At 42.1% G+C, this 144,179-nt stretch overlaps 1 long non-coding RNA gene across 1 annotated transcript; it reads left to right on the top strand.

The window, feature by feature from the left end:
• Positions 1-58,810: 58,810 nt before the first annotated feature.
• Positions 58,811-125,752, top strand: LOC114812944. The gene is made up of 4 exons (XR_003760557.2): positions 58,811-58,954; positions 82,813-82,946; positions 121,908-122,082; positions 125,161-125,752. It is a non-coding gene; the product is annotated as an uncharacterized LOC114812944 (long non-coding RNA).
• Positions 125,753-144,179: the final 18,427 nt, after the last annotated feature.

Here is a 144,179-nt window from a genome sequence, read left to right as displayed (position 1 = left end):
TTATTCAAATAATAAAATTAAGACTAGGCCTAAAGGGGATTTAAATCTCTTGAGAAGTTTAAATTCACAAATGCTCCCTTATTTATCTCGACATCATTTGAATTTATCTACGGTAAAGATGCAGTTTAACTATACTTTTGAATATAGCAGCATAGTGTGTGGCAAGTAGCATGGCGTAGTGGCTAGACCACGGGCCTGGGAGTCACAGGGTTATGAGTTCTAATCCCCGATCCACCACTTGTGTGACCTGTGTGACCTTGGACAAGTCACTTCACTTCTCTGGACCTCAGTTACCTCATCTGTAAAATGGGGATTAAGACCGTGAGTCCCATGTGGGACAGGGGTTGTGTCAACCTGATTTACATCTATCCAACCCAGTGCTTAGAACAGTGCCTGGCACACGATAAGCACCTAACAAATACCACAATCATTATTATTATCACGGAGCTAAGAAGAGCAACAAAGCAGATGCACGGGAAGCAGGAGGCTAATTCACACATTAAAATAAAGTTTAAGGAATCTGCTGCTATGTTTTCTCCTGCTTTCTCTTTTGATAAAACAGGAAGCTCTGCGTTTCAATCTCGGGTGGTACTTGATTGTAAGAACCAGTGGGGAATGAAGGAATTGCAAAGATCGAGCAGCCGATTGCTTTGTTGTGTACTGTTCGGAGAAGAGATGATTTTGGCACTTCATATTGGTGTGAAAAAGCACTGCTGTGGGGCTGTGTACCAGAGTGTAGGGAGTGAAGGAATGAAAACAGAGAAAAAAATATTCAGCTGTGAACAATAATCCCTGGATTTGGTTATTATTTATACTGAAGTCAAATATTAAAGGGATTTCTCAACAAAGAACAAATAAAGCCAATTTGCATGATTACACTAGCTCTTTCCCCCTTTTAGTGTATTCATTTTTAATTTTCACTATAGGTAATTAGTTTAGGGGCAGCTAATTAAGTCAAATTTTGCTAGGTGTTTTGGAATATAATTTTGTCAGGGAAATGACCCAGGTATCTCTATTTCTTGTTGTTCACAGTGACAGAGGAGATGAATATTTATACAACCATCCCCAGATTCTCAATGGTTTCTATTTGCAATCCCCAAATTAAATCCAAGCATTTCTTTGCATCTTTTGAATATGAAAGTGGAAACCCATTTACACCGTCACATCTCTCAATTTAAAAGATGATGATTTGTGCACCTGAGCAGCCAGGTTTTCCTTAAAAGAATAAAACATAATTCAATTCAAAAATTTCTCCACTTTCCACATTGGGAACAGTCTCAAGCCCTGTAAGATTGGCAAATCAATCAGTCAATCAATAGTATTTATTGAGTACCTTCTATGTGCAGAGAGCTGCATTAAGCTTTTGAGTGAATACAGTAGAGTTAATAGTTAATGATCCCTGTCCTCAATAATAATAAATGTAGTATTTTTGAATGGCTTACTAGATGCCCCAAACAGGATAGATATAATTCAATCAGATCAGGCTCATTGTCGCCTATCCACCAGTCATATTTATTGAGCACTTACCTTGTACAGAGCACTGTGTCAAGCTCTTGGTAGAGTCCAGTGTAGCCAAGTTGGTAGACACATACCCTGCCTCCTGTGACCTTACAGTCTATGGGTGGGCAGGCAGACGTTAATATGAATACATAAATCACAGATGTGTACACAGCTCACGGCCAATGGGGGATTGAGAGAAGGTAGATAATTCATGCCCATTTTACAGACGAGGAAACAAAGTAGCAGAGAAGTTAAGTGACTTGCCCAAGGTCATCCAACAGACAGGCAGTCGAGCCAAGATTAGAATCTAGTCTCCTGACTTTGGCTCTGTGCACTTTCTGCTGGGTGACACTGCTTCTCTGATTCACTCATACGATCGTATTTATTGAGCAATCACGGTGTGCAAAGCAATGTACTAAACCCTTGGATTAATACAGTATAACAATAAATAGACATATTCCTTGCCCACAATCAGTTTACAGTCTAGAGGATAAACAAAAGTCAAAGAATGACCATCAGGCCAGGCGATAAGACTCTAGCATAATTTAAAGACAGGGAAAGGAAGGGAAAAGAGATCTCTGAATTAGTGCTTAATCCATGGGATATATAATCCCATAAATCTGGGAGGTAACTACTCTGTACTCAACACAGCATGGGGCATAAAGTCTCTCAGTCAAGTATCTCTCAGTTAGGTATTTGAGAGGCAGATTTGTTCCAAGTGGATGTTGAGAAATGGCATGGTGTAGTGGATAGAACACGGGGCTGGGAGTCAAAAGGTCCTGGTTTCTAATCCCAGCTCCACTTTTCGTCTGCTGTGTGACCTTGGGTAAGTCACTTTCCTTCTCTGGGCCTCAGTCAGCTCATCTGTAAAATGGGGTTTGAGACCGTGAGCCCACAAGGGACAGGAACGGTGTCCGATGCAATTTTGTCTATATCCACTACAGTGCCTGGAACATAGTAAGCGCTTAACAAATGCTATAATTAATTACTGATAGGATAGAACTAAATCCTGCCCATTATTATTTTTTTTTTTTTTTTTCTCTCATGTTGTACAGTGATGAATTGTTACAGGGGCAAGCTACACAGGGGAAGGTGGCTACCTACTCTGTTGTACTTCACTCTCCCAAGCGCACAGTACAGTACCCAGAGTACTACTCAATAAGTAGGACTGACTGAGTCCCCACAATAGATGTCTTGTAGAGTATGTGGATCGTTTCGCTCTTTGCAAGCATGTCAAGCCCACTACCTCCTTTCTGAAACCCGCTTTTTTTTTTTTTATTCTTTTTTCACAATCCATCATTTTCTCGGACCAGAACCCACTTATTTAAAGAGACTCCTGAGTGGAATCGGATTTGATTAGGCAGTTTATGTTGATATAAAGGAGGTGGTTCGGGATCGTAAAAAAGGAACACAGGCAGGGAAAACAAAAAAAACTTTGAAAGAAAGAATTTAAGGCTGCAATATTGAGATTAAAAAGAAAATCTATTTACTACAGCTCCTTTCTTTGGTGGAAAATGTTCCATTTAAATTTTTTATAAAGAGTAACATAAAAAATTAACAAGAAATCTTTTAAGAGTAATTGTTGTGAAAACAAAATAAAAAAAGGCATTGCACTGCCGTTGGATTAATGCCTGTCACTCAGATACATTATCTCGTGTTAATCCCTTCTGAGGTTTTTTTGGGTTTTTATTTTTTTTTTCCCTTTGCTACAATTAGATGGAACAGAGGTAGTTAGGTGGGCTATCATATGGGTTGAGTGAGAAATGCCAATGTCATTATTACTACCATTCCGTTTATGGAGTCATTTTTTTCTAAGTGATTTTCCTTCAATGTTTTATAGGCTTTATTTCATTAAAAACAAAACAAATGGACCATTCTGCATTGAGGAGGAGGAGAGACTGAATTTTTTTCCCGAAACAACTTCACACGCCAAGCTGTAGTTCATAATGAAATACAATAAAAACGTGGCTGCCCTCGTGTATGAATCCGCAGGAAATTAGAATGGAATCAGGACAGTAAGCGGCGAGTGATGGAAACTCCGATGATGAAACTCAGAGGGCAACTTAAAGGTCTTGATGCAGGTGGTTAGAAGAGAATGGAAAATGAGTCCTCAAAATGCTCTCTCTCAACCTTGGGGCAGATATCACCTTCAAGTTGCTTGATCAGTGAGAATATGTGTTGAGTTCCTTGCAGTCTGGCTCTCATCTTCCTTTGAGAAGCAGTATCGATGAGTGGAGAGAGCCCGGGGCTGAGAGTTGGAAGGACCTGGGTTCTAATCCCGGCACCACCACTTGTCTGCCATATGACTTTGGGCATGTCACTTAACTTCTCTGGGCCTCAGTTACCTCATCTGGAAAATGGGGATTAACACTGTGGGCCCCATGTGGGACTGGGACTGTGTCCAACCTGATTAGCTTGGATCTACTCCAGTGCTTAGAACAGTATTTAACCCATGATAATTACTTCAATACAATTATTATTATTCTGTTTCCAACCCCACACACCACTCCTGCTTCCTCTCTGCCTTCCTCCTCTCCTGCCCTGATCTTCCAACCCCTAAGGATAACGCTCACTGGACTGAAAGAGTGAATGCAACTTCCAAACATTCAATAGGAGTTTACGCAACTCTTTATTCTAATCATCCTAATCCCTTTTTGGTTTTCAAGATCCAGCCTTTTGGAAACTGGGATAATAATACTAATGCTATTGGTTAATCACATATGTAAGAACCACTGTGCTAAAAACTGGGGTGTAGATAGAAGATAAATTGTGGGCAGGAAATGTGTCTCTTTATTGTGGTATATTGTAGTTTCCCAAGCCCTAAGTGCAGTGTTCTGCAGACAGTAAGCACTCAAGAAATAAAATTGAATAAATGAATAATCAGATTGGATGCAGTCCTGTCCTATAAGTGGCTCACTCACAGTCTAAGGTAGGGAGAATGGACGTGTGATCAGGTTTTTATCCCTGTTTAACAGATGAGGAAACTGAGATCAAGCAAAGTTAAGTGATCGCCCAAGGTCGGACAGCAGATAAGGGACAGAGGCTGTTCTCCGGACTACCCATCCTTCTACTAGGCCATACAGCTTCCCCTAAAATATTGTCCCATTCTTCTATCGCTGTAAAATATTTTATCCATGTTCAATACCAGTTCCGTATTTTTAAGATAGAGGCACAAACAAACGCAAAACATATGAGGTCATCATCATAAGATGAACCATTAGATCAAAGAAAATATTGAAAATATTATATGGCGGTTACTATAGAGTCTCTGACCGATGATGGAGATTGTCTTGTTTGCCTGAAATGAAGTCACCATATTTCCTGGAATTCAAAGCAGGAGCGGGGACTGGGGCTTCTGAGAGGATATAGCTTCCTTGGGGAAAAACTTCCCTGGGGCCGGGGTCAACCGTTCTGGAAGAGGGTAGAAAAAAGGAGGAGAGATCCAGAGTAGAGACAGAAAAAGAAAGATTAGAAAAAGAGACAGAGACAGAAATACATAGAGAGGCACAAAAAAAAAAAAAAAAGAGAGAAGAAGAGAGGGATGGAGAGAAAACGAGGAAAATATAGGAATGGAAGAGGAGGAGATGGACAAGGTGTTGGAGTGAAAGGGAAAAAGGAAGCAGAGAGAGAGGATGGGGAAGAAAGGGTGACTGAAAAATACTGAGTCACCTTGGGCAAGTCACTTCACTTCTCTGTGCCTCAGTTACCTCATCTGTAAAATGGGGATTGAGATTGTGAGCCCATGTGGGACATGGGCCTCTTTTCCAACCTGATTAGTTTTTACGTACCTCAGCACTTTGGCATGTATCAAATTGAGGATATTGTGGCCCATTACCTAACACTTGGGGCATTTGAAAGGAAAGAGGATTTCTGAATGTTCTCTTCACGATGGGTGTTGGTAGGTATTTTAGGAGATAGTTATGGGAGCTCTGGGACTAAGAAAGGGAATCAATTAATGATGTATACTGAGTGCTTATAAAGGTTCCAGATGATGAGGATGATGGTATTTCTTCATTGCTTACTATATGTCAAGCACTGTTCTATCCCTGCTTTAACCCCAGCCCCACCATCTGCTTGCAGCAGGGCTTATGCAAGTAACTTAATCTCTCTGGGCCTCAGTTTCCTCATCTGGAGAGTGGGAAGGAAATACAAGTTTTCTCTCTCTCCCGTGGATTGTGAGCCCCATGTGGGACAGGGGCTATGCCGGCTCAGATTGTATTATAGCTACCCTAGAACTTTTCAAATTCTACAATTATTTCCATTAGCATTTTCAAAATATCGTGACACGTACATGTGAGGAACTTTGTCAAGAAATGTAGATTATTCTATGTGACTATTCCTCTATTCATTATATGAATGCTTTGGAAAAATGTTCATTCTTGATATTTGATTTTTTTTTTTTTTTTAGGGAATAGCTATCACGTATTTCCTTGAAGTCTAATTAAAGTTTATGAAGCCCACCATTAAACATTCTTCCCTTGGCCTCATTATGTTGACGAGGAACTTGCTGTGTGAGCCTTTCTTAGTGAGCTCCTAAGACTTGAAATATTAATAACACCATAAGAATCCCAGTTTGTTAAATAAACAAATAAAATTGGACATGAGGTAATTTTTCTTTCAAATATGATTCAATCACCATATATTTGAAAATTGTATATCACTTATAAGCAACGGGTTTCTCACAGTCTCTCCAGTAGCTACTTGTTGACTTTTTAATACTCTGTCTAGTTTATTATTAAAAATAGTTTGGATCTAGTTTTAAATAAAGGACTTGCTTTGAGCAGGGCTCATATCATTCCATGTTGTTGAGATTAGAAATAAACTGAAATGATTTTTCTTTCAAATTAGAATAATAATGATGGTATTTGTTAAGTGCTTACTATACGCCGAGCAGTGTTCTAAGCGCTGGGGTAGATACAAGGTAATCAGGTTGTCCCACGTGAGGTTCACAGTCTTCATCCCCATTTTACAGATGAGGTAACTGAGGCACAAGGAAGTAAAGTGACTTGCCCAAAGTCACACACCTGACAAGTGGTGGAGCTGGGATTAGAACCCATGATCTCTGAGTCCCAAGCCCATCTTTTTTCCACTAAGCCACGCTGCTTCGCTATTAGGGAAAATTAAAATATAACTTGAAGAATGTTTCTGGTTTATCTGAATAAACAGTGCAAAGTTTTTAATAGTAAAATTAAACTTGTATATTCAAACTGTGGGATGGGGACTGTATCTGGTCTGATTGTATTACATATTGTAGTCTCTGAAGGATTCAGTACAGCGCTCTGCACAGCATGCATTTAATACATTTGATTAACTGTATCTACTCCAGGACTTGGCACAGTTGTCGGTAGAGATGTTCCTGGCCCACATAGTAAGCCTTTAACAACTACCAGGATAATTTATTAGTAAAAATGAGTAATATCATTCTCTAAGGCTATTCAGGAATAGCCCAATAATGTTTTAGGTGAAAAGTGATGTGGTGTTAAACTACAGGATCTGAATGCGTCATTTTGTTCTTTTGTTGTTTGACTTTAAGAAAAAAAATATATTATTATGAGTATTTGTTAAGTGCTTACTGTGTACCAGGTACAGTACTTAGTGCAAGGGAGGATACAAGCAAATTGAGTTGGAGACAGTCCCCATCCCCGGAGGGGCTCACTTTCTCAATCCTCATTTTACAGATGAGGTAACTGAGGCACAAGAAAGTGAATTGACTTGCCGAAGGTCACACAGCGGGCAAATGGCAGAGCCACAATTAGAACCCAAGACCTTCTGACTTCCAGGCTCATGCTCTATCCAGTATGCTATGCTGCTTCTTTAACAAATGGCCAACTACCCAACTGAAAATGAGTAACTGATCACTGAAAGGTGTTTTTTTTTGTTGTTGTTGTTGATGTTTGTTCTTTTTTTTTTTTTTGAGTTAGGCAAAAGATAATCAGGTTGGACAGAGTCCATGTCCCACATGGGGCTCACAGTCTTAATCGCCATTTTACAGATGAGGTAACTGAAGCACAGAGAAGTGGAATGATTTGCCCAAGGTCACTCAGCATACAAGTTGGGGAAGCGGGATTTGAATCCAGGTCCTTCCAGGCCCATGTTGATTCCTTATGAGCAGAGAACGTGTCCCCCCTTTAGGCTTTGAGCTTGTTGTTGGCAGGGAATGTGTCTATCGTTTTATTGTACTAAGCATTAGTACAGTGCTCGGCACACAGTAAACGCTCAATAAATTTGATTGAATGAATGAAGACTTAAGTTACTTTAGAGTCGTTATATGTAGGATGCTTATAAATTATTTCCATTAATCCTCATTGTGGATAGTTTTCAATCAATCCAGCATTTATAGTGATTCTTTGTTGTATGCAGAGCACTGTGTTAAGCACTTAGCTCAGTACTAAATTTTAAATTTGTTTACTGAGCTTATAAAGAACCATGATACTCAGCAACTTGGAAAAAGAACAAGTCCTTGTTTTCAGTAGGTCATCGGTTCCTAAATTAAAGCAGAGAGTATTCAGACGCGATGTTTTATGAAATATGCCCAACCAGAACCAGACAGGGCATTGTGATGCAGAATCTGGTGATGCTGGCTTGTCCTCACTTCCCCAGATGTGGCCATAAATAGTAAATACTGTGAGGCCTAGATCTTCCTAAGAAGTACCAAATTTCAAATAAAGATCTGGCTGTGGAGGGTGTCAATACGGCCCGACCAAATTTAAACTTTCTCTCCCAACCTTCCTGTAAAGACTTTTGTGGTAGTCAGTGGACTTTAAAGGGACACTTATAAATTCATACACCTTTTCTGCCTGAGGAGAGATGTAAATTGATTGATTTACATATTTATTAAATATCACGTACCAGGATGCACACACCTATGATATTTCATCTCACTTATAATAGAGTGCTTCTTTCTCTTAGTCAATAAGTGGGAAACACGGAGCAAAGGTGCATATAAGTTATAAGTCTAAAACATAAAAGAAAACAAGATTGAAGAAATACACAGACAGAAATGTTAGTCATTAGATATAAACAACCAGTCGAAGAGTACTGGGCCTGGTGAATTTTGCGGTGCCTTCCCCAACTTTGCATATGTTATTTCCCTCCTTTGAGACTAAGCCAGAATCTTTCATGCTTTTGGTATTTTGCACTAAATATTAAACTTAAATATGTCACTGAAATATGAATCACACTTTCTTTGTTCCTCTGAAAACAAAAGAGCAAGAAGAGACCATGTTCCAAATCCTTCTCTAATTAAATCTCCAAACCTAAAAGTGGCTTTGCCATCTAATAGTATGACTTAAAGACCATTTATTACAATCAAATGCTATTTGGGCAGAGGGTCTTAAACTCTTGTCTTTTTACTAGGTCGCAGCTCAAGGTTCAAAGTTAAAATTATAATGGTACAAAATTATGTGAATCATAAATAGAACAGAGACGTGGGAGACGGTCTTATTCAGTCTCTACTCCAGCCTTGATATATAATTAAGTCTTTTAAAGGAGGTGTATGGTAAATTTGGCAATTTATTGATGTTCATAATATCTGTGGGAACCATTGTATCATCGGTCTTCTTCTGTAAAGTCTATGAGACAAAAATACACTTTGGGCTGAACGAAGCAGAAATTTCAGAAAAATATAAAATTTCTAAAATAACACAAGCCAAACCGAGTCCAATAATACTAATGATACTACTAATAATAGCTTTTGTATGTGCTTAGAACAGTGCTTGGCACCTAGTAAGTGTTTAACAAATTCCAACATTATTATTATTAATGAGTTACTATATGCTAAGCACTGTGCTAGGAATTGGGATAGGTAATGGCTAAACAGATCAGACACAGTCTCTGTTTGACTCAGGGCTTGCAGCGTAAAGGGGAAGAGGAACTGGCATTTAATTCCTGTTGCACAGATGAGAAAACTGAGGCACTGAGCAGTTAAGTGATTTACCCAAATTTCCAGAGCAGGCAATTGGTGGAATTGGAATCAGAACCCACCCACCTCTCCTGACTCCCAGCCCGGTGCCCTTTCCACTAGGCACCTGACTTCTAAAACATCTGGACCCTTCAGGACAAAGGGCACTTTAGTGGGACGCGGGTAATTACCAAGCGCTGTCACTACCAAAGTGACAAGGGAATGATTTGTTCAAAGTCCTGAACGTTATCATTCCCTGATTACAAGGCAAATAGGGATGAAGGGTAAAACCCTCAGCTCCTGAATATTTCCCTTGGAGTGAGATAGTACGGGGAAACCCATCAAATAATCAATCGATCATGCTTACTGAGTGCTTCTTGTGATCCCACCTGTACAAAACAACCTTCTTCTCTTAATGAGCCCAGCCAATTAGCCCCGTTGGCCAACCAATCAATCAAGCAATCGATCAGTGGTATATATTGAGCACTTTCTGTGCACAGAGTACCGGATTAAGCGCTAGGGCGAGTACAGTGCAACAGAGTTGCTAGACACCTTTCCTGCTCACAAGGAGCTAGTTGTCTAGAGGACTGTAATTAGCTCTCGGCTCTACATACATTTGGTCCAAAAGTAGCATGAGAGGATGGGAAGGACTGATGCTGAATGCACACCAGTAGGAAGTGGATTTTCATGCCGGCCTCTTGGTTGACCTGTTCAACTTCTTCTTCAAAAGGGTCGAGTCGTTTCTGACCCATAGCGATTCCCCCTCTTCAGAATATTCATTCATTCAGTGGTATTTATTGAGCATTTACTGTGTGCAGAGCAGTGTACTAAATGCTTGGAAAGTCCAATTCAGCAACAAATAGAGACAATCCCTACCCAACAGCAGTTTATAGTCTAGAAGGGTGTTGGGGGGCATCCCATCTTCTGTCATCAAGTCGTACTGATACGCATATCCATAGAGTTTTCTTGGTAGTGCTACAGAAGAGGTTTACCACTGCCTTCTTCCAACCAGTAAATAACTTACGCCACGCCGTTGTCTTTGATCAACGTCTTGATCACTTGATCACCTGCATTTGGACTCTTTCTCACGCTGTTGCTGCCCAGCACAGGTGAATCGACTTTAGCACGGTTACATTATTCAGCTCCGACTGCAGAGCAGGAGAAAGAGTTGGCAACTAGAAAAAATAAATCCAGGTGCAGATTTCAACCTGGTAGATAGTCAACCTCTTCGGAGACACCAATTCTACTTTAGGGGGAGCACAGCATCTCTCTGGAGATTTGGCTGTCAGAGAAACTGATGCTTCCCCAATCTCTCCATTTCCTTTGTATGGCTGACGATTGGACTGACCTCGTATCTGATGTGGCAGGAGCGGCCCAATAGTTTTCTCATTTTTCTGAACTCTCCTTAGACATTAGGGAGCTGAGGTAATAATAATCAATAATTGTGGTATTTGTGAAGAGCTTACTGTGTGCCAGGGCCTTGGGTAGATTAAAGCAAATTGAGTGGGACACAGTTCCTGTTCCACATGGGACTCACAGTCTTAATCCCCATCTGATGGACGAGGTAACCGAGGCACAGAGAAACTAAATGACTCGCTCAAGGTCACACAGCAGCCGGGAATAGAGGTAAGGTCCTTCTGACTCTGAGGCCTGGGCTCTGTTGACATGGGCATTGCAGCTCCTTCTTTTTGATCTGAAGAAATGAGGTATCTAGTTAACCACAAGGCCTGAATTATATAACCAAATTGTTCTTGATGATTTATACACCTTCCCTGAGCTACATATCTCTTCCTTGAAGTTTTGTAAAGATTCTCCAGGAGAAAGGGATTACTAAAGAGCTTATTACCTGTGAATTATGTAATAATGATGTAGTTAACACCCTTGATAAAAGTCTAGCCACAGAGAATGCTTGTCCCTTAAGCACAACCTGACTAGGGCAGAAAAAATAAATAAATAAATAAAACAAAACAAATGCAGGTCAAAAGAGGGGAAAAAAATCATATTTCCACAGTTTGATGGAGTTGGATATTAAAAAATGTTTCATTATCTTCTTTCAGAAATGTGCTAATCAGATCAAAGATAATATGTTGAATCTATGCACATGGTTAAATAGCCTGGAAGAAGATGTTGACTGTCTAATATTACATTTATGATATTAAAAAAAAAAAAAAGAAAAAAATGGGCCTGGGGTATATGCTGCTGTGATCTGCCTGGCAACCTGAAATGTCAGCCTAACCCTAGTCAGGAAGTTAGTACCTGAGAAGCAGCATGGCTCAGTGGAAAGAGCATGGGCTTGAGAGTCAGAGGTCATGAGTTCGAAGCCCAGGTCTGCCATTTGTCATCTATGTGACTGTGGGCAAGTCACTTCACTTCTCTGTGCCTCAGTTACCTCATCTGTAAAATGGGGATTAACTGTGAGCCTCACGTGGGACAACCTGATTACCCAGTATCTACCCCAGCGCTTAGAACAGTGCTCGGCACATAGTAAGCGCTTTACAAATACCAACATTATTATTATTATTTTTATTACCTATAATAGTAAAGAAATCTTAGGAAACAAATGTTCTTTACGGATTGTTCTTGTTTAGATACCTTGAAAAACCAATGATCGATCCACTTAATGAATTTGATTAAGGACAGAATAAGGGCCACCCTTGGCTTTAATATAATCTAAAAGGGCAATTGGTCACTTTCTGTCTTTTTTCCCCTTGCAGCTGACCCCAAAATAGAATTATTATTTATTATAAAGGTATAAATGAGAGATGGTGCAGTCCTCGCAAGTGACTGATTCTACCGATATTTGGCTTTTGTACCTCACAATTTCACTATGTAGGCAACTGCAGTTTAAATTTGAATACAGCTTTTAAAAGCTTATTTGATGAGCTGAAAATTGAGTTCTGCAATAAGTGAACCACGTTCCCAGGGTTTGAGTTATCCCGACACCCTACGGAAGGTTTTTCTAACACCCACTCCATTTGCTATCCTAGACTACCACATTGCAAAGCTAACAATAGGAGTGCTCAGCAGGTATTCAGAAGCCAGGAAGATGTTTGAAAAAGACTAAAGCTTAAGAAGGAATATTTAGTTGATGAGGTTATGGTAGGAAACTTTAGTCTCCCCCCTCCCCAGCTAATAAGTTGGTTACAATGATGTTGCTGCTATTGTCAAAACTGGAAGTCCCACAATTCTGACAGAGTTTTATTCATTTATTTATTTTTAGTAAGCCCTCCGGAACAAACACGCACACCGTCCATCCTTTATACTCCGAGACTACCAAACAGCAGTTTCCCTTGCTTCATCTTTTGATGCTTCACATTTTGGTCCAAGCTATTTGGAAGTCTCTCTCCCTACTCGAAGAGCGGAAGGATTCTTCAAACGTTCCTGCCTGCACCATAACCATGACTGTGCCCTCGTGTCCTTCATTGCCTGGCAGGAAACTGTTGCCTAGGTGATGAGTCCCCTGCTCTAGGCTCAAGGTAATTAAGTACCATGCGGTGAAATCCAAACTACACCCATGTTTGAATTATGTCAGGGCGGTGAGGGCCATGACAGAGGCTACGTTGTCTCAGTGACAACAAAACCGAGGACTGAAGTCATTTTGAGGATAACTCAGATCTCCAAACAGTCATTTTGACAGTGAATTATCTGGAGAATTACTGCCACAGTCCAGAACTGACTCTCTCTCCCTCTCTCTCTTTCTCTTGTGTAAGTGAACTAAGCAGCAATAAGGTACCGCTGAATCTATCTTAGCACCAATCGATCATTCAGCCTCTTAGGGTTTCTGGGCATTTACCAAGCACTAGGTGAAGAATCTCTCCAAAATGGTGAGTTGACGGGCCATTAAGCTTCCTCAACACTGGACTCAGCAGGTGTAGACTTGTCCTGTTATTTCACTCTTTATGACTGGAACTCTCTCTCTACTCAGTGGGTAACTCCATTTCTTTCATTCTTAATCTCATCCATCCTCTCAAGGTTTAACTGGTTAGTGTTTTCAATTATTTTTGATATCTGCCGACATTGATATCAGAAGGCCTGAGCCCGGGAATCAGAAGTCTTGGGTTCTAGTCCCAGATATGCCACTCGTCTGATTTATCACCTTGGACAAGTCACATTTAATTTCCCTGGTACTCAGTTTCCTCTTCCCTAAAAATGGGAATTAGATACCTGTTCTCCCTCCCATTTAGGCTGTGAGCTTCTTACGGTACAGGCATTCTGTCCAGTCTAATTATAGTGTATTCATCCTAGTGTTTAGTATAGTACTGGGACGTAGTAGGCCCCTAATAAATATTACCATTAATAATAATAGGAATAAATTCCCAAGAGCTGAGATTCTGTATGCCTTTTGTGAAAAGTAAAATATTATATTTGCTCTAAAGTTGTCAGGATGACCTTTTTCACTCCAGCAATCATATTTATTGAGCATTTACTGTTTGCATACTGTACTAAGCTCTTGGGAGTATGCCACAACAGAGTTGGTAAACATGTTTCCCACCCACAAGAGGCTTACAGTCTAGATGAGGACCCGGATATTAATATAAATGAATAAATTATGGATATGTATATAAGTGCCATGGGGTTGTGGGAAGGGTGAATAAGGAGGATGCAGAAGGGAGGGGGAGAAGAGGAAATGAAGGCTAAGGGAAGGTTTCTTGGAGGAAATGTGACCTTAATAAGGTCACCAGGTCTCCTGTGTCTGCTGAGCATCCACCTGAAGAAAGGGTGGATCCCCTCTCACCCATTCTCCACCACAGACCAGAAGTCCCACTCCACACAGAAACTGGCTGAAAAACCTGCAGGATATTGAAGAAGTGATTTTTTTTTTTTTTTTTTTTTTTTTTAATCAAGGATGCTTGTGCAAGGAACCATGAGGAGATTAAGAACCGCCCAAACCCAACAATAGTTACGGCTATATTTTTTCAACTGTTGAATTTTGGACTGTGCTCATTGTGGCAGTGAAGGATTATTGTTATATTGTACTCTCCCAAGCACTTAGTACAGTGTTCTGCACATGGTAAGATGAAGAGGACTGACTGAATGATTGCCTGTTGATCTGTTAGCAATCCGTCTTTCCTGCCCAGTTCGTCCTGTTAGCTCCTTGTGCTGTAAGATTCCTGTCAATTGATTTTCACATAATCACGTCATTACTTCATGCACTGGAAACACTTAATAAACACTTGACTAGGACACCACAGAGGGCAATACAACCCCACTCTCCCCATTCTTATATTGTCTGGGAGAAGATACCATTAAAGTTGCTTCCAGGAATCATCATGGTCCGGGGAAAGAACATGGGTTTATGGAACACTAATCCTGGATTCCTTTCTTTCCTCTGGCCCTCGCCTCGCGGGTAACCTCATTCCCGCCACTTAATTTGTGCCTCAGTTTCCTCATCTGAAAATGGGGATTAAATATCTATTCGCCCCACCATTTAAACTGGGAGCCTCATGAGGGAAAGCCTTGGTATCCAACCTGATTATCTTGAATCTACCTCACTGCTGAATACAGTGTTCGGCACGTAATAAGCTCTTAAATGCCACAGTGATATTCCACAGTAATTGGCCGATCTGGCATCCATGGCACATCTCTGTCAGCTTTCCAGCTCCCGGCAGATTTAGCAGATGGGGGTTGGCAGAATTGCTAACTGCAGAATCATTAGAAACGCCGCCCGCCACTCATTTTGACCTCAAATGAGAGTTACCTATCAAGTTGACGATACAGTGTAGATTCCATTTCTGGAAGAAAATGAAAGGCAACAGCATCAAGATGCATCTGTTTAGAATAAAAAATAAAATAAAACTCAAAGAGTCCATTGAAATAAGCTGTATCTTTCATTTCGTGCACATCCATCCTCAGTGATACAATATTTCCAGGACTACTAACACCTTGGTGAAAATTTCACCGCTTTGATCAGTGAAGCAGATTCTGTGAAACCAGTAAAAAGATTCCATTATCTAAAAGGAAGGTAAAATCTCTTATATTTCATTTATATGGTTGAAGGGCCGAAGTGTTAGAAGGCTGTTTTAAAGCTGAAAAATTGTTTGAGAATGTTCAGAAGTTTTCATATAGTAATTTTGATATCTTACTTTTTTGGAAGTTTTATTTCATCATTACCCAGCCTAAGAAATGAGGCTAGAACCAGAGTCAAGCAAAAATAACCAGAGCTTCAGACAGGCAGATCTGCTTGCATCATTTTACATAGTTTTCCCCAGTAACGGATTGACTACAAGAGCCTGAGGTTGGAAGGCCATAACATTGGATTTCCTTGCTGTTTTCAGAAATAATGCCCATTCTGCTTATAAATAGTGCTGAAGTGCTTCCCTCCCTCTTGATATTTGACTTCCCTTGACAAAGAAAACGTCATGGAATTTCTCTCAACCATTTGAGAACATTAAAAATTTAAATGCTGGTTTCCTCCCATTAATATGTTGGCTCTTTTTGGCTCTCTATTCTTTTCCCGAATGGGGTTCATTGAAAATGAGACTATCAGAAGCCCAGTGTCCTCTTCATTTGATTCCTCCCTTTATGTTCATTTTACTTTTCTTCCCTTGATATACACTGGGCTTTGAATCTGAGTGGCCATGTCCATTTAATTTAGATTTCTGTCAGCATTTTCTTCTGGATATTGTCCAGAATTTAATAATATATTATTAAGAATATAGAAAACACAAAAGAAAAAAAAAATCCAGTAGCAATGCAGCATACTGAAAGGAGGATGGGAGCAGGAGGCAGGACACCTGATTCGATCACTTGCCCGTTGTGTGACCTTGGTCGATCCACTTGACTTTTTGTGGCTAGGTTTCCTCATCAATAGCTGTGTGACTGAGGGCAAGTCACTTCACTTCTCTGTGCCTCAGTTCCCTCATCTGTAAAATGGGGATTAAGACTGTGAGCCCCATGTGGGACAACCTGATTCCCCATTATTATTATTATATTATTATTATTAATAGAATGGGAATAACATATCTGTTCTCCATTATAGGCAGTGAGGGACATGGTCTGTGTCCTCTCTGATTATCCTGTATCTTGTCCATGGCTCGTCCCAGAGAAACTGTTATAAATATTATTTGTTATATTTCGTTATTCAATGACTGATTTGATCAGTGGATCAGTGGTATTTACTGATGACTTACTGGATCCCGAGCATTGTACTAAGCACTTAGGAGGGAAAAATAGAATTGGTAAACATGTTCCCTACTCACCAGGAATTCACAGTCTAGATGGAGAGATAGACATCAAAATGAAATACTGATTGGAGAATGGGGGAATATAAGGATATAGCCTAATATAGTGTGGGGCAGGGGTGGAATTGAGTATCAAGTGCTTAAAAGGTAATAATTATGGAATTTAAGTGCTTACTGTGTGCCAAGCATCGTTCTAAGCACTGGGGTAAATACAAATAACCAGGTTGTCCCACATAATAATAATAATAATGTTGGTATCTGTTAAAAGCTCACTATATGCCAAGCACTGTTCTAGGTGCTGGGGGAGATACAAGGTAATCAGGTTGTCCCAGGTGAGACTCACAGTCTTAATCTCCATTTTACAGATGAGGTAAGTGAGGCACAGAGAAGTTAAGTGGCTTGCCCCAGGTCACATACAAGCGGCCAAGGGGGATTAGAACACATGTCCTCTGACTTTCCAGCCCGTGTTCTTTCCACTAACCATGTCCCTTCTCGGTCCAAGGACGTAGACAATAATAATAATGTTGGTAATGTTGGTATTTGTTAAGCGCTTACTATGTGCCGAGCACTGTTCTAAGCGCTGGGGTAGACACAGGGGAATCAGGTTGTCCCACGTGGGGCTCACAGTCTTAATCCCCATTTTACAGATGAGGGAACTGAGGCACCGAGAAGTTAAGTGACTTGCCCAAAGTCACACAGCTGGCAAATGGCAGAGCCGGGGTTCGAACCCATGACCTCTGACTCCAAAGCCCGTGCTCTTTCCAGTGAGCCACGCTGCTTCTCTAATAATGAATAATGAGGGCCTAGTCCCGGCAGACCTCTTAGAGGAGATATGATTTTAGTAGAGATGTGAAGTGCTGGGGAGATATAGTCTGTAGGATATGAGTGGGGACGGAATTGCAGGCCGGAGGGAGGTCGTGGCAAAGAATTAAAGGCAAGACAGAGACACTGAGGTATAGTGATTACATTGGTCCTGTAGGAGTGAAATGTTTAGGTTGGATGTAGAAGGCAATCAGCCCGGTCATTTAGGAGGCGGTGAGACCTCTGGGTGACTTAAAGCCTGTGGTAGATTTTCTGTTGGATGTGGGGGTGGATGGGTAACCATTAGAGATTTCAGAGGAGTGGGGAGATGTGCACTGAATTTTTTTTTTTTTAGGAACATGATTTGGGAAGCAGAGTGAAGTATGGACTGAAGCAGGGAGATACAGAAATCAGGGAGGTCATCGAGGAGGCTGTTACAATAGTCAAGTGGAATACAAGTGCTTGGATAAGCATGGTAGGTGGGATGGAGAGGTATCTCCACTCCTCACCTCCTCCAAGAGGCCTTCCCAGACTGAGCTCCTCCTCTCCCTCTACTCCCTCTACCACTCCTCTTCACCTCTCTGCAGCTAAACCCTCTTTTCCCCCATTTCCCTCTGCTCTTCCCCCTCTCCCTTCCCATCCCCTCAGCACTGTACTCGTCCGCTCAACTGTATATATTTTCATTACCCTATTTATTTTCTTAATCAATTGTACATCGCCTTGATTCTATTTAGTTGCCATTGTTTTTACGAGATGTTCTTCCCCTCGACTCTATTTATTGCCATCGTTCTCGTCTGTCCGTCTCCCCCGATTAGACCGTAAGCCCGTCAAACGGCAGGGACTGTCTCGATCTGTTGCCGACTTGTTCATTCCAAGTGCTTAGTACAGTGCTCTGCACATAGTAAGCGCTCAATAAATACTATTGAATGAATGGAGAGGAAAGGACGGATTCTAGGGCTGCTAGAAAGGTAGAAGCAGCTGCATTTGGTGACAGATTGCAGGGTGCATGAGAGAAATGAGTTGAGTATAATGCCAAGGTTATAGGCATGTGAGAGCGGAAGGTTGCTGGTGCTATCACAGGCAATGAGAAATGTGCAGAGGATAAGGTTTGGGCGGGAAGCAGCATGGCTCAGTGGAAAGAGCCCGGGCTTGGGAGTCAGAAGACATGGGTTTGAATCCCCGCTCTGCCACTTGTCAGCTTCACTTCTCTCAGCCTCAGTTATCTCATCTGTCAATTGGGAATGAAGACTCGGAGCCTCACGTGGGACAACCTGATTACCCTGTATCTCCCCCAGCACTTAGAACAGTGCTCCGCACATAGTAAGCGCTTAACAAATACCAACATTATTATTATGAGGAGTTCTGCTTTGGACATATTAAGTTTGAGGTGTTGACATCCAGATAGGATTGTTCTGAAGTCAGGAGAAAATATAGCACTGCAGAGATGGAGGGAGGTCAGGATTGGTGAGGATGATAATAATTAAAATAATGATTAGGTGCTACATAATAATAATAATGTTGGTATTTGTTAAGTGCTTCCTATATGTCAAGCAAAGTTCTAAGCACTGGGGGAGATACGAGACAATCATGACAGATACACAATCCCTGTCACACCGAAGGCTCACAGTCTAAGTAGAGGAGAGAACAAGTATGGAATCCCCATTTTACAGATGAGCTGCCTGAAGCCCAGAGATGTTAAGCGACTTGCTCAAGATCACACAGCAGGCGTGTGGCGGTACCAGATAGAACCCAGGTCCTCTGACTCCCACGTCTGTGCATTTTGGTTAATGCAGGAAGTGCATTTTGGATAATGATTCCTTCAGTTCCAAATTTCTCAGGCCGTGAAACTCCAACCCCTTTAAATCAAAACTGCTTAGAGGGTGGTGTTTTCTTTTTAAATAAACATCTTTTGAAGAGCACCTTCACTTGCAGTAAACAGCCAGAGATCGCTTGGTCTAGATTCAGCCATAAAGATATCCAAATTATTTTCTCGTTTCTGTCCCTGCCCGGCTCTGTGATCTTAACAACTTCCGTTTCTCTGGGTGGAAAGAGGAATAATAATTTTTGCCAACTTCCTAAAAGAAATTTTCCAAGTGTTAATGAGACAGGTGAACAATTGCTCTGAACTAGTAGGAGAAAGGTGCTATGCTGCCTAAGCATAAAGCATTATTAAACTCAGATATATTTCATAAGCACTCTTTGTTAACACTAAATCTGATTGTAGTTTTCATTTCCAAGGCAAAGGGTTAGAGTGTTAAATAGCAGCTGCAAATCTAGTAGCAAAAAAAAAATCTATCTACCTTTAATCACTTAAACACCTATCACTAAGAAAGCGCTGGTGTGTAAGAAATTGTGTAAATTTTCATAAGGGGTCATGGGACAATCCTTAAAACTTCTCTGAACAATGTAAAATGTATTACAATTAAAGGAACTCGTTCCAAGGCATATGCGTAGTAGTAGCTTTTTGGAGTCGAGGGGACAAAATAATTGCTTTTACACTTATTACTTTAATTGGTTTAGTAACTAATAAAGAGAGCTGAAAAAGTCACATATTTCTGAATTTCCCTCCTCTATGTTAAAAGGTTATTTCTCCATGTCTTTGGGCGTGAATCTAAAATTTGCATTTTGGGCTACTTTTAAAACTCATTCCTAATTTTAAGATGCGACAGTTCAACCCACACAGATTCCTCAACTGGGTTTCCATTTTCCACAGTGATGGTAACTCACTATGATGTATCCATCCCTCCACCTACCTAGCTATCTATTCTACCTACTCATTGAATTAATCTACAGAACTCTTCTACCAAACTTTCATCTATCTATCTATTCACTTGTTTGCACAAATCTTAGATTCATCTAACTCTCTACTTGGGCTGACCTGGGGGTCCAACCTAATGGACCCTGTGGGAAGAAGCATGGCATAATAGGTAGAGCAAAGGCCTGGGAGCCAGAAGAATCTGGGTTGTAATCCCAGCTCCACCAACTTGCCTGCTGTGTGACCTGTGTGGCCTCAGTTACCTCATCTGTAACATGGGGATTAAGACTGTGAACCCCAAGTGGGACGTGAATCCTGTCCAACCTGATTGCCTTGTATCTACCCCAGTGTATAGAACGGTGCCTGGTACATAGTAAGTGCTTAACAAATATTATTTTAAATAAAAGTGTTTTCCTTCAGGAATTGTGGAATTTGGGTGACTGAAGTGTTAGAACCTATTCATTATCCCCTGCTGATTAGGTAATAATCATAATGAAGGCATTTGTTAAGCACTTACTATGTTCAAAGCGCTATTCTAAGCACTGGGGAGGATACAAGGTGATCAGGTTGTCCCACGTGGGGCTTGCAGTCTTGATGCCCATTTTACAGTTGAGGTAACTGAGGCACAGAGAAGTTAAGTGACTTGACCAAAGTCACACAGCTGACAAGCGGTGGACCGGGGATTTACAGAGGTGGTGACAGACACCAATTCCCTACAAATTCAGAGAAGCAACATGGCTCCGTGGAAAGAGCCCGGGCTTGGGAGTCAGAGGTCATGGGTTCGAATCCCTGGTCTGCCACTTGTCAGCTGTGTGACTGTGGGCAACTCACTTCACTTCTCTATGCCTCAGTTCCCTCATCTGTAAAAGGGGGATGAAGACTGTGAGCCTCACGTGGTACAATCTGATTACCCTGTATCTCCCCCAGCGCTTAGAACAGTGTTCTGCACATAGTAAGCACTTAACAAATACCAACATTATCATTATTATATATCTTCTCACCTTCAAAGCATTACTAAAATCACATCTCCTCCAGGAGGCCTTCCCCAACTAAAGTCCTTATTTCCCTTTTCCCTCTCCCTTCTACATCCCCTATGAACTTGGATCTGTCCCCTTTATGCACTTGATATTCACCCCTTCTCAGCTCCAGAGAACTTATTCACATTTTTCTAATGATTTTGATTCCATCTCCCTCTGTAATAATAATGTTGGTATTTGTTAAGCGCTTACTATGTGTAGAGCACTGTTCTAAGCGCTGGAGTAGACAGAGAGTAATCAGGTTGTCCCACGTGAGGCTCACAGTCTTCATCCCCCTTTTACAGATGAGGGAACTGAGGCATAGAGAAGTGAAGTGAGTTGCCCACAGTCACACAGCTGACAAGTGGCAGAGCCGGAATTCAAACCCATGACTTGTGACTCCAAAGCCCGGGCTCCTTCCACTGAGCGACACTGCTGTAGACTGAAAACTCCTTGTAGGCAAGGAATGAGTCTGCCAACGCTTTTGTTTGATACTCTTCCAGGTGCTAAGTAGTGTTCTGCACACTGTAAGTGCTCCATAAACACCATGGATGAGTTGATTGATCGATTGATAAACGCTATGGGACTTAGTCTCAACAAATGGTATCTGAGTGACTCTCAAGCTCTTAGTTTGTAACAAAAGTGTTGCAGGCATATCAAGTGTTATTATTCGCATTATTACTGTGAACACTGCTTTCATTAATATCACCACCATCTCGATGGCCATATCAATATATTCAGAATCCAGATTTAATTCATCCTGGTCGAGTTGTATTTTGTCGACTTACTGACAATGTCACCCTCACTCTCCGTTTTGCTTACAATCGGAAGATATTTTAAGAATGAGGAAAACTGAACCTAACGGTACTAGGTGTAATAAATCAATATTTATTGAGTAGTCTACTGTTCACAGAATACCGCGTTAAATATTTGGGAGTGTGAAATAGAGTTAAGTTAGGATCCCCGTCTTCCAGAAGTTTACAGAACAGCAGGAGAAACACACCTAACATGAATTACAAATGGGAGGAAGAGGAGATGTGATTTGAGAAGGGCCAATGAAAATGGGAGAGGTCTTTCCTGATGTAAAGTGGAGCGGGGAGAAGGCGGTGAAAGGCTTGGGAAGTAATGAAGTAGTAAACAAGCCAGTGATACATCTGGGGCCGGCAAGAAGCTTACCACCTACTTCACTCTTGTTTCTCATGTTGTAGCCATGTAGGATGACCGAGGCACCCCATCTACCAAGGATCCACAGCTGCGTGGAAGGAACCAAGCAAATTCCGCCGAAGCGGATATTTAGGGAAACCATGTGATTGGGAAGCGCTCCCTAACCAGAGTTATTTTTATCGTTGAATAATCGTCACGCAAAACTCCTAAACAGCACCTTTCATTAGTGCTATTCAAGTTGGGCATTCTGGTTGCAGCTGATGTGATTCCCCACCCATGCTAGGAAATTAAAGCCATTTTAAAAGTCTGGTGCCTTTTAATCAATTTCAGGTGGATTCAGCCAGAAGCAGCTTGGTTAACATGGAAGTAAAACGGAAACCAGCGCCAATTTGTTTTATTCATCTGGCATCCAGATACTCTCCGTGAAAGGGTTCTCTTGATTCACAACTTAACCTTTGGCCCTCTATGCCATACATCATTTACACTAACTGATTGGCTGGGCTTTTAGTCAAAACAGTTATCCAACGAGTAATCCCAGGCCCTTTGCTCTTAAGACTGAGTGAAACAAAACCGCTCTGTCTCGGGAGGTAGACTAGAATAAAAGGCAGTGGCAATGCACTTCTCTCTGTCCGAAGAAGGTGCAACTGTTTTGAAATCTCGCTATGCAAGGATTTTACCATGAAACATGTCTCTTTTTGGTCTCCTGTCAGCCTCAAAGGTCAGGGTTTAGTTGGTCATACCTGAGTCCGTGGAGGCTGTTTACGGGGTCTCAAATGGCTCAAAGTGAACTAAATTGTTTTGAGCCTACAGTAGAAAGGTCACAGAGGAAAATCAGTTTAGTCAGCCCTGCCTGCTGCCTAAGTACACGTTAGTAAAAAAGTAAAAACCAACCATAAACCCAAGCGAGGAAGTTTTAACTTTAAAAGACACTGGAGGCTGCCGACACACCGTGGGCACCCTGAGGGCTGGAATTACCGGTTAGGGATTTGTGAGGGAGGTTATTATTCAAATTCAGGCCTTTCGCTGGGAGTTTTTCACCCATTTAGTTTGCAGACCCCAGTCGCACTTAGCGACTGTGATCGAACGGACAAATCTCTTGACTTGATATTTCTTGCCACGACAGGGGGCTGTAATTACCCTCCGCCCTCCCCGGATTGAACGGGGTGTAGCGGGATGGATCGAGAAGTCTACGGACGTCATAGTCTAGGAGTTTATGGCTCCTTCTCAGAAATCACTTGGAAAAAAAAAAAATCCACCCGAAACAGCTATCTCCTGTGGCTTGGTCTCAGTCAATTTGGCAGGCTCTGTGCCATCTTAATCCAATAAAATGTCAATCCCGAAATACCTTGGAAGGACTGGACACGTGTCAGCCCCTCGAGCTCAGTTCTGCCGCTGACTCTGCAAAATTGAGGAAAATTACGATCTCTTAATAGACTCGTAGCTCAGTGTTCATTAGTCAGAGCGCTGCTTATTTAGGTTGTCAGCAATTAAACATGCCTTCACTGAAAGTTTAAATCAGTGATTAGTGAAGAAGTTGAAACGCACAAGTGAGACACTGTCTGGATCTGGGCAAAGGGTGTGTTAAACTGTAGTAACTTCACTTCTCTGTGTCTCCGTTACCTCATCTGTAAGATTGAGACTGAGTCCCAGATGAGGCAGGGACTGTGTCCAACCTGATATATGAGTATCTACCTCGTGCTTAGTCCGGTGCCTGACATATAGTAAGCATTAAAAAATACCTCAATTATAAAAGCAGGCAAGTCCATACCGCTTCATATCTTCCCATTGATTTCAGAGAAATAACATTTAAAATAGATGTGTGAATGTGTTGTTGGGTAGAGATTGTCCCCATCTGTTGCCGAATTGTAACTCTCCAAGCGCTCACTACAGTGCTCGGCATACAGTGAGCGCTCGATAGATACGATTGAATCAGTTAATGAATGTATGTGGTATATATTAACCACTGTGTACCAAACAGAGGCATTAAGCCGTGAGGTGGTTAGAAGACGATCAGGTTGGACACAGTCCCTGACCAACATGGGGTTCACAGTCTAAGTAGGAGAGATACAAGTCATTAATAATAATAATAATGTTGGTATTCAAGCGCTTACTATGTGCAGAGCACTTTTCTAAGTACTGGGCTAGATACAGGGTAATCTGGTTAACCCATGTGAGTCTCACAGTTAATCCCCATTTTACAGATGAAGTCACTGAGGCACAGAGAAGTTAAATGACTTGCCCACGGTCACACAGATGACAAGTGGCAGAAGAGGGATTCAAAACCATGACCTCTGACTCCCAAGCCCGGGATCCGTCCACTGAGCCACACTGCTTTCTCGTATTGAATCCCCATTTTTTAGATGAGAAACTGAGGCCCCAAAAAGCTGAGCAATTTGCCCAAGATCATAGAGCAGGCAAATGGCAGAGGTGGGATTAGAACCCAGGTCTTCTGACTCTTAGGCCCATGTTCCTTCCACCCGGTACACACTAAGTTCAAGCATTAAATAGGACGCTTGTGATAGGGGAAATTCCATCCCCTACCTTATACTACTGCAGTATTATTTATTCCTCTGTGCTTAGCGCTGGGTTAGGCTAGATGATAAGTTAAATCAGATACAGCCCATGTGCTACACGCTGCTCACAGTGTAAGGGGACAGAGAGAACAGCTAACATCCCAATTTTTAATGACGTGGAAACTGAGGCCCAGATAAATTTACTGACTTGTGCAAGATGATTCAGCAGGTACATAATGGAGCCAGATTAGAACCAGGGGCTCACAAATCCCAAGACTGTTTTTTTTTTTTTTTTTTCCCACTAGTTCACACTGCCTTTCCAAAAGAAAAAAATATAGCATTCTTTGTTCTGGTTCATTCACTTCTGTTGTGTGCAGGTACCATCGTGTGCTTTGGTTAGACTGCTTTTAGGGGCAATAGAACGATTGTAGGACAATGCGAGTCCTCTTGGTGTTGGCAGAAATAGTTAATGCGCGTTCCCTAACTTGGGGTTTTGGAAGTTGCCAACCCCACATTCAAGGCGATTGCACCCTCCTCAGTAATTTATTTTTGTTCCTTCCTCCACCTGCCTCTTGCATGTCCTCCTTCCCGTCAAAACTCCCCTTTCCCACCTCGGACCACTTCTCTCCCCGCATCTTCAAAATCCTTTGTGGGGTGACGGGGCTGCTCACAATCTAAGAATGTAAGTGGAAGAAGGGAATGGAGATGGAAACACTGGGGATGATGAAACGCACAACACTGACAAATATAATAATAATAATAATAATAATAATAATAATAATGTTGGTATTTGTTAAGCGCTTACTATGTGCAGAGCACTGTTTTAAGCGCTGGGGGAGATACAGGCTAATCAGGTTGTCCCATGTGAGGCTCACAGTCTTAATCCCCATTTGACAGATGAGGTCACTGAGGCCCAGAGAAATGAAGTGACTTTACCCACAGTCACACAGCTGCCAAATGGCCGAGCGGGGATTCGAACCCATGACCTCTGATTCCCAAGCCCGGGCTCTTCACTGAGCCACGAAGAAAATCAAAGTCAGTAGGGTGTGGTAGCAGAATTTCAGGCTCTTTGGGGTTCAGAGCTCAGAACACACCCATAGCAGCGTGGCTCAGTGGAAAGAGCCCGGGCTTGGAAGTCAGAGGTCATGTGTTCGTATCCGGGCTCTGCCACCTTTCAGCTGTGTGACTGGGGGCAAGTCACTTCACTTCTCTGTGCCTCAATTACCTCATCTGTAAAATGGGGATGAAGACTCTTAGCCTCATGTGGGACAACCTGATTACCCTGTATCTACCCCAGTGCTTAGAACAGTGCTCTGCACATAGTAAGCACTTAAATACCAACAACAAAAAATCGCTACAGCAGGCATCCGTCCCAGGTTCTGTGGACACTTCCAGCTGAGGGAATTTCCCTCTTTCCCTCTAGGATGGTGGAAGGTAAGATTGGAAGAAGTTATCTCCTGGTTCCATAGGTTGTTCTGACCATTTATTCCCCCACCTGAAACTCCCAGCACAGAATTGGTTAGATCATAGGTAATCTACTGTACAGACTTTCTCAGTGGTCTTGAACACTTTATCCACCGCTTCAGCTCCACAGCAGGAATTTATAATTTTATTTATATTGATGTCTGTAGTCTCCTCAAGACTGTAGTTGTGCTGTGGGCAGAGGATGTGTCTACCAATTATGTTGTGCTTTCTCGTGTCCTGGCTCCACCACTTGTCTGCTGTGTGACCTTGGGCAAATGACTTAACTGCTCCATTCCTCAGTTACCTCATCTGTAAAATGAAGATTGAGATTGTGAGCCCCACATGGGATGGTTTCCATCCTCTCCCCGTGTTTAATACCAGTGCCTTGGCACATAGTAAGCATTGAACAAATACCACAATCATTATTATTGTTTAGTGATTATTCATGCGTTCATTCAATAATATTTATTGAGCGCTTACTATAATAATGTGCTATTTTGTTAAGGACCTTACTATGTGCCGAGCACTGTTCTAAGTGCCTAGGGGAGATACAGAGTAATCAGGTTTGTCCCACATGAGGCTCACAGTTAATCCCCATTTTACAGATGAGGTAACTGAGGCACAGAGAGGGAAGTGACTTGCCCACAGTCACGCAGCTGACAAGTGGCAGAGGCGGGAATCAAACCCTTGACCTCTGACTCCCCAGCCCAGGCTCTTTCCATTGAGCCATGCTGCTTACTATGTGCAGAGCACTGTAGTAAGCACTTGGAATGTACAATTCGGCAACAGATAGAGACAATCCCTGCCCAATGACGGGTGCACGGGTGGTGAAGTGCTCTTCATAAAGTAAGCAGTTAATCAATATGATTGACTGATGGATTGATGCTTAGGGAAGCAGCGTGGCACCTGCCATCACTTAGGAGTCTATGAGAAGTCGATGAGCAACTTCTGCATCCCACATTTGATTCAGGATTCTGGAGACTTCATTGGATTTTCTATAGGTCCTACTGAATGTAGGGAAGAGGTCTAGAATGAGTCGTCTACAATCGATGCTTAGAATTCCTTAACTCCCATTCTCTCCTAGACCCCCTCCAATCTGGCTTCCGTCCCCTCCACTCTACCGAGGACTGCTCTCTCTAAGGTCACCCATGACCTCCTTCTTGCCAAATCCGATGGCTCCTACTCCATTCTGATCCTCCTTGACCTCTCTGCTGCCTTTGGACACTGTCGACCATCCCCTCCTCCTCCATACCTTATCTCACCTTGGCTTCACGGGACTCTGTCCTCTCCCGGTTCTCCTCTTACCTCTCTGGCCGGTCATTCTCGGTCTCCTTGCCGGAGCCTCCTCCCCCTCCCATCCTTAACTGTTGGAGTTCCTCAAGGGTCAGTTCTTGGCCCTCTTCTGTTCTCCATTTACAGTCACTCCCTCGGTGAACTCATTCACTCTCACGGCTTTGACTACCATCTCTACGCAGATGACACGCAGATCTACATCTCAGCCCCGTCCTCTCCCCCTCCCTTCGGGCTCGCATCTCCTCCCGCCTCCGGGACGTCTCCACCTGGATGTCGGCCCGCCACCTAAAACTCAACATGAGCAAGACTGAGCTCCTCATCTTCCCTCCCAAACCCGGTCTTCTTCCAGACTTCTCTATCACGGTCGATGGCACGACCATCCTTCCCGTCTCTCGGGCCCGCGATCTCGGTGTCATCCTTGACTCGTCTCTCTTGTTCACCCACACATCCTATCCGTTACGAGACCTGCCGGTTTCACCTCTACAAATATCGCCAAGATCCGCCCTTTCCTCTCCACCCAGACGGCTACCTTACTGTTACAGGCTCTCGTTATATCCCGGCTAGACTACTGTGTCGGCCTTCTCTCCGACCTCCCTTCCTCCTCTCTCGCCCCGCTCCGGTCTATTCTTCACTCCGCTGCCCGGCTCATCTTCCTGCAGAAACGATCTGGGCATGTCACTCCCCTTCTTAAACAACTCCAGTGGTTGCCTATCGACCTCTGCTCCAAACAAAAACTCCTCACTCTAGGCTTCGAGGCTCTCCATCACCTTGCCCCTTCCTACCTCTCCTCCCTTCTCTCTTTCTACCGCCCACCCCGCACGCTCTGCTCCTCCGCCGCCCACCTCCTCGCCGTTCCTCGGTCTCGCCTATCCCGCCGTCGACCCCCGGGTCACGTCCTCCCGCGGTCCCGGAACGCCCTCCCTCCTCACCTCCGCCAAACTGATTCTCTTTCCCTCTTCAAAACCCCTACTTAAAACTCACCTCCTCCAAGAGGCCTTCCCAGACTGAGCTCCTCTTCTCCCTCTACTCCCTCTGCCATCCCCCCTTTACCTCTCCACAACTAAACCCTCTTTTTCCCCTTTCCCTCTGCTCCTCCACCTCTCCCTTCCCATCCCCCACAGCACTGTACTCGTCCGCTCGACTGTATATATTTTTCGTTACCCTATTTATTTTGTTAATGAATTGTATATCGCCTCGATTCTATTTAGTTGCCATCGGTTTTTACGAGATGTTCTTCCCCTTGAGTCTATTTATTGCCATCGTTCTCGTCTGTCTGTCTCCCCCGATTAGACCGTAAGCCCGTCAAACGGCAGGGACTGTCTCTATCTGTTGCCGACTTGTTCATCCCAAGCGCTTAGTACAGTGCTCTGCACATAGTAAGCGCTCAATAAATACTATTGAATGAATGAATGTCTAGGATTCCTAATTTGGGCCAGTGGAGTTCCTCGGACAGTGTCCTCACTGTGCTCTCAGCAGGGAAGAGACTAGTTCATCTCTACAATGGTCCCACATGGGGTTCAAAGTCTTAATCCCCATTTTACAGATGAGGTAATCGAGGCACAGAGAAGTGAAGTGATTTTCCCAGGGTCACACAGCAGGGTCAGCAGGACTACACATACTGTAAATCCACATAACCTTTTCCTAGCTGAAAACCTCACCCCACTGGCCAGAATTTCTGAAGAAGGAAGAATCTAATCACCATCTCTTGGAGAGTGCAATTGTGGGGTGCAGAATCTTGCTAGAGAAAATAGGCCAATGAGCCAAGTCTGTCTTTCCTTCTAGACTGTAAAACTCGTCGTGGGCAGGAAATGTGTCTGTTTATATTTCACTCACCCATGTGCTTAGTACAGTGCTCTTCACCTGGTAAGTGCTCAATAAATGATTGACTGACTGATTGACCAATCAAAGAGCACATGACCTGGAATGATTCTGGTCTTGATTGTCCAAACGTCCCTACTTTCACAAACTGGGGACCCGTGCAGATGGAAGTAGGGAAAGAAGGAAGGGAAAACTAAGGATAAAAAGGGTTCAGAGGCCCTGACCTTCAGGCTGAAAATAAATAACATTCATTCAATAGTATTTATTGAGTGCTTACTATGTGCAGAGCACTGTACTAAGCACTTGGAATGTACAAATCGGTTAACAACAGTGAACATAACAGTGAACATAATAACAGTGAAGTAAGGAGATTATTAATCGTATATTTCATTGTTTTTTCTCTTTTTCCCACTGAATGTATCACCGGTTGCACACATCTCTGTCCTGTAAATTACTAAACTACTGAGATGGAAAAAAAAACCAAAACCAAATAATAAAGAAATTTTGAGAGACCGATTTATGTACTCCACAGTTTCTCCTGACTCCAGAAATTTCTTTCACACTCAGTTTATTTTTTAAGAGAGGAAGAAGCAACTTTCATACGGTAGCCCACTAGTTCAAAAAGTTAGAGCGGAAAAACCTGAGGTATAATAAACACGTGCAAAGGCACGTTTCATCTTCAAATGATTCACAAACTGGCCAGTCTTCCCCCTCTTAAAAAATAATAACAATAAAGTCTTACACTTCCAAAATTAAACTCTAGCTGCTAGAAAGAAGCGATTCTCAAGAGAAACATTTATCCACAGCCCTAGATAATGAAGAGATGAAAGGGAGAAAATTTCATTTAGAATTGGAAACATCTCTTACAAAGAAGTATGTTTGCTGCATCACTTTAGTATTGCGTTGACCCTCAGTGTTGTTAGACCGTAATAAACCCAGGACCATTACTATCAGCCCTATAACTACTATTACTATTAGTATTATTATTACTATCACTAATACTATTGTTATTAATACTCCTCTGTGCTAGTCACAGCATCGGTACTATCAATATCAACCCAATCTGCTATCACATTGATACAATCACTCATCTATCCCACCAGGATGACTGCATCAGCTTCTTGGCTGACCTCCCAACCTCCTGTCTCTCCCCACTCCAGTCTATGCTTCACTCTGCTGCCCGGATCATTTTTTCCACAAAAACGTTCGGGATACGTCACCCTGCTCTTCAACGAACTCCAGTGGTTGCCCACCCACCTCCTCATCAAACAAAAACTCCTCGCCATGACTTGAAACCAGTCCACCACCTTGCCCGCTCAGTGGATAGAGCCCGGGCTTGGGAGTCACAAGTCATGGGTTCGAATGCCCGCTCTGCCACTTGTCAGCTGGGTGACTGTGAAGAAGTCACTTCACTTCTCTGGGCCTCAGTTCCCTCATCTGTCAAATGGTGATTAACTGTGAGCCTCAGGTGGACAACCTGATTACCCTGTATCTACCCCAGCGCTTAGAACAGTGGCTTGGGCACATAGAAAAACACTTAACAAATACCAACATTATCATTACCTCACCTCACTTCCATCCTTCTTACAACCCAGGCCGCACATGTCGTTCATTCCAAGGCCAATCCTCTCACTGGTGCCTCGGTCTCTCCTCTCTCGCCACTGACCCCTAGCCCACGTCCTGCCTCTGGCCTGGTCCACTCTCCTTCCTCAAATCCAACAGATAATTACTCTACTCCCCTTCAAAGCCTTATTTAAGGCCCATCTCCTCCAAGAAGCCTTCCCATACTACGTCCCATTTTTCCTCATCTTCTACTTTCCTTCTGCTTGTCCTCACTTGCTTCACCCCCCCCCCCCATCCCCACAGGACATATGTTCATATCTGTAATCTTATTTATTGGTTTTAATGTTAGTCTCTCTCATCCTAGACCATAAACTCCTTGTGCGGCAGGGGATGTGACTGTTTATCATTATATTGTACTCTCCAAGCATTTAGTACAGTCTCTGCATACGTAAGTGCCTCGATAAATATGACTGAATGAACTACAACAAATTATTCATTATTTAAATAATGGCTAACGATAAAAAATAATCATAAAAACAATACTGGGAGAACTTCACCAAGGAATTTTCAGACACTGAATGTGAAATCTTCTTAATATTTTCTTATAGGGGGTTGGTTGTTAAAATTGCCTAACGTGCATGAGATTCCAGCGTCTCAGCAGAGGAGAGAAACCGAGGGAACTGACCAAGAAGAGAGATGTAAAAATGTTTTGTTTTTTTTTTTTAACCGAGAGAGTGTGATTTTTAAAGAGGAGACAGAAAAAGATGGGGAAATTCAGTTCAATGGTAAAATAGACAAAAGAGTAGCTTATCTCACCCATTAAAGGGGAAAACTTAGGGAAAGCACTGCTTCAATTCCTCAGAGAAATTTGAAGCTCATTCAGTAGAGGGAAAACATATGTTAATGTACACAGTATTGCTGGGCATATACACACACTAGAAAACTTAACAATACACATGGTATGATATATATATATAATATATATTATATATATAATAATATATATAATATATATATATACACACACACACACGATTTAAAGATGGTCATGTTCATCCTCATAGAAATCAAGGCAACAAGGATTTTTTTCACATGATTTATCAGGAACTTTTTTTCTATGCAGAGTAAATTGCGAACCTTTCCAAAAGAAGAGATAACCTCAAACCAAATTTAATCAAATGTTCAACAAAAAGTTTATGTGGCAAACCATGAACCTAAATAGTGTTTCAATGCACTTTGAGTTGGGTGGCAGTATACGGGGAACGCAAGATCGTCCAATACCCCCGGAGAAGGTTCTCCCTTTCACGTCATGTAGTACCAAGCCAAAGAATCTTTCCCTCCCCATGTCAAGTCGTAAAATTAGGATTATTCATAGTCTAATTGGAACTTCCCAGGAAATTATGTGGGCGGTGGAAAAAGGGATCTGGAAAAAATAAAGTCACATGATCCGATCTAAAATCAATATGTCTTTTATTCCTATAATTTCCAGAGTTGAATTTCTATAAAATATTTATATAGTAGTGTATCATAAACTGAAAGGGATGGGTAAATACAGTAAATAATTTATTTACAACCCCTTTGAACCCCATAATGTAATGCTTAAACTTGATTTGCCCTACCAAGAAGCATCAGAGGGTATTTGACCTGCCTTCTATCTGCAGTCCTCTTATCAGAGGACTCTGAGCTTCTGTAGCACACAAGAAGCTCCAGATCTTACCCCCTGGCACATTAAAGAAACAACGTAGCTCAGTGCAAAGAGTCCGGGCTTAGGAGTCAGAGGTCATGGGTTCAAATCCAGGCTCTGCCACTTGTCAGCTGGGTGACTGTGGGCAAGTCACTTGACTTCTCTGTGCCTCAGTTACCTCATCTGTTAAATGGGGATGAAGACTGTGAGCCTCACGTGGGACACCCTAATCACCCTGTTTCTATCCCAGCGCTTAGAAACAGTGCTCTGCACATAGCAAGCACTTAACAAATACCAACATTATTAAAATTATTATGTGGTATTTACTAAGAGAGATTACTGGGAGTTCTGACAGCCGAATACAAGCCGGCTTCTCCTGAAATAAAAATAAATGGACGGACCTCATGTGAGACACATTTTTCACGTAGGAACTTCATTAGAGAACCCATCTGTCAAACGGATCCTTCTTTTACCAGCCGACAACGGGTAGTGTCACTAATGAGGAGAACCCGGGGCCTGAACTTCGGGATTGCTACGGTCTTGCTTCCTCCAGCGAGTCTTGCGGCAGGGAGGAAGCTGTTTGCACACTTGATTATCTGACAAGCCGTCGGCAATAGGCAGTCTTCTGAGAAGGCCGCTTAAGCGCAAGGTATTTCAAATGACCTGGGGAAGGGGACCGATACTATTTTGGAGTTGGGCAATAAGTAATAAAAATGATGACCCAGTGGGATTTTATGACAGGAACGGGTCACATTCAAACTGTTTTTTTTTGAGAGGGGTGGGGAATTTTAACAAAATTCAAGTGATGGGGATTACTTTTCAGACATATGGACTGCGATAATGGTATGAAGAAGAAATAAGGAATTCAGAATATGTTTCTTCTGACCAGCACTACTACTAGGGTTGACACTGTTTATTTAAGCTCGCCTAATGGCATATTTGAAGGCTGTAGGCAAGTAATTGTCTGATAGCAAGGTTTTGCAATTTTTTTTGGTGAGATTAATTTTAGATAGCATCTAGTGGTAAACAAGTTTTTTTTTTTTTTTTTTACAAAGAAATTCCTAGTCAACACCACAGATCCTGCAGGTAGAGTTCCACACTTCAGGTGACCTTTCCTTTCATTCATTCATTCTTTCATTCAATCGTATTTATTAAATGCTCAGAGAAGCAGCGTGGCTTAGCGCAAAGGGCTTGGGAGTCAGAGGACATGGACCCTAAACCCAGCTCTGCCACTTGTCTGCTGTGTGACCTTCGGGCAAGCCACAACTTCTCTGTGTCTCAGTTAACTCATCTGAAAAATGGAAATTAAAACTGTGAGCCCCCCATGGGACAATCTGATTACCTTGAATCTACCCCAGTGCTCAGAACAGTGCTCAGCACAAAGTAAGTGCTTAACACATGCCATAATTATTATTATTACTGTGTACTAAGGGCTTGGGAAAGCACATTACAACAATAAACAGTGACATTCCCTGTCCATAATGAGCTCAGAGTCTAGAGGCGGGGAGACAGACTTCAATACAAATAAATTACAGATATATACATAAGTGCTGTGGGGCTTATGACCTACATAGAGGACAATGGGGATGTATTAAGTGAGATCTCATGGATCATAACGATGCGCCACAACTTAGTGGGTAAAGCATGGGCCTGGGAGTCGGAAGGACCCGGGTTCTAATCCTGACTCTGCCACATGTCTGATCTGTGACCTTGGGCAAGTCACTTCACCTCTCTGGACCTCAGTTACCTCATTTGAAAAATGGGGATTCAAAGTATGAGCCCCATGTGGGACATGGATTGTGCCAACCTGATGAACTTGCATCTACCCCTGTGCTTAGAATAGCACTTGGCCAACAATAAGTGCTTAACAGGTACCATAATTATAATTGCTTTGTTAAGCACCTCAGCTGCATAATTTTCCCACCCCTGAATTTTGGGGAGGAATTAAACATTATTTTTGTAAGTCATGTCAGTCGTGTGCTTTGCGGAAAAAGGAGTATGGCAGAACACTGGGAATAAAGGTTCATCCAGGGAGTGTCTTATTTGAAATGTCTGCATGCATGCTAGAGTAGGAGAAAAAGTGAAGGGTCAGAATGGCTAATGCTGCAGTTACAGCCTCGCTACAGAAGTTCTTCACTGAGATATGGGAACTAGGGCGTAATGGGGAGACTGGGAAGGACAGTTAATTTTTTGATTGTATATTTATTGTACACAACACTTGGCAAAGAACAATGAAAATAAGAGGTCCAATCTCATATGCCTTTTATCCTTTCTTCTCCTTCTCTTCTCACTTCTGCTTCCCTCACTGCAAATTCCCTGCATAATAGCCTTTCACCTGTTTTGGAGTAGCGAAAATCATGAAAGTAGTGGAGGCAACTATGTGAGTAAATCGGTTATAATTGCCACTACCAAAAATCTCTGTCCTACCAAAATGAGCATAGAAAACATTTTTGAGGAATAATAATAATGATTACGGCATTGTTAAGTGCTTCCTTATCTTGGGCACTGTACAAGATAATTAGGTGAGACAGAGTCCCTGACCCACCTACTGCTCAAATGGGGAGAAAAGAACAAGTATTGAATCCCCATTTGTCAGATGAGGAAATTGAGGCCCAGATAAGTTAAGTGACTTGCCCAAGGTCATAAAGCAGAAAGTGGCAGAAAAGGGAACCCAGTCTTCTGGCTCCCAGGCCTAGGCTCTTTTCCACAAGGTCAGGTGATTTTCCTTTTGCGAGGAATAAGTGGGCATTTTCCATTCCAAGGTGGACACTTGACCCCGTTCCTAAGGCACCAGACACTTGAAACCCAGTGATACATTATGCCTGAGAAGTATTGGGAAGGCAATGATGTCATGTGGAGCAAAAGAACCAACTCCTCTAAATGGGCCAAATTTTCTGGAAGTTCAGCTCTGGTTGTAGCATTAAGAACACTTGTGGAATCTTTATGACATTTAAGTGACTTACGTTAGAGAAGAAAGTGATGAAATGTTGAAGTTGGGTGACTCAGTACTAGCATACCCAACAAAATCACTTATACCTAGAGGATGGAAAAACTGAGGAATCTACAAGGAGTTAAATTCAGTACTATAGAGCCTACTTGGAGCTGTTTGTGAAAATAATATGTCTCACCGTCAAACATCTACTTTGGTCTGTTGGTTTATTCCAAATTTTAATATTTTCCCATTTGTATCATTCATTGGAGAGTGTTTAGAAATAAAGCAGAGAACAGGGTGCCTGCTTGGTTAAGCCCTGGTTTCAGCTCAAAAAATATTTGGGGAGAAAAAGTGAATTGAAGTGAAAGATGTGCCGGTATATTTGATGTCACGTGGATACATATTTCAATAAATATTTAGAGACCTGGTTTTAGCATAATGTCTGCTTTCAGGCTAAGTATCTCAGAGCACTAGCACACCAGGATATTAAGAGTCAAATAAATTCATGCTAAATTACCTGTCTGCTATGTAAAAAACATCATTCCTTAATCATGGCCAATAAATACTGAAATATAGGTCAAGACTGTTCACCTAAGAAAAGCTGTAATGTGCTTAAAGCTAAGGGCTCCTGGGGCAATTTAATATTTTAGGTAATTTTGATGGAGAATGATCTCAGTGCATTTTATTGTCTACATATGTAAAAGCTTTCATCAAAGGCTTTCATTTTTATAAAACCATTTTTCATCCTCTTCGATTTGGCATTACTTGCCAAGTCTCGATTGACAAACTAAGTGTTGGTCAACGGCACCATGAACCATTAGCACTGTGTGGGGAGGGGGAGGAAGGAACAGAGTATCATATCCGAGGTTGAACTTGTTCACTACAGTGAAAACACAGGAGAACCTGTAGTCTATTGGAAAGAACAAGGAACTGTGTTAGAAGTTAGAAGTTAACTTCTCATCTAGCCCTGGGAAGTTACTTATCCTCTTTTCCACAACTATAAAATGGTCTCCCTTTTTTGACTGTGAGCCTCATGTGGCTAAGGGCAGTGTGTGATCCAATTTGCTTATTTCTATCCCCAGTCCTTGCAACAGAGTAAGTGCTTAATAAATGTATAATAATATGTACTGAGCAGCTACAATTTACTAATCACTGCTAAGTGCTGGTGGTAGAAAAAAAGATTATTAGATTAATTCATCATCAGTGGTATTTATCGAGCACTTGATACCTGCAGAGCACCATTACTAAGGTCTTGGAAGAGAACAGTTCAGCTGAGTTGGCAGGACATATTAACTGCCCCACAACCAAGCTCAACAGTTTAGAGGAGGAGGCAGACGTTTTAGGATAAATGAATAGTTTCTAATATGTAATGTAAAGTATGTACATAGGTCCTGTGAGTGTGAGGTTGGGACAAATAGCAGAAGCTCAGAAGTCACAAATCCAAGTGCCTATGAGGATGCAGAGGAGAGTGGGAAACAGGGCAAAAGAGGTCTTATTGGAGAAGGCCTCTTGGAGGAGATGTGACCTTTAATGACATTTTGTAGTAGAGAGAGTGGTGGTCTGGCATTTATGGAGGGGGAGGGATTTCCAGGCTAGGGGAGGCCGGCTTAATAGGCAAGATCAGGGCACAGTGAGTAAGCTTGCCCTAGAGAAGCAACTTGTGCAAGCTGGGCTGAAGTAAGAGATCACTAAGGTAAGTAGGAGGGTTAGAGTTGAGTGAGCGACTTAAAGCCCAAGGGGAAAGAGTTTCTGTTTCATGCGGATGTGGATGGGCAACTACTGGAGTTTCTTGAAGAGGAGGGAGACATAGACTGAACATATTTTTTTAAGAAATATGATCATGCAGTAATGTGAAGTATGGACTGGAGTTGGGGGCGAGACAGGAGCGGGCAGGTCATTTCAGGAGGCGGGACGAAGTAGTCAAGGCGGGAAAGGATAAGTGTGTGGATCAGCATGGTAGCTGTTTGGATGGGGAAGAAAGGGCAGACTTTGTGAAGATTGAACCAACAGGATTAAGTGATGGATTGAATACCCGGGTTAAATGAGAGGGATAAGTTGAGGATAATGCCAAGTTTATGGGCTCGCGAGACAGGGGGGATAGCGATATTGTCTACAGTAATGTGAAAGATGAGGATGGAAGGACAGGTTTTAGTGGAAAAATAAGGAGTTCCGTTTCAGACATGTTTGGTTTGAAGTAGATATTGAAGACTGTTCCTGTCCACATGAAGCACTCAGCATAAAGGAGAGGGAGAAAAGGTATTTTATCCCTATTTCACATGAGGAACTGGAAACCTTCCTGGGGTTAAGTGAGAAGGGCCGGGGAAGAGCTCTTCCCCGGCTGGGATTAGAACCTAGGTTTCCTGTCTCCTAGTCTTGAACTCTCCTCCTGAGGCCACATTTTGTTCTTAATGGTATTGTTAAGCAGTTACTATGTGCCAGGCACTTTATTACACACCGAGGTAGATACAAGAGAAACAGGTTGGACACAGTCCATGTACCACATGGGGATCAGAGTCTTATTCCCCATTTTACAGATGAGGTAACTGAGCAAAAAGAGAAGTTAAGTGACTTTCCCAAGGTGTCACAGCAGATCAGAGGAGGAGACAGGATTAGAAACCACGTCCTTCTGACTCCAAGACCTGTGTTCTATCCATTAGGCAGCACTGCTTCTCACAATTCTCACCTTTTTTCTCATGCCCTGAAAGTTTTTTAGGTATAAGGGCGGAATCAAACAGACGAATTAATGGGTAGATGGTTGGAAAACCCTGACACTCTTGAGGTAAATGGTGCCAAATAAAAAGCAAAAGCTAGTTTGCTACCTAAGCACTTAACCCCCCATGGATAAGTATCTAGATAACACATTCAGTTGAGCATAATGACTTAAGGTTCTTTTTTTCTTTCCTAGTAGAATTTAAATATATGTTGGTATTTGTTAAGCGCTTACTATGTGCCGAGCACTGTTCTAAGCGCTGGGGTAGACACAGGGGAATCAGGTTGTCCCACATGGGCTCACAGTCTTAATCCTCATTTACCAGATGAGGTAACCGAGGGCACCGAGAAGTTAAGTGACTTGCCCAAAGTCACACAGCTGACAAGTGGCCGAGCCGGGATTCGAACCCATGATCTCTGACTCCAAAGCCCATGCTCTTTCCACTGAGCCACACAACCCTACCTTCCCCAGCAGCTTATGAACGGTTTTGCCGTCAAAACTTTCCCCTAGATTGTAAATTCCTTGATTGCATGGAATGTGTTTACTTACCCCTACTGTACTCCACACACAATAGATGCTGGATAAATATGATCTACTGATTCAACTGACCCAGCAAATCCCATAGCACAGTCAAAAGAAGCACATACCACCCAGGCTTTGTCCCACGCTGATCCAAAAACCTTTGAAACTATCATCTCTTCGAAGAAACTACCCAGAAAAGGGTGATGCTCTCAAGAGGGATGGAACTGATAATTTCTTAGGATTCTTTCAGAACCCTATCAGCTACTAAACACCAGCCTGTCACAGTAACCAACCACTAGTGGCCTGGGGTTAGAAGGAGACACAAGTCCTAGAAAATTAAAGTTTTCAAGAGATTCCCCAAGGTCCACATAGGGTGTTCTCAAGCTTTTGCTTCTTCCCCATTGCGATTTGCATGGTGGCAAAACACCATCCCCATTGTCTCCACGAATAATCTCTTCCATTTGGAAAAGAAAATGACTTACAGCGACTATAACAATAGCTCTACCCACTGCCCATCGTCTCTCTCCTTTGCATTTTCAGCTTATCAGCACACAAAGCCTTTTGATAGTGGCAAAAAAAAAAAAATATCCATTATGTATTATTTAGCTAGGAAACTACAACAGAGCAGAGCATTTGCCTACATATAAGCTCAAATGGCTGAAAATTCCTTCATCCGAAGAATACAAAGGATAGCTATTTGCACACTGAATTTATTTATAGGAAGACGTTCTTTTGTCTAGCATTTAGAATAGTGAAGTGATCGAACTGGAGTGGCTTGCTTGGAAAATGAGTCCCTGGGCATCAACTGATCCATTCTCAGTGAAGAATTTTCCCCAAACTGAATATTATTTTCCTATTATTTTTCTGTCTGTAAGGGAGTCCAAAAAAATCTGTCCACATTGACAGCCATAAACCTAAAGATTGACTTGAAGGGGAAATGATACACCGCTTAGAATTTGGCAAAGAAATTTCAGTTAATATAGGAATAGCATTCAGACCTCTGCTCCAAATTTTCCTCTTAATAATATCCCACCTATTCTAATGGATTTCTTCTCAGAGATTTCTTCTGGTTCTTAGTTTCTTTATCTTGTGGAGTTTCTTGCCAGCAGTACCAACCAGACTTCTGGATAAAGGCTACCTTTCCATCCGCAGACTGACATTTTCTTTTCTGTTCTCATTTTTTTCCAACTATACAGATACTTAATTATTAATCCCCGAAGCATTTTGGTTCCAGCTTCCACAGTGGATTGCAAGTTATCATTTCTATTCCCTTTGGGCATTAGATCAGATAGCAGTGCTTCAAAGGAGAATACGTGAGAGAGGATCCTTTGCACTATGGTAGAGGGGTGGTGGAAGGAGGATGGCATAAATCTAGAAAAAGATCTACCATACCTTATACCTTACCATACCTTATTCAATGACTTTCTCTCACAGTGTTCAAAACCCTACTAAATCATATCTCCTCCAAGAGGCTTGCTTTCATTTACCCCAGATTTCTCCACATAGTTTGCTCTCTCTTTTGCATCACCTATTGATTGGGGTCTGTATCCTTTAAGCACTTTAGAATTCACCATATCTCCAGCCCCTGCAACACTTATGTACATAACCTCACACTCTGCCTTTTCCCCTATCTGCAATTTATTTTAATATCTGTCTCTCCACTAGACTGTAAGCGTTTTGAGGACAGGAATCATCCTGACCAATTCCGTTGAACTGTACTCTCCCGGCACTTTGGAAACTATTGCTTCTCTGGACACTGTAAGCATTCACTGTAGACCTTAAGGGCATCCTACTGTTTGTCAGTCCACAAACTGTAATTGTTCCTTGTCCTGAGGGAAGCTTAAAATCTAAAGATTGACCCTTCCCTTGGACTTTTGTAGAGCACTTGGAGGGCATTCTTAAAGTATTGTTACCACTGATAATAATAATATTTGTGGCATTTGTCAAGTGCTTACTATTGTAGAGCACTTGGAGGGCATTCTTATAGTATTGTTACCACTGATAATAATAATATTTGTGGCATTTGTCAAGTGCTTACTATTGCCAGGCAGATGGGGGGATATTAAATTATTTGACTACAGTTTAGATTTTCTTTGGTCTTCAAAATTCAATAATAATAATTTTTGTTAAGCCAGGCACTGTATTAAGCGCTGGGGTGGATACAAACAAACTGGGCTGCACACAGACCCTGTCCCACATGAAGCTTACAGTTTTAATCCCCATTCTACAGATGAGGTAACTGAAGCAAGTGAAGTGACTTGCCCAATGTCATGCAACACACAAATGGCAGAGCTGGGATTAGGACCCAGGTCCTTCTGGCTGCCAGGTCTGGGCTCTATCCGCTAGGTCACACTGCTTTACTTCTAATACTAACAGTGGCATGGGTTAAGTACTCCCTAAATGCCAAGCACTTTACTAAGAACTGGGGTAGATACAAACAAGATAATCAGCTGACATACAGCCCCTCTCCCACATGAGGCTCACAGCCTAAGAAAGAGGGAGAACAGGTTTTGAATCTCCATTTTACAGAGGAAGAAACAGAGGAACAGCAAAGTGACTTGCCCATGGTCACCTAGAAGGCTTCTGGCGGAAGCAGGATTAGAACCCAGGTGCCCTGATTCCCAAGGCCATGTTCTCCCACAGGATCATGCTACTTCTAGGTCATTCCAGTAAGATCACAGAATCCCCAAGCCAATATGGTCAGCTTTCTTCAGTTACAGAGTCACGTAGCTAAACTCTGGCCAGGTGTGGCCTGGCCGGCCGTTCCAAATGATTGGCACAAGTTCCACTTTAGAGGGTGAACATCTTGGGTCAGATACCCAGTAGGACCTTTTCTCTGCTCTCTGTAAAGTGTGAGGCTCTCTGAGATAATGGCAGGTATCCCCCTTTTTCTGCAAGCTTAGAATAGCTTCCTTACATAGGGACTCTGTCCAACAGTAACACAATCTGGACTTCGCTTCTACATGTTTCATGAAGTGTTTGAGATCCATAGTGAAGCAGCATGGTGTAGCGGATAGAGCACGGGCCTGGGAGTCAGAAGGTCATGGATACTAATCCCAGATCTTCTACTTGTCTGCTGAATGGCCTTGGGCAAGTCACTTCACTTCCCTGTGCCTCAGTTACCAGCTCTGCCACTTGTCAATTGTGTGACTGTGGGCGAGTCACCTAATTTCTCTGTGCTTCAGTTACCTCATCTGTAAAGTGGGGATTAAGACTGTGAGCCAAACGTCGGACAACCTGATTACCCTTTTATCTACCCCAGTGCTTAGAACAGTGCTCTGCACATAGTAAGCACTTCACAAATAACATTTTCATTATTATTACCTCATCTGTAAAATGGGGTTTGAAACTGTGAGCCCCACGTGGGACAGGGACTGTCTCCAACCCAATTTGCTCATATCCACCCCAGTGCTTAGTACAGTGCCTGGTTTAACAAATATCAGAATTATTATCATTGAATTTTGAAAAGCAAGGAAAATCTAAAATGTAGTCAAATAATTTACTTGCTAGAATATTTACAAAGCTGAAAACTTAATGCGTTTTCCCTTCAGATGTCATAGACTATACAGCATTTCAGAATATCTTGTATGACAGCTTTACTAACAGCCAACAATTTTGGCTGAGTTATAAACTCCTTAAAATTATTTTCACTGAAGTAGTTTGAATTGTGACAGTCTAACAACAGGAGTATTGAATAGGTACTTAAAATAACAAATAACGCCAGTTGGAAATGATAATAAAACCTCTTATGCACCTCAAATAAATGGCTTACTTGTTTTTGTAATGTCTAACACAAAATGAAACATTCAGTTTTGAGAATTTAGGGATATCTACTTAACCTTTAATATTAAGCAGATGGCTCAAACTGTCTAGACAGTATTTATTGAATGATCGTGCATAATCCCCAAAACAGTTCGATAAAAATGAAATGCAAAAGCTTAAATATTTGCACAAGTAATTATAAGATTGATTTTATAAAAATAATGTTTAAGTCACTACTGCATAGTTAGCTCTTGTTTTGGAATAATCCGACTTTGATGTACATATTCTTTGGGGTGGTTTCAATCAGTGATTTGGTTGGGTAAATTAACCTTATTGGTTTGTAAATTTCAGGATAGGACAACAGTGGGAATGCTTGGTCACTTGAAATACCTGCACACTCCATCTTCTGTAAAAGAAGTAGTGAAAAATTCTGGCTGAATAATCTGGACATCATCATTATGATGGACATCTTGTGTGGCCTCTAATCTTCCCAATTTTTTTGTCTGCCAGTTGACACTTATTCAACGACTTTCTCTCACAGTGTTCAAAAGGAAGGAAGTTGCAGTCCTTCAGTGCCACCAAAGCAACTACTGTAGTCTTTATGTGCGTATCTCATATAATCTATTACTTCCTTCTTGTCTTGGCTTATGCTGCCAAGTCGTTTCTGACCCCTCATGACACCACGGACACATCTCTCCCAGAACGTGCCGCTCTCCATCTGCAATCATTCTGATAGTGGATCTAGTGAGTTTTCTTGGTAAAAATACAGAAGCTGTTTACCACGGCCACCTTCCATGCCCTAAACTCGAGTCTCCACCCTCGACTCTCTCCTGTGCCACTGCTATCCAGCACGGTTGAGTTTTGACATGTAGCAGATGCCCTTCCACTCACTAGTCACTGCCCAAGCTAGGAATGGAATGGACAGGCCTCTGCTTGACTCTCTTCCTCCTGTAGCCGAGACTGGTAGAGGACTGGAAACTCTGCAGGTGTGACCGCCGTAGACACTTCCTTCTACCTGCAATTCATCTGAACATCTGTCTCTCGGACGGGATTGTCAGATTCTTGGGACCAGAGATCGAACATACTAATTCTACTTTGCTCTTTCGAACAAGTAAAAGAGTGCTCTGCACACAGTAGGCATTCATATGATAATTTTGATGATGATAATGAAGATGTTGATGAGAGTATGAGTGATGGAAGGTAGGAGATGAAGGTGGGGGATCATCATCACTAATGGTATTTAGTGAGTGCTTGCTTTGTGCAGAGAAGTGTATTAAGCACTCGTTGCAGGCACTATAAGCTCACTGTGAGCAGGGAATCTGTCTGTTTATTGTATTATACTCTCTAAAGTGCTTAATACAGTACTCTACATACAGTAAGTGCTCAATAAATAACAATAATAATAATAATAATAATGTTGGTATTTGTTAAGCACTTACTATGTGCAGAACACTGTTCTAAGCGTTGGGGTAGATACAGGGTAATCAGGTTGTCCCACATGAGGCTCACAGCCTTAATCCCCATTTGACAGATGGGGTCACTGAAGCACAGAGAAGTGAAGTGACTTGCCCACAGTCACACAGCTGACAAGTGGCAGAGCCGGTATTCAAACCCATGACCTCTGACTCCCAAGCCCGGACTCTTGCCACTGAGCCGCGCTGCTGACTTGGGAGATGTCAGTAAAACATTTGATAGACATGTTTTGGGCCCATAGTGATCTTAGAGTCTGGAGGGGTGGGAATGTCAGTAATGACAGAGCACCCAGATTTTCAGGCCTTGTTTGGAAGCTTAGTTCATTCATTCAGTAGTATTTATTGAGCACTTACTATGTGCAGAGCACTGTACTGAACACTTGGAATGTATAATTTGGCAACAGATAGAGGCAATCCCTGCCCACTGACGCCTTGCAGTCTAATCGAGCTTACAGTTTAACTACTGCCAGAAAAAGCCATTATTTCAGTTTCCTCGCTTACATAGATCTCTGGACATTGGAAACTTCCCTCTTGGACCTCGCCCACAGTCTATGGTGATAAAAGGAGGTGTTGGTGGCTTGTTGTTATTCAAGTTTACAGTTAAAGAAGGAAACAGAGATCACTTGATAAGATGTCAACTTGCCTGCTTTTGCCGATTAATGACTGAAAAGTGGCAAAGCTGTCTATCTGGTGAATTACAGAATGTTTGAGAGGTTTCTGTTTTGGCCAGCATTTTTCCTTGCTGCTTGCTATTATAAAAGAAACAGAGTACTGTCTTACAAAGAGAAAGCTAAATCCATTCCCAAATGATAGACACTCCTTTTTCTACCAACAGTCATCATATTCATATTAGTTTTTTACCACCAATGAACTTTTGATCAACCAGTGGTATTGAGTGAGTGCTTACTTTGTGCAGTTACACACAAATACAGGCAAATCAGGTTGGACACAATCCCTGTCCCCTTTGGGACTCACAATCTTAACCCTCATTTTACACATGAGTTAAATGAAGCACACAATGAAATGAATAGCCTAGGTTTACATAGCAGACACGTGGTAGAACCTGGATTAATAATAATAATAATAATGTTGGTATTTGTTAAGCACTTACTATGTACAGAGCACTGTTCTAAGTGCTGGGTTACATACAGGGTAATCATGTTGTCCCACGTGAGGCTCATAGTCTTCAGCCCCATTTGACAGATGAGGGAACTGAGGCCCAGAAATATTAAGTGATTTGCCCACAGTCACACAGCTGACAAGTTGCAGACCGGGGATTTGAACCCATGACCTCTGCCTCCCAAGCTCGGCCTCTTTCCACTGACCCAAGCTGCTTCTCAGATCCTTCTCACTTCCAGGCCTTTGCCCTATCCACTAGCACGAACTGCTTCCCTTTTTTTTTTTTTTAGGTACAGTTGCATTTAAAGAAAGATCTAAAATTTGGGACTCCCTTTCCAGAAGGGCTGGAGGAGAAAAACTATTCTAACATCTTTTACTCCTTTTATCAGGGACGGTACTGAGAATGACAGAAGAGAAGATGTGGGGAAGCCCAACTCATTTTGCAACATTTCCTAACCATATGATCCTTTAATTTTTCAGATGGAACGTAACACTGAGGCTATTTAAACAATGCAGGAAGGATGAGCAATCTAAACAGATAGATATTGACTAAATGTTGTGTCATGAGAAGCAGACAGTCAGGCTCCCTGATGTTTTAATTTTTGATTTAATTTTTTGATAATGCGGCACAGTTGCATCTGTGTGTCTCAGACAGTGAAGAGGAAATATGACAAGTCGAACCATTAGGGGGTTTGTATCTATTTACCAGCATTTCTCATTCTTTCTCTCTTTTTTTTCCCCAATAGCAAAAACCCAAAGTTCTCCCTAGGTAATAAAGGAGATGTGATTGGGTTATTATCTGCTGGAGATAAAAGACAGTGACTCATACAAAATTAAATAAAAGGGAATTGAAAAGCTTAAAATATAACACTTTCCCTATATTCTGATAATTGAGGTCTCATTTACTTTTGGTATGTAAATATATAGTTAGGCACTCAATCTTCTCCTGCTGAGGCAATGAGCCCAGTTAATATATGAACCTATTCACATCCACTGTGCACGGGTTTATTGTGTGTACCTACAAGGAAAATGGAAATATTACTGGCTGAATGTATCTGAGAGATCTGAAAAAATATCAGGTCTCAAACTGAGATTTTTACACTTCAAGCTAACATTGAGCCCGTGTGAAAATATTTTTTCTCTGTAACATTAAATGGTTAAAGATGGAAAGATAATTTAAACCACCATTCTAGCTTGCCAAACGAATCCTTTCGGTGTTTTGTTTTCTCTGAGTTAACAACAACTTGAATAGAGGCTTTTCTTTTTTTTTTTTTTTTTTTCTTTTCTGGTAGTGAGAATTTTATCAGGCAATATAGTTGTCCCTTGGTTTGAAGAGAACTGTATCAAAAGTGGATAGCGTCTACATACTTCTGAGTAACTTCAAGAAGCTCACTTGGTCAAAAGGCTTTAAAAATGAATTGAAATAATCACGTGTTTGCAAGATTGGAAGAATGATAAAACAAAAAAAAGTTAGATACCAGAAGAAATATTTTGCACTGGAGTTTAATCATGACCTTTAAGCAGCTGATAGCAAAAACGTGTCTGCCACGTTGTTCTGCTGTGGGCTGATTTGTGGTCAAATCCTAATTTGAAAATTATTTGGATAGTTCATGCTTAAAAATTATCATGCTTAAAAATTATTATGTCCCAAATGATTCAGATATTATGATCTGGAGCTGACTTGAATGGAACACAGAGTAAAGATGGACCTCATTAATCCTGGTGGGTTGAGGGCCTAAGCCTCAATAAATCAATCATTGGTACATACGGAGCAACCACAGAATGCAAAGGAAAGACCTCGGGAGCCAAAGAGAAGCAAAATGAATATTCCCTGCCCTTGAGGATCTTATAATCTCTAATAAAATCCTGATATTGATAATATCCTTGCCCTCGAGGAGCTTAGATTCTCTAATAAAAGCCTGATAATAATAATCTATCCTGCCCTCAAGGGACATAAGGTCTCTAATTAAAGATCATGATAATGGTCATGACAATTTTACCTTCATTCAAGTGAGAAGGTAAAGCAGGTTGTGGAGAATGTTTCCTGTTTATGCTACCTAATGACCTACAAGAGAGTATTCAGGATTTTTTTCCTTTACTCTGCTGAGGAGAAAGGAAAGAGAACATGTCATATATTTTGAAATGTGTTGGGGATTAGTCAATTGAGAATGCTGGCTCTAGTTCAGAAATCAGTATTGGAGCAGAAGAAGGGTGAGATTCTCTCCTGGAAACCTGAAGAAAGCTATAAACAATCAAGTGCCTTGAAGAGGTTAGGTGAGTTCACCTGCCTGGATAAATGGATGTCTTTTTCTCTTAGATATTAAATTCACAGCTGAACTTTAGTTGTAAAGGTATTTATTGGGTCTCCACCGGGTGCAGTGAGCTACACTAGGTGCTTGGGAAAGTATAAGAGAAGCACAAGAAAAGTTTCTTCCTCACGAAGACTGTGAGCTCATGGTGGGCATGGAATGTGTCTGACAACTCTGTTGTATTATACTCTCCCAAGTACTTAGTAAAGACGTCTGCATACAGTTAACGTTTGATAAATATGATTGATTCATTGATTGATAAAGGGCTTATATTCCAGCCGTTCATTGTATTTTATTCTTATTTAAAGATGTGGGTGGAGAACCAGGATTTCCGAGCTTCCAGGGATCAAAGTTTTTCCATGTCCAGGACTCTGGAAACTGGAGAATCTTAAATATCAACATGGCTTTTTTCTGAAAGTTTCTACTGTTTTAGAATGGCTAAGGCAGAAAACCGAATGAAATTTAACTTGAATTAATGCTGACTTTACTTGTTCGTTGCTTTGAAGCAAAGTTGCTGCTTATTCTTTTCTGGCTCGTTGGATTATTTAGGCTAATGAACACAGCCCCAAATGGCTTTTCCAGGATTTAATAAGGTATGTTTGATAAGTGGATTTGATCCACGTACTCAGGTAGCACATGTGAATGACCTCATATCAATCAATGGTATTTATTGATCACTTATGCATATAGTACTGTTCTAAGCACTTGGGAGAGTTCATTCATTCAATAATATTTATTGAGCACTTATGTGCAGAGCACTGTACTAAACGCTTGGAAAGTACAATTTGGCAACAGATAGAGACAATCCCTGCCCACTGATGGGCTTACAGTCTAATCGAGTTCAATACAACTGAATTAGCAGAGACATTCCTTGCTCATAATGAAGTTTTATCAGACTAATTCTTCAATTTCCTTGCACCTTGCCCCCAGATATCCTCTCAGAGACACATAATAGAGGGAGAGGGGTGTTCTGGGGAAAGCATAGCTTTGGGTGCTGAGAGATCTGTGCTTTCTGGTCCTAGCTCTATAACTGGCCCGTTGGGTAACCCAAATTGTAGATCATGGACTCCGGGCCTCTGATTCTTCTTGCACAAAATGAGGATATCACTATCAGCCTTTATCTTCCTCAAACTTATTGGAGAAGAGAAGCATAAAATGATGGGGAAGTACTTGGGAAAACTTAAGGAGCTGTACAAATCCGTGGTGGTATTATTATCGTTACTATTCATAATAAGGGTTTCTGATGTAAATTTAAACCAACCTAGCTACAAGAGAAGCAGTGTGGCCTACTGGAAAGATCACAGGCGTGGGAGGCAGATGATCTGGGTCCTAATCCTGGCTCTCCCACTTTTCTGCTGGGTGACCTTGGGCACTTAATTTAAGATATCACTTAACCTCTCTGTGTCTCAGTTCCTTCAACTGTCCCATGTTGGACCTGATTATCTTTTGTCTATACAGCATGTAATCAGTGCTTGGCTTACACTAAGTGCTTAACACATATTACTATCCATTTTATCGTTCTTATTTTTACAATTAACCTTATTATTACAAGATGTATTTTGGTTCCTAGATCAATCAGCTCCATTTACTGTATGTGGAGCAGTATAAAAATAACAAGAATGACATTTGTTAAGGACTTACCACGTGCCAAGAACTGGGGTAGAAACAAGAAAATCGGGTCAGATACGTCCCCTGGAGCTCGTGAGCCTCACTATCAAAATAGAAGGAAGGAAAGGTACTGAAGCCCTAGTTTACACTGTGCAGAGCACTACACTAAGTGCTTGGGAGAGTTAATAATAATAATAATAATGTCATTTGTTAAGCACTTACTATGTGCAAAGCACTGCTCTAAGGGCTGGAGAGGATACAAGGTGATCAGGTTGCCCCACGTGGGGCTCACAGTCTTAATCCCCATTTTACCCATGAGGTAACTGAGGAATAGAGAAGTTAAGTGACTTGTCTAAAGTGACTGACAAGCAGCTGAGCTGGGATTTGAACCCATGACCTCTGACTCCCAAGCCCGTGCTCTTTCCACTGAGCCACGCTGCTTCTCTGAGTATAATCCAGTAAAGCTGGTAGACCCAGTCCCTGCCTCCGTGAAGTTTACAATCTAGCCGGGGAGACAGATGCTGAAATAAATTACAGATGGGGAAATTGCAGTGTACAAGGGCCTTTAAGGAAGTCCTGCGGAGATGGGATGAGAATCAAAGTACTTAAGGGGTGCAGAGCTAAGTCCCTAAGTGACACAGAAGGGAGATGGGATAGGGTGGGGAGATGAGAGGTTATGAGCTCCTAAGATTTGCTCAGTTCTCAGAGAACCCACAGGCACCACCCAACTTGGCAATAGTCGTTCAACTCCCAGAGACTTTTGCTCAGAAGCTGCTAATTCACTCTACTGTCCGGATCAATTTTTTACAAATCCGTTCAGTCCATGTTTCTTCACTTCTCAAGAACCTCCAGAGGTTGCCCATCTAATTCCGCATCAAGCAGCAACTCCTTACCATTGGTTTTAAAGTTCTCAATCACCTCACCCCCTCCTACCCCACCTCCCGGATTTCCTACTACAACCCAGGCCGCACTTTTTGCTCCTCTAAAGCTGAAGTACTCACTGTACCTTGATCTCTATTTCATCATCGAGAGAGAACTCACCCACATTCCGCTTCTGAGCTGAAATGCCCTCCTTCTCATACAGAAGAAACAATCACTCAATGCCCATAGTCACAGAGCAGACATGGGGCAGAGGTGTGATTAGAACTCAGGTCCTTCTGACTCCCAGGCCCGTGCTCTATCTACTACGCCATGATGCTTCTACAAAAGGAGTGATGGACCTACAACATTGCCACTGTCAACCCAACTTTGCCTACAGCCCATTTAAGTCATTTTAGTGGGTAATCCAAGGTGCTGTAACGACAGCCGGGTGACTGCTGGACAGTCATATCTAATTATGGTACCAGGTGGCTATGCCAGGCCAATTATTCTGGAAATTCATAACATGCTGAGGGCACAAATTTTTATCCCATTTATGCCAACACTTGCCTGCTCTAAGATGCATCAACACAGTACATGTCAACATGGAAATAAATACTGAAGGAAACAAGAATTACTAGCATTTCTGTAACTTGTCAGTTGGTTTTAAAGAAAAAAAAAAATGCCATCATCAGTAGTCACCTCATTTTCTAGCATATAGTTCAGTTTGATTTTTCTCCCCACCCCCTTTTTTTTTTTAATAACTCATGACCACTTCAGTTTGGAAATGGGCACTTTACCAAAATAAATCTATTAATCAATCATATTTATTGAGCACCTTGTGCAGAGTGCTGTATTAAACAATCATGTTTATTGAGCTCTTACTTTGGGCAGAGCACTGCACTTAGTGATTGGGAGAGTACACCACTACAGAGTTGTTATCCATGTTCTCTGCCTACAAGGAGCTCACAGACTAGAGGGAGAGACAGGCATGGATAGAAGTGAATAAATTATGGATGCTTGTATAAGTGCTGTGGGAGTCTGAAAAAAAGAGTACAATTCCAAACGCAAGAGCATCCTAGAAAGGAGTGGGGGAAGAGGAAATAAGGGGTTATCGGGGAAGGCCTCGGTGAGGTGTGCCTTTAATTAGAGAAGTAGCGTGGATCAGTGGAAAGAGCATGGGCTTAGGAGTCAGAGATCAGAGGTCATGGGTTTGAGTCCCAGCTCTGCAACTTGTCAACTGTGTGACTGTGGGCAAGTCAATTCACTTCTCTGTGCCTCAGTTCCCTCATCTGTAAAATGCGGATTAAGACTGTGAGCCTCATGTGGGACATCCTGATGACCCTGTATCTACCCCAGCACTTAGAACAGTGCTCTGCACAGGGTAAGCCCTTAACAAATACCAACATTATCATTATTATTATTAATAAGACTTTGAAGTTGTGAAAAATGAACGTCTGTCAGATGTGAAGGAAGAGGACATTCCAGGTCAGAGGCGGGGTGTGTGAGGGGGATCAGAGACAAGATCGGTGAGCACAAGTTTCAGTCAGTAGGTTGGCATTTGAGGAGTGAAGTTTGAGGGCAGGGTTGTAGTAAGAAATACGGGAGGGAAGGAAAAAGGGTCAATGTCATTGAGAGCTTTAAAATCTATGGTATGGAGTTTCTATTTGATGAGGAGGTAGTTCGACAAATACTGACGGTTGTGTCAATTATTTATTCATTTATGTAGTTATATTGTCTCTCATCCACCTCTAGACTGTAAGCTCATTGTGGGCAGGTAATATACTTGTTTATTGTTGTATTGTACTCTCCCAAGCTTTCAGTACAGCGCTTTGCACATAGTAAGCACTCAGTACATACATCTGAGTTGAATTAAGTTGATTGGGGAACTGTGGACTGAATGGTCCAAAAAGAATCTACTTCTTTTTCACTCAGGGATTGGCTAAACTTCTCTAAAACACACTTATCCTGGCTAAAATAGCCAGGAGACAATCCACTTCTCCAGTGAGTACCTGGTGAGTTTTAAGCCCTGTGGTAAAAGGTTAATTTGTATAAATTTGAGAGCTGAGACAAGACTTGGATCCTTTGCTCCAGTATTCCTTGCAATAGGGAAAATTGCCTTTGACCTCTGAAGAGTCTTAGAAAGAGGGGGGGAAACAATTAAGTCTCCAAAAGGACAGATCCATATTCAAATTGACATGATGCAGTTTGGATTAGGGAAAAAAAAAACAGCTTGAATTATGTTGGGTCTCTCAACACACAGAAGCAGCGTTGCTCAGTGGAAAGAGCACGAGCTTGGGAGTCAGCGCACGTGGGTTCTAATCCTGGCCATACCACTTATCGGCTGTGTGACCTTGGGCAATTCACTTAACTTTTATGTGTCTCAGTTACCTCATCTGTAAAATGGGGATTGAGACTGCGAGCCCCACGTGGGACAACCTGACTACCTTCAGTCTACCCCAGCGCTTAGAACAGTGCTTGGCACATAGTAAGCGCTTAACAAATGCCATCATTATTATTAACACATATTAAAAATTTAGAATCTTTAAATTCAGGGTTGTGAACTAGATGGCTACAATTTAGTAACTGTGTGTGTGTATGTGCGTTTGCTTGCATGGATTTACATGTAACACACAGTTACTCCTGAAAAGTAAGTCACTTAGTATTTACCATTATTGAATGGGTGACTTTTAATAAAAGAATCATAGTGGAGAAATTAATTTTCTTTCACCTTAACCTCAGCAAGCACAATAGAATAATGTAATGGGTGATGTCTGCTTCTTTGTTGAGAGAATATAAATTCTAAAACCGGGAAATGTAAAAGGAAAAATGTCATTTCAGGCTAGCCTTTATTTTTCTTTCATTTATCACATATTTTTGTGTTTGAATGCGGTGTCAAATAAAATTTAGCCCTTCTTCCTCAGCTTTTGTGAATAGTGATTTCCTTTGCCTACACAAAATGGGGCATTCATTGTGTTCCAGCAATCTCAAAGTGACAGGCTTATCAGGAGGTACATACATTATTATTTACTCGTACGGGATGCCATGATATTTCTTTTCTCTCACCACAGTTTTGATTAAATTCATGATAACTCTGCCCCTCTGAATTGCCTTTGAAGCAATGGATTGAGCATTTCATAGGTGAACAGAAGATAAACTGTGAACTGTGAATGTCATTTATATAACTGAACACAATTTCCAGCCCAAGCGGGCTCCTCCCTTTGTAGTTATTTCTCCACAAATGTTTATGCACAAAATCATTAATATAAGTCCAAACAGAGCATCTGAGGATGGCTGCATTACCGTATCTTCTGTGTCCCCAGAGACAAACTGATTGAGTCTGTGAACCGCCCACGTTTTTAAAAGTTGCATTTTGGCTATTCTGATTCTGTACACTAATGCATGGTTCACCTTACATATATATTTTTTTAGCTTTGTCTATCGCTTTTTCTCCTTTCCTGCATGGAAATGCTTCAGCTACAGATTTCAAGACATGCCCCAGAGACTATAATTTCTCATATACAAGAGAACATCCAAACTTGGGGAAGGAATAAGTAGGTACAAATTAATTTCACTTAACTTGAAAAAAGGGAGAAAAGATGCCATTTTCTCTAGAGGCTAATTTACACATTTTCAACTATTTTGGGTTGAACACTCAGCACTCATGTGAGTAGCTTAGTCATAGGGGAAAAACGTGACATTGTGATTCATGTCTGAAATCTCTGGAGATGGAAGAGTTTACTCTCCAGAACTCTTTTTCCTTATCCAAACCCTCCCTGTGAAGTTGACATGTGAATGTGTCACTTTATCGATTTATAGAATAATCATAGGTGACTTTTCACAGAAACAAAACTTTCAGCCCTATAATGACGTCTATTAGGAGTTCAAGAAATATAAGGGGTATTGTGTTTGGAGTGTGGATTCAATAATAAAAATAATAATAATGATAATAATAACCATGGTATTTATTAAGCGCTTACTGTGTTCCAAGCCCTGTTCTAAGCACTGGGTGGGGAGGGGGGTGAGGGAGGTGAAACAAGGTAATCAGGTTATCCCACATGGGGCTCACAGTCTTAATCCTTATTTTACAGATGAGGTAACAGGCACAGAGAATTGAAGTGACTTGCCCAAAGTCACACAGCAGACAAGTGGCTGAATGGGAATTAGATCCCATGACCACGGACTCCCAAGCCCGGGCTCTTTCGTTCAAAGCACTCAATCTGTTCTCTCCACTGTACTTATCAATCATTTGTATTTGTTGAACGCTTACTGTTGGCAAACACTGTGCTCAGCTCTTGGGACACTACACTAGAACACAGTTGGTTGACACATTCCCTGCCCACAGTGAGCTTACAGTCTAGAGGACCGTATCCTCTCTCCTCTCCCCCTACATCTCAGTTCATACTCTTCACCCCGCAAGAGCCAACCGATTCACGATGTCTCATCCTCCTTTTTCCTCGCCACTAACTTCTTGCTCATATCTAAAATTCCCTCCCCATTACCATCTAGAAGATCGCTACCCTTCCCAACTTCAGAGTTGAGAGCCAGAAGGACTTGAGTTCTAATCCTGACTCTGCCACATGTCTGCTAGGTGACTTTAGGCAAGTCACTTAACTTCTCTGGGCCTCAGTTACTTCATCTGTAAAGTAGAGATTAAGAGTTGGAGCCTCAGATGGGACAGGGGTTGATGAATCTACCTGATGAATCCAATCAGGAGTCCTTCCCTGATTGTTTTCTTCCATTTCCCCACCCTATTCGGCCTCCCCTCAATGCCACTTTGACTTTGCATATGCACTTGGGTATAGGTTCCTCTTTCCTCCGTGCCCACCCCTGTTAGCCCTTGTCTACACATCTTAAAAACTCTGTTGTTTCCCACAAAATGTACTTGATTTTAATGCTTGTCTTTCTGCAAGATTTGGAGTTACAGGTCTAGCAAGGATATTGTCATCTCCCAAGAACTCTGTACAGTTCTGAGCTCATAAAAGTGCTCAAGAAATACCTTCAAATGGTTGATTGATTTGGGGATGGGCTAAATCTCATCAGTTGGATCAAATCAAAAAGTACGATCCCAACAGAGTTGGTAGAAGGATCCCCTCCCCATAGGAGGTCCATGGATGAGTGGTTGTAACGGAATCCGGTTGTGTTCTACATTCATCATCTCCATGCTGGGTGTGTGGGCTTGTTGATTATTAATAATAATAATAACGAAAATAATAACAATTCTGGTATTTAAGAACTATGTGCCAGGCACTCTTCTAAGCACTTGGTGGATACAAGAATAATAACAATAATAATAATGGTATTTGTTAAGTGCTTACTATGTGCCAAGCACTGTTCTAAGCACTGAGGCAGATACAAGGTAATCAGATTGTCCCATGTGGGACTCACAGTTCTCATCCCCATTTTACAGATGAAGAAACAGAAGCACAGAGAAGTTAAGTGGCTTGCCCCAGGTCACACAGCAGACAAGTGACCGAGTCAGGATTAGAACCCACAACTTCTGACTTCCAAGACCGTGTTCTTGCCACCAAGTCACACTGCTTCTCTAAAGCAAATCAGGTATTCCTAACCTGGTTTAGAGTCCAAGACTGTGGGGACAGGAGGGCAAACCTGAGTCCCATGTCGGGCCCTATGGTAGCAAAAAATGTCTCATGTAGTAGGCACGTACTATGCACTAAACTCCCGAGTTGAGCGCTTAGTACAGTGCTCTGCACACTGTAAGCACTCAATAAATAGGATTGAATGAATGAGTACGTTCAAGGTAACCAAATCGGACACAGTTTCAGTCTTATTTGTGGCCCACAGTCTAAGATGGATGGAGATCAGGGATCACATCCCCGTTTTATGGATGACACAACTGAGGTTCAGAGAGGGTAGGTGGCATTTGCCTGTGGTGACAGGAAGGTCAGTGGCAGAGCTGAGACTGCAATCTGGATTTCTGACGCTCGATTCCACGCTCTTGCCCCTGGGCTACGTGATAAAGTCCAAAATCCTCCTCGTGTCTTCCAATCGTGGCTGGGGAAAGGGATTCGGCTGTCCAAAATGCGGGTGTCTGAAGTAGGGTTAGTCTAGACTTCTAGGAAAACTATGTTTCCTGCAGCATGAAAATTTAAAGTGCCTGGCTCCTGCTGGCTCAGGGAAATTGTATCTTATAAAAAATACTGAATTCCTCATATCCAACAGGATCACTGTAAGCCTCAAAAGGCCGTTCATATAACCAGGACAGCAGAGTATCAGCTACTGTCTTAGGGACAGTAACTCGAAGGAACCTTTCGACACGAGCAATTCCCAAGAGACTTTGCTGGGACAATTCCTTTCAATCGCTGACATGCAATGAATTCCTTAGTCATGAAATAGCAACATAGCCTATCGAATCATGAAATACCCCCCAAAACAGAAGCTTGAGAAATTCCAGGCTACCCAGAGACTGTTTTGATTTAAAAAAAAAAAAAAAAATCTGATATGCCCAGAAAGACATTAGCTCCTTTGTACGAGCTTCATTTTGGCCCCATGGGGAATCGTCTTTGAACAAACCCTTAATTTATAAACCGAATAGCTTTGGCTTGCAAAACGGTTTCTGGATCCTCCCAATTTCTGGATAGGAGAAACAAGGATCCACGCATATTAGAAACACTGGGTTAAAATCATAATCTCCCAAGCACTTGACTGATTGAAACATCTAACTTTGGTTAATCTCTGAGAATTTCATTCACAAAAGCCTGACCTGACTGGGGGTTCATGGGAGAGTAGGAGATGGGGTTTTAGGTGCTTTAGGTGCTTCTTCGCCTTATTACTACTTCTAATAATAATGATGATATTGTTAAGCACTTACTATGTGCCAAACACTGTTCTAAGCGCTGGGGGGGATATAAGGTAATCAGGTTGTCCCATGCGGGGCTCACAGTCTTCATCCCCATTTTACAGATGAGGTAAGTGAGGCACAGAGAGGTTAAGCGGCTTGGCTGAGGTCACACAGGGACAAGTGGCGGAGGCGGGATTAGAACCCACGTCCTCTGACTCGCAAGCCTGGCCTCTTTCCATTATGCCACGCTGCTTCTCCAGAAGACAGAGGAGCAGGAAGAAAAATGTGAAAGGACTGGGAGACTCATAGCATTTTCCAGCTGTTAGCCTGCCATTTTCAAGATTTTCAGTTCATTATTAATAATGATGCTAATAATAAATTTAACTTTAACAATTGCACTCAATTAATAATAATATATTCTTGCCCAACCTGTGGGAAATGGCAGTGACTGCTTGTATCCTTACAGGGAACCTGAAATAGCTCTGAACTTTGCAAAAAGCATCAGAAAACTAGCCATTTGTAGGAAGGCAAAAAAAACATGATTACTAAAACTTTGGATGAACATGTGGGGAAAAAAATATAAAAAAAGTAATTAGCTTCCAAATAGATACCTGAACCTGACATCTCCTGTCAGCTCTCTCTTTCTCCTCCTCTTCCAGACCTGTGGCAGAAAATGAAGTTTGCCCCCTCTCTTAATCGTGGATGAAGTCTCTCATTTAGCTAGTTTCACTAAGATCTGGCAAGATGGACCGAGACATAGGTGAGCTAAATACAGTTGAGTTTACCTGCCAGGAGCCTCAGGTGATTAAGAATGAGGGGAGATGGCCAGACAATTTTTTTCCTGGGCCAACTTTTTCAAGTTCATCCCAGACTGCAAAAACAATAACAAAAGGAATGAAATAACTCCCCCAGTGTCTTCTTCTCTTATACAGAATTTTCCTTCCCCTAATATGCCACTGCTCTAATCTAGGGAAGCAGGATGGTCTAGTGGACATGGGTTCTAATCCCAACTCTGCCACTTGTCTGCTGTGTGACCTTGGGCAATTCACTTAACTTATCTGTGCCTCAGTTACCTCATCTGTAAATGGGGATTCAAAATGTGAGCCCACGTGGGACAACCTGATTATCTTGTATCCCTCCTAGTACTTAGAACAGTGTGCAGCACATAGTAAGCACTTAACAAATACCATAATTATGATTATTATTATTAAAAGTAGCCACTAATTCATCCTTGTAGATAGAGCTTTGAAATTACCATTTTATGAGAGTGTTAATTACCTCTGCATAAACTCCAGGGTTCAAGCAATGCTCAAAAAACCTCTCAAATCTCCACTCCCCCATCACAGTAAGAGTAGAGGTTTCACAGTTTTATTTCAGCCCTTTCTCACCTGCAGTTAATCTGATTTCTAATGAAACCTAGGCCAGTGGAGTCCTTCTAATTTGAATCACGTTGTTTTCCAAAAGTCATCCATCATACCTAATGTCTTAATGGGATGGATGAATTAGCAAGAAGGGGTAAAAAAGCACCTCTTTGTAGGTTTTATAATTATAACAATAATAATGAGGGCATTTAAGTGCTTACTACGTGCCAAGCACTGTTCTACATGCTGGGATGGATCCAAAGTAATCAGGTTGTCGCACATAGGACTCGCAGTCTTAATTCCCATTTTACAGATGAGATAACTGAGGCATAGAGAAGTGAAGTGACTTGCCCAAAGTCATACAGCTGACAAATGGAGCTGGGTTTAGAACCCATGACCTCTAACTCCCAAACCCCGGCTCTTTCCACTAAGTCACGCTGCTTCTCATACTGATTTAAATCTACTGAGATTCTAATGCCTTTTAAGATTCAACTTTTATTCAGGACCCTTAATCTGCATTTTAACTTTTTTCCCGTTACTTTCTTTTGAAAGGATTGCAGGAAGGGCAGTTATTTCTGACAATTTGCTACAGCTAATCACAGCAATCAGCACAGATTGGTAACCTTGGGCAGGCAGAGGAAATGTGGGCCACCCAAACCTGCTGCTGCCATTTTAGTGACCCGGGAAAGGTTCCCCCATGATGATGGGTGGGAAATGAGCACAGGCAGTGATTACCCCAAGGGCTGGTGATGAGACCTTCTCTAGGTTTTGGGGGTTTACTGGTAGTCTAGTAGATTTTTGGGCTGCTTCTACTCTGCTCTGGCCTTCCTGGAGGAGTTCTGCTCTGGTGAGTACTTTGTGGATGGAGAGTTGGTGGGGGTTTGGGAAAGGGTAAAAGGATATTTTGGGGGAGACAAACTTCAGCGGAGTTTTATAAGATGAGATGATAATAATGTTGGTAATTGTTAAGTGTTTACTATGTGTGAAGCACTGTTCTAAACGCTGGGATAGATACAGGACAATCAGGTCCCATGTGGGGCTCACAGTTTTCATCCCCATTTTCCAGATGAGGTAACTGAAGCACAGAGAAGTGAAGTGACTTGCCCAAAATCACACAGCTGACAAATGGCAGAGCAGGGATTAGAACCCATGGCCTCTGACGCCTAAGCCCGTGCTTTTTCCACTGAGCCATGCTGCTTCTCTATAAATGGAGGAGGTTGCTTTGGATGAAACCTGAAGGGGCTGCAGTGGAACAATTTTATTTCTTTATTAAATGTGACAGGCCTTGCCCTAAATTATGGTTATGGATTCTAATCTTCATTCTGCCACTTGTCTGCTGTGTGATCTTGGACAAGTCACTTCACTCCTCTGCACCTCATCAGTAAAATGGGATTAATCACAGTCTTAATTGCCATGTGGGATTATGAACTGTGGGACAAGGAGCTGTGTCCAACCCAATTTGCTTATATCCACTCCAGCTCTCAATACAGAGCCCGGTACATAGTACTTAATAAATACCATAATAATAAGGCTTAGATTATAAAGGCTAAGTTGTTTTAACACTACTCATTTCTCTCCTTTGTTGCACATAGGCTTCCAGCTATTCTATTTTCTTATTTGTGAAGTGAGGGCAAAAATGTTATTAATATTTCCCAAGGGATTTATGAGGAATGACTAATGACAATAATAAACTAAAAACAGAAATGCATTTTTTTGATACTGGATCTTCATTGTGTGGGCAGGACTCTGCACACAGTAAGAGCTCAAATACAATTGATGGATTTTAGGAATGACTTTCTAGGCTGAGACATTTTACTAAACACCGGTAGATACAAGCTAATCAGGTTGGATGCTGTCCAAGTCCCAGATATGACTCTCAACAGTATTTATTGAGCGCTTACTATGTGCAGAGCACTGTACTAAGAGCTTGGAATGTATAGTTAGGCAACAGAGACAATTCCCGCTCAATAACGGGCTCAAGTCTAAACGCGGTCTTAATCCACAATTTATGGATGAGGGGACTGAGGCACAGTGAAGTGACTCGGCCAAGATCAAACAGCAGACCTGTGGTGGAACTGGGATTGAAAGTCATGTTCTCTGACTCCCGTGCCTGTGGTCTTTTCATTAGGTCACGCAGCTTCTCCCTAAAGTGTGTGATGCAGTGAAATAAGCGTTGCGGCCTAGCGGAAAGAACAATGAGAATGTGCTGTGGCTTTCTCTTGGCCAATCTGAGTTTTCATCTGCAGCGCTCTGATCTATTAACTCCTCTCAACATCTTTGATGAATTAACCGCTCTGCGGTTTTTGAACCTTTAAAAGCAAACAATAATAATAATACCAAAAAAAATCAATTGGGGACTAAGATTTTGATTGTGCTCTTAATGGAAGCTTTTCTCCAAATGAGCCTATAGGCCGGAGATTTGAAAGGTCAGTGACGGAGTCTGGTGACAGGACTATTAATCAAATGAAGTTTTTAGGGATCTTATTATATAATTTTTTGTGCCTACTTGGACAAGGTGATGTTGGTAGTGTTTTAATAATATGAAATTTACAATGGATAGTTGCATTTTAAAAATGTATTTGTATAAAGGAGCCACTATTAATAATGTCGCTATTTATGTTTACTGATAACTGTGTGGATGAAAAAGAAGAGTAGGAATGGGCTTTATTCACCCCTCCTTCAGCCCCACAAAGCTTATGGACATCCATTATTTATATTAATGTCTGTCTCCCCTTCTAGACTCTCAGAGCCTTGTGGGCAGGGAACACATCTACCAACGTTGTTATATTTTACTCTCCCAAGCTTTAGTACGGTGCTCGACACGCAGCAAGTGCTCGAATGCAATTTATTGATAGCACAGTTCTTCAAAATTTTCCTGAAATTCCACCTCCTCCATGTTTAATCTCCTTTTCCTCAGGCAATGGTGTTTGTGGTATGTTTTAATTGCATAGTATGTGCCAAGAGCTGTATTAAGTGCTGGTTTAATTATAATCAGATGGGATTCAAACTCTTCCCCCACCTGGGGTTCACAGTGTAAGAGGGGGGAGAACAGTTTTGTTTGTTTTTTTTTTTTTTTAATTACCATTTTATAGATGAGGTAACTAAAGCACGGAGAAGTTAAGTGATTTGTACAAGGTCTCACGGCATGCAAGTGATGGTCAGGTTTAGAACCCAGGTCCTCTGATTCATTCTTTCAATTACATTTATTGAGCACTTAATATATGCAGAGAACTGTACCAAGCACTTGGGAGTGTACGATATAACAATTCACTTATTCATATACATTCCCTGCTCACCCTCCCAGGTGCCTCTTCTTTCCACTAGCCCATGCTACTTTCAAATTGTACCCTGCCTATTCCCCCCACAACACTTGCATGCTCCCAGTTATCATTAGCGCTTATTTGCACATTGATTTATATGCTCTATTATTTTAATAATAATCTCTTCCCCTCTTCAAAGCCCTACTGAGAGTTCACCTCCTCCAAGAGGCCTTCCCACACTGAGCTTCCCCTTTTTGCTCTGCTCCCTCTGCTCCCTCTCTGCTCCCCCTTCACCTCCCCTCAGCTAAGCCCCCTTTCTCCCCCTTTCCCTCTGCTCCCCCCCTTCCCCTTATCACTGTGCTCATTTGTACATATTTTTATTTCCCAATTTATTTTGTTAATGAGGTGTCCATCCCCTTGATTCTATTGTGATTATGTTTTTGCCCATCTGTCTCCCCTGATTAGACTGTGAGGGCAGGGATTGTCGCTGTTGCCGAGTTGTACATTCCAAGAGCTTAGTACAGTGCTCTTCACATAGTAAGCACTCAAATACTCCTGAATGAATGAATAATCCCTTTTATTTTACTTTCCTTTTTTCATCATTCTAATGGCAATTGTTTTTGGTTCCATCATTTTGTCTCTTGCAGGAGTAAAGATATTTGTTGAATGCTATGTACTTGCAGGGTATTGAACCAAGTGGTTGAATAAGCCCAATAGAAACTGGGTTATATTGTGCTTACCCTCTTTACCTCTGATTTACCCTCCCAAGTATAAGTTCCATAGTTTGTACGAAGTAGATGTTCAAAAATGCTACTGGTTAGATTTGAAAACTCCAGTTATATAATCTACAGGCTAAGTTTCAGGTGAGCCCTACTACAAGAAGACATCAAAATCAGAAAAAAAAAAAATATTGTCAAGGCAAGCATGGTTGAATGGAAAGAGCACATAAGGAGGGAGTCAGGAGGCCAGAGTTCTAGTCACTGGTTCTGTTGTGTGACCATATGCAAGTCATTTAGCCTCTCAGGGCCTCAGTTTCCTTATCTGTAAAATGGGGATAAAATACCTGGTGTCCCTCCTACTTAGAGTCTGAGCTCCATGTGGAACAGTGGCTCTCTCCAAAATGCTTATCATGTATTAAACCCAGTGCTAAATACAGTGTTTGACACAAAGGAAATGCTTAAATCACTTTTCGTTCATTTGTCAATCATATTTCTTGAGCGCTTATTAATAATTATGGGATTTGTAAAGTGCTTACTTTGTGCCAAGCACTGTTCTAAAAGCTGGGGTAGATACAAGGTCATCAGGTTGTCCCACGTGGGGGCTCACAGTCTCAATTCCCATTTTACAGGTGAGGCAACTAAGGCCCAGAGAAGTTAAATGACTTGCCCAAGATCACACAGCAGACAAGTGGCCAAGGTGGGATTAGAACCCACGACCTATGACTCCCAAGCCCGTGCTCTTGTCACTAGGCAACACTGCCTCTACTAAAGCAGCTTCTAGACACTTTACCGAGAGCTTGGGCGAGTACTTCTATTATTCTTTAGAGTAATCATTCTGTCCTAAGACCATCTAAATCAGGAAAAATGGAGTTGAATCGTTTCAACAAAAGCATTTTGGCAAATGATTTTTTTAATGCAGAAAATTGGACTAACATGTCTTTTTGCTAAAAGTAAGGATTTGTAATTTAGAATGCTTTAGATTTCCAGTACCAATGTAGGATAAGCAAAGCCCTTGATCGTTCTAGGCAGGATTGTGCTTGTTTATTGCTATATCATAATAAATATTACAATGTTACAATAAATGTGACTAGAAGTAATTAATGCAGTGCTCTGCACCCAGTAAGCACTCAATAAATATGTTTGCCTGACAGAGGAGAAGAGAGACTATTACTTGTTCCCTTCTCTCCCTTTTTCTTGGAAATTGAGTGAGCAGTGGAACACCTGTTTTCTTCCTTCTTAGCCCACTTTATCTTTGACTCTTTAGTGATCTTACAACTTCGCTGCTGATGAAGAGAAAGGAGCAGGTCAGGTTTAGTAGGAAGGGATTGAGATTTAGTAGGCAGAATTTTCTGCCTATTCCACTGCCGCACCCCAGTCCGCAGCATTATCCATTTGACAGTGTTCTGCTTGTCCTGGATTATAATTGAAAACCTCATTTCCTCCAGACTCAGACTAGGTATTAAATGTGAGCACCTTTCAGCTAGAGGAGGGAGCTTGGTGATGGGAAGACTGTGAGGTGAATCATTTGTAGCCATTGGACTGGAAAATCCTTGAGAAAATTTAGTACTGTGCATAGTAGCCAGACTCTCAAAGGCTATTGCTTTCTTTTATTTTTAATTTTTTCTTCCACACATTTGGCACATAAGTGCTTAACAAATTTTACTGTTATCATTATTTTTGAGAAAGGAAACACCTTTTTTTCCTTAGAAAACCCCACGTAATTTTGATTTGTGTATTCAGAAAGGCAGATCTGGGTGTATCCTAACACAAGAATCAAGACAAATTACCACTAACCGGATAGAGCATCCAGGTTCCAAATACATCTCTCCCACCAGCCTGTTTTGGACCTCAGGCAAATCTCTGACCTTTTCTGAACTTCAGTTTCCTCATCTCTAAAATAAGGATTCGATACCCTTTCTCTCTCCGAGATTGTGATCCCCACATGGGGCAGAGACTTATATTCAACTTAATTATCTTGTACCTACCTTACATCGGAAGCAGCACGGCTCAGTGGAAAGAGCCTGGGCTTGGGACTCAGAGATCATGGGTTCGAATTCCAGCTCTGCCACTTGTCAGCTGTGTGACTGTGAGCAAGTCACTTCACTTCTCTGTGCTTCAGTTACCTCATCTGTGAAATGGGGATTAACTGTGAGCCTCACGTGGGACAACCTGATTACCCTATATCTACCCCAACATTTTGAACACTGCTCTGTACATAGTAAGTGTTTAATAAATACCAACATTATTATTACCTTAGAGTTTAAGTATGCTGTTTGATTCATGGAATGGGCTTAGTAAATACCACAATCATTATCATCGTCATCTAGTTTCTAGGATTATTTAGTTGAGCAGGTCATGAATTTGGATCTTCCCTATATTTTGTGCAGCTCAATTCACTATGGGCTATCTGCATAAAGGTGTAATTTCTATTATTGTTACTTGCACACCTACTTTCTCATTGCATTCTGATTGTGCCCATATTTTTCAATCAGCACACAAAAGTTACATGTGCCATCACACACTAGGATTTCTCATTTGAAATACAGAGCACTTTTTCTCATTCTTTTGGTCTTTCTGCTTACTGAATCTAATATAATCCTGTACAAAAAAATTCTATTTATACCAACTTTTAATCACAATCATAAAGTATCTCAAAGACTACTAGAGATGGGTCATAGTGACCTCGGCTAATTCATTTTTTTTCACAGAGCTGTGAGAAACCAAAATCACTCTTGAGGGAGGCGGCTTTTTAAACGGACTCCAAATGTGTCAAGATAAAAGGAAAAATTGTGAGAATTAAACCTGTAATTAAGAGGTCTATGTAGAAAAGAGACTCATGGATCAGTAGATACATAAGCTTGCTGGCTTCAAAATGTCCTCAATAAAATCATAGAAATTTATCGGAAAATACAGAAATTCATCAGGCGTATACCCGCAAGATCTTTGAGGGCATGAATTACAGACTCTAGATCTCCCATGTGCATAATAATAAATATGATAATAGTGGTATTAAGCATTTACTACATGCCAAGAACTAAGATTTGGGGTAGAAACGAGATGATCAAGTTGAACACAGTCCCTGTTCGACACAGGGCTCACAGTCACAGACGAAGGGGAAATAGGCCTTGGATCCCCCATCTTACACATTGGGAAACTGAGGCATAAAACAATTAAATGACTTAACCAGGGTCACACAGCAGGAAAGTGGTAGAACCAGGACGAGAATCCAGATCCCCTGATCTCCAGGCTCACGTCTTTGCCACTAGACCAGACTGCTTATTACTGTGCTCTGCACATAGCCTTTGTTCATTAAACAGTATTGATTAATAAACAGGCATAGAAGCCTCCTTTTTAAAATGTCTTGTGATAGAAACAATGGCCTTGCTTTCTGAGGGCATCCCATTCATAATAGCCCCGAAACAATTCCCCATTAAACTCTGTGAAACTCCTTCACAAAGAAAAGCATCCTTGTTTAACAACAGTAAAAGTTGGTGTGATGAAATGATCAGCTGGCAATCCTTTGCAAACACCTGATGCAATCTGTGTTCCACCACTACTTCTGTGTTGTAGGTGGTAGTAATAGAGAAGCTATTACTTATTTGTATTAGACTAATGGAAGTATTAGAGAAGGAGCGTGGCTCAGTGGAAAGAGCCCGGGCTTGGGAGCCGGAGGGCATGGGTTCGAATCTTAGCTCCGCCGGTTGACAGCTGTGTGACTTTGGGCAAGTCACTCAACTTCTCTGTGCCTCAATGACCTCATCTGTAAAAAGGGATTAAAACTGTGGGACAACCTGATTACCTCGTATCCCCCCCGTGCTTAGAACAGTGTTTTGCACATAGTAAGTGCTCAACAAATACCATTCTTCTTCTTATTATTATTATTATCAATATTATTAATAGCAGTGATGGCATTTATTGAGCACCTCCCTAGTGCAACAAACTAGACTAACTCCTTGGGAAATACAAAAGACGCTCAATGGGGTAATTCTTGCCTAAAATGATACTACTAATGGCAATTTGGGCATAATAGTAAAAATTGTGGCATTTATTAAGGCTTACTATGTGCCAAGCACTGTATTAAGCGCCGGAGTGGATACAAGCAAATCGGGTTGGTCACAGTCCCTTTCCCACTTGGAGCTCACGGTCTTAATCCCCATTTTACAGATGAGTTAACTAAGGCATGGAGCAGTGAAGTGACGTGTCCAGTTCACACAGCAGACCAGTGGCAGAATCGGGGTTAGAACCCGAGTCCTTCTGACTCCCAGGCTCTATCTGTGAGGATACACTGCTTGCCTGGTGTCTTTAGATTTTGGCATTACTCCCTCTCTGAATAGAATATCATAATTTGATATCATCCAGTGGAACTTTGCACTGCACGAGAAGCAGCATGGCTCAGTGGAAAGAGTACGGGCTTTGGAGTCAGGGCTCATGAGTTCAAATCCCAGCTCTGCCACTTGTCGGCTGTGTGACTGTGGGCAAGTCACTTAACTTCTCTGTGCCTCAGTTCCCTCATCTGTAAAATGGGGATTAAGACTGTGAGCCCCACGTGGGACAACCTGATTCCCCTGTGTCTACTCCAGCGCTTAGAACAGTGCTCGGCACATAGTAAGCGCTTAACAAATGCCAACATTAATTAACTTTGGAGAGTTGAAGTGTAGGAGAAATGAAAGTCCACAGGTTTACAGGTTTATCTTTATTATTATTATTATTTTTTTTTTACTTCAGCACAGAAATATTGAGTTATTTAGCGTCTTGGTAGATCTTATTACTGGATGCATCGAGGAGGAAACATTTTAACCAAATAGGTAGGATGCCTGCTTTAAAAAAAAAAAAAAAACACAAAAAAACAGATAATAAGAATACAATCTTCCAATGAGTGAAAAATATACAACTTCTAGCAATATGGGAAATAGACTTAAACACCTGTGTGCAAGTCTAGTTTTGTGCACAGCTGAATTCTTACCTGCCTGGAGGGGAAGGCCGTATGCTAATAACCTGATGTGGATCCAGGTTGGAAAAGATATATCAGAGAGACATTGCCCAAAGCATAATTAAAAAACATGTTTCTTCTCCCTCATCTTCTCTTCATCTAGAAGAAGCTGCTTTTACCACGTTAGCGCAGCTGTTGCCGTAGCCTCGGAGACTGATAACGCCTGTCAGAGCCCGCGATTCCTACCACAGAGCGGAGGAGTGAGGGAGAGAGAGGTTGCGTTGGCATAGTTTGCAATATGACACGTTAATCATGCCAAATGCTTCAAGAGAAGCAGCGTGACTCAGTGGAAAAGCCCGGGCATGGGAGTCAGAGGTCATGGGTTCGAATGCCGCCTCTGCCCCTTGTCAGCTGTGTGACTATTGGCAAGTCATTTAACTTCTCTGAGCCTCAGTTCCCTCATCTGGAAAATGGGGATTAACTGTGAGCCTCACGTGGGACAACGTGATTACCCTGTATCTACCCCAGCACTTAGAACAGTGCTCGGCACATAGTAAGCACCTAACAAATACCAACATTATTATTGTTATGATTATTGAAGAATAGTTGATAAATAATCAGGTCCTGATTGATTGTCTTGATGGTTTAAATAGTAAAATCTCCTGATCCCAAATCCAGTGGCTGGCGCCGGGGAAGAGGGAGACGGGACCTTCTTTGGGAGAAGATCCCGGCGGCAGGGGATGCGGGTGGATTGTGGGGGAGGAAGTGGAGATGGGCTGGGCACCCAGTGTGGCTCAGTGAAAAGAGCCAGGGCTTGGGAGCCAGAGGTCATGGGTTCAAATCCCAGCTCAGTCACTTATCAGCTGTGTGACTTTGGACAAATCACTTAACTTCTCTGGTCCTCAGTTACCTCATCTGTAAAATGGGGATTAAGACTGTGAGCCCACGTGGGACAAGCTGATCACCTTGTATCATCCCCAGCGCTTAGAACAGTGCTTTGCACATAGTAAGCACTTAACAAATGCCATCATCATTATTATTATTATTCCTCGGAGCTGAGCCACCCAATCTGGTTCAGCCACCATGACTGCCTCAGGAAGAGGGGACGAGTGCGATGAAAATATGAAAGCCTCGCCCGGCCTGGCTCCTTGGGGAGTAGGGCCTCAGAGGGGGACAGAGAGGCCGCTGCAGGATGGACGGGAGCTGGGGGGGTGGTCCTCTCTTCCCGGGGCATGGAGTAGGTAGGGACGGCTGCCATCGCCAATAAGGCCGCATGTGTGACAAGATAACCCAGTCCACGTAGCTGCAGCCGGCCCGGAGGGAGAGGGGGTGGAGGGAAAATGGAAGTGGTTCTGTCCCGGGTCCTCAGGATTGATGGATGGGGCCCACCCAGGTATCCCCAGGTCCAGGAAGGGGAGCGTTCTGAGGGGCTGGAGGTGGCCGGAGGCTTGGGCCAGGTCAAAGGGAGCCAGGCCCTCACATGTGGAGGCAGGGGCCGGGGCAGGGTCAGACTACGTCAGATGACTGAAGTCAATCAGAGGGGATGCGGAGACATGTTGGGTCGTGATTTGATCCCTTCTACTAGGGATTGATAGGTCCAATAGGATGCCCAGGTACATTCTTAATACAAAGAAACAGTTCTTATGGATACTGCACTCCCATATGCATACCAGAGTGGGGTGGGGGAGACAGAGGAGAGAGTTGGGGGGAGAGGGGAAGAAAGTAGAGTGGGAAGAGAGAGATAGGGGAAGAGATTGGGAGAGTGAGGGGTCAGAGGAAGACTGACGGGGGGAGTGGGGGAGAGGAGAGAGTGAGGAAGGATATGAAGAGGGAGATCCTTCTTGACTCTTGGCTCCTCTTCCCTTGTCACAATTTTACAAGACAACACAAATTTTAGTTCTTTGCTTATGGCTTTCGTTTTGTCTTCCGTGAGATTTCTCTGCCTCCTCTTCCTCCTTTGCTACCTGGTGTTGTCTGACAAGGACTGGTCTTCTTGAGCACTGGGTGAATTTCCTGGCCTTAGGTTGAAATGCTGGGAACCGGTTGTGGTTTTAGCAGTAATTGGATTTTCATCTATTTTTAAGTCGCTTGGTGGTTGTATCAAGTTTTCACTTTTAAATTGTTTGGGGATTCCATTTTATTAAAAAAAAACAACAACAACATAGGGTACTCATAAACTACCAAATGAAAATGTATGTTGTTTCAGGTCAGGTACCTCTGAGGCAAACAAGAGAAAGGAATTCAAGAGCCTCTCAGGACGCCATGAGGCAATGTTGTATTATTTTGTTTTTTAAGTGATGGCGTGTGAGTTTTTTTAGGTACTGTGGATGTTTACTCTTTAAGAAGCACCACACATCATTTGCACTTTAATAGTCGATTGAAAATAACCCCTTGTTTTTCATAAATGCTTTAAAGTTCCGTGCTGCACTTAGCGCTGAGAACATCTGCACAATCCATTAGAATCCAAAGATAACAGGCATCCTGGCTCCAATGAAATTTAATAAAATAAAATTATTTTGTGCATCGCCAATCCACCTAGCACAATTGATTTTGATGTGTCCAGTACTAGATCCTTTTGCCCTTTTTTTTGCTGGGCTTTTTGTCCATTGGAGGTTTGCTTGAACTTTTGCAACATTTTAATTTAAAACCCAGACGTTTTTGGAGTGCTGCGGTACAAGCAATCAGTTAATTATCCGATAAAGATTAAAGGAGGCGTGCAATATGAAATTCAATTAAAATGAGTACGATTGCTTAATACGTTGAGAGCTGTTTCTACAGGCAACCAAAATTATAATTATGTGTAGCTAACAAAGTATTGTTTTATCTTCCATATCTGTATTTCCCATTGAATCACTGTGCTTTTGCTCCATTTTAATATAATCCCATCCCAGCTGCTGCAAAAAGCTCCTGCCATTCCCTTAGTTATTTTATGACAATACTGCCTGGCCGGGCTCGCAGGTTTGACGCAAATGTTTAATTACCTGGATATTGCTGAAGAAGTTTAATTACCAATATTGAAGTAGTTGTGAAGTAGATGACAGAATAATGCATGAAAGTGACATTCATTCTTCGGTTTAATTGAGCACCAGTAATTTGAGATTCCGTCCTGGCCACCTGCATTTTCCTTTGGAATATTCTGGAACAAAGTTATATGATAGCCTGCGTACTGGAACTCAATCAGAGTCCAATCATAAATAATTTGGGCCATTTTTTTTAATCGTAATCATTGAGCACTTACTGTGTACACAACGACACAGGGTCTTATTTCTAAAATTGCTTTTGTATTTTGGCCTGGCAGATTGGGTCAAAAGATTGAGTAGTCTACACCTAGATTCTCAGTCATTCCCATTTATCACTAAGCATTCATTAACTTTGTGGGTGTGTTTGTTGTGTTTATGTGGATGTTTTCACTCACGTGCTACTGTGGGCAGAAAAACTAGTTGCTTGGGGAGTCTTGAGTTTACAATTTAATATTGTTCCTTCGTGATGATGATAAAACTGATTGAAGAGACCAAGGCCAAATGTACAGTGCTTTCCCCTCGTACACAAGGAAACATGGACTTTTCTTGTATTGTTGCATTTGCTATTGCTGAACACTGGTCTGTATGTGAAATTGACTAGGTTCCAACATCCAGTTTGGGTCGCGGCCTTGGAATGATCCCATTCCAAAAGCCGCCTTTCCGGATTGTGTTTCTTGCCCCTGTTATATCCCAGCCCTGCTGCCCGAAACCTGATTGACTGAATCTTTAAATGATAACTTTCTCCATCTCCGTCCATGACTGCACTGTTTTAATTCAATAAGCAGCAGCTACTGGGAAATCCTGCTACCTCTCTCTCTAGTCCGTAAGCCCATTGTGGGCAGAGTACGTGCCTACAAACTTGTTTTTTCATGGTATTTGTTAAGGATTTACTACGTGTCCAACACTGTTCTGAGGCCTAGAGAAAATACAAGTAAATTTAGGTTGGATGCAGTCCCTGTTCCACGTAGGGCTGACATTTGGTTACGTATTGTACTACCTCAAGTGCTTAATACAGTGCTCTACACAAAGTAAGGACTCAATAAATACCATTTTTATGATCAACAATCTTTAAATATCCTGCCTGGTCAAGTTTTAACCCTTAATCTCATCTATCTCACCACCGACCTCTCCCCCATGTCCTGCTTCTGATCTAAAATGCCCTTCCCCTTCATATCTGACAGCCAATTACTCTCCCTCCGCCCGACTTCAAAAGCTTATTGAAGGCACATCTCCATCACAACTGCTGCCACGTTAATACAACCGCACATCCTATTCCAACTGCATCAGCTTCCTTCCTGACCTCCCAACCTCCTGTCTCTCCCCGCTTCAATCTATACTTCACTCTGCTACCCGGATTATCTTTCTACAGAAACATTCTGGGCATGTCACCCCCCTCCTCAAAAATCTTCAGTGTTTGCCTATCAACCTCCATATCGAGCAAAAACTCCTCACTCTTGGTTTCAAAACTGTCCATCCCCTTGCTCCCTCCTACCTCACCTCCCTTCTCTCTTTTTACAGCACAGCCCACGCGCTCCTCTCCTCTGTGCTAACCTTCTCAGTGTTCCTTGTTCTCACCTGTCTCACCCTCGATCTGGGCCACATCCTACCTCTGGCCTGGAATGCCCTCCCTCTCACATCCGCCAAACTAGCTCACTTCCCCTCTTCAAAGCCTTACTTAAGGCTCACCTCCTCCAGAAGGCCTTCCCAGACTAAACCTCCTTGTTCCTCTTCTCTTCATCCCCTCCCCATCACCTCATCTCTCTCCCTTTGCTCTATCCCCCTCCCCCCACAGCACTTGTGTATATATGTACATATCTATAATTTGATTTATATTAATGATGTGTCTATATCTACAATTCTATTCATTTATATTGATGCAATTGATGCCTGTTTACTTGTTTTGATGCCTGTCTCCCCACTTCTGGAATGTGAGCTTGTCGTAAGCAGGGATTATCTCTATTTATTGCTGAACTGTACTTTACAAGCCATTAGTACAGTGCTCTGCACACAGTAAGCACTCAATAAATACGATTGAATGAATGAACGAATCTCCTCCAAGAGGCTTTCCTTACCTAAGTCATCTTTTCCTTTTCTTCCACCACCTGTTGCATCACCCAGACTTTATTCCTTTATTCATCACCGACCCCCCCCCCCCCCCCCCCCCGCTCCACCACACATCTGTCCATATCAATAATTGATTTATATTATTATCTGTTCCCCCCTAGATTGCAAGCTCATTGTAGTCAGAGAATGTGTCTATTATATTGTACTCTCCCGAGCAGAGCAGTGCTCTGCACAGAGTAAGCACTCCATAAATATGAATGAATGAGTGAACCGTAAACTCACTATGGACAGGGAACGCACCTGTTCAATTACTGTACTCTCCCAACCGTATAATACAGTGCTCTGCACACAATAAATGCTCAATAAATGATGGAGTTATGATGAGTTAAGCATTGTCACAGTCTTTATGATCACACTTTTGATGGTGCTCAGAGGTAGCCTGAATAATAATAATAATAATAATAATGGCATTTGTTAAGCACTTACTATGTGTCGAGCCCTGTTCTAAGCGCTGGGGAAGATATAAGGTCATCAGGTTGTCCCATGTGGGGCTCACAGTCTTCATCCTCATTTATCAGATGAGGGAACTGAGGCACAGAGAAGTCATGTGACTTGCCCAAAGTCACACAGCTGATCAGGGGCGGAGCAGGGATTAGAACCCATGACCTCTGTCTCCCAAGCCCAGGCTCTTTCCACTATGCCACAGAGATCAGGACCAATGTGGTCAAACTATTTCTTTTCCTGAAACTCTGGGGGGATGAAATTGTCTGGGCTATCTTATTTTGGCTAGGGGATGCACTGTCAGGTAACAACCTATCAATTGTTAATGATGTGCATATATCGATGATTCTATTTTTCTTAATGATATTGATGCCAGACTACTTGCTTTGTTGCCTCTCTCCCCCGTTTAGACTGTGAGCCCGTTGTTGACCTGGGATTGTCTCTGTTATCTCGTCTATAAAATGGGGATTAAGACTGTGAGCCTCATGTGGGACAATTTGATTACCCTGTATCTACCCCAGCGTTTAGAACAGTGCTCTGCACATTGTAAGTGCTTAACAAATACCAACATTATTATTATTAGTGGGTGTTCAATAAATACCTTTTACTAATCAATATCATGTGAGATGAACTGTTTCCTGGAAGAGAGCATGGAGTGAATTTGAAGTCTTGAATTTTGGCGATTAAAGGTTTCCTGGAGAAAGAGAGACGAGTTTTACCTAAACACACTACCTTCTTATTATCGTTAATGACCGTTTCACAAATTGAGCCAGGCTGTTCGGGGGAAGTGGAGTTCTGTCTGAATTGTATGTGTCGTAGAGATGAAAGAAGCAATAATTGATTTCCATTTTTCAATCAGGCCCCACAGTGAGATGAGGAAAGTACAGTGAGAATGCTGGAAGCTCTTAAATCTTCTGCTCTGCTGTCAAAACTAGGAAAAGACAGGAATCTGGGATATGGTGTCCTCTGGTTCACCTGCAGTGGGGATGATGATCTTGAGAGTTCCCAGGGGAAAGGCGATCAGCAAATTATACTAAAGCATCTGAGCTGGCTGAGCAGAAGAACATGGGAGTCTCTGACACGGTTAAATTCAGCAGCCCCCCCTTCCACTGCAGTTTTTCCCTCCCTAACTCCTCTTCCTACCTCAGTTGCTGGCAAAGTTGGCCCCCGGCAAGGGGAAGATGGACAACTAGGGGTGAAGGATATTTCATTCTAACTCCATTGAACTCTGCCGAGCAACTAATAGCAGCATGGAGAGATGCAACATGGCCTAGTGGAGAGAGCACGGGCCTGGGAGTCGGAAGGTCATGGGTTCTAACAATGTTCCATCATTTTTCTGCCATGTGACCTTGGGTAAGTCACTTCACTTCCTCTGTGCCTCAGCTATCTCATCTGTAAAATGGGGATTGAGACTGTGAGCCCCACGTGGGACAGAGACTGTGTCCAACTCGATTGGGCTCTATCTGCCCTAGTGCTTAGTGCAGTGTCTGTCACATAGTAAGTGCAAAAGAAATGCCATCATTATCAGTTTGATGCCCTGCTTAAAGCAGACGATACTGTTGATTTAGAGTACTTGAAAAAGAACCACCAGGGTGATGTTTTTGTTGTGCGTCATACTAATAATTGGGAACAGATGGTTTTTGGCAGTAAAAAAACATGTATTATTACAGAATTGAGTAAGAGCTTCCAGTGTGACAAACATTTTCCTAGGGGGAGATTCAAAATTGTTTTATCGCAGTTGTTTGTCCCACAGGGTTCACAGTCTAGGGTTTGGAATACGAGGTGTCTTGAGGCAACTGAGTCACAGTGTCTTATTCAAGGTACCCGGCATATCAGTGGCAGAACTTGGACTAGAACCCAGGACTACCCAGTTCCTTGCTCTTTCTATTAGACCATTCAACATCGGGCTCTAGCCCCAGCAATTTAGACAGTGTGTTTGTATGAGTGGGAGAGCCTTATTATTCCAGCCCATTCTGATACTTTTAGACCAAGGAGAAGCAGAGTGGCTTACTGGGAATCAGGTGATTTGGGTTCCAAACCTGACCCTGCCTCTTGCCTGCTGTTTGACCTCGACCAAGTCCCTCAACTTCTCCATGTCTCAGCTTCCTTATCTTCACTGTGGGCAGGGAATGTGTCTGTTTATTATTGTGTAGTACTCTACCAAATGCTTAATAAAGTGCTCTGCACACAGTAAGCATTCAATAAATACAACTGAATGAATGAAAATGGGTACTAAATTCCTGCTCTTTCTCTCTGACTTTTAGACTATGAATGCCATGTGACTATGGGAAGCAGCGTGGCTCAGTGGAAAAGAGCCTGGGCTTCAGAGTCAGAGGTCATGAGTTCATTCATTCATTCAATAGTATTTATTGAGCGCTTACTATGTGCAGAGCACTGTACTAAGCGCTTGGGATGAACAAGTCGGCAACAGATAGAGACAGTCCCTGCCGTTTGACAGGCTACTCCCGGCTCTGCCACTTGTCAGCTGTGTGACTGTTGGCAAGTCACTTCACTTCTCTGTGCCTCAGTTACCTCATCTGTAAAATGGGGATTAACTTTGAGCCTCACATGGGACAACCTGATTACCCTGTATTTACCCCAGCACTTAGAACAGTGCTCTGCACATAGTAAGCACTTAACAAATACCAACATTATCATGTGTATACACAGCCATATTTTTCAGGTAATGGCCCCATCCCCACAAAGCAATATGGATAACATAGTGAGGGTGAGCTCATTCTCTAAGCATATTCCCCATCCTCTCCCCTATACAAACCCCCTTCCCCCACCAGCCCGCTTTCCATCCAATCCTTGATCCTAATTCCGCTTTGCCCTGGGCAGTGCCGTCCCTCCCTTGCCAACTCTACAACAGATTGCAAAAGTCTAAAAGGTTCTTTGCTTAGAATTGTATTTATTAAGTTAATTATTCATTTTTCATGGCGGTAAGTGCTTGGTATGTCCCAGGCCCTTTAGAGGCAAGCTAAGCAGGTTGGACACAGGCCGTGTCGCACATGGGGCTCATCGTCTGAATAACCATTTTACAGATGAGGTAGCTGAGGAACAAAGAAGTGAAGTCATTTGCTCAAGGTCACTCAGTAGACAAATGGTGGAGATAGGATTAGAACCCAGGTTATCTGCCTCCCAGGCCCATGTCCTATCCATTAAGCCGTGCTGCTTTGCTTTTGTGTCACCTAAGCACTTTGGTGTTCACCTTTCCTCCTAAGTCTTTTTCTTTATACTTTATTGCTTTCTCCTACCTGTAACTATTTTTAGTGTCAGTTTCCCCGGCTAGAATGTGTGCTTTATGAGGGCAGGGGTCATATCCGCTATCTCTATTGTACCCTCTCCAAGCACGTAAGTACCCCGGATAGAGTAAGGGCTCGATCAATACTATAGAATGATTCACAAATACAGTCCATTGACCCAGTGAATGCTCAGTAAATATCATTACTACTGCTTTTGAAATTAAGCAATAATTTTTAATCAAATGTCTTAAGACTCAGTGAAAACATTGTTTTTATTCGTGTTACACTAACAAATAAAGGGCATGGCCTCTACCTCCCTGTACATGTGACAAGTTTTAGGAAAATGATAGCACTGACAATAATTATGATTATTAAAGCTCTTGGTGGGGAGAAAAATGTGGACATGGTTTCAGACATGGTGCCCGATCCATAAATTAGGGACTGGGGTGAAGCTTTAGTAAAAGGGAGGTAGCTATTTATTAGTAGTATTTACTAAGTAATAATAATTATGGTATTTATTAAACACTTATTATGTACCAGGCCCTGTATTAAACACTGCAGTGGGTGCAAGCAAATTGGGTTGAAGACGGGCCCTGTCCCACATGGGGCTCATGGTCTCAATCCCCATTTTACAGATGAGGTAACTGAGGTTCAGAAAAGTGAAATGACTTGCCCAAGATCACCCAGAAGACAGGTGGCAGAGCTGGGATTAGAATCCGTGACTTTCTGACTCTCAAGCCCGTGCTCCGTCCACTAGGCCACGCCGCATTTGAGCACTGCAGAGCAGCATATGCTGCTACAGACCACTGTACTAATCCCTGAGAAAAAAAAAAACAAAAACAGTGGGAATTAAACATGATCCTTGTCCCTCCAGAGGCTCACAACCCAGGGAAAGAGAAAGGAAATGAAAGCGTTGGTAAGGAAATGCAGGAAGGGCAACAGTAAAAAATTATTTGACTCCTAGTTAGGGAGAACAGGTCTGGGTCTCTCATTGGCTCCCTAGCTATTTGCCAACTTGGAGAAAGCAGAGCTGCTAAGAAAAGACTAGTGGAGAGAAAAGAAAACAGTAGAAAAATGTAGCAATATTTTCTCCCTAGTAACTCAGTCACAATTTACTGCTGAGCAAGGGGTAGAAGCTCACTCTCCCCACCTTCAAAGTCTAATTGAAATCAGATCTCTTCCAAGACATCTTCCCCATCTAGGTCCTTATTGGCCCTACTCCAACTCTCTTCTATATCACCGTTGTAATTTGATTTGTACCTTTTATTCACTCAATCCTCATCCCTATAGCATTTATGTACGCATCTGTAATTTATTTTGTATGTCTTACTTCTAGACTGTAATCTCCTTGAGGTCAGGGAACACATCTACCGACTCTGGCCTACTCTTCCAAACATTTAATACATTGTTCTGCATGAAGTAAGTGCTCAATGAATATGAACGACTGATTGTAGATCTGACATCTTCCCTGACTGTTGAATAATTAGACCTCAAACAAGAAGCAAGCATGGCATATTTGCTCATCCTCTCCCCAATCTCCAATATCAAATTTGCCCTCCTGAATTCCCTGGCTATTGGTTTAGTCCTCAGACTCTTAACACATTTTTTAATCCACCTTTGCCAAGTAAGTAGCTCTATTTTCCACTGGCCTGTTACAAACACCTGATGTATCGCCATCCACCCAGTGGAGGTTCAGGAAATGTTTGATGGGGATGATGGACGATGATGATCACGACGACGATTTAACTTTCAAGTATAAAGAGAAATTGAATCAGTGTGGTCATAGCCTATATATCATAGTACACATCACACTTCCACAGGAAACTTGACAGTGTTGATATAATGCCTAGCATGTGGTTAATGACTGCATGATTTATATGATCATTAAACTGATACTCTTGTTAGTTGATGAGAAATTAACAAAATGTTTTCAAGGCCTTCAACCAGAGAAGGCTTCAGTGCTCTTGAGGCAACTTGGAAAGTTTCTTCAAGGATGGAGAGAGGGGAGACCAACACCTCTCCCTCTCGCCTCTCTCTTAGGGCTGCCAACTGTTGAGAGTAGTAGGCATAAAAATTCCTCAGTTACAGACTCAGTTACCCACTGATTAAAAATGGTGGGAAGTAAACAATCATATTTATTGAGCACTTACTTTTTCCAGAGCACTGTATTAAGCACTTGGAAGCATCCAATATAATAGGTACATTTCCTGCCCACAACAACTTTATAGTTTGGGCGGGGGGACAGATATTAATATAAATAAAAATTCAGATATGTACATGAATGTTGTGGTTCTGGGAAGGAGGATGAATAAAGGGAACAAGTGAAGGTGATGCAGACGAGAGCGGGAGAAGAGGAAAGGAGGGATTAGTCAGGGAAAGTCTCTTGGAAGAGATGTCCCTTCACTAAGGCTTTGAAGGTGGGGAGACTAATTGCCTGTCGGATATGAAGAGAGAGGGCATTCCAGGGTGGTGCTGTTCCATGGGAGCAGCAATTTGGATTCAGGAACTTGGTTTGTAAAAGTCATTCTCAACAGAGAACTATCGGGCCACATCCTGCTTTTTCTGAGGAGGCAGAAATGGTGCTGCCTGCTGGATTCCTCCTGTGGCTTCCCAGTATACTGCACCTCCTCTATTACACACATCTAAGTAGTTCCACCTGCTTTACAGAGATGACCGATTTTACCGCTTTTATCCATCAATCAGTGGTATTTATTGGGCACACACTGTGCACAGAGCACTGGTCTAGGGAGCTTGGGAAAGCACCATGTAAGGAGTTTACAGTCTTCAAGGATCTTACCAACTCTTCAGTCTATGTTTCCCCACTCCTCAGTAGCCTCCAGTGGTTGCCCATCCATCTCCACATCAAGCAGAAGCTCATTGTCATCGGCCTTAAAATCACCTGCCTTACCTCACAGCTTTCCCATTACAACCCAAACCGTACCCTTTGCTCCTCAAAGGCTAGCCTACTCACTCTACTTTGATCTCATCTACCGTGATGCTGACCTCACCAGCATCCTGCCTGAATCACCCTCTCTTTCCATAGCTAACAGACGATCACTCTCCCTAACTTCATTACCTTACTAAAGGCACATCGAAGCCTTTCCTCAACTAAGCCTTCATTTCCTCTTCTCCTGCTCCCTTCTCCATCACTCTTGAACCTAGTTTTACTCCCTTTATTCACCCCTCCATCAGCCCCACAACACTTATGTACCTATCCATAGTGTATTTATAGAAATATCTGTCTCCACCTCTATACTGTAAGGTCTTTGGGGTCAGGGAACGTGTCTACCAACTCTGTTATATTGTAGTCTGCCAAGTGCTTAGTATAGTGCTTTGCACCCAGTAAGTGCTCAGTCAATATGATTGACTACAGACTGTCCATTCATTTATAGACTCTTGTCACCGCCCCCCTCCTGGCTCCATCCCTAATCTCCCTCTCTCTTTATTTCACTGACACATTGATATGTTTATAGCTAAAGAAGCTTAGGTAGTTTTTTTTGCCATACAGATTTTTTAAGGCTACCTGTGCCAGTAGACTTTAGTCTACAATGTTACTTTTGCATTCCTTGGAAACCTTTTTTTATAATTGTTAATAAGGCTGTCCTTTAAAGAACATTGTCTTGTCTTATGCCATCAAGGCATCTCAGACACATAGTGATGCCATTGTCACAGCTCTATCAGAACACCCCTCCTCTATCTGCAATCATTCTGGAAGTGTAACCATAGAGCTTTCTTGGTAAAAGTACAGAAGAGGTTTACCATCACCTCCTTCCGCACAGTAAACTTGAGTCTCCCCGCTTGACTCTTTCCCGTGCTGCTGCTGCCAGCTTAGGTGAGTTTTGACTTGTACCAGGTTGCCTTCCAGCTACTAGCCAGTGGCCAAAGCCGGAATGGAATGGACAGGCCTCTACTGGACTCTCCCTCCCATACCCGAGACTAGTAGAGTACTGGAAACTCTCCAGGTACAACCCTGACGAGACAAAAATAATAGCACAAAATTTCTTTCTTCTGAATTTGTGTTTGAGACAAATATCTCAGACATTTTTAACCTCCCACAGTGTCTGAAGCTCGCGCGTGCTCTCTTTCTAACACACACTCACACACACACACATACTCTCTCCTCTCTCCTCTCTCCTCTCTCTTCTCTCTCTCTCTCTCCTCTCTCCTCTCTCTTCTCTCTTCTCTCTCTCTCTCTCTCTCTCTCTCTCTCTCTCTCTCTCTCTCTCTTCCCCCACCCACCTAAACAAATTTTGTTTAACCCTACAAGTATCACAGAATCCTAATCATGAGTGAAGAAACCTTTATTTTTTTTTTTTCATGCTTTGTGGTAATGGAGGACACAAGGGCAGAGATATAGTATCTATGGAATAAAGAACACCGTCTTTCTTTAACAGAAATAAATCTGGTTCAAAGGTGAAGTATGCTTAGGGATTTTAACAGGTCGCATGCCTATAACTTCAGAGTCATGAATTATGTCAGTGGGCAGATTCTTATTGTTTCTTTAGCAATCTGTGGCCTTGACTGGTGGAATAATTAAAGGGAAAAGGGGCAAAGATAATAAAGCATGAATCAAGGATTTTTATGTCCAGCCTGCTTAGCTTGTATCAGTACTGTGCCTTGAGCAGAGTGCTTAACAAATGCCATTAAGAGAAAAACAAACCAAAAAACCAGGAACTGAGGTTTATATTTAAAAAAAAACATAGTTCCAGATATCACTAATCAAACATACAACAGCAGAAAAGCTTGACTGTGTTGGATGGGCAGGTTTTCTTTAGAGTAAATGGAGTGCATGTCTTGTCAGCTTAGCTTGTTTTTTTTAATAACAGAAGTAGGTAGGCCTGATGCTATCTCACCAGTTGATTTCATAGAAAAATTATGAAATGGGGAATATTGATTCATCTCCATAAAACCGAGGAGTAGAATGAAATAAAGCTGAAGGCAAAGAGGGACCGCTAGTCTTACAAGTATCACTCTGTGAAACCAAAATGAAAGAATAAAAGACAAATATAATCAATTTCCAGGTAGATATCTATGCACAAATGCATGCAGATATTTATAAAGACCTTTCACCTCTTTGAAATAATAGTTATATAAAAGTAGATATTGTGTGTATGCGTGTGTGTTCACATGTAACAAAGACCTAAAGAACTGTGTGACCTAATTGATATTGGATGAGTGAACTTTTAAGGGGATATGTCTAAACCGATTTTTGGATTTTCAAACTATGGAGAACAAGTCAACTTGCTAAATAGAACAGAACGTTCAGTGGTAACTGTTTTAGAAGAGAATCAAGTCTCAACTCGATCCATAGCTATTTATTCAGACAAATTATGTACCGTGATTCAGCGGGCTCAAAACCATTCGTCAAAAAAATCAAACGCTGAAAGAAACTGTTACTGGCCATTAAGTAATGAATAGGAACAGGCTCGATTCTGTGGACTGGCCAAGTTCCAGGATGAATTCTCCCAGGGAAAGGAGAAAATGTAGCCAACCTGCAGTTAAGTGGTAAGAAGAGAACTCGGAAGGGTGGGTTAGAAAAGTGATTGAGAAATGTGGAGAGAGCACAAAGGATGTTGAAGAGTGTTGGAAGAAAACTCCCCAAAGCAGCACTTGGTGGTGACAGAATCTGACCACAAGTCAAAATGCAATAAGACCAAAGAGGTCCCAATCCTTTCATGAAAGGCTACATACAGTCCACCTAATAACCAAGCAAGCTGTATAAAAAAAGGTAGTAAAAATCAATCAGGAACACTTAGACTCGGGCACAGAGTGAGCAAATACCATTCAGTTGTTTTTAGAGAAATGAGAAGTTCAAGGGAAGACATGCAGCCCAAACTTGCTGTGGGTGGGAATCATCTCTCTTTATTACCAGCATTGTACTTTCCCAAATGCTTAGTACAGTGCTCTGCACGTCACAAGTACTCAAAAAATACAGTTGAATGACCAGATGAACATAAAAGGGTATTACCATTCTGTGCCCTGGGAGAAATGTGGGCAACAACCTGTGAATGAAGTGGCTAAAATAAATGTTTGCTTGCAGCTTGCAAGAGATGGGATGGCAAAGCAACATGGAAAGAGTTCAAGTCTGTGAATCAGAACCTTGGTTCCATTCTCGGTTTTACCATGTGCCAGTTGTGTGGCCTTAGGCATGTTGTTTAACTTATCTCTGCCTCATACTCCTCAATTGCAAAATGAGGATGCAATATTTATTCTCCCCATGAGTCCCGTGTGGGGCAGGGATAGGTTGAAACTCATTATTTGTATCTACCCCAGTATTTAGTACAGTGCTTGGCATATTGTAAGTATTTAAGAAATATCACAATTATTCATTCAACAACCATATTTATTAAGAGTTTATTGCGTACAGAGGACTGTACTAAGCACTTGGGAGAGTACAATACAACAGTAAACAGACACATTCCCTTCACACAACATTATTATTTATTGCTATGCTATGGGTCAGTGTTAACATCCACAAAAAGTAAGTCAGAACTCATTAAAACTTGAGGTTGATGGGTGGTTCAACCAGATCAAAAGGATCACTTTACCCAACTGAGTGTTAACACGGAATCTGTTACAGAGGAAGTTGTTTAGCAGTATATATAATCAAGAGAGACGTGGAGGGCTTCTTGGGCATAGGTGAAAAGCAGCATGGCTCAGTGGAAAGAGACCATGCTTTAGAGTCAGAGATCATGGGTTTGAATCCCGGTTCGGCCACTTGTCAGCTGTGTGACTGTGGGCAAGTCACTTAACTTCTCTGTGCCTCAGTTACCTCATCTGAAAAAATGGGGATTAAGACTGTGAGCCCCACGTGGGACAACCTGATTCCCCTTTGTCTACCCCAGCGCTTAGAACAGTGCTCTGCACATAGTAAGCGCTTAACAAATACCAACATTATTTCTGCCACTTTTCATTGCCGTGTTTTCATAATAGCCTCCAACACTGACATCAAATTATTTTTTCTAGATTTTTTTTCCGAGTTGACCTCTGCAATCGCTGTTTTAATTACAGAAGATTTTATATGGAATAATGTCAACCTTGACTGATCTCATCTCTCCATCAAAATTGCAAACCATGCGAAGAGGGACAGTTTCAAGAAGGTAAATGATTAACATTTTGACATTACACTAATTTAACTTTGGATGAATCAGCTCAATTTTCTTCAACAGGTACAGTGATTTTCCTTGTTTATAATATACACAAACTAGAGAAATTAAAATCCAGCAGCTAAACCATTCATTTATTCAATTGTATTTACTGTGTGTTTACTCTGGGCAAAGCTCTGTACTAAGCTTTTGGGAGAGTACAATACAAAAACAGACACTGTTCCTGGGCATTCCAATTCTCTAAAAGATGGAACTGCCAGGGATTTCGTGGACAACCCCATAGATAGTTTGGCCAAGAAGAAGAATCGGCTCAGAAATAAATGCACTTGTTTGATCCAGAATCTGACCATTAGATATAAAGTAGAAAGAAATGCTAAGATCTAGAATTTAAAATCATTTGAATTAAGCATCCCCCATTCTGCTCCTTCATTATAAAGCTCTTCAAGGAAGAAAAACAGATGGATATTTAAATGGTAAAACTTTTTTTTTTCTAAACCAGTATCATTAGTCCTCAGGTTAAGACCCTTACGTTTTATGGGGGATTTGAGGATAAAATTGATAACGACAGTGAACAAGCTTGTCTTCAGATCTCCACTCCCATTGTTTCAAAGGTCAATGCCTCTTCATCTTTCTTACTGTGATTCGATCTGTCAGGGAAAAATAAAACAGGGTAATGTAGGATGCCAAACAACAAAGTTTTAGGTCTCAATTTACACCGCGGCTATTGGGTAGAATGGATTATGATTCCACTGCTGTATTATTAGTTTGGAACTGAACTCTAGGATACTTTCAAAATTGATGATATGCCTTAATCTCATGTCTTTATATCACCATTGCTCACTTAATCCCAAGGAATCACATGATTGATGGAAAAGCGAAGTTCACTTCACCCAAACCTTGTGGTAATGCAGTTTTCTGAAACATTGGGAATGGGGGGGTGAGTGCTTACACTTGTCAATTTCAAATTCTTGAAATCCTTAATACAAGGGGTGAGTACAACCAAATTAAGGTGTATAAATTCATTTAGTTCATAATCTGGCATATTTTTGCAAAGCTGGCTTTTAATCCATCACACAAGTGACAGGCAAATTAAAGCCCTTAGCTTGCCTGGAAAAAAAAAAGAAATCTAGTAGACTTACTTACAGTTAATCAACTGTACGTATCTGTTTGCTTTTTGATGTTCCCAACTGCTCAAATTTCTTCCACACTCTGTTTGGTTTGATTCACTTAGAATCTGTGCCCAAAGGGTAGCTCTTTAGAACACAATCCACTACTCATTTGTTCAGTGCTCATGTTTTTCCCTTTGCCGCATTTTGCTGAAACGGTACAGTGAAAGCCTATAAGGTAAGTTAAGTTTTTCTCTCACACCAAGAAAGTGCAATTCAGGCAGTGTTCACTGTTCTGAATAAATGGATGCATTTTTACTGCAGTCAAAATCTGGAGAGGTTTTCAAATGCTCTTTTGTGATGAACACAGCCCTAAACATTTTACAGAAAATGAATGTAATTAGAAACAAAAATTACTGCTGTAATGTCATTTTATTGGACTGATGGGTTATAAATGGCATTAGCAGTAATGGAAACAAACAAACTAGATTTCAGCAGCAATCACAGCACGAAAACTGTAACACCATCACATTATCCTTTCTGGAAAACAGATTTGAAGAGCAGTTATTTAGGGAGGGATGATAATCTCTCTCTCTCTTTTTTTTTTAACATTTTCCTGGGGAAATTTCTGGAAATATCTTGTATATTTTACCCCAGACCATCTCCTTGGTCCCAGGCACTTCTGCCCTTTCGATCACTACTCTGCTTCCACCTCCTCCAGAAAACCTTCCCAGATTAGTTTTATTAGCTCTCCAACCTCTCATCAAAATCCACGATTCACTCTTCCCTTCCCGTGATTCTGTCCTTGTCAGGCTGTCAGATGGGGAAGCAGCTGGGCCTAGCAGAAAGAGTATGGTCCTGGGAGTCAGAACACATGGATTCTAACCCTAGATCTGCCATTTTCCCGCTGTGTGCTCTTAGGCAAGTCACTTAACTTCTCTGGGCCTCCGTTTCCTCATCTGTAAAACAGGGGTTGAATCCTCCTCCTACTTAAACTGTGAGCCCTAGGTGGGACAAAAACTGTGTTCAGTCTGAATATCTTATATCTACCCCAGCTCTTAATACAGTGCCTGGCACATAAGTGCTTAAAAAATATCACAATACTAGTAATAATAATAATTCAGATTTATATTGGACTACCTCATCTCCCCTATTAGACTGTAGATATCTGGTGGACAGGGATGCTATTAATTCCTTACCTTGAATGTCAAACGCCTACTGTAGGTTCTACATTTAGCCGTACTCTAAGAAATCGTCTTCACTCCTTCCTTCCTAATTGACTGCTTAACCCTTAATTCTATTTTGTCCTGTTAACGATAAGTTCTCAATTTTTCCTCTCATTCTGTCAAGATTTCAGTCTGTTCTTGTTACAGAGTTAGCTTTTAAAATATTTTAAAAGCAAGGTTTTACAAATGGTCTTGATATCTAAGAAAATCCACATTGCCATACTTACAGCCTGCTCATTTGAGAGTTAATTTTACATGGAAATTAGAGTCCAAATTTCTGGTATTTGTTTATTTTACTGATCCCTCTCTTACAACGAGGCAGGCAAAATGTCATAATTGCTTTCTCTCCAAATGTCAGAGAAAATGTATTACATAATGACTCAAAATAATAGGCTCGCTTGAAATATTGGGAACATCCTTTTGGAAAATTAACTTTTATATGGAGGGAAAATTTATATGAAGAAATGTGTTTGAGTGAGACATTTTTAGTATTCAGTATTTTAGTATTTTTAGCAGTCACAGTGCTATGCAGTGCAACATAGCAGAGTTGGTAGATGTAATCCCTCTCTGCAAGGAGCTTGGAAAGAGAAGCAGTGTGGCTCAGTGGAAAGAGCACAGGTTTAGGAATCAGAGGTCATGGGTTCTAATCCCAGCTCTGCCACTTGTCAGCTGTGTGACTTTGGGCAAGTCGCTTAACTTCTCTGCGCCTCAGTGACCTCATCTGGAAAATGGGGATTAAGATTGTGAGCCCCACATGGGACCTGATTATCCTGTATCTACCCCTGTGCTTAGAACAGTGCTCGGCACATAGTAAGCACTTAACAAATAGCAACACCATCATTCCCTGCTTAAAAGGAACTTACAGTCTAACAGGAGACATTAGAGTTAAACTCTTCCAATGCACTGAACTCCTATCTACTTCAGCCCTTTGAGCCCTGCCTGACACATAGTAAGCACTTAACAAATACCATCATTAATCATTATTATTATTGTCCTTGGATCAACATTGCTGACACACCCTAAGAGAGGAGCAAGTGTGTTGTGTTTTTTTTTTCCTTTATTATTTTAAACGGGATGATAGTGAAGTTTATGAAAATGTCATCCCTGTAACAGCTATGAGAAACCAGAATAGTACCTCGTGAACCTCAATTGGCAAGGTAATAGCAGTTTCAATTACTTTCCTTTTAAGTGTCGAGTGTCAAGGCAGATCTGTCAAACTGTCAATGTGTCAAAAAAAAAAAAAATATATATATATATATATATATATAAAACCCAAAGGGGATTTCTATGATGTATATGCATAAGAATAAAATTCCATATATATACATATCTATCTATATCTATCTATCTATCTATATACATATATATCATAGAAATCCCTTTGGGGTTTTATTTCAATTTTCACACTTCTTAATTATCCAGTGGGATTTCAAATATATATATAGGAATATATAGGTACATATATATGGATAATTAAGAAGTTTGCAAACTGATTAAGCAAATTAAGCCACCCCTGTCTAAAGGGGTCCTGGGGTTTCTTTTGGTTTGGCAATATTTTCACAAGGAAAATATTAAACAAGTATCTGTTTTCCAGGCAGGCCGTGGTTGGCCAGGATCTCTTGTAATTCTTTTGCTGAGAAAATGGAAAATGGAAGTGTTAGTAGCCAACTTAAAAGGAGAGTTCTCCTGTGAAGTGAGATCTGGAAATTTGCATATTATTAATCAATGCAATTTCTAGGACTCAGGCAAAAAGGTGACTATAATCTGATATCTGAAGATTCCCAAGAGTTTAAATTTGGTCTAAGAACGCAGATAGCACAGTGGAGGATACCTAAATCCCGGTAATTCCATCCATGCAATTCTGTTGTATGAAGTCATTTGAAACATCCCTATACTTCCTAGCCGTGGTAAGGAATTGTGGAAGTTTAAGGAATGTGTAGCCTCTAAGCCTTCAGACCACAAGTCTCAGAAACATCTAGGACTTTGCTCCTTCTCTCTGTACTTTTGGTGGGACCCCGACATTGTCATTCTTTCACCAGATTCCCTCTGTAGGACTCTCAGTCTTAATCCTCATTTTACAGACGAGGCAACTGAGGCCCAGAGAATTGTCCAAGGTCACACAGTCAAGAGGCGGAGCTGGGATTAGAACCGGTGTTGAGCTGGTTCTTGGCACTCTCCTAGCTGAAAATCAGTCAATCATATTTATTGAACACTTCCTGTGTTCAGAACACCATACTAGATTTTTAGGAAAGTACAATATAACCGAGTTGGTAGACATGTGCTCTGTCCACGGTGAGTTTAGAATCTAGAGTGGGAGGTATTAAATCCCCATTTTGAAGATGAGGGAATTGAGGCACAGCGAAATGAAATGACTCCATCAAGGTCACACAACAGACAATTGGCAGAGCCAGGATAAGAATCCAGATCCTCTTAATCTCTGACCCATGTTCTTTCTACTAGGTCATGCTGGAAAGGGGCAAATTTGAAAATGAGTTAATGAGCATCTTTGACTTGTTAATGGGAAATGAATAGACTAGAACCCTGCCCTTCCAAAATGCGTACTTCCGTGTCTTGCCTTAGACTTTCTAACAACTGGCTCTGATTGTACTTTCAAACTTCAAAATGAAATTCTTCATTTCTAAGTCTCTTTAATTCATCTTCTGGTCCAGCTTGTTCAGGAAATTATATTCTAATATTCTGTATGTGACGTTCTTCTGTCGTTGCTGTGATATAATTGTCATTTTGTGAGTGGAGATTTATGAACAATGATCAGTGTAGCGTTCAGGATGAAGAGAAGATAAATTAACGGATTATTTTTAATTCTTAAAAAAAGGACTTAAAACTTCTCTAGCTTTGAATTTAAATGAAATATAATTAGCATATTTGACATGACTTGATATTTTCGGATTTCACTGAGGGAGAGTCCTTGATCTCATTCCTTGACTTCTCCAACTGACTTTGAGAATGCTTTTCGTAGCACCTGGTAGTTGAAACAGATTTCTCATTTTGGAATCTCTTTAGTAGCCCCATCTTGGAGCCTATTTTGCACTAATTCCTCATTTTTAGAAAATCATTAAATGGGGCCAGGAAAGTCTTCTCTCTTTGTTGGTCTCCTCTTGACAGGATTACTCTCCACTTACACCCCATTAGAGAGAAAGCGTCTTACTCTTAAAGTCTCCAGGGGGAAGATTCCACAGAGGCCCAAGGAGTCCATTTCAGTGGCCGGTGATCTTGATGGGCAAGAAGACTCTGGATTTATTTCTAATTGCAATCGCCGGTCTTTTCCTCACTGATGATGGGATGGGAAGGGGAGAGAGACGACCAGGGATAGCCGAGGAAGTGGGTAAAGTATCCCCTCTTGCTTGGGCAAATAGTGTTGGTACAGCAATATGTTCCATTGTCCCACCACTTCCTCAACCTTTACAACTTCCACCAGTCAATTGCCCCTCCCCATCTTCAGAATTCAGAGTGATTCTTCCACCACAGCAGAGGCCAGGGATCCAGAGGGAGTGGTGGAAAAATTGGGAATCGTGGCCAAGGCACCGACAGTCAATGTGGTTCCAGAGACCACTGTCATGACATGTCACACTGCACTCTCGTGAGTTCCAATCCCAGCTCTGTCATTTAGAGAAGCAATGTGGCTCAGTAGAAAGAGCATGGGTTTAGGAGTCAGAGGATATGTGTTCTAATCACAACTCCACCACTTGTCAGCTGTGTGACTTTGGGCAACTTGCTTCACTTCTCGGTGCCTCAGTTACATCATCTGTAAAATGGGGATTAAGACCGTGAGTCTCATGTGGGACAACCTGATTACCCTGTAACTACCTCAGCATTTAGAACAGTGCTCAGCACATAGTAAGTGCTTAAAAAATACCATTTTTGAATTTCTCTAAGCCTCAGTTTCTTCGTTTATAAAATGGAGATCAAATATTAGTTCTTCCTCCCTTTCTCCCAGTTCTCCCAATCTCATGTGTGACAGAGACTGCATCAGAACCAGTGATGATCCTGTACATATCCTAGTGCTTAGTGCAGTGCTTGTCTCATAGTAAAAGGTTAACAAATACTATAATCATTTTATTTATATATACATATATTTAAATGTGTGTGTGTACCCATACACACACACACACACATCCATGAATTTGTTTGAATGCTTCTTAAGTCTATCAAGACTAATACAAACTGGAATCATTTGTTCTGGCATTTCAGATTTAAAGTGTGTAAGGGCAAACATATGGTAAGAACATTAAGGTTATCTTTTATTAGTCTTAAATTAAGACAACATATGCCCCAAGCCCTTAAAAGAAATTAAATCACAAAGAAACATAGTATGAGAAAGGGATTTTCTTGAGCACGTTCTGTGTAAAAAAAGGGAAAAAAAAAGAGGAGAGATAGTAAAACATCATCTTTATCCCACCTATACATTCAATTACTATGCCAATCATTTTTTGTTTAAAACTAAAAAGATTGGGTTCAACAGTCTAATATAATGACTGAGGAGGATGCTCAGTGCATGAAAGCATGTGTTATGCCACAATATCAGGTCCATCTCTTTCTTTTTAATTTAGTGGAGTTTTAAGCCAGCCCCAAATCCTTACTATCTACACTGTTGTGAATTTGTGAATTCCAGTGCCTATGAGTAAATAGACTGGGATTCTCTTGATATGTGGCTAATGATGGATTTTTTTCCTTTCTTCCTATTGTCAAAAAGATATTTTACTTAAAACTCTTCCGAAGGAATGTTGCACAATAAGAACATTAAACTTTAAGATGGATTTAGAACCTCTGGTTCTCAGACTGGTGTCATTTTTCACTTGGCTATTTCTTCTGTCACCCGACATCCAGGCTCTTACTCCACCTCTGACCTGGTAGTCTATAATTCCAAGCTATTCTTTGGGTACAAGAGTAGCTCAGTTCAGGACATATCTGGCATTTGCAAGTATGCCCATTCTGGCTGGGCAATGGTCAAATGACACTTTGCTACTCAAAGCCCTTTGGAGGATTTCCAAGTGAAACATCTTTCAGACAGGAAAAGGCAGAAATAAAAATCCATTATTAGTCTACCATATTTTTGTATTTTGACTGCGTATTACAGTACAAATAGGCAGTGATTTTTTTTATTTTTTTAGTGGTTTAATCATTAACATCAAGTTATAATTTCATGAGCATGCAAGGAAGAGCTTCCCATCAACTGTTATTGCTGACAATCCATGATCTGACCAATTTGGCTCACAAAGTGATGGTAATTATATGCTATGCTAATGCCAGTTTTTTCCCTAAAGAAAGGACTTCTCGCACTATCACTTACTACTGAACATGTGTTCAGCAAATAAACTTCATCAATTTTATATAAATATGCAGTATTTTGCTTCCAGTTTATTTAAATAATCACAGAATGTGGCAAGTATTGTCAACATGCTATCTCCGTCTTTCCCTTGTCATTTAAGATTAAACCTTTAACTCATGTCTGTTTTTATGATCTAACTTTAGACTGCAGCACCGGAAGTTTAGTTTGGCATCTCTTTTTTTTCTTCACCTTAAATGAATGGCAGACTGAATTGAATTTGTGAGTAAATTTTCACGATTAAAAAAAAGAAATTGGGGGGGGGGGTCTTTTTTTTTTTATCTTAAACATCTAGAGGAAGCAGTGTGGCATGATGGAAAGATAATAAGAATAATGTTGGTGTTTGTTAAGCGCTTACTATGTGCCAAGCACTGTTCAAAGCATTGGGGTAGATGCAAGGTAATCAGGTTGTCCCATGTAGGGTTCACAGTCTTCATCCTCCTTTTACAGATGAGGTAACTGAGGTACAGAGAAGTTAAGTGACTTCATTCATTCAATAGTATTTATTGAGCGCTTACTATGTGCAGAGCACTGTACTAAGCGCTTGGGATGAACAAGTCGGCAACAGATAGAGTCAGTCCCTGCCGTGTGACGGGCTTACGGTCTAATCAGGGGAGACGGACAGACAAGAACAATGGCAATAAACAGTGTCAAGGGGAAGAACATCTCGTAAAAACCGATGGCAACTAAATAGAATCAAGGCGATGTACAATTCATTAACAAAATAAATAGGGTAACGAAAATATATACAGTTGAGCGGACGAGTACGGTGCTGTGGGGATGGGAAGGGAGAGGTGGAGGAGCAGAGGGAAAAGGGGAAAATGAGGCTTTAGCTGCGGAGAGGTAAAGGGGGGATGGCAGAGGGAGTAGAGGGGGAAGAGGAGCTCAGTCTGGGAACGCCTCTTGGAGGAGGTGAGTTTTAAGTAGGGTTTTGAAGAGGGAAAGAGAATCAGTTTGGCGGAGGTGAGGAGGGAGGGCGTTCCAGGACCGCGGGAGGACGTGACCCGGGGGTCGACGGCGGGATAGGCGAGACCGAGGGACGGTGAGGAGGTGGGCGGCAGAGGAGCGGAGCGTGCGGGGTGGGCGGTAGAAAGAGAGAAGGGAGGAGAGGTAGGAAGGGGCAAGGTGATGGAGAGCCTCGAAGCCTAGAGTGAGAAGTTTTTGTTTGGAGCGGAGGTCGATAGGCAACCACTGGAGTTGTTTAAGAAGGGGAGTGACAGGCCCAGATTGTTTCTGCGGGAAGATGAGCCGGGCAGCGGAGTGAAGAATAGACCAGAGCGGGGTGAGAGAGGAGGAAGGGAGGTCAGAGAGACTTGCCCAAAGTCACACAGCTGACAAGCGGCGGAGCCAGGATTAGAACCCATCACCTCTGATTTCCAAGTCTGGCCTCTTTCTACAGAGCCAAGCTGCTTCTCAGGCCTGGGTCTGGCACTTACCTGCTGTGTGACCTTGGGCAAGTCACTGAACTTTATTCGAGCCTCACAGGAGCCTCACAGTTTCCTCATTTGGGAAAATAGGAATTAGATGCCCGTTCTTATGTGAAAGGCACTGTTGTCTGATCTACTTATAATTACCATAGTGCTTAGTACTGTGCTAGGCACAGAGTAAGCTTTTAATAAATATAATTATAATAGTAATAACTGTGGTACATATTAAGCAGTTACTATGTCCCAGGCACTGTACTAACCACTGGGGTGGATACAAGCCAGTCAGGTTGGTTACAGTTCCATTCCCATGTGGGGCTCACAGTCTTAATCCCCATTTTACAGATGAAGTAAGATAGGCACAGAGAAGTGATGTGACTTGCCTACGGTTACTTAGCAGACAAGTGTTGGAGCCGGGATTAAAACCCAGGTCCTTCTGACTCCCAGGCCTGTTCTTTATCCACTAAGCCATGCTGTTATATCACTATCATTATTAATATTGTTGTTACTAGTTCTCATCATTCAGAAACTGAGCCCCGTATATCTTTCTGAAAAATAAAATGTTTGTCCTTTTCCTTTTTCCTAAAGATAAAGAGGAAGCGCTGTGGTTTAGTGGAAAGAGCAGGTCTGGGAGCAAGATAATCTTTGTCCTAATCCCTCCCTGCTACTTTCTTGCTCTGTGACTTTAGGCAAGTCATTCAACTCCTCTGTACCTCCATTTTTCATCTATAAATAAGGGTGACGTACATTTATTCCCTCTCCTGCAGACTGAGTTTCAGGAACAGAGGCTTAGTCCCATCTCATTATCTTGTATCTCTGCTATATGATTATCAAATTCCTCAATTATTTTAAGTATGACTTTAAACCGATTGAGGAAAAATGAAACCAATCTGGGGCAAAAGACTGATGGGCTGTAGCTTTGGGAGAGAAAATCAGTGCTTCCAAGTCAGAAACTTCCGATGACTCTGAGAGATGTCTCAGGTGGGTCCATTTTGAACCTGTCTCACATGCTAATTCTCTATCCCAGCGCTTCACTGAGATTCCATTTCTTAGGATTTTATTTGATTGAGGTGAATCAACTCTGTTACAGGCAAAGCATAATGGATAGAAGATGGGTCTGGGAGCCAGGAGGACCTGGGTTCTAATCCCAGCTCTGCCACTTATCTGCTCTGTGACCTTGGGCAAATCACTTCTCTGGGCCTCAGTTCCCTCATCTGTAAAATGGGGATTAAAACTGGGAGCCCCATGTGGAACAGTGACTGCATCCAAATGATAAGTTTGTGTCTACCTCAGCGCTTAATAATGATGGTATTTGTTAAGCGCTTATTATGTGCCAAGCACTGTTTTAAGCGCTGGGGTAGATACAAGGTAATCAGATTGTCCCACATGGGGCTCACAGTCTTAATCCTCATTTTACAGATGAGGTAATTTAAGCACAGAGAGTTAAGTGGCTTGTACAAAGTCACACAGCTGACAAGGGGCTTAGCTGTGATGATGATGATGATGATGGTATTTAAGTGCTTAGTATGTGCAAAGCACTGTTCTAAGCGCAGTGGGGGGAATACAAGGTGATCAGGTTGTGCTGCTTGGGGCTCACAATCTTAATCCCCATTTTACAGATGAGGGAACTGAGGCACCGAGAAGTGAAGTGACTCGCAAAGTCACACAGCTGACAAGTGGTGGATATGGGATTAGAACCCATGACCTCTGACTCCCAAGCCTGTGCTCTTTCCAGTGAACCAAGCTGCTCAGTACAGTATCGGGCACAAAACAAAACACTTAAATGTCCTTTTAAAGGCAAAAAAAAAAAAATCAAAGAACAAAATCCTCTGCCAAGTTGCAGTACTCACTGTGGACAGGGAATATGCATGCTAACTCTGTTTCACAGTACTTTCCTAAGGACTTAGTTCCATATTTTGCCTACAGTGAATATGATTGATTAATTTTTACATTTTTTTAATAGTATTTGTTAAGTGTTTACTGTGCATCTAGCACTCTCCTAAGCATTGGCGTAGGTACAAGTTAATCAGGTTTGGCACAGTCCCTGTCATTCATTCATTCAATAGTATTTATTGAACACTTATGGTGTTCAGAGCTCTGAACTAAGCCCTTGGGAACTACAATTCAGCCACAGATGAAGACAATCCCTGTTCACAACGGGCTCACAATCTAAAAAGGGGGAGACAGTCATCAAAACAAGTAAACAGGCATCAGTAGTGGCGTTATAAATAAATAGATTTTTAAATATAACTGCATCATTGATAAAAATAAATAAAATGATAATTAAAAATGCATACATTTATACACAAGTGCTGTGGGGTGGGGAGGGGGGCGTAGAGCAAAGGGAGAGAGTCCAGGAGATGGGGAGGGGAGGGGGACCTGATGAAAAGAGGGGCTTAGTCTTGGAATATCTCCTGGAGGAAGTGATCCTTCAGTAAGACCTCGAAGGGGGGAACTGTGATTGGCAGTTGTGAGGAGGGAGGACATTCCAGTCCAGAGGTTGATGGCTGGATAGGTGAGAGCAAGGCCCAGTGAGAAGATTAGCGGCACCAGAGGACCGGAGTTACGAGGTTATGAATTAATTTCCTGTCCCACATATGGCTCACTCTAGGAGAGTCAGCATGTGTTGAACTCTCATTTTGCTGTTGAGAATACTGAGGCACAGAAAAGTGAAGTGACTTGCCCAAGGTTACACAGGAGGCAGGTGGCGGAACCAGTGAATATTCATTCATTCAATAGTGTTTATTGAGCTCATGTGAATATATATTTTATTACCATATTTATTTTGTTAATGAGGTGTCCATCCCCTTGATTCTATCTATTTATCGTGATTATGTTGTCTTGTTTTTGTCCACGTGTCTCCTCCGATTAGACTGAAAGCCCGTCATTGGGGAGGGTTTGTCTCTATCTGTTGCCGAATTGTACATTCCAATCACTTAGTACAGTGCTCTGCACATACTAAGCGCTCAGTAAATACTACCGAATGAATCCCTGGTCTTGTGGTTCACAGTCCTTTGCTTTATTCCCTGGGCCATTCCACTTCCCAAGTTGTCTCCCAAATGCTTGATTTAGTGCTCTACACCGAGGAGGTGCTCAATAAATGCCACAGTGGTTTAAATTGCATATCTAGTGGGAGCAGCACTCTGTACTAAGTGTTACGTGCCTTCATTTGAGCAGAATGCTGAACAGTCATGGATGACTGGGATGTTCAGGTCTAGTTATTACCTGAATTCGTTTTATTACTATATTTGTTTTATTCGCTATATTACCGATTTCGTTTATTACTGTTTATTGTTGTCAGTGCTGCCACCCACCTCTCTGGCCTCACCATGTCCCTCCCCCCCCCGGCCCTTCCTATCCTCCCCTTCCCCTCTCTCGCTCAGCTCTTTCCCGCTCTCTCCTCTGTCTCCTCCCCCCCACCTCTCCCGCCCTAGAACCCCACTTTACCAGCGCTACCCCTCTTCCCCCTCCCCCTACTCTTCCCCCACCAAACCCCCTCTTCACCCCCTCCCCCCTTCTCTCTTCCCCACCCATGCCCCATCCCAGTCCTCTTGTCCCACCGCCACCCCTCATCCCCCTCTCCTCGTCCAGGGCCCCGCCACCTCCTTCCCATCCAAACCCTCCCCTCCCCCCGCCCTTCCCCCCCTCCTCCCCTTGCACCCACAGCTACTTTCAAGTGTGGCCTCTGGAACCCCCGCTCTATTACAGGCAAGCTACCTTTCATCCATGACCTTTTCCTCTCCCGCTCTCTCCTCCTCCTCGCCCTTTCGGAAACGTGGCTCTCTCCCGAAGACACGGTCTCCACCGCCGCTCTCTCCGGCGGAGGCCTCTCCTTCTCCCACTCCCCCAGACTCACCGGTAAGGGAGGAGGCGTCGGCTTCCTCCTCTCGCCCCGATGCCGCTTCCGCACTATCCCTCCTCCCCCCTCCCTCTCCTTCCCCTCCTTCGAAGCCCATATCATTCGCCTCTACCACCCACTCCAGTTACTTGTCGCCGTCATCTACCGCCCTCCCGGTCCCACCTCCGACTTCTTCAACCACCTTGACCCCTTTCTCACCTTCCTCCTCTCCTTCTCTCTTCCCACTCTGATCCTCGGAGACTTCAACATCCATACGGATGTACCCGACGACTCCTCTACCGCCCGCCTGCTATCCCTCCTCGACTCTGCCGACCTCCTCCTCCACCATACCGCGCCCACTCACCGACTCGGTCACACCCTCGATCTCGTCATCTCCTACCGCTGCACTATCTCCTCACTCACCAACTCTGAAATCCCTCTCTGACCATAACCTTCTCACCTGCCTCATCTCTCACACTCCCTCCCCCTGCAGATCTTCGCTACTGCCCCACAGAGACCTCCGCTCTCTCGATCCCATCCGTCTTTCCAATAGCATCTCGCCTCACCTCGCCGCCCTGTCCTCTCTTCCCACTCTCGACGATCAGGTCTCCGCTCTCAACTCCACCCTCTCTACTCATCTCGACTCTCTCGCCCCCCTTTCCCTCCGCCGCTCTCGCTCCACTAACCCACAGCCCCGGATCACCTCCTCCGTCCGCCTCCTACGCTCCTATGCTCGAGCTGCTGAGCGCTGCTGGCGAAAGTCCAAGCACCAAGCCGACCTCACACACTTCAAATTTATCCTTTCCTGCCTTAACTCTGCCCTCTCCTCCGCCAGGCAAAGCTTCTTCTCCTCCCTCATCGACACCCACGCCCGTCACCCCCGCCGATTGTTCCGGACCTTTAACTCTCTCCTTAGGCCCCCTGTTCCTCCCCCTCCCCCATCTCTCACCCCAATGATCTGGCCACCTATTTCCTCACGAAAATCAACACGATCAGGTCTGAGCTCCCCAAAGTCACCCCTCCGCCTCTCCCCTCCCCCCCAACGACCCCCTCCCCTACTTTCCCATCCTTCCCTGCAGTATCCTCAGAGGAGATCTCCTCCCTCCTCGCAAGTGCCACCCCCTCCACCTGCGCCTCGGACCCCATTCCCTCTCACCTTCTTAAAACCATCGCCCCTGCCCTCCTACCTTCCTTAACTTCTATTTTTAACCACTCAATCTCCAAGGGCTCCTTCCCCTCTGCCTTCAAACACGCCCACGTCTCCCCCATCCTAAAAAAACCCGCTCTTGACCCCACTTCCCCCTCCAGTTATCGTCCTATCTCCCTACTACCCTTCCTTTCCAAAATCTTAGAACGAGTCGTCTACAATCGATGCCTAGAATTCCTTAACTCCCATTCTCTCCTAGACCCCCTCCAATCTGGCTTCCGTCCCCTCCACTCTACCGAGACTGCTCTCTCTAAGGTCACCCGTGACCTCCTTCTTGCCAAATCCAATGGCTCCTACTCCATTCTGATCCTCCTTGACCTCTCTGCTGCCTTTGACACTGTCGACCATCCCCTCCTCCTCCATACCTTATCTCACCTTGGCTTCACGGACTCTGTCCTCTCCCGGTTCTCCTCTTACCTCTCTGGCCGGTCATTCTCGGTCTCCTTCGCCGGAGCCTCCTCCCCCTCCCATCCTTTAACTGTTGGAGTTCCTCAAGGGTCAGTTCTTGGCCCTCTTCTGTTCTCCATTTACACACACTCCCTCGGTGAACTCATTCGCTCTCACGGCTTTGACTACCATCTCTACGCAGATGACACGCAGATCTACATCTCTGCCCCTGTCCTCTCACCCTCCCTTCAGGCTCGCATCTCCTCCCGCCTCCGGGACGTCTCCACCTGGATGTCGGCCCGCCACCTAAAACTCAACATGAGCAAGACTGAGCTCCTCATCTTCCCTCCCAAGCCCGGTCCGCTCCCAGACTTCTCCATCACCGTGGATGGCACGACCATCCTTCCCGTCCCGCAGGCCCGCAATCTCGGTGTCATCCTTGACTCGTCCCTCTCGTTCACCCCACGCATCCTATCCGTTACCAAGACCTGCCGGTTTCACCTCTACAATATCGCCAAGATCCGCCCTTTCCTCTCCACCCAAACGGCTACCTTACTATTACGGGCTCTCGTTATATCCCGGCTAGACTACTGTGTCAGCCTTCTCTCTGACCTCCCTTCCTCCTCTCTCGCTCCGGTCTATTCTTCACTCCGCTGCCCGGCTCATCTTCCCGCAGAAACGATCTGGGCATGTCACTCCCCTTCTTAAACAACTCCAGTGGTTGCCTATCGGCCTCCGCTCCAAACAAAAACTCCTCACTCTAGGCTTCGAGGCTCTCCATCACCTTGCCCCTTCCTACCTCTCCTCCCTTCTCTCTTTCTACCGCCCACCCCGCACGCTCCGCTCCTCTGCCACCCACCTCCTCGCCATCCCTCGGTCTCGCCTATCCCGCCGTCGACCCCTGGGTCACGTCCTCCCGCGGTCCTGGAACGCCCTCCCTCCTCACCTCCGCCAAACTGATTCTCTTTCCCTCTTCAAAACCTTACTTAAAAATCACCTCCTCCAAGAGGCCTTCCCAGACTGAGCTCCTCTTCCCCCTCTACTCCCTCTGCCATCCCCCCTTTACCTCTCCGCAGCTAAAGCCTCATTTTCCCCTTTTCCCTCTGCTCCTCCACCTCTCCCTTCCCATCCCCACAGCACTGTACCCGTCCGCTCAACTGTATATATTTTCATTACCCTATTTATTTTGTTAATGAATTGTACATCGCCTTGATTCTATTTAGTTGCCATTGTTTTTACGAGATGTTCTTCCCCTTGACGCTGTTTAGTGCCATTGTTCTTGTCTGTCCGTCTCCCCCGATTAGACTGTAAGCCCGTCAAACGGCAGGGACTGTCTCTATCTGTTGCCGACTTGTTCATCCCAAGCGCTTAGTACAGTGCTCTGCACATAGTAAGCGCTCAATAAATACTATTGAATGAATGAATGAATGAATAGTTGGCCATCCTGGCAAAGCTGCTTCTCATGGAGAGAAAACCTCAATTATTAGAATTAGAAACACAAATTGAAAGACCCTTCAACTGGGTCATGGAGACACAACTGGCCGAAGGTTCACAATCACTTCATAGGTCAAGGGGATATTCCCCCTGCTTTCCTTCAAGAGCAGAGTCCATTTCAGCTTTTAATGAATATCTGTAAATGGTGCTTAATGCTTTATTAGGCAGAGCGGCGATAGGGCTTTGCCTAATAAAGCATTAAGCACCACTTACAGATATTCATTAAAAGCTGAAACGTTCTCAAAATAATTGTCCGGCTTGAATGATGGGTCGTTAATAAGGTAAATGAAAAATGGTGGACTTGAATGGCAGAGTGATGCTGGAAAGGTGAGGTGAAATGATGATCTCAGCTTGGGTAAAGCTCGCAGCTTCTAATTATTCATTTTGAAGATATCGAGTCCATATGCAGTCACACTATGGCTCGAGAGAAATAATGTGTGGTGGAAGAAGGCGGGCATATGGTGCTTCATCTGTTGAGAGCGTTGATGCTCAATGAGGCCCTCAGTCTTAGCCCAGAAAGTCGTTACCTACAGAGAGCTAAACAGAAACCGAAATAGCAGGAGTAGCTGGACTCATTCTGGTGATGGCTCCCCACTCGTTTATTTGCTACCCTGAACTATACAGGATGCTAGAGATTCAGCCAATGAACATCTAAGGCCAACCACATATGGACAGGTGGCGGGCGGACAGGGAGGCGGCAAGCTCTGGACCTTCAACAGCACTGCTATTTGCCTGCGGTGTGACCTTGGGCAAGTCATTTAACTTCTCAATGCCTTGGTTTCCTCATCTGTAAAATGGGGATTCAATCCTCTTCTTCCTCCTACTTAGCCTGAGGGACAGAGTCTGTGCCCGACCTGATGATGTTGTACCTATCCCAGGGCTGAGCGTGATGTTTGACAAGTAGAAAGCATTTCACAAATATCACATTTAGTAGTAGGTCTCTCCTTGACCTCCCATCTTGCTTCCAACTTGGGTCCCACTATGATTCAGCCCGATGCTTAGTGTTCAGTGCTTGATACACAGGAAGTGCTTAACAAATACCACCACTATTCAAGCTTCTCTCTCTCCTCTGCCTCCCCTCCACACCTCCACCCACTGTGAACAAATCTCTTGTATAATAATAGTAATCATAAGAAGAAGAATGGTATTAAGTGCTTATTAGGTGCTAGGCACTGTATTAAGAGCTGGGTTGGGTACAGGCAAATCATGTTGGACACAATGTAGGACTCCCCTTCTCAATTCCCATTTTACAGATGAGGTAACTGAGGCCCAGAAAAGTGAAGTGACTTGCCCAAGGTCACACAGTAGACAAGTAGGAGATCTGGGACTAGAACCCAGGTCCTTCTGACTCCCATGCCCGAGGTCTACCCACTAGGTCACACTGCTTCTCCACTCAATTATAGCCTTGAGAAGTGCAGCCTTGATGCTGAGACAATTATTCCCCAGTCAGTCGGGCATATTTATTGAGTGCTCACTATGTGCAGAACACTACGCTAAGCCCTAGGGAGTGTATAATATACACATTCGCTGACCAGATTGGCAATTCTAAGACGCCTCTCAGAGTAAGGCTGTCTAGAAAAGGGCCAGTGGACACAAGTCTTTTCAGAACACGGTCCCTTGAAATGAGCTCGTTAAATTACCTACCTGCGCCGAAGTCATCAGAATGATGTTCTTGAGTTACGAGTTAATTGAGATGGCTGCCTCATTGACTCCAACCATATTAGCCTGAGGATTTAGGGGAAGACAAAGAGAATAATAATTGGCATGTGAGTGAAGCAGGAACCTCACCCAAGGATTTATTCCTCCAATTAGGTGGCCTTTGGTCCCTGTACCAAACCCTCTGGCCACTGAAGTGGGGATGGGGGGAATGAGGTACGATCGTGGCACTGGGACATTCTGTGCTGCTGTAGGAAAGAAATGGAAGGGATTTGGGACCAGGAAAGAAAAAAAAAAAAAAGGCTTCTATTTATCTTCTCAACTCAGTGCAAGGCTTTGTCTCAGTTCTCTCTCTGGGAAAACATAAATAATCATACGCTGCACATCAGGAAGGCTGGAGAGAGGGGTAACCAAGCACAGAAGGAGTTCCAAAAGCATGATAGATCGTGATGGGGACACAGGGAGAGGAGACATTCCCCTTTTTGTTTGGAGAAATCCTTGGGACTTTACTTCCTTGAGAAGGGTCCAAAAGTCAGACATATTTGATAGTTACCCCTGGATAGGAAATTGTTTCAGCGTTTCAGGATTTTGATGTATTTTTTTTAGCTTTTGGAAACACACCTGGAGGATTTCTATCGCAGTCTGATTCAGTGTCTGTCCATCCATCCAATTCAGGAGCCCCTGAGGCAGCAGCCAGACCTGAACGTGATTTGATTTGGTTGCATCCTCCTGGTAGGCACGGACCTCGCCTTGGGGATTTCTCTTCCACCCTCCCAAGCACTGGTACAGTTCTTGGGACATAGTAGTCCCTCATTGCATGCTAGTGAGCAACTGATTAGTTTCTAATTACCGCGCAAGGTCTGTGAAAGGTGGTAGCTGCCTAAGAATGTTCGAAGAGAAAATGTTGGCTGATAATGTAGTTTGTTTCTGAGCAGGGAGGAGTGCTTTCTTACATTTTCCTTGCAACACACTGTGTGATGTGTGTGCATTTGCGCACATTCGCATGTGTACGTGTTGAAGCCCTGTATAGCTCTGCTGATACCACCCGTGAGATGGTGCTTCTTCTTTTCATAAATTACATATCAGACTGCCCAGACCTTGCTGTTCCCCTTCATTAGCTTCCTTGTTAAATGGTCCTGTTACCAGCTGCTTAGCAGAGGGAGAACAAGTGATTGCTATGTACACCTTAAATTTACCCACTAGCTTGGACATTGATGTTTCCCTAAGGATTTCATTCCCCTACTGCCATTCAGCCATCACTACTGGTTATTTGGGGCTTTTGTTTTTTTTTTTTTTTTTTTTTTTTTCTGTTCATTTTTTTCTTTGTGAGCTTCTCATATCCTTTTAACACAAGGAACTTTTGCATCTTCAACAGCATGTAATTAAAATGACATTCAAACCAGGCAACTTTAAGGGAAGTAGAATAACGTGCCTCCTCTGTGGTACTTATTCTTTTTTTTTTTTCTTTATAACTGTGAAGGCCAAAATCTTAGGGGAATCAGGTTTGAGTGAATGGCCTTTCTCTTCAACCCCATTGGCATCTGGAAATTTCCTCAACTGGAGCCTTGGGAAAATTAGAGAAATTCACGTAAACTGGCAGGGTAAGCAGTCATCCGGAAATATTTGGATAACTCTTCCCCTCTCATTAGTAATTTTTCACAGGTGCCTAAAAGCTTTTATAATGATCAATTATTCTGCAATTACATCGCACAACACCTCGAAAACCAAATGTGTTTATTTCTGCAAAGAAAAACAAATAAGTTTTAGCAAAGTTTCTGTGTCATATTGTGAAAGGGAGGCAAGGATAAAAAACAGTTTTTGGAGCTTTTTTCGTCATGACTACCAAAACCATGTTGCATCTAATATAGTTGGCAAACTTCTCATTCTTTAGGGAGGGAAATTGCCATCTGGCTTTGCTCTGAATCCTTATAAAATAACATTTATGAAAACGTAAAATTTCATTGGGTCATGTTCAATAAGATGAGGTCAGAAGTAGTTATAATGAAATTAAATTCATTGCAACTCATTGTAATGAAATCCAGATATGATTCTCCTCATTCTCTCACTTATTTTCACCGATGCAAAGAGAGAGAATTCTTAAGGGCAGCTCAACATATCAAAGAGAAATTGTGAGACTGAATTTTGAGCTTTATATTTTGCTTGTGATGAAAATTTTAAATTAAAGAACATTGTCTTTAAACAATTTTGATTAATGGGATTAGCATTTACTTCTAAAATTAATCTGGTTACCGTATATTTGAAAACAAAGGCAGCAAGCAGGCACTTAGTCTTGAAATTAAGATCCCCTTCCGATAGGCAACAGGTAACTCGTAGTACCATCCTCTGCACTGAGGTAAAATCAGAATGACTCTCCGCTTCCTTAAAATGGTGGACTGACACGATCTGGCTAATTTGAGAAGATGCCCAGTGACTTTACCCTTGATGCTCAGTGGGGAAGAGAGGTATAAAATTCAAAATGATTTGGATGGATTAGAAAAATTATCCTACAAAATCAAGTACATCAGGGGCAAGGGGCCAAGAAGTAGGCTGAAGAAAAAATTCACCGATAGACTATAATGAGCACTTGTTCTGTTGAGAGCACTGTACTAAGATTTTGGGGGAGTACATTTGAGTTGGTTGACATGAGCCCTGCCCATAAGAAGCTTACAATCTAACACAAAGTACAGTGTGGAGAAAGTCTACTTCTTGGAACAACCAATCAACTGATCGGTGGTATTTGAGTGGTTACCGTGTGCAGAGCACCATACTGAGGGCTTGGGAGTATACAAAACAACAGAGTTGATGGATGTGTTCCCTGCCTACAAGGCGCTAACAGTCTATAGGTGGAGACAGACATTAATATAAATAGATGCATTGCAGATACGTTCAATAATTCGTTCATTCACCTCACTAAGGGTGGGGTGAATAACACCTGTTTCACAGTCCAAGAGAGAGGGTGTATAGGCATTGAATCCCCATTTTGCAGGAGAGGAAACTGAGGCACAAAAAGGTTAAGTGACTTGCCTAAGGACATGTATCAGGCCAGTGGGAGATCAGATGATTAAAACTCTGCCTCCAGGTCTTCCAACTAAACTCTGGACTGTCCATTCTGGGGAATGTTGTTCTTCTGAGCCCGTGATTCTGATACCACACTGGAAGCAGTATTTTTGAGCCAATCTACTTTTGCAGGCTCTGGCAACGGATTTGACAGTGATATGTGTTGTGCATGGGAAGGAATATGATGTGAAAGAGTTGTAGCTATGTGAGAAGGGGTGATAGAGTTGGTGTGTAAATTTCTGTGAGTGTGTGTATGCTTGTGGGTGTGTGAGTGAATGTGAAAGTGAGGAGGAATGTTCAAATTGGGGTTTGATATTATTTTGCAATACTGAAACACATTTTGGGGGAGTCATCTTTATCACAGGGTTGTCATGGTCTCATGGAAACAGGGTTTTCTGTTTTGCTCACTGGCCAGATTGTGCTAGTCAAAACACAGTGTTGAACTTATTTCATTTAGACAAATTTACATTGGAAATGAATAATGATAGAATCATGTCTTCTTCCTCTGGAGAAGTAGTGTTGTCCTAGCGATAGGACACGGGCCTGTGAGAAGGCCAGGGGTTCTAATTCTGGCTCTGCCAATCGTCCGCTGTGTGACCTTGGGCAAGTTACTTTACTTCTCTGTGTCTGTTACCTCGTCTATAAAAAACTGGGGATTAAGACTGTAAGCCCCATGTGGGACAGGACTGTGTCCAACCCTGTTTGCTTTTATTCACCCCAGTGCTTGGCACACAGTAACTGCTTAACGAATGCTACTATTATCATTATGATTGCATTCCTCCAGGCGTTTAGTAGATTACTCTGCGGGGAACGAGCTCTCCCTAAATAACTTGACTGACCAATTGATAAACATGTGGAAGTAGGGAAACAGTTCAGATACTGTGAAGCTTATAAAGTCTTACTAGTGACTGAGCCTTCCTTAAAAAACAAAAATGGCTGACTGGCTTGACTAGGGTTGTTTTTACGTCGATTTGCATGAGGCAAATGGTATGAAGCTTGGATTGAATTCAGGCTGTTGAACAAAACAAAGATGGCCACCCCAGTTGACTCATTTTCTGAGGTACGGACAGTCCAGGACATCAACAGAGCATTACACTGTCTTGTACAGAAGACATATGTGGCCATTGGGAGCGATCAGGGGCTTAGTTTAGCATAGATTTTGTGAGCAATTTATTCAAGACCTTATTCTCATTCACAGAAGACTGCTCTATAGGACACCTTTGATTCTCAGGAATCAAAAGGTGAGTAGAATCAAAATGACATCCTGTGCTTATGTATTCAATCTCCTTGAAACCGCCTATATTCAGTACATATTTGATTTACTAGGAAAAAAAAAAAAACACAACACAAAACACACAGAGACAATGGGTACCTTTAAATCACGGGAAAAAATGGGTCAATCCTATCTAACTCCCTTCCCTCCAGTTTCCTTCATCTCCGAACAGTATTTAAATTGCAAAATGACTCAGTAACAGACAGAATTCTGAGGAGCAGGGAGATGTAGGGTGGATCTACGTGGAGCAAAGGCATTTTACCTTTTAACCCTGTCCTAGGTTTCCCTGTGTGACTGGGCAAAGCAAACTCAAATAGACGAGAGAAGCTTAGCTGGGAAAAGACTGGCACTGCATTGCCTCGGAAAACAGCTCCGGAATCATTCATTCTTTGGGTTGTATTTATTGAGTTCTTACTGTGTTCACAGCCCTGAATTAGGAGCTTGGGAGAGTAAAATATAGCAATAAACAGACACATTCCCTGCCTACAATGAGTTTACAGTCTAGGGGGGAGACAGACATCAATATAGAGAAACACAATACAGGTATATACCGATAAATAAGTGCTGTAGGGTGAATAAAGGGATCAAGTCAGAGGGATGCAGAAAGAATCGGGAGAAGAAGGAAGAAGAGCTGCCCTCCTACCCAAACCTTAACCCAATCATACTTACTCAATTGTATGCATTGAGTACTTACTCTGTGCCAAGCACTGTAACTAAGCACTTGTGAGAGTACAATATCACAATTAACAGATAATTCCCTGGTCTATCATGAGCTTACAGTCTAGAGGACCTCCAACCCCTCAATCTCCACCCCTATCATGCCAATTTGTAACTCAGAAAGCTTAGCCAACCCCGTAGAATTATTTAACTCACCAATCAGGTGAGGTGAGAGTCACAGAAGTAAAAACATTATGCTGTCTTTTGCAGAAATGAAATTGGTCGCCAGTGAGTGAAACAGAAATGATTCATTCAGTAGTATTTATTGAGTGCTTACTATGTGCAGAACACTGTACTAAGAGCTTGGAATGTACAAATCGGTGACAGATAGAGACAGTCCCTGCCCTTTGATGAGCTTACATGATGCTAAATATCCCATTATAAAGGATTTCAATATTTTGGAGTGATCAGCATTTTGCCCATGTGAAGTGCATCTTGATAGAGTGATTTGACACCTACAGTGAGGTTTTAGACCTCTCCCTCTTCTCTGGCCATTTCTCCCTCCACATTTCCAAGGTAAAGGACTCCACTGGCACCATTTTTCAATCCACAGCTCCAATGCCACAGGCCTCATCCACCCTTCCATTACCCCCTCTAGACCTCCAAGGCAACAAAGGCTTCCGTCACCGTAGACTTCACTGTAATTACCCCAGCCCCTTCTTCCCACTCCACCTTCAGCTGACAACCACATCACCTGACCTAATGGAGAATGCAAAATGGAGAAGTTTACATAGATAATTAAATGAACTACACTATGGCTGAGAAAGCATCAAAACATGGACACAAGAATTTGACCTGATGGAGGAATGATTTTGTGTTCACGGTAAAACATAACCTGACTTGAAACAAACAAAAAAAATCAACTAAGAGAACCTCAGTCCCACAAGAAAAATATAGGTAGAACCTTATTATTAATGGTAATAAGGAGGTTTTTTTTTTTTTTTTTGGCAGTATATGCCTTAAATTTCTGGGCCACTAAAGCATTTCTCTGTAAATTTATTTTAATAAGAATATCGTGGACATCAAAGGTATTAAAGTTAATGGAATTTTCATAACAGAAGACTAGATAGATAAAAGGATCACAACATGAAAAGTAATTACATCCTGGGGCCCCTTATATTTTTAATTGTTTTACATATTGTTCTTGCTAATTGCTGATCTTGAGTGGAAATAAATAGATGACTGAATCCCCAAAATGGATAGAGAGTTTGCCTATTTTAAGCTCAGGAGTGTTTATGTTCTGCACATTCTTTTTTTTCCTCGTGGGCAGAATTTCTGTTCAACCATCTTCTCTTGTGAAATTATTTTCCTTGTAAAATGTCCTTAAATTCTCCCACTTTGCATTATATCATTTATTATTTAGTTTTTTATGAAGCACTTTATAGTTGGAAAATAGTTTATGCCTACTTTTCTTAATTATCTCTGTGCTCTGTGAATTTAATTCTTCCCTTCTCTGAAAGCTTCTTCTGTTCCTGCCCTGAAAGCGGGACCTGGATTCAGGCTGGGAGAAAAAAATCTTATTAAAAATATTAAAAATCATTAGGTGAGTTAAGATTGACCATACGGTGTAGTTGATTCTACTACTTGGCACGGAGCCCTCTGACAGACCCCAGAAATTGAAGATTGACATGTAGGTCCATGCGTGTGCGTCCTTGCCCCTTTTTCCAGCATGTGAACAGACGATACGTTGAGAGCGCTCAATCCACCTTGCTTATCCAGTGCTCACTGTAAGCAGAGCACTGTTCTAAGTGCTTGGGAGACTACAATAAAACAGTTGATAGTTGCATTCCCTGCCCGCAGTGAGCAGCGTGACTTAGTGGAAAGAGCCCGGGCTTAGGAGTAAGAGGATGTGGGTTCTACTCCCAGCTCCTCTCCTTGTCAGCTGTGTGACCTTGGGCATGTCACTTCACTTATCTGCGCTTCAGTTACCTCAAACGTAAAATGGGGATTAAGACCGTGAGCCCCATGAGGGGCAACCTTGTATCCCTCCCAGTGCTTAGAACAGTGCTTGGCACATAGTAAGTGCTTAGCAAATGCCACCTTTATCAATGTTATTATTACGTTTGCCTCAGTTTCCTCACCTGTGAAATAGGATCTAAATACCTGTGTTCCTTCTCCCATAGACTGTGAGGCTCATTTGGAAGAGGAACTGTATCTCCTTGTATTTACCCCATCATGTACACAGTGCTCGATACAGAATAAGTACTTAGTAAATTTCTCAGTTATTATTATTCCATGTTTTCTGCCTTTGAAAAGGGAAAAGCCATCAGTAAGAATCTTAATAAGATTTTTCTGCAATTCTAAAGATATTTCTTTTCAATTAAGAGAAGTTGATTTTGAATTTGTTCGGTTAATCATATTTATTGAGCCTTTACTGTGTGCAGAGCACTGTACTAAGTCTTTGGGAAAATACAATACAACAATAAAGAATGATATTCTCTGCCGACACTGAATATACAGTCTAGAGCGGGGGGGGTCAGATTTTAATACAAATATATAAAATTACATATATGTACATTAGTGCTATCGGACTGGAAGAGAGGAAGAGATCAAGTCATGGTGGTGCAGAAGGGAGTGGGAGATGAGGAAAAGTGGAGTTTAGTCTGGGATGGCCTTGTAGAGGAGATGGGCCTTCAGTGAGACTTTGAGGAGGGGGAGAGTCATTGTCTGTTGGATCTGAGGAGGGAGGGCGCTCCAGGCCAGAGGCAGGATGTGGGCAAGGGGACGGCAGCAAGACAAGCGAGATGGAGGCCCATTGAGAAGATTGCCCTAGAGAAGGAAAAAAGGGAGGTGAAGTAGGAGAGGGCAAGGTGATGGAGTGCTTTAAAGCCAATAGTGAGGAGTCTTTCTTGTTATGGAGGTAGATGGACAACCACTGGAGATTTTTGAGGAGGGGAGAGACACGTCCTGAATGTTTTTGTAGAAAAATGATCTATGCCATCTTCTTCTCTGGACAAATTCCATGAAAAATGAAATCTAAATAATTGAGAACAATTCATAGGAAGCTTGAGATTTATTAAAGAGCCTATTATTGAAATTTAATAATTGAGTTAGAGGAAAATGATGTGTGCCTCATTGCAATAATTTTGGTTTGATGATGAGTAAATGTGCTCTTTTGTAGCCCCCATGTGACTTGTACAATCTATTGATCAATCGTATTTATTGAACACACTGTGTGACAAACACACTTGTGAGAGTACAAAATAACAGAGACACATAAACACATAATAGACACATTCCCTGCCCACAGTGAGTTTACAATCTAAAGGAAGTATTTACCCAGAGGAATCACCCCCTTACACTAGGGTGAATCTGCATTCGGGAGCTCTGCTCACCTCTCCAGCTCTAACCCAAACTGGTCTCCTGTGTTCTACTACTACTACTAATAATGTTGGTATTTGTTAAGTGCTTACAATGTGCCGAGCACTGTTCCAAGCGCTGGGGTAAATACAAGGTAATCAGGTTGTCCCACATGAGGCTCACAAGCTTAATCCCCATTTTACAGATGAGGTCACTGAGGCACCAAGAAATGAAGTGACTTGCCCAAAGTCACACAGCAGACAAGTGGCGAGGCAGGGATTAGAACCCATGGCCTCTGCCTCTCCAGCCCGTGTTCTTTCCACTGAGCCACACCGCTTCTCTAATAATTTTGGTATTTGTTAAGTGCTTACTATGTGCCAAGCACTGTCCCAAGCACTGGGTAGATACAAGGTAATCAGGTTGTCCCTCGTGGGGCTCACACTCTTAATTCCCATCTTACAGATGTGCTCCCTGAGGCACAGAGTAGTTAAGTGACTTGCCCACAGTCACACAGCACACCTGTGTCTCACATGGGGCTCACAGTCTTAATCCTCATTTTCCAGATGAGAGAACAGAGGCACAGAGAATTTAAGTGATTTCCCAAAGTCACACAGGTGATAAGTGGCGGAGCCAGGAATAGAACCCGCAACCTCTGACTCCCAAGCCTGGGCTCCTTCCACTGAGCCACGCTGCTTCTCATAGAGAAGTGAAGTGACTTGCCCAAGATCACACAGCAGACGAGTGGCAGAGCTGGGATTAGAACCCATGACCTTCAGATTCCCAGGCCCATGATCTATCCACAATGCGATGCAGCTTCTCCTGTGCTTAACATATGGTAAACGCTTTAAAAAAGCCACAATTTGTATTTCTATTATTAGTAGGAGAATTGTTATCATTCACCATCCTCTACCGATCCAGAATTTTAACTGTTGAAAAGACTGGTTTGTCTTCAAAACAGGCTACGCACTACCAAAGTGCCCCTGCTCCCAATTTTTAACTTTTTCATAGAAAACACCCTCACTTTTTTTTAGGTAGTTAAACAGATGGAGCATTTTCAGATATTGATGGTTTTGCCCAGCTTCCTTCACTTCTTGATCCTTCATATATTATCTGAGTCAAAAGTGTTTTCTCACTGTCAGTTCCCTGCTAGGTTGTGGTTAGCTCCAGGTCAAATGTGAACGGCCCGATATTTTAACTCATCACTCCTAGTTTCGTTACCAAAGGGGAGAACAAGGGAGCAGGAAGTATCGAGCCTTTAAAAACATGATGATGGACAAAGGATAAGGCAGCGTTCCCTTTATGAAATTCATCAGACTCTGCTGCTTCCAACATTTAGCAATCACATCACTCATTAGAGAGGCTCTTGTTGGCAATTTTCAAGGAAAACAAGAATTCAGACACAACAGGATTCAGAATGAATGGAGATTATAGCAGACGAATTTCAACAAGTAACATTCTGTCATCTTAAATTAAAATCTCTGGGTTGATGATGATAATTAACTTTATAACTGCATTTAGTAGAATGAGGCTACCATTTCCAGAAAAATTTCACTTGTTTCAATGATAAGATTTTTTTAAAAAACAAAGAGAGTACATTCTGAATCTCGATTGGCTGACTCCAACTGATTTTCCTCTTAAGTACCCTCCCCAAAATACTAAGTTTCCAAACCAGCTGCGCTAACTACCGCTGACTCTTGCATGGCATTAATTAGATCTAAAGGGGATAAGCAACTATATTTTTAAAACATATTTCCCATGAAGTTGCTGAAGTGGATATGTGCGGAAACTTAAGTACACTGTGGGCAATACTGATGTATTAATTGGACACCTACTTGATGCAGTGCAAAGAATGCCTGGGGAGAAAAAACAAACAAACAAACACACAAAAAAACAGTTGAAACTGAAGGCATATTCCCTGCCCACAGGGTACTTACACTAGAGAGACGCAGCCTGGCCTAGAGCACTGGCCGGGAGGCAGAAGGTCAAGGGTTCTAATCCTAGCTCGGCCACTTGTCCACTGTAGGACTTTGAGAAAGTCACTTTGCTTCTCTGGGCCTCATCTGTAAAATGGGGATTGAGAGTGTGAGCCCCATCTGGGACAGGGACAGTGTCCAACCTAGTTTGCTTGTATCCACCTCAGCACTTTGTAAGCACTTAAATATTGTTATTATTATTTTAATGGGGAAGACAGATATGAGGAGGAAGACAAAAAATTAACAAATAGAATCAAAAAATAAAAAATCTACATACAAAATAGTCATTTAGGTACAAGGATGGGTCTAAGTAAAGAGAAGCAGTGTGGCTCAGTGGAACGAGCACATGCTTTGGGAGTCAGAGGTAAAGGGTTCTAATTCCAACTCCGCCACTTGCCTGCTATGTAACTTTGGGCAAGTCACTTAACTTCTCTGTGCCTCATTTACCTCATCTGTAAAATGGTGATTGAGACTGTGAGCCCCATGTAGGAAAACCTGATTACCTTCTATCCCCCCCCCCCAAAGCTTAGAACAGTGCTAGGCACATACTAAGAGCTTAACAAATGCCCTCATTATTATCATTATCATTATTAAATACTCAAATCGAATTATGATTTTCTGCAGAGAGGTGTGTCTTTATCAAATGTTTATAATAATAATGGTAATAATAATAATGTTGGTATTTGTTAAGTGCTTACTACATGCAGAGTGCTGTTCTAAGCGCTGGGGTAGATACAAGGGAATGAGGTTGTCCCACGTGAGGTTCACAGTCTTCATCCCCATTTGGCAGATGAGGGAACTGAGGCACCGAGAAATGAAGTGACTTGCCCACAGTCACACAGCTGACAAGTGGCAGAGCCGGGATTTGAACCCATGACTTCTGACTCCCAAACCCGGGCTCTTTCCACTGAGCCACGCTGCTTCTCTACCATATATACCTGTAACCCAACCAACAATACCTACATGATTTGTTGAAGCTATCAGGTTTATTTACAGTGCAGGCAATACATTTCCCGTTGCCTTTCCAAATAAAATTGCCAATTTAAATTTGCCTTTCTTGAGTGACTGAAAGGTATAAAGATAGATGGGTGTCTGGGCTCAGAAATAAGAGTGTTTGGAAGGTTGGGTGGAGAGTGTCTTACATCTTTTCTTGAGCATTCTGATCTAGGAGCTGAGCTAGGTCTGTAGGGAGCCGAAAGTTCTAAACTGGAAGACCTTTGGCTCCCGGCTTCAGTGCTTTTTCATCTTGAGAACAAAGACTCAGTAAAGTCTGAAAGGCATAAATAATATCTGAAAGTTGTGTGCTTTTTGTTCTGAGTTTTGAATAGCAAATATATTAACATAGGTGAGCGTGTGTGTGTGTTTGAGAGACATAAAATACATCTGGCTCCAGCAACCTTTTTCTAAAGATCCAAATTCATCCAAAGATAAATACATTTGATATTAAGAATCAAGAAAGAAGGCACGTCCCTCTGGACTGCAAGCTTCTTGTGGGCAGAGAATGTGTCTGCTTCTTGTTATGTTGAGCTTGCCCAAGCACTTACTACAGTGCTCTGCACACAGTAAACGATCGATAAATCGATTGAATGAAAGGAACTTTTCTTTGGCAATTTAGCTTTCGGGGAGAAGAATTGGTGTGATTGGAGAGTGTGAGAACTTATAGTTTTTTTCTCTTAAAAAATATAGGCCCAAACAAAATACAAAGAAAAGTTCTTTTTTTTTTTTTAATATAGATTTGTTCATGCATTAGAAAACTGGAAAAGAAATTCACTATCTGCCACACACTCCATGAGTGCATCAAGCATTTACAAGTGCATTCTGGGATTAAATAAAAGCAAAGGACAGCGTAGCCGTAAAAAAAGAAACATAGGAAGGGTTGAGAGGATGCAGTAATTTATAAAGAGTGAATGCATTCAATGATGTGTTTTCTTTTTAAAGTACATTTTTCTTGCCCTAGGAAAAAAGGAGGGGCAGCAACTGAGGATTCTTAAAAAAATATTCCCGTTTGTAAATGCTCCGAGAGGGTGATGAACGGCTGAAAACCGTGGGTTAGGAGTCTGCAAGATCAGGAACTAATCCTTTCACTACACTCTGCTTAGCTCAGAGCCTTATTTGAGTACTGGGTCTAGTTTTAGTGACCACGACTGTTAAATAATGTGACACTGGAGGAAAGCCAGAGACATGAAACAAAAATAATTACCTGGCTGGAAATAAGTTCTGAGTGTCAATACCTATGTCATCAGAATTTAATTCCTACTGTGTGTAGAGCACGGAAGTAGGCACCTAGAGGATAGAGAGAGCAAATAGATGGTGTGATCCTTGCCCTCCAGTTACATCCAGTCCTGCTACAGATCAGGCATAGTAGTCCTGATGTTCGTTAGGTATTCACACTGTCGCACTCATAAAATAAATAATAATAATGTTGGTATTTGTTAAGCGCTTACTATGTGCAGAACACTGTTCCAAGCGCTGGGGTAGACACAGGGGAATCAGCTTGTCCCACGTGAGGCTCACAGTCTTAATCCCCATTTTACCGATGAGGTAACTGAAGCACAGAGAAGTGAAGTGACTTGCCCACAGTCACATAGCTGACAAGTGGCAAAGTCGGGATTCGAACCCATGACCTCTGACTCCAAAGCCCGTGCTTTTGCCACTGAGCCACGCATGCCTGGGCAAGGCCATCCCTTCTGACACTCTGGGACTTTATCCTGATAGATGTGCATTGAACAAGAGGCATTCCCTAATTCAGCGAGAAGATCTAATAATAATAATAATGTTGGTATTTGTTAAGTGCTTACTATGTGCAGAGCACTGTTCTAAGCTCTGGGGTAGATACAAGGTGATCAGGTTATCCCACGTGAGGCTCACAGTCTTCATCCCCATTTTACAGATGAGGGAACTGAGGCCCAGAGAAGTGAAGTGCCTTGCCCACAGTCACACAGGTAGCTTGTGGCAGAGCTCGGATTCGAACCCATGACCTCTGACTCCCCAGCCCCGACTCTTTCCACTGAGCCACGCTGCTTCTTGACTTGCTTGGCTGCTTCTCTAGCCAAGGCATGTGAAGACAGACACTTTTAAGGCAGAAACAATGTGGCTTGATGGACAGAACGTGGGCCTGGGAGTCAGAAGGACCTGGGTTCTAATTCTGGCTCTGCTACTTATCCTTTGTTTGACCTTGGGCAAGTCATTTCACTTCCTCTGTGCCTCGGTGACCTCATCTGTAAAATGGGGATTGAGACTTTGAGCCCCATACGGGGGGCATGGACTGTGTTCAACCTAATTATCTTGTAACGACCTAATGCTTAGAATAGTGTTCGGTACATAGAAAGCACTTAACCAGTACCGTTGCTGTTAGTAACAATCTCTAAGGCAATCAAGCAAAAGTATGCAGTGAGAAGCATAATATTGAGCAGAATGGGGTAAATGGTGCAAATGATTAAGCAGAAATGGAATTAACTGCTTTACAAATAAAAACTTAAAAACTGGAGAAATCATGGGTTAAAAATAAAGGGGTTCTTGTGTCAAGGAGCTATAACATCGGATGAGGTTATTAAAGGGTTTGCCCTCCCACCTCTGCATCAAACAGAAACTCTTAACCCCCAGATTTAAAGCATCAATCACCTTGACCCCTCTTAATTTACCTTGGTCCTCTCTTACTGAAATCCAGACCGTACATTTCACTCTTTTAATGCTAACCTATTCACCTTACCTCAGTTTCATCGCTGATCTATTGCCCATGTCCTGCCTCTGTCGGATATGAAGACGGAGGGCATTCCAGGCCAGACAATTACTCTTTTGACCATCAAAGCCTAAATGAAGGCATAGCTCTTCCAAGAGGCCTTCCCTGACTAATCTCTCATTTCCTCTTCTCCCACTCCCTTCTGTGTCACTCTTGCACTTTAATTTGCTCCTTTATTCACCCCCCGTCAGTTCAACAGCACTTATGTATGTACCCATAATTTATACTAACGTCTGTCTCCCCATCTAGACTACAATCTCACTGAGGGCAGGGAATGTGTCTACCACCTCTCTCATATTGTACTCTCCCAAGTAATTAATACACTGCTGTGCACACAGTAAGTCCTCAATTGTTGGTATTTATTGAGTGGCGTGTGCAGAGCACTGTACTAAGCACTTGGAGGGGTACAACACGATTTAACAGAGACATGCCATGCCCACAATGGGCTTCCAGTCTACAGGAGGAGACAGACATTGATGCAAATAAATTATGGACATATCTATACATTCTATGGGGCTGAGGAAGCTGTGAATATGGGGAACAAATTCTAGTTCAAGGGTAGCACACAATTAGTACAGTGCTCTGTACACACAAATACGACTGATTGAAAGAGCAGATTTTACCAAAGCTGTGGAGGTTGAACTGACAGGATTTATTGAGAGATTGAATATGTGTGTTGAGAGAGAAGAGTCAAGGATAATGCCAATTTTGAAATTGGAAACATGATGGTGCTTCTGCAGTGATAGGAAAGTCATGGGGAGGAGAGGGTTTAGGTGGGAAGTTAAAGAGTTCTGTTCTAGACATGTCGAATTTGAGATGACAGCAGGACATCCAAGTAGAGATGTCTTGAAGGAAGGAGGAAATGCGAGGCTACAGAGAGGGAAAGAGATCAGGGATGGAGATACAGATTTGGGAATAGTCCACATAGAGGTGGCAATTGAAGCCACGTGAGCGAATGAGTTCTCCAAGGGAGTGGGTGGAGATGGAGAATAGAAGAGGTTCCAGACCGAACCCTGTAGGACCCCCACAGAGGCAGAGGAGGAGACTGAGAATGAGAGGATGGAGTCAGTGAAGCCGAGGTTGGATAATATCTCCAGGAGAAGGGTAGTCTACAGAGTCTAAGGCAGCTCAACAAATATGACATAAAGGTAACTGTGGAATCTTCGTTCTTAGAGATCTTTAAGACCTCGGTAGAGACACTCTATCTTGGATGGATTAGTCATTTCGTGTCTGGGGCTAAACCAGATGAACTAACTCTGAAGTCCTTGATATTAAGAGAGGCCTCAATTCCATCTCTATAATTACAAAACAAAGTATATTTTCTTGTCTTAAGTTTAAAAAGACATTCTTTTTTTAATAACTGCCTCCTTGCAAGGACAGAACTCAAGATGAACCTTATTACTGTAAAACAATTAAGTGAAAATTATATCATCATGGGGTGAGAAAAGCTCATTAATTAGAAAACCAGAAAATACCACATGCTGCCAAAGAGAGAAGTACCTGCTGAAAGCCAAATTTATGTAAGGAAGTCTTAACTATGGAGCCAACATTCATTTTAAAGGATATAGTATTATAACAATGATTTATTTCAGAGGGGGAAAAATCTAAAATAATCTAAAATAATAAATTCCTCAGTGGGTCATCTTGGAAATGTTAGAAAAACAATTATTTTTCATTTAATTTATGCAAGTTTTTTTTTTTAAGCTCCTTTATATATAATATCTGCCATGGAAGAGAAAAAAATGCATATATATATATATATATATATATATATATATATATATATACTTTTTAAATTTTAAAATAGTCCATTTATTTGGATAAACAAACTGACCATCATCATCAGGTCACCTCTGAGAAAACAGAAAATAAGCAAAATGATTATGCCCAGAAATGTTCTAGCTTTTGAAGATTGAATATTAATTTCGGTAGCAGTGACAGGAAATGCATTTCACTGTAAAATGTGTTATATGTAAAGACCTTCTTGAGTGTGCTATGAACTATCCTATGAGTAGGAATAGGCTGGAACATCACAATTCCAAGTTTATTCCTGGGCTATGATCCTTGTGAGAAAGTGTGACCTATTGGAAAGAGTGTGGCCGTGCGAGATTGAGGACCTGTATTTTAATCCTTGCTCCTCCACTTGCCCTCTTAGTGAACTTGGACAAGTCACTCATTTCCTCTGTGCCTCAGTTTCCACATCTGTAAAATAATCTTCTCCCTCCTAAGTAAACACTGGGCTTCATGAGGGACAGGGATTGGAGCTGACCTGATTAACTCGTAACCACATCATCACTTAAAACAGTGCTTGACACATAGAAAGCACTTAATGAATACCATAAAAAGAGACCTGAAAGCTATGGTGATACTTCTTTAATGCACTTTCAGTGTAAATATTTTTTATGATAAAATTGTTCTTCTGTTCTTTCCTATGAAATGAGCAACTTTATTCCAAGTCATTCAATCAATTGATATTAGCAAGTGTTGATATTTAGACAGGAAATGCAGCTTAATGTCCTCATTCACTGTAAAAAAAACCACCAAAAAACTGGAGTCATTAATATTTTTGAAGGCAACAGCTGCTCATTGTAAGAATGAAAGAATAAAATTCTCGCAGTTTAGCATTCATCCATTCAGTTCTTATTTAGACTCTGGATTGCCTTTCATTGGAAACTAGTGATGCCATAACCTCCAAAAGTCATACACAATTATGCTAACTATGGATATTAAAATGGCAAAAATGCAGAGATTTTATTCTCGTGTTTGGGAGGAGGTCAAAAAGGTCATCCACATGGTATATTTGTGAACTTTTTTTTTACTATATTATGATATAAGCTTCCTGTAGTGCTTGAAGATGTCTCCAAATCTATCACCTGCTACTGTGTTCTTGTTGAAATCATCGTTCTCAAAGAACTTTGTTTTCTTTCACTTTTATTTTTAAGGTATTTGTTAAACCCTCACTATGTGCCAAGCACTGTGCAAAGCGCTGGGGTAGATACAAGTTAATTAGGTTGAACACGGTCCATATCCCTCATGGGGCTCATGGAGCCACGGGCCTTGGGGTCACAAGGGCCTGAGTTCTAATTCCGTCTCCACCACTTGTCTGCTGGGTGAAGTCCTGGGTGAGTCATTTCATTCATTCACTAGTATTTATTGAACACTTACTATGTGCAGAGCACTGTACTAAGCACTTGGAATATACAATTCGGCAACAGATAACTTATCTGCCCTTCAGTTCCCTCATCTGTAAATTGGGGATTTAAGACTGTGAGCCCCATGTGGAACAGGGATTGTGTCCAACCTACCTTGTATCTTCCCCAGTGCTTAGAAAAGTGCTTGCCACAAAGAAAGCACTAAAGTACCATTATTATTATTATCAATAATAATAATTTCTATTTCAAGGATGAGTTAACTGAGGCATAGAAAAATGACCTGCCTAAGATCCCACAACAGAGAAATGGCTGGGTGAGGATTAGAACCCAGGACCATGCTCTTTCCACATGGTGCCCGGGGCATAATAATAATAATGATAATAATATTGTTGGTATATGTTAAGTGCTTACTATGTGCAGAGCACTGTTTTAAGCACTGGCAACAGAGCCCCAAAAGCCAGAAAATCCTTCCAGTGCTCCATCTCACGCTCTTCACTCTCTCAAGCTGAGCCACACCACTAGAAAAAAGCAATAAAAGAATCGAGGAGGACTGTGGCCGAGTGGATAGAGCAGAGGCCTGAGAGTCAGAAGACCCTGGCTTCTACTTCCGGCCCTGCCACTTGTGTGTTGTCTTACTTTGGGCCTCAGCTACCTCATTTGAAAAACGGGGATTTTGTCCAACCTATTGATCTTGTATCTACCCCAGTGCTTAGTATGGTGTGTGGCACCTACTAATACCATTAAAAAACAACAACAACAAAAAAAAAAACATTAGTTTGTGATCACCGTTACTGCTGATGCCACCAGTGAAAGCATAAGTGTGTTTGTGTGTGTATATATGTTTATTCAGTTGCACATTTAATCATTTACCTTGGCATATCTAACTTGGGTTGGCATTTTCAAAAACAGATCCAGTCACCTCAGGGCACTGCCCTCTCTGAAAACCCTCAGCCGATCTGAGTGGAGAGTTAAAGTGCGTCCTAAGTACATCCCAAGAAGCACAGTTTTATCCAACTATTATGTAAATAGAAATAGCTCCTTGTTCTTTAAGATAATCAAAAGACTAAGGGGGCCGCAGTCTTTAAGATTCATAGGTGGTGATAGAGTGAAATATTCTACACAGTTAGCTGACTTTATGAGGCTTAATTCTCAGTTCAGAAGCTAACAGTAATAACTTTGGCACATATACTAAATTAGCATAAATGCTCATGGTAGCAGCACTAATGTAAAAGTGACGGCGATGCGTACGAGCGACCGCAAGCACTACGAATCGGGACTGAATAAAGAAACCTAAAGAACCTTGATGTAAAATTCATAATTTCCAGAGGCAAATGCTATCCTGCCCCCTCGGTCGGCCAGGGAGGTGAAGAGCCTACGTGACGCACCGCTTCTGATCCAAAATAGTTTACCTCTTCGGAGAAAGGCCTTCGGAGAAAGAAGGCCAACCTGAGAGAATGTAAAGTTTGGTCTATCCCAGCATCAATGAGTCTACACCTTTCGTATCATTGCCTTGGGTGCCATTAGGACTGCCAGGAAAAACAACACCACCAAAAAATTTGGCAACTGAGTTGCTGTGAACTGCTGTCATCTACTATGCTCCTTAACAAAAATATTGTCATAATTGGACCGCGGCCTGAAACGTTGATATAGCTTGAGGAAAAAGTCATTGTGTTGTGGTTTTTTTTAAAGTTGTCTCTTTTTCTCCTTATGAGTGAGAAAAATAAAATAAAACCCCATAAAAATCTTAGTTATTGATCCCTTGGGGAGTTATTAACCGTGGAGGTGACACAGATCGTTTCTGAATTATTTCTGCGTCAATTAATGATGTGCAGATGATTTGGCCAGACACGGTGTCATTATGGGTATGTCCGCAGTGTTACCGGGTTGAACCTGCATATCCAGTCAGTCAATTCATATTTAGTGAGTGTGGGTGCTAATTGTGAGCAGAGCACTCTACTAAGCACTTGGGAGAGTAAAATATGATAAAATTACGTAGACACACTTCTTGCCTACAGTGAGCTTACAGGCTCCGGGATGAGATCCAGAAAGTTTATAACCGTAGCCAATTTATAGTATTTTTGATCAATTCCTCTGACCGAGACACTTGACTGAGCACTTGGAAGAGTACAGTACAGTTAGAAGACATGATACCCTGCCATCTGCTAGTTTATAATCCCTTCTGGTTCAAGAGTGATCCAAGCTAGGGCAACGGAAGTCAGAACTGACCAAATTGTTGGGTTGGTATGATGGTTGGAAAGATGGTATTGGAGCTGGCAGCTACATAAAATCAAGACAAGGACATGGAAATCAGATGGGAAATGATTTGGAAGCTGACAGGAATGTATAATAGAAGGTTGGGAAGATGAAGGTAGAGACACAAGAGGAAAGCAGGATCCAGGAAGTCTGGTTTGGGGCTACTCAGGAGAGACAGGGCTTGATCCAAACTAGCTACATTCATTCACTCAAGTCACTCACTACTCATTAATTCTTCCATTTCTCAATCAGTATTATTTAGATTGTAGACTTTAAGCTCATTCCTTCACAAGTTTTTCATTCTTCAGTCAGTAAACAGTATTAAGCACTTATTTTGTGATTAGCAGAGTACATACCTTAGAGTGGGTAGTCATGATCCTTACTTTCCAGGAACTTCATTCATTCAGTCAGTCATATTTATTGAGCGCTTCCTGTGCGCAGAGCACTGTACTAAGCACTTGGAATGTACAATTCAGCAACAGATAGAGACAATACCTGCCCAATGATGGGCTCACAGTCTATCCCTTCCCAACATCAGTCCCTTACATTCATTATACAATTAACTAAAGATACAGTATGGCAGAATACATCACTTGGAATAACAATAGTTTGGAAAACTATTCTTGGGATAAACAATTTCCCACCTTTTTTTGAAAACAAAACTATGCATTGTTAAGTTACTCCTCTAAGAATCTTGTCACGATCCCCCAGTTTGCATCAACCAGGACCTTCCTTCGCTGGGGGAGCCTCAGTGATACATAGTAGAGTTCAAACCACACCTCTGATCACCAAGGTTACTGTGGAAAGTTTTTTTAATTAGTTTTACCAGCATTCAAGGGAGTGACACATACACTCATTCCACTCCACCAAGTGTCCATTACCAATCTGTGGTCAAAGGAACCCATTCTGCCAATGCTTCTTCTTTCTGCTTCCAAGTGCTGCTTGCTTCTCCTCATGCCTCTGCTCCTAATACCCCCATGCATACCTCAAAGCAACCACCTTTTATCTGCCTTAGTCATGGCAGCTGTGGCTCTAGGAAACAGTCACTGATGGGTCCAGGTCCGTTACCAGATAGACCAGGGAGAGAAAGCCCTGCCTCTCACCATGCTCTGCCCCAGCACAGGCCCGCAATCACCTGCCTCAGGTAGAGCCCATCAGTGCCTTTGCAAAGTCTCTTCCATGTTGATGTTTGTGGGATCACAGTCATTAATAATAGCATTAATAATAATGGTATTTAAGTGCTTACTATGTGCCGAGCACTGTTCTAAGCGCTGGGGTAAATACAAGGTCATCGGATTGTCCCAAAGGGGCGCTCGTATTTTTAATCCCCATTTTATAGAGGAGGTAACTGAGGCACAGAGAAGTTAAGTGGCTTGCCCAAGGTCACACAGCAGAAGAGTGGCAGAGGAGGGATTGGAACCCACATCCTCTGACTCCCAAGCCTGGTTCCACTAAGCCATGCTGCTTCTCTTAATTAATTAATTAATTAATTGATTAATAAGGCAGCTTTCTGTGGGACCACCAGGCATACTTCACTTGATATGCAGATATGAACGCATAATTACAGTGGTATTTATTAAGTGTTTATGCTACTCCAAGCCTCTATCAAATGCTGGAATAAGACAACTGGGTTAGATGCAGTCTCTGACTCACATGAGGCTAATAGTTAAAGATATATACTCTATCTGTTAAATAAATAGTGATAATCTTACCACTACTCAATTAGGCAGCACTGTCAAACTAAGGGATGTTTTTGGATGTTAACTTAAATTTTCCTTAATCATTTTTATTTCAATTGCTGTACTTTAGAGTGAAAATCAGAGATGAAGAAGAAGTGATGTAGCTGTTTTCATGTTGAAATTGAAGAGCCAATCACAGCTAGTGGGAGGGACAAAAGAGACAATTAAGAATGAAGCTGGGGAAAAGGTCAGTAGACCGCCAAGACCTAAAAGATGCCAATGTCTTTCCTCTAGGATTAATTGAGGTAAGAAACTTTCCTTTAGTCTAGTTTGTGCATCTTCCATCTGTTCAGTATTCTGTACACATTTAATTTGACTACTTATAATAGTGCAAATTTAAATATTGAAAAGTCACCGATCTTCTTTTTCATTTTAATTCCCATTCAGCCATTTAGGCCTTAATCATATAATGCACTTGGTGCTTATATAAACATCATCATATTGTCTTGGCAATAATGAGTCTGCGAGATGACCTCAGTAGTCTAAACCCAGAATCGGCTTTTCCTAAGGCTCCCGTCACTCATCCATCCCCAAACGGACTCTGTTGAGGAATCACAAGCCACTGTTCCGGAGATGACCTCAGTAGTCTAAACCCAGAATCGGCTTTTCCTAAGGCTCCCGTCACTCATCCATCCCCAAACGGACTCTGTTGAGGAATCACAAGCCACTGTTCCATATGGCACTTCTGATAACTGTTGAAAGACAGTCACCGGCAGTCTACAGACTTCAATCAAGATTAAACCTTTATTGAATCCCATTTGTCATAACTTCAGGCCGTTGTTTAATGCCTCCTAAATATCCAAAGCCTTCCCCAATTGGCACCAAACCCAATTCTGTTCCCAGCTGTTTGAGTCCTGAGAGTGTGAGGTGGAGTAGGGAGAGGCGAAAAGCAGGATGGAGAACGGCAGAAGAGAGGAGGAGGCAAGCAGATAAGTTGATTCAGTTGAAGAATTCACCAATAATAAGTGTGGTATTGAGGAAGTGCTTCCTATGTGCTGGGGTTGATAAAATGAAGTCAGAACAGTCACTGTCTCTGTGTCACTGGGGGATCACAGTCTAAGAGTGAAGGAGAAGCGACATGCTTTAGTGAATAGGACACGGCCTGGGAGTTGGAAGGAACTGGATTCTAAGCCCAGATCTGCCAAATTTTGGCTGTGTGACCTCGGGCAATTTGCTTCACTTCTCTGGGCCTCAGGTACCTCATTTGGAAATGGGGATTAATACTGTGAGCCCTATGTGGGGCAGGGTTAGTATCCAACACAACACCAGCACTTAATAATAATGATAATGTTGGTATTTGTTAAGCACTTACTATGTGCCGAGCACTGTTCTAAGTGCTGGGGTAGACACAGGGGAATCATGTTGTCCCCCGTGGCACTCACAGTCTCAATCCCCATTTTACAGATGAGGGAACTGAGGCACCGAGAAGTTAAGTGACTTGCCCAAAGTCACATAGCTGGCAAGTGGCTGAGCTGGGATTCAAACCCATGACCTCTGACTCCAAAACCCGTGCTCTTCCCACTGAACGACGCTGCTTCAAGCAGCCTTATTAAAGGGCCTAGGACATAGTAAGTGTTTAACAAGTACCATTAAAAAAAAAAAAAAAAAAGAAAGTAGAAGGCCCTCCAATCACAAGTTAGCAGCTAGCTGCACTCGAGTGGAGACCCTGAGTACAGTTGTAGCATTCACTCTGAGGGCTTATATAGCGGTAACAAACACACTCATCAGGAAATATGTCCCCATCTGGACTGCGGCTTTCCCCAAGATCCAGGAAAGATGGGAACCCAAACGCATGCCAAGGGGTGATCATTCATATTTACTGAACGCTAACCTTGTGCAGAGCTCTGTACTAAAAGCCTGGAAGAGTAGAGTATAAGAATTAAGTAAAGTATAAGAATTATATAATAGTTATGTACGATATATATACATACACACATATAGATCTAAACTCACAATATGCATAATAATAATAATAATTTTGGTATTTGTTAAACGCTTACTATGTGACAAGCACTGTTCTAAGTGCTGGGGTAGATACAAGGTAATCAGGTTGTCCCACGTGAGGCTCACAGTCTTCATTCCCATTTTACAGATGAGCTGAGGCACAGAGAAGTTAAGTGATGTGCCCAAGGTCACACAGCTGACAAGCAGCAGAGCCGGGATTAGAACCCATGACCTCTGACTCCCAAGCCCGGGCTCTTTCCACTGAGCCACGCTGCTTCTCCGATATACCAGATATTGAGGGGCTCAGTTGTTTATTGAAATCTATTATTCAATCTAAATTTATTGCATAGACCATGGGTCTGGGACTGAGCAGGACTTGGGTTCTAATTCCCCCCTCCATCACTTGTGGCTCAGTGGAAAGAGCATGGGCTTTGGAGTCAGGGCTCATGAGTTCGAATCCCAGCTCTGCCACTTGTCGGCTGTGTGACTGTGGGCAAGTCACTTAACTTCTCTGTGCCTCAGTTCCCTCATCTGTAAAATGGGGATTAAGACTGTGAGCCCCACGTGGGACAACCTGATTCCCCTGTGTCTACCCCAGCGCTTAGAACAGTGCTTGGCACATAGTAAGCGCTTAACAAATACCAACATTATTATTATTATTATTGTCTGCTTGGATAAGTCACTTGACTGAGGTGCCTCAGTTCCCTCCTCTGTAAAAATCCATTCATTCATTCATTCATTCAATCAATAGTATTTATTGAGCGGTTACTATATGCAGAGCACTGTACTAAGTGCTTGGAATGTACAAATCGGTAACGGATTGAGGCAGTTCCTGCCCTTTGACGGGCTTACGGTCTAATCGGAGGAGACGGACAGACAAGAACAATAGCAATAAATAGAATCTAGGGGATGAACATCTCATTAAAACAATAGAAAATAAATAGAAATAAGGTGATGTACATTTCATTAACAAAATAAATAGGGTAAAATGGGGATTGAGACTGTGAACCCCATGTGGGGCATGGACTGTGTCCAACCTGATTAGTTTGTATCTATCCTGGCATCTAGTACAGTGCCTGAAACATAGTGAGTGCCTAACACAGACCTTATAAAAAGAAAATAGATATCTTTTCAGTCTGATCTGTGGAAATAAGAATTGCTCAGCCTTCTGGACTGCAATGGAGTGGCTTCAGGTCCACTTCATGTTTCTGGGGTTCCTAGTGCCTGTTTTGAACACAACGGAGAATGATCGGTTTTGTTTCCTGACGCAACAGACTTACAGGTGTTATTTTTACAGCACACCAAAAACCTTGATTGGAACAGGAGTGCACGCCAGCCAGAGAAATTAACCTGACTTAATTTTTTTTTTCCTTTCACAGATCGCATAATTGCTTTGCAACCACCTACAGTCATGTTTTAATTTCCATTGTGTTGCCACCTCAGAAAGCTTTCCATTATATTCCAGGTCACAAGACCAAATTTAAAACATTAGACAGCTCAGAGATTAAAACCTGCCAGATGACTTTAATGAAATAAATTCATGGTGGAAACTCAGAATGCTTTCTAAAAGGAATCCAAGTCCATTCTATGTCTCAGGCTTCATTTTTTCAGGGCTTTCTACTATTCTGCATTTTTTTTTTTTTTTTTGTAAAGTCCAGATATAGATTGGGGTCGAGGCCGGTATGCACCAGTAGAATCATATAACCAGGCAATTGAGTGGTTCCTGGTTATTAATGAAACATAATAGCTTGTATGTGTGTGGAGCAGCCTGTGGGAGACCAGCTGCGAAAGAAAGGTGAAGGAGAGACAGAGCCTGAACTGAAACTTGACTTAAATATCTGGTCCACAAAATGGAGGCGAGTTACCAGAGATGAAAGCCGATAAATCTGAATGCTAATAAGAGGAGATGCTTTTATTATGATGATTATCATTGAACGACAAACTCATGAATAGGTTCATGAAATATGAAGATTTCTGCATTTTTTAAATGATAAAAGTTTCTGGGTGTAGTCAAATAAAAGCCAGAATGATAATAGTAATAATGTTGGTATTTGTTAAGCGCTTTCTATATGCAGAGCACTGTTCTAAGCACCGGGGTATACAGGGGAATCAGGTTGTCCCACATGAGGATCACAGTCTTATTCCCCATTCTACAGATGAGGGAACTGAGGCGCAGAGAAGTGAAGTGACTTGCCCACAGTCATACAGCTGACAAGTAGCAGAGCCAGGATTCAAACTCATGACTTCTGACTCCCAAGCCCGGGCTCTTTCCACTGAGCCACGTTGTTTCTCTGAAACTGTGGTAAGGGTAGTTATTAAGTGCCTATTGAATGCTACTGTAAACACTTGGGATGGGAAGTTGAAAGCATAGATCATGTCCTTGTCCTCACATACCTTACTCTGTAATAGGGAAGGCCGTGTTGAAGAGCTATGCCCTGCGTCATCGGTGCAGTGATACATTTATTCTGAACTCTCTGCTTTCTGCTGTAGGATGGCATTTATCCGCAGAAAGTTTGGGGAGTCTCGGTCTCTTCATCATCCTCCTTCGAGGCCCATATCAGGATTATCAAGGGTTTTGCTTTCCAAATGCTTAGGTGACCCAGCCGATAGGAGAAAATGTCAAAAGGGATACAGGGTGGAACATCCGGAGTAACAGCAGCAACATCAGTATAATTTGGTATTTAAGTGCTTACTATGTGCCAAGCACTTTTTAAACTGCGGAGGTAAATATACATGATAAATCAGGTCAGACACAGTCCCTGTCCCACATGAGGCTTGCGATCAAAGGTGGAGAGAGAACAGATATTTCATCCCCATTTCACAGAGGAGGAAACGGAGAGAGAGAGAGAAGTCAAGCCACCTGGCCAAGGTCTTAGAGCAGGCAGATGGTGCATTATGGTCAATGAGAAAATGTGTAGGTGAATTGAAATAGAAATAACTCATTGAAAGCCTAAGGTTTTTTGGTGTTTTGTCTAGAAAGCCGTTCTCAATATTGAAGAAACAAACCTTGGAGACAAAGGAGGCAACAGGATGGATTTGGTTTCGACCTTGTCCTGATCATCCTCCTCAGTAATCTGTGCCAAATCATTGATTAGTAATAATAATAATAATAATTAATAATTATGGTATATGTTAAGCGCTTACTATGTGCCAGGCACTGTTCTAAGCGTTGGGGCGTTTACAAGCAAATTGGGTTGGACATAGTCCCAGGTCGGGCTCACAGTCTCAATCCCCACTTTATAGAGGAAGTTATTGAGGCACAGAGAAGTAAAGTGACTTGCCCAAGGTCACACTGCAGACAAGTTGCAGAGCTAGTATTAGAACCCACGACTTTCTGACTCCCAGGCCTTGGGTCTATCCACTACTCTATGGCACTTCTCTACTACGCCATGCCTTTGATAGCTTTTCTGAAGACATTCTTAGTAACCCAACTAAGCCCTGGAAATCTGGCCACCAAGAATCAGAGGGTTTAGCAGGAATCAATATTGTTTCCCAGTGTCACCTCGATATTAGAACTAAAAGGAATTACGGAATTATTGGACAGTGATTCTTTTATTATTGGACAGTGATTCTTTTCTACTTAAGGTTGTATGGTTGTACCTTTATATAGTCCTTAAAGCTATTTTACCTCTGAGGAAGTCGAGCAAGGATATACCTGCACAGGCACTTTATGAGATAATTAAAATAATGTAACCTCCCACAGATCTACCCAGTAAATTCTATCTTCATAATACTATTAATGATAATTGTGATATTTCAGTGCTTACTATGTGCCAGGTACTGTTCTAGGTGCTGAGGTAGGGATAAGGTAATTGGGTTGCATATAGTCCCACATTCAATCAGTCAATCATGTGGGGCTCACAGTAAAATCCCCATTTTACACACGAGGTAACTGAGGTAGAGAGAAGTGAAGTGACTTGCCCAGGTCACACAGGAAAAAAGTGGTGACCCAGTATCAGAAGCCAGGTTCTTCTGACTCCCAGGGCTTTGCTCTACCCACTGGACCATGCCGCTTGCCTTCCTTTATTTCATGATTTCAACTCCAAGAATATTTGGAGCCTATTTAGAGCACTTGTTCAATCACCTTTTTTTAGTGGAGCTATACATATTTTACAGTCTTCTGTGGAAAAGTGAATAGGTATTCAAAAAGACTAATTAAATGGATTCTCCATTTTGACATTTTTGGCTGTTATTTGAAGTGAATGGCACAGAATATACTCCAACACTATCATAGCGCTGACATATTTCTGGCAATGTACACTCCACTAGACAATTTTATTTTGGCTCCTTGGCATTTGGGAGAATTGTGGGAATGAATCTATAACAATAATTTTGGTATTTCTCAAGCTCTTACTTTGTGTCAAGCTCTGTACTAAGCGCTGGGGTTGACTGAAGATAACTCAGGTTGAACACAGACCCTGCCCCACTCAGAGGTCACAGTCTAAGGAATTTGATGTCTGCGTGTGTGTGTGTGTGTGTGTGTGTGCGCGCGCATATGCACCATATGCCTCATCATCATCATCAGTGGTAATTATTGAGTGTTTACTATATGCCAAATGCTGTACTAAGCACTTGAGGGAATACAACTGAGCAGAGATGGAAGCCACATTCCCTGTCCGCAGCAAAATTACAAGCATATTTGTAAACTGGTGGAAGCAACCTAATAATGTCACCTATTCAAAAATAAGTCGGATTTATAGAGTACCTACTGGCTACTGAACATTCTCTCATAATCTTGGGAGAATTTAATAGAAAGCCTCGCTCGGTTGTTTCTTCCATTGGAAATCTTAGACACATTTTTATTGAGTTGCATGACCGCCAGATTGGGTTTGGGAGTCATTAATACACACTGATGTGCTCAAAATCCGAGTCTTCTAACACATCCCACAAAGCAAATCTACAAGGACCCAGATAGTACCATGTTCCCTTTTGCATTATTATGATGAAATAATTTGATTGAGTTAGACGTATATTTTCCTCTGAGGTGACCTTTCTGAAAGGTTTACAAGTGTTTGCTGAATCTATTTTTAGATAGCATCGCCTCTGAATTTCACTATTATACAGTGGATAGTGTAGGCTGAAACACAAAACTGTACCTTTAACACCAATTAGAAGCTGAATTTTTGTTCATAGGGGATACCAGTCCTATTAACTCTAGCCTAGAGGGATGCGTTTGTGAGAATGGGACTTTAAGAAAGTTGTAATAACTGAATATTTTAGCCAGTGTGGTCATTCTCCTTTTCCTCCAAAACTTTTCCCAGTGATCCCAAGAAGTAGCAAATTTCACTGAACTGTCTTGATTTCTTCATGTTCCACCCTCCCGTGCCAGAGGGTATATGAATCAGGAAGAGAAAAGACCAAAAGGAGGAGAGCTGCAATACTGAGGGCCTGGTCGATTCACGCATGGTTTATCAATCGTTAAATATGTAGTGCTCTTTAAATGTGAAATCCCTGCTTAAGAAAACACTTGAAACAATTGAATTCATCTTAGGGTAGGAAAAGCAGCATGAGATTGGGAGGCAGGAGATCAAGGTTCTAATAATAATGGTGGTATTTGTTAAATGCTTACTATGTGCCAGGCACTGTTCTAAGCGCTGAAAACTACTCTAATCTACTCCAATCTACTATGCCACTTGGTTGCTGTGTGACCTTGAGCAAGTCACTTAACTTCTCTGAGGCTTCGTTTCCACATAATAATAATGTTAGTATTTGTTAAGCACTTATATGCCAAGCACTGTTCTAAGCACTGGGGTAGATGCAAGGTATTCAGGTTGTTAATGCATTCATTCAATCGTATTTATTGAGCGCTTACTTTGTGCAGAGCACTGTACTAAGCACTTGGAACGTACAATTCGGCAACAGATAGAGATCATCCCCACCCAATAATGGGCTCACAGTCTAAATGGGGGAGACAGACAACAAAATGAAACAGAATAAAACAAAACGAATAGTCTGGTGTAAATATCATCAAGATAAACAGATTATAGATATAGACACATCATTAACAAAATAGAGTAATAAATAATATATGCAAATATGCACAAGTGCTGTGGGGAGGGGAAGGGGGAAGGGAAAAGGGGGAATGGGGAGGGGAAGAGGGACAGAGAGAAAGGGAGAGCTCAGTGTGGGAAGGCCTCCTGGAGGAAGTGAGCTCTTAGTAGGAATTTGAAGAGGGGAAGAGAGTTAGTTTGGCAGATGTGAGGAGAGAGGGCGTTCCAGGTCAAGTTATCCCCTGTAGGGCTTCATCCCCATTTTACAGATGAGGTAACTGAGACACAGAGAAGTTAAGTGATTTCCCCAAGGTCACACAGCCGACTAGAGGCAGAGCTGGAATTAGAAGGCATGACCTCTGACTCCCAAACCCAGGCTCTTTAGACCCCTGTGGGCAGGGATCGTTTTTATCTGATGATCTAGTATCTACTTAGTATTTAGCATGGTATTTGGTACATAGTAGCAAATAAGAATGAATAGGATTGTAACTCTTATTTACTCTTAATTAGAAACTCAATATTTTCACACCACCTCATTGCTTGTGCTCTCAGAATCTCCCTTTGTATTTTCGTCTATATCTTCTTCCTTCCTATCTTTAAATTATTTGGGGTCTTTCTCCTCCATTAAGCTCCTGAGTCAGGCTCATGCCTCTTCCAATCTACTGCCCTCTCACAAGTGTTTAGTACACCCTTAACCTAACAAACACTCAGTAAGGGCTCAATAACTATTATTGCTTCCCGGATGGGAAGATATCATGGTGCACTTTCACTGTGTGTCAGACTGCTAATTTAGTCCCTCAGTCACTTCAATTAATCGATCACCTATTCACGTTTTTTTTTTTTTTTTTTTTTTTTTTCCTGACTCATTTCATCCGGAGCATTTTCTAATTGGGAATTTAATGCTATCTATCAAATTGGAGAATTCTCCTTGTACGGCCCCCTGGAAACCGGGAGCAGTGGTTTAATGGTCCAGGTGCAAATCTCCATAGGCCTTCATGCCTCAAATCCTTCATGCCTGTAATAAGTGGGTTGGAATGTGAGCCTATTTTATTAGTGATAATGTTACTGTATGCTAAGCATGTATTACAAAAACTAGCCTGCTTCTCTGGAGACTAAAACTTAGCCAAGGACAGAATCCTAAAAATGCAGATTTTTTTTTTTTTCCATTAAAAGCCAAATCCTTCATTTTGAATGGTTGAATAAGATAGTTTTCTGCAGCTAATTTTGCATAATGGACCCAGAGGAGCAGATGCCGAAAAGACAGAGGAAAGCTGAGAAAGTGGAGAAGCTGAGTTATTCCCTTTGCCTTTCACAGAGACTGGCAAGAGAGGAAGGAACTGATGAGCAGAAGGGAAGAGGTGAAAGCACTAATATTCTATTTTTGCTTTTTCTCATATGCCACTGGAATCTGCTTTCTGAGTCTATAAACTTCCACTCCACCACATTCTTTCTCCCTTCTCCTTCTCCTACCAAATCAGTCCCTGAACGCAATTTGCCTTCTCATTCATCCGACTGGGCCTTCGGAGTAGTAATTGCATTTGTCGCGTACTCACGGAGAGCTACACACTTTACAAGTGCTTGGTGAAAGACAGTAGATGCTTATGACACCTTCATTACTCACTAGGAACACACAGTCTAACAAGCTTAGTACAATGCCTGGCACATAGTAAGCACTTAACAAATACCATAATAATAAGCCTCATGAAACTCATAGCTCCTCCAAGAAGCCTCCCCCAACTATTATTATTATTAAGTGACTTAGAGTCTTTTCCGATTCATAGCAATTTCATGGATATATTTTCTCCAGAACGTCCTGTCCTCTGCCATAATCCACAATCTTTCTAATGATGCTCCCGTTACCGTTGTTATGGTCTCTATCCATCTAGCTGCCGGTCTGCCCCTTCCACATTTTCACTGGATTTTTCCTACCATTCGTGTCTTCCCCAGAGAATTAGTCCTTCCGATTATGTGTCCAAAATATGCTCATCTAAGTCGAGTCATTTGGTCTTCCAAAGACCACTTTGGTTTAATTTGCTCCAAAATCCATTTGTTTCTTTTTCGGGCAGTCCCAAAAGTCTTCACCAACCTGACATCACCCAACTAAGCCCTAATTTATTCTACCTCTTCTTTCTGCACCACCTGTGAATTTGGATTTTGTACCCTTTAAGCCCTTGATATTCACCCTTTCCTTAGCCCCAAAGGAAATTTAGACACATACCTCTCGCCTAGAGGACATATACTTCTCTCCCCCTTCAAATCCCACAGACTGACACTCGCCCACATTCAAAACCTGATTAAATTGTATGTTCCAAGGGCTTAATACAGTGCTCTGCACATAGTAAGCACTCAATAAATACTACTGAATGAATTAAAATCACATCTTCTCCAAGAGGTTTTCCTTTGATTAAGCCCTCATTTCCCCTGCTCTCTCTCTCTTCTGAATCATACTTTCACTTGGCTTTGTTTTAATCTTTGTCTCCCTCTCTAGACTGTAAATTCCTTGTGTTCAATGAGGGTGTCTACCATCTCCTTTGCATTGCACTTTCCAAAGCGCTTAGCATACTCTTCTTCATATAGTAAGTCCTCAACGAATAGAATAGATTGATTGATTAATTTTAGGAGTTGATCTTAGTGGCATGCACTTGTGTTTTGTACCCTAAGTGAGCCAAGATTCTGCCTCTGTTGAGTTGAATAAGTTGTCAGTCATTCCCAGACATTCTTTGTGAATTTGGGAAAATTCTCAGCGGACACTTGTAGTGGCCTCTGAGCTTAGTCTGCTTATATATTTATGTTTTTTTAAATCACTTTTATAATAGCCAGTATTTACATTATTTTTCTCAGGGTGACCTATGGTAATCTTGAAAAACCTCTTGTGGCTTGTTTGGATTATGGAAATAGTTGTTTTGCAAATGGCAAATCTCTTAAGTGGCTCTTTGGAACTGCTGCCTAAGACTCAAATTATATATTGTGCAGAGCGTAATATTGGACTAAAATGAGACCTCCCTAGAAAAGTGTAACCAGAACAGTCAGGGAAAGCAAAATGTCAATTTGCTTCTAAATAGGAACTTACTTCTTTTCCTCTTTTTAGTCTCCCTGGATTATTCTTCTGGAGTTGAATACGTATGAGTTCCTGCCAGGTTAGAATAATATTGGTCTTGATACAGCCAGAGAATCCTGGTTGTTGCAGGAGCAGATAATAAATTGTAGGGAAATCCATGTTTCTTCCAATATGTCGTTGGTCGAGATAATGTTTTCCTTGTTTAATACATGTCAGCTTCCTCAATAAAAGACCTTTCTTTACTCTGTGCATCATCCCTTCGTGTGAGTTTATAAACAAGATGTTCATAGATGTAAGCACAGTAAAGACCACCGAAAATCGCCACTTACGTGCATGCCTGTTTACTTATTTATATTAATGCCTGTCTTCCTCACTATACAGTAGCTTGTTGTAGAAAGGAAATGTGTCCGTTATATTGTTCTTTCCCAAGTTCTCAGTACAGTACTTTGCACACATAGCATTCAAAAAATACAACTGATCGACTGAAAAGCTTACTTTCTCATTAAACCAAGGAATACAGAAAATAGCTGAATGGATTACTTTTTTTCTTTGAAACACAGAAAACTAAAAGGATTTACACATGCAGAAGAAATGCTACTAACTGGGTATTTTTGCAGAGTTCATATTATGCAAAGCTTGCAGCCAAAGAAAACTCGCCAACATGACACCACACACACTCACTTAAAACTGCAGTGTGTGATGTTCGGTGTGATTCACAGTTACTGAAGCAGCAACGTCGTGTGACCCTCTATAGAACTATTAGAAGAGAAATGGCTTAAGTTAGGTTTTCCTGTTAACCAGTCTTCAAAAATAGGCTGAAGATGTGAAGATGAACAGAAATTAGAGGACAACTTTAATAATCTTTAAAATGACTAAAATAAATAGTAATTTAGATGTAGTGACTCACAGAGGAAGCTAAAATTTACAGAAACAAATCAGTCAATCAGTAGTATGTATCGATTGCTTACTTTGTGTAGAGCATTCTACTAAACTCTTGGGAGAGTAAAATGGAGTTAGTAGACAAAATCCCTGCCAATTAATCTATCGATCGTATTTAGCATTTATGGGGTGCAGAGCACGGTACCAAAGACTTGGGAGAGTATAATACATCAATATAACGGAATTGGTAGACACATTCCCTGCCCACAATGAGTTTACGGTCTAGAGGGGGAAATAAACATTAAATATGGAATTTCTAAGAAAGCAATAAATGAGTAACTAGCGTTTTAGTTTGAAAATCATAAATAGGCACAAAAAAGTAGAGCCCATGAAGCATTCAGTACTATAAAAGAAACTGTCAAGCTATGCCAAAGAACCCAGGATAAAAATTAATAGAGTGATCTGATATGCACAAACAGTCCACTTTTCACAACAACTTAAAGATTTTTTTTCTCTTACCTACCGGTTTCTAGAATGCTCTATCGTTTACGTGTCAAAATGCTCTGTCATTACTTTTTGTTCTCCATTATAATCTCCATTTTATCTCCATTTGTTTTGGATTGTTTTGTTTGGCAGATAATACTGGAAACATTATGGATGTCTAAGAATCAAAAAAGAGGTTAGCGCTTATAAATATACTTCTCCCTAAGTGGCAGAGATTGGATAGTACCTGGAATTACCCTTCTACGGGTGAGTGGTAGGAAGGAATGTCCATTCTCCCTTGCCTTCAGTACTCTTGGAAAGTTGTCGTCCTCATACTCAGGACCATTTTAAAATTAACAGTTCTTTTCTTACAGTAGAGCAATCTCCTTTGTCTAAGACTTCCCTTGCATTATTTGGATTTCATGTCAAATATTTCTTATCTGCCACTGGCTTCCCTACCTCCTCTTTCTCTGTAGTCCAGCCCTCACTTCACTCTGTTGCCTGGATCATTTTATAAAAAAAGCAACCTTCAGTCCACGTCTCCCTCCCTCTCCCGCATAGATGGGTGGATCCACAGTGTGAGGCTGTTAGCCTCAGGATAAGTAAGCACCTAGTGAGTGCTTAACAAGTACCATAATTATTATTATTATTACCTCTCTCTGTGTTTAACTCTCTTAGGCCAGAAGGGAGGCCATAAGGCCTATAGGAAAGATCATGAGGCTGACAGTTGGGGAAATTGGATGCTAATCCCATGTGATTCCCAGTGGGAAGAGCATAAGATTGGGAGTTCAATCGCCAGATTTCTAGTCACCGCCCGTGATCTTTTCCAGGTCCTGCCCTCTCCGTGGCTCTGTTTCTTAGACACTAAACTAAGACACCTGCTCTCCTTCTTGGATTGTAAGCTCCAAACGGGAGAGGGTGGCTCCCAGTGTGATTACTTTATATGTGTCCATCCTTGTCATAGTGCTTGGCAAGTGCTTAAAAAAAATCCTAGCGCGAAGAAGACGGGCCTGGGAACTAGAGGACCTGGATTCTAATTCCTGCTCTGCTACTTGCCTGCTGTGTGAACTGGGGGAAGTCATTTAATTTCTCTTTACCTCAGTTTCCTTGTCTGTAAAATGGTTATTAAATATGTGCTCTTCTATGTTAAAATCATTTTCTCTTCTCTCAGTCCCTTTTGTGTTGTCCTTAATACTTGGATAGCCACCCTTTATTCATCCTTCCCGCAACCCCATATGAACATAGCCACATTTTATATTAATGTCTATCTGCCCCTCTAGACCCTAAGCCTGTGTAGATAGGGAATCTGTCTATCAACTCATTATATTGTACTGTCCCAAGCGTTTAGTACACTGCTCTGCACACTGTAAGCACTCGATACAGTTGATTGACTAAACTGTGAGCCTCCTGCAGGACAGGGACTGTATGTGACCTGATTATCTTGTACCTATCCCGGTGTGTGGTACGTTACTTAGCACATACTAAGTGCTTAACAAATAAAAAAAAAGATCTTATTTTTTTCATAATTATTACTCAGACATGATACAGATACTGAACCAATGATTCATTCAGTGGATCCTCACTGCTCGTCAAAAGAACATAAACTACTAAAAGCAGAGTTGGATTTCATCTGACATTTAAGGGATGTCGTACTTTAGAAGGCTTTGCTATCAATGGCACTTATCGAGCATGCGGAGTACAGTAGTAAAGATACAGGATAATACACACACAGAGTCCTTCCCCTCAAAGAGCGTACGATCTAGCAAATTAGACAGTTCCAGAATCACTGTCCCCAGAAGGCACGATACCTGTTTTTATTTGCTTTTCTGCCTCTGACCATAAATAGCTTTGTCGATCCTTAGACACTGTGCTGTATAAGCAGGAGAATGCAGGGATAGTTAGGTGTCACCTAGGAAGAACCTTGGCTGTCTGTAATGTTTTTCCCCCCACATATAATAATAATTATAATAATATTAATAATAATTATTGTATTGTATTGGTGTAGGGGTCCTCCTCTTGTTTGCTGGGTGACCTTGGATAAGTCACTTCACTTTTCTCAGTGCTCTCGTCTGTGAAATGGGAATTTAGACTGTGAGCCCTGTAAGGGACAGGGACTGTGTCAAGCTCTATTTTCTTATATCTACCCCCAGTGTCTAGAACAGTGCCTGGCATGTAGTCAGCACTTAACAAATACCACAATGATTATCATCATTAATTATTATTATTAGCAGTAAATTCTATTGATTGACTGCAGTCCCTTCAGCCTTCTTCAGATTCACTACCAGTCCATACACACACAATCAAAACTTGCACGGAAAAAGCTTTGCCTTTTTTCTTAGGGCTGTGAGATTCCCTGGCTTTCAGATTCCTTTCTTTTTTTCCCTACTAGTTTAAATAATAATAATAAAAAAAAAATCTGGACTCCAACTTCTTCCCTCCAATTTAACAGACATGACAAGAATTCCTTTATTGGAACCTTTTTTATGGTTTTTGTTAAGCGCTTACTATGTGTCCAACACTCTACTAAATGCCGGGATAGATGCACGTTGACCAGGTTAATCAGGCTCACAGTCTTAATCCCCATTTTACAGATGAGGGAACTGAGGCATGGAAAAGGTAAGTGATTTGCCCAAGCGAATGCAGGAGACAAGTGGTGTGTGAGCTAGACTGTAAACTCTTTGTGGGCAGGGAATGTGTCTGGTTATTGTTATACTGTACTCTCCCTAGTGCTTATTGCAGTGTTTTGCACACAGTAAGCACTCAATAAATACAACTGAATGAAATGGTGGATCTGGAATTAGGTCCTTCTGACTCCCAGGCTCATGCTCCATCCACTATGCCATGCTGTTTCTCAATCGATCAATCAGCCGATCAATGGTATTTATTAAGCACTTACTATGTACAGAGCACTGTACTATGAACTTGGGAGAGTAGGGTATCATTATCAAAATAATCAAAACCAGGTTTATTAGGACCAAGATGCAAGTTGTCGTTCCCCGGGTGATGATCCGGGAAAGCTGGGTACTTCCTTCCCTCTGGAAATTTGCAATCTGAAGTCCAGAGGTTTATGACATATTACAAGTTCATCCTACAGGAGTGTAGTAACTCAGTCATCATCATTAGGTATGTGATTCAAGAAAGGATAGATAGGAATCTAACCAAATTCCTCTTTTCCACTTTTAATAGCTCATCTACCAGTTAATAACACTGATTAGAATGATGATAACGCGGCAATCTTTATTAGGCACTTATTATATGCCAAGCACTGGGGTATATAGAAGTTAATTAGATTGGCTGCAGTCCCTGTTTCACACTGGGAGGGAGAACAGATCAGCGCGGTTAAGTGGAACGATCCCGGGCTTGGAAATCAGAGGTCATGGGTTCCAATCCCGGATCCGCCACTTGTCAGCTGTGTGACTTTGGGTGGGTCACTTAACTTCTCTGGGCCTCAGTTCCCTCATCTGTAAAATGGGGATTAAGACTGTGAGCCCCACGTGGGACAACCTGATCACCTTGCAGTGTGGCTCAGTGGAAAGAGCCTGGGCTTGGGAGTCAGAGGTCATGGGTTTGAATCCCAGATCTGTCACTTGTCAGCTGTGTGACTGTGGGCAAGTCACTTCACTTCTCTGTGCCTCAGTTACCTCATCTGTAAAATGGGGATTAACTGTGAGCCTCACGTGGGACAACCTGATTACCCTGTATCTACTCCAGCGCTTAGAACAGTGCTCTGCACATAGTAAGCGCTTAACAAATACCAACATTATTATTGTATCTCCCGTAGCGCTTAGAACAGTGCTTTGCACATAGTAAGCACTTAACAAATACCATCATTATTATATTCAACCGCTGTTTTACAGGTGAGGAAGCTGAGGCACAGATTCTCCTCTCCTCTGTAAGTAAGTTTCTCATGGGCAGGGAACCCGTCTACCAACTCCACTGTAACAGACTCTCCCAAGCTGCTCATACAGCAAGTGCTCGATTAACGGCATTGGTTGAGCGATTCACTGACTAGCCCAAGGTCACACAGCAGGTAGGTGACAGAGAACCCGGATCCATTGAGTTCCAGGCTCATTCTCTTTTTCACTAGGCCACACAGTTTGTCCCATTTATCCTAGGTGATGCCACAAGTTGATTGATGTGGCAATAGAGGTTTACAGACCTTCCACCGATTGACTAGTCGCAGAAGCCAGAAGTGGTTGGGGAGGAAAGAAGGAAGAGAGCTTAAACAAATGCTGGGAGTCTGGTGGAGAGTTTCCAGCATTCTACCAGTCTCGACTATGGGAAGGAGAGTCGAGCAGAGGCCTGTCCATTCCATTCATTCATTCAATAGTATGTATTGAGCGCTTACTATGTGCAGAGCACTGTACTAAGCGCTCGCATTCCTAGCTCGGGCAGTGGCTAGCGAGTGGAAGACAATCTGCTACGAGTCAAAACTCCCCCGTGCTGGGCAGCAGCGGTACGGGAGAGAGTCGAGGGCGGAGATTTAAGTTTACTGCGCAGAAGGAGGCGACAGTAAACCCATTCCGTATTTCAAGAAAACTCTATGGATCCACTTCCAGAACGATTGCAGATGGAGGTGGGGCGTTCTGGGAGAGATGCGGCCCGGTGTCGCTATGGGTCGGAGACGACTCGACAGCATACGACAAGACTAAGCTCTGGCATAGATAGAAGGTAAACAGGTCCCACCTGGGGTTCACATGTAGGAGGGAGAACAGGAATTGAATTCCCATTCTGCAGATGAGGGAACCGAGGCACAGAGAACTTAAGTACCTGGCTCGTACACAAGTGGCGGAGCCAGAATTGGAACCCAGGGCCTTGTGACTAGCAGGCCCATACTCTTTCCAGTAGTGCACACTGCTTCTCATCCCTACACATTCGGTATTCTCCCCTCACCCTCCCTATCACTTATATACCAATCTCCATACTCCGACTCTTTCCCTCCCCATAATTTATTTTAGTATCTGTTGTCCCCACTAGACTGTAAACTCCACGAGGGCAAGGATCATATCTACCAGTTCTATTGTACTGTCCCAGGTGCCTCATACAGCTTTCTTTACAGAGTAAGAGCTTAACAAATACTACTGAGCCATTCTGATTCAGTGCAACTACTTTAACAAAAAATGATTTCACTTTTGCAGAATCCAAATCTTATTAACCACCAAAAATATTATCCTAACCTGTTTATCAGAACTTTTCCATTTGGAGTTCCATTTCCATCATGTGATTCAGTTGAGAAGTTAGGTGGATGGAGAAGAACGTGAATACAATTTATACATAGTATGAGTTGGTCCTTAAATCCTAGCTTTAGAGTGGCTCCTTAAAAGGATGCGTCACCCGAAGACCACCAGAAATGTCATTTGAAATTCAGCATATTTTAACTCCTTTAAACAACATTAGCACCAACTAGAACGGTGACCCCAAACTGGGAACTTGCATATTTATCTATCAGACATTATATTCCTTGTCTTTTGGGCCTAACCTGCTTTTATCAGCACAGAAGATTGTTCTTAGAACCCACTGTCATTGTCCTTAATAATATAAAATGCTTCTACCGTAACTCTAACGCAGGCTCATTTTCCTTCTATTTTATTTAAATGAATTAGGTGCCCCTTGTCAGAAATGGGAAAGAACCACCTCAGGAAACTCAATTCTTCTACTTTTCTCTGAACTTTTAACATTTCCATAAGCAGAGTACAAGGTAAAGATTCTAGTGAACATTTCAGTGGCCGTGACAAATTTTTTCCAAATTATTAGACCCTTTGAAGATTGTGGTGAACTTCAAAGGTCAAATATCTTCTTTGTACATGCAATGCTTTCTTTTCCTATTAACTAATTGCTTTCTGGACCCAAAAAAATGAATTTCAAGATTTCCAGTTTTCTAGGAACATTGAAATAATGCTGTTTTCCCACTGGAACATACCAATTAAATGGACCTGCAAGTCACCATATGGTTTGCCAAAAAAGGCAAAAACAAAACCATATTTGATATATTTTGATTCCCCTTGAATTAAAAAAAAAGAAAATAAAATTATGCCCAAAAGCCTATGTATTTCCTACTTCCTTGGAAATAATCACAGATCACGATCCATGATTCTTTTCATATTTGGGGTCAGTCAATCAATCGATCAATCAGTGATATTTATTGAGTTATTACAGAGCTCTGTACTAAGCATCTGGGAGAATAAAAGTCAACAGAGTTAGTAGCCATGTTCCCTGCTCACGAGGAAGCAACCTCCCACTCTTCCACCCTCGATCGTGAATCTGAGCTCGGGGGAGGCCAGACACTATGTCTAAATCCGTATATGTATTTTTATTTTTTCTCCTCAACAATTAGGTCATTCTTTTGCACAAAGTAGCCACTTAATAAATACTTCTACTACTCTTACTATTCATTCCCAAAGTCTGCATCAAGCAGCAGGCCCTGGGAAAATAGCAAAGGCCTATGAATCAGGGGTTCGACACCCGGCTGGGTCACTTGCCTGCCGTGTGACTCTGGATGAGTCACTTAACTTCTCTGTAGCTCAGTTTTCTTATCTGTAAACATGGAGACTAAATACCTGTTCTCTCTCCCCCTTGGACTGTGAGCCCGATGAGGAACAGGGATCGTGTCTAACTTGATTATCTTGTATCTCACCGCAATGCTTTGTCCAGTGCTTGGCAAGCACAGAGAGTGAAACAATCACCACCATTAAGGCCTCAGTTCTTTTTGTCCTTCTAAAAGTAGTGGTAGGGAGAGGCTGTACAGTTTTGAAATAAATGCTCCTAGGACATTAGGAAATATTCTTCTGATGACCCCCCTCCTTCTGGGTAGAATATGCTGAGGTGTTAGAAGCAATGGGAATGCTCATGGCTCCAGTCACGCCGTGAGTGATCCTAAGGGTGAACTTCTTCTTGAGCATCACCCCTGTGTTGACGGGTAGGTGTATACTTCATTTTCTAACAAGAATAGAAAGATAAAGCAACCCCGTGCTGTATAACACTCTTGCAGCGCGGCCTGTTGGACTACTAATAGCTGTGAAAATTGTCATATTTAGCAGCCATCCATCAATCAGTGATATTTATTGAATGCTTACTGCGTGTACTGTGTTTGGGAGTGTACAATAGACCTGCCAGGCACGATTCCTGCCCCCAAGGAGTCTACAGTCTGGTGGGTTTCATTCAGCTAAAATAAAGCTCTGCACTAAATACTTGAGAAATAGAAAATAAGTAGCATATTCCTTGCCATTAAGGAGCTTACATTCTAGCAGTGGAAGCAGACATAAAACTCGGTACTGAGTGCTCAAAAACATACTCAAACATACGACTGAATTAGTTTATATGCGTAAGAGATGAGGATGTTGTCTCAGGACTGACCTGGTTTTCTTCCTACTTCTCTGACCACACCTTCTCAGTTGAATCTGCTGGTTTATTCATTCATTCATTCATTCATTCATTCATTCATTCATTCATTTGTTCATTCGTATTTATTGAGCGCTTACTATGCACAAAGCACTGTACTAAGCGCTTGGAATGTACAATTCGACAACAGATAGAGACATTTACTGCCCAATGACGGGCTCACAGTCTAATCGGGGGAGACAGACGGCGGAGCAAAACTCCTCCTCTGCTTTTTATCCTCCTACCTTGGGCATCCTTCAAGTCTCTATTCTGAATCCCTTCCTCCTCTTGCTAGCCATTAACTCTCTCGGGGAGCTCAGTCAATTGTATTTATTGAGGGCTTGCTACTGTGGGAGAAGCAGCGTGGCTCAGTGGGAAGAGCCTGGGCTTCGGAGTCAGAGGTCATGATTTCAGCTCCCGGCTCTGCCACTTGTCAGCTGTGTGACTGTGCGCAAGTCACTTAACTTCTCTGTGCCTCAGTTCCCTCATCTGTAAAATAGGGATTAAAAGTGTGTGAGCTCCACGTGGGACAACCTGATTACCCTGTATTAGAACAGTGCTCGGCACCTAGTAAGCGCTTAACAAATACCAACATTATTATTGTGGTCAGAAATGACGTCTCTGTGTTGTACTTCCCAAGTATGAGAAGTAGATGACTTAGTGGAAAGAGCCCCGGCTTGGGAGTCAGAGGTCGTGGGTTCTAATCCAGGCGCTGCCACTTGTCAGCCGTGTGACTTTGGACAAGTCACTTAACTTCTCTATGCCTCAGTTCCCCCATCTGTAAAATGAAGCTGAAGACTGTGAGCCCCACGTGGGACAACCTGATGACCTTGTATCTACCCCTGTGCTTAGAACAGTGCTTGGCACATAGTAAGCGCTTTACAAATACCGTAATTATTATTACATGGTATTCATTCATTCATTCAATCATATTTACTAAGCTCTTAGTGGGCGCAGAGAAGTCTCCTAAACACTTGGGAGTACAAAATGACAATAAACAGGCACATTCCCTGCCCACCACGAGGTTACAGTCTAGAGGGGGAGGCAGATGTTAATAGAAAGAAATTGCAGATATGGACATAAGTCCTGCGGGGCTGGGAGGGGAGATGAATAAAGGGAGAAAGTCAGGACTTCCACTGCATCAAGTGGGTGCTCAGTAAATATGACCATAACTACTACAATATAACAATAAAGAGACACATTCCTTGCCCACCATGAGTTTACAGTCCAGAGGGGGAGACAGACAGTAATAGAAATAAATCCTGTGGGGCTGGGACTTGGGGGGGAAGAATAAAGGGAGCAAGTCAGGACTTGCCCTGAATCATGCGGGTGCTCCATAAATATGACCATGACCACTACTTCTTCTTTAGTACTATTACCAACAGCTGTACTTTGATTTATATCTTTTAAGCACTTAATTTTTATTTTTTTTTTTTGTGGCATATGTTAAATGCTTTCTCTGTGCCAGGCACTGTCCTACAGCCTGGGGTTAGATACAGAGTAACCAAATTGTACACATTTCCTGTCCTACATGGGGCTCACAGTCTTAATAAGGCATAGAGAAGTTAAGTGGGAGATATAAGCAGGCCAGAGAAGTACTTACTCAGTAAAAGAGATCTTGGCCGCCCTAGAGAAATCCTGCGTCTGTAGCCTTTTCCTTTTCCATGATGATACCAGCTCTTTAAAATCTTCATATTCCAGCTCTAGGGTAGGGCAGCATTCAGTCCTAGCAGCTTTTGATAGATTAGTTGTGGGGGAGCAGAAAGGGATAAGGATGGAATTTTATTGTGGTTACAGGCAATGAGAAGTGGCAGTGAAGAGCTGCAAGAGACATTCATGTAGATAGTCACAAATTTGATATAAATTATCCTTAAATCGTATTTCCATATTATCAGAATGCCACGATAAGGGTGTCTGGGTTGAAGACTTTGAAAAATGCTAGTGGAGATGACTGATTTAAATTCTGAGGGTTATAGGGCAAGGCAGAAGTTCCTATTTTATCATTAAAATATTTCTAAGCCATCACTGTTGAGGAAGATGGATCATATCTGTGACATCACCTGAGTTGCTGTAGCATCTTTCAAAGGCAGTTCATTAAGGGATCTTATTATTGCTATGATTAACTGCTAGCTTTCCTCTCCATTCTCTTCCTTCTTAACTATGAGGGAGTTCTCTAATCTCCAGGTAATATCCCCCTCTATAATCACATCAGAACAATTTTCTTACAGTATTCGTTAATACACTTTTCTAAACACTGGGGTAGGTACAAATGAATTAGGTCGGACACAGCCCACATCCCACGTGGATCTCACAGTTTCAAGTTGAGGAATCTGAGACACAGATAAGTTAAGTGACTTGTCCAAGGTCATCCAGCAAGGAATTGGCAGACCCGGGATTAGAACCCAGGTCCTTTGGACTTCCAGGTCTGTGCTTTCTCCAAAGTGGCCATGCTGATTCACTTTAGTGCCAACTATATAATAATAATAATAATAATGTTGCTATTTCTTAAGTACTTACTATGTGCCGAGCTCTGTTCTGAGCGATGGGGTAGATGCAGGGTAATTAAGTTGTCCCACGTGAGGCTCACAGTTAATCCCCATTTTACAGATGA

Source organism: Ornithorhynchus anatinus, chromosome 6 (assembly GCF_004115215.2).
Source record: "Ornithorhynchus anatinus isolate Pmale09 chromosome 6, mOrnAna1.pri.v4, whole genome shotgun sequence".
Lineage (NCBI taxonomy): Eukaryota > Metazoa > Chordata > Mammalia > Monotremata > Ornithorhynchidae > Ornithorhynchus > Ornithorhynchus anatinus.
The sequence above is the reverse complement of the archived record's forward strand: the minus strand, read 5'-3'. Positions and strand labels throughout refer to the sequence as shown.